At 41.6% G+C, this 144,179-nt stretch overlaps 4 protein-coding genes and 1 non-coding gene across 10 annotated transcripts; 1 reads left to right on the top strand and 4 right to left on the bottom strand.

Moving 5' to 3' along the window:
* Nucleotides 1-13,582: 13,582 nt before the first annotated feature.
* LOC110528946 (odorant receptor 131-2-like) lies at nt 13,583-14,821 on the bottom strand. The gene has a single exon (XM_021611116.2). The coding sequence runs from the start codon at nt 14,531-14,533 to the stop codon at nt 13,583-13,585; it is 951 nt and encodes a 316-aa protein (XP_021466791.2). The 5' UTR covers nt 14,534-14,821.
* A 5,955-nt stretch (nt 14,822-20,776) lies between these two features.
* On the bottom strand, nt 20,777-21,869 carry LOC110528945 (odorant receptor 131-2-like). Its single transcript, XM_021611115.2, has one exon. It carries the CDS (start codon nt 21,844-21,846, stop codon nt 20,806-20,808), a length of 1,041 nt encoding a protein of 346 aa, XP_021466790.2. The 5' UTR covers nt 21,847-21,869; the 3' UTR covers nt 20,777-20,805.
* A 19,845-nt stretch (nt 21,870-41,714) lies between these two features.
* or134-1 (odorant receptor, family H, subfamily 134, member 1) lies at nt 41,715-42,834 on the bottom strand. The gene has a single exon (XM_021611114.2). The coding sequence runs from the start codon at nt 42,807-42,809 to the stop codon at nt 41,838-41,840; it is 972 nt and encodes a 323-aa protein (XP_021466789.2). The 5' UTR covers nt 42,810-42,834; the 3' UTR covers nt 41,715-41,837.
* Nucleotides 42,835-75,600: 32,766 nt separating this feature from the next.
* LOC110527673 (matrilin-4) lies at nt 75,601-138,638 on the bottom strand. 6 transcript variants are annotated; one of them, XM_021609104.2, is made up of 13 exons: nt 138,371-138,638; nt 131,847-131,988; nt 131,425-131,627; nt 130,711-131,101; nt 130,169-130,291; nt 129,578-129,700; nt 112,338-112,460; nt 108,752-108,874; nt 82,518-82,640; nt 80,987-81,391; nt 80,549-80,701; nt 80,120-80,224; nt 75,601-76,749 (listed from the first exon to the last, which is right to left on the bottom strand). In XM_021609104.2, the coding sequence occupies exons 2-13, from the start codon at nt 131,917-131,919 to the stop codon at nt 76,691-76,693; spliced, it is 2,004 nt and encodes a 667-aa protein (XP_021464779.1). In that variant the 5' UTR covers nt 131,920-131,988; nt 138,371-138,638; the 3' UTR covers nt 75,601-76,690. The 6 variants fall into 6 exon arrangements, with proteins under 6 accessions (XP_021464779.1, XP_021464782.1, XP_021464781.1 ...); XM_021609107.2 differs by having other exon boundaries at nt 108,854-108,874; XM_021609106.2 differs by having other exon boundaries at nt 131,425-131,600.
* LOC118965409 lies at nt 136,797-136,851 on the top strand. The gene has a single exon (XR_005052735.1). It is a non-coding gene; the product is annotated as a U7 small nuclear RNA (small nuclear RNA).
* Nucleotides 138,639-144,179: the final 5,541 nt, after the last annotated feature.

The raw sequence follows: 144,179 nt of genomic DNA, 5'->3' as shown, positions 1-144,179 counted from the left end.
TCCCTTCATCTGCATTAATCTGAGGACACAGGATAGTATTTCAATGAGATACTTAATTTCAACCAGTGGAGAATGTGAAACGCTTTATTGAAAGAAGTTCATTATCCAGGTGTTATAAATACATAAATGCATTATAATTATGATAATTGTAATATTATAAATACAAGTTTAATCTGTATTTCAATGCACATATATGCGCATTATATAATGAGGAAGAAAGACGAGGTGGGGCGAGAGGTGTAGAAGACAGAAAGGGAAAGAGGTAAGAACAGAGGCAGACAGCATATGATTCATGAATTACAGTGCTACCCTAATATTTTCTTAGTTCATCACAATTGTGGTGTCTCCTAAGGAGCCTTGGGCCCCCAGTTGGCCCGAAGGTTATCTTAAGAGCGGGTGAGGTGGTGATTAAGGGACTGGATTCCTCTCTCACATCAAAACATACCTGCAGATGAGAGAGCATGATTAAGCCTTGTTCTTTGTATTCTAACACGGTCAGTCATCTTAAATCAGGAGGTAAAATGTAAATCTGACCTTGGATATTTAACTCTGGGACTACTACATCTCTGTCTGTATTTCAATGTAAAGCATCTCTTTAATAATACTCCTGTTTACCCGACCAAGTGACATCTCACCTATGATCATGTTGTGTGTTTGTGGTCTCACCTGGTGTCCACACTAAGTGGCTACAGAATAGTTTATGCTGAAAAACAGACACATGAGGACAAACAATTGAAGATAATGTCAATAGAATATACTGTATGTGATGCAGACACCTGTTGGAGTGTACCTGAAGCATTTAAATATAGAGTGCTATGTGTCTCACCACTTGGTTATTGCAAGGCTAACTCCCAGGGAAATCATAACTTGGCAGCAACAGATAGTCCAATGAAAATGGCTGTGTTTATGTGGTGTAAATCTGAAAATTAGCAGCTGACATCTTAAGTTTTTTTTTATGAATGCATGTGAGACAGGTTCCATATACAACAAGACAGGCAGAGATGGAGAAAAATAACACAGAACAGTTTAATTACCTCTGGTTATGGACACTTTGCCAGCAATAAAGCTTCCACTGCCTGTTCCTCAGACAATGAACATCTGGCATTATCTACATTTTCTACCCCTTGGTCAGCTCGCTCTCTGAAAGTAAAGAAAACAGCTTATTTTTTATAGATATGAAAACAATAACTGAGACTGTTCAATCTAAAGCAGCAGATGTCATTTTTAGGATACCTCAATACAGCCCAGTGCTGCTTACCTGAGATGCCATCTTCGTAGGTGTCTTCTTTGACTTCCTTTGTGTTGGAAAAAAGTTGCTTTCAGAATAAATATTTCTGATTGAAAATAAAAAAGGTTTTGCTCTTGACCAAAAGACACAAATGTACCTCCATAGCATATAACAATTTGCCTGTGAATAACCACACCTTCATACAAAAGTGCTACTGTATGCAGAATTCTTGAAGCACAACCGAAGATGCTGCCATATCCTGCCAGCATGCCCACAAGCGAGACACTCAGGAGCAGAATGATGATGCGTGGAAGAGGGAAAGGAATGAGATGGGAAAAGCACTTTGTTGAAAGTTGGGGAGGAGGGCTAATATCTGAACAATAGACTATTCAACCTTTACTAAAGAATAGTCTAATAGCCGAGCTAGGTGTGAAACCCCCCTCACTCTTATCACAGACCAGATTTGCCCTAACGACCAAGGGGTAGCTTGCTACTCAGTGTAATAAAGCAATGACTTTTCAAATAAGTTACCTTACACGTTATGTTGGCTGACAATTTGTTACGATCCACATAGCATATCATTACAGCAGTATGTACCGGTATGTTAGCTAGCTACCTAACGTTAGCAGTTATACATCAAACTTGCCAGTATATTAACTATAGGCTATCTAAAAACCCAACATTTATTGACTTGATTATTCTCTGCATTCTTAGCTTAGCTAAATTGTATAGTCGTTGTGCTTTCTCAATGGACATTTGGGTGCTTTCGTAAATTCGCACAATAGAACGAGTCAAAATTAACCCAAGGCTGAAAACGGCTTCAGAACGTTGGCTAAACTGGAACACTAGCGCAAGCCCATAGCAAATTAATGGAATCGAACATTCGCAGAGCCTATTTTGACTGGAATTCCATAAAAAATGTATCCTTTTTATTTTACCACTACAATCTGTTTGTCGGACGAAACTGGAAAACAACTACTTGCACAGAAAGTAAACATCCGCACCTTGATGGTGTCAACTGTGCTTATGTCTGCTTAATGAAAAAGTAATACAAATAAATAAAAACTTCTAATCTAGTAATAAAAAAATAAAAACTTATATTTCTGGTCTAGCGATCGATGACAAACAAGCTCGCTGCCCATACTTACACAATTACAAAGAGGAGATTCTCCTGATTAAAATGGTGCCCGTGTAACAGTTTTTCTTCTGTCCCTCTCCCTGGGCTTGAACCAGGGACCTTCTGCACACAGACAACAGCCACCCTTGAAGCATCGTTACCCATCACTCCACAAAAGCCCAACTCTTACAGAGCAAGGGGAACAACTACTTCCAGGTCTCAGAGCAAGTGATGTCACCGAATGAACCGCTGTTAGCGCACACCCCGCTAACCAACGAGCCATTTCACACCGGTTACACCCGACTTGAAAAAATCTAAATATACACATTGCAATATATTTGGCGAAATAGACAGACATGCCTATATTTCCCCATAGGAAACAATGGAAAGACTGCAGAGTTCCAATATTATTTTTGTTGTTTACATTTTCTTGTTTACAGTTTAACTACACTGCTCAAAAAAATAAAGGGAACACTAAAATAACACATCCTAGATATGAATGAATGAAATATTCTTATTAAATACTTTTTTCTTTACATAGTTGAATGTGCTGACAACAAAATCACACAAACATTATCAAAGGAAATAAAATGTATCAACCCATGGAGGTGTGGATTTGGAGTAGGCAGCAGAACGCTCTCCACGGCGTCTCCAGACTCTGTCACGTCTGTCACATGTGCTCAGTGTGAACCTGCTTTCATCTGTGAAGAGCACAGGGCGCCAGTGGCGAATTTGCCAATCTTGCTGTTCTCTGGCAAATGCCAAACGTCCTGCACGGTGTTGGGCTGTAAGCACAACCCCCACCTGTGGACGTCGGGCCCTTATACCACCCTCATGGAGTCTGTTTCTGACCGTTTGAGCAGACACATGCACATTTGTGGCCTGCTGGAGGTCATTTTGCAGGGATCTGGCAGTGCTCCTCCTTGCACAAAGGCGGAGGTAGCGGTCCTGCTGCTGGACACTACGCTGACAGACACAGAAAGCCCTCTTGCCACAGCTCGCATTGATGTGCCATCCTGGATGAGCTGCACTACCTGAGCCACTTGTGTTGGTTGTAGACTCCGTCTCATGCTACCACTAGAGTGAAACCACCGCCAGAATTCAAAAGTGACCAAAACATCAGCCAGGAAGCATAGGAACTGAGAAGTGGTCTATGGTCACCACCTGCAGAACCACTCCTTTATTGGGGGTGTCTTGCTAATTGCCTATAATTTCCACCTGTTGTCTATTCCATTTGCACAACAGCATGTGAAATGTATTGTCAATCAGTGTTGCTTCCTAAGTGGACAGTTTGATTTCACAGAAGTGTGATTGACTTGGAGTTACATTGTGTTGTTTAAGTGTTCCCTTTATTTTTTGAGCAGTGTATAAAACAACGTGAGCAGGTCTCATTCGCAACAATAGCGAAGCAGGCATTATGACATTGAACAATAAGCTGGAAATAGAACGTTCGTATGGCGAGTTGGTGCTACTGTGCTCAATAGAACTAATAGGAGCTGGCAGGGTGAAAAATGCAAAAAAATAAGGCCTGTTTTTTTGCGATTACTTCAAAACGACGGCAAGCAGCTGGGAAATATGGTCATATTATGAAACTGGGCTCCAAGGCGGATGCAATGAACTAGTTTTTATCATAATGTAATGTGTCCAGCCTACTATTTACACAGATTTCAGAGCACTCTCGTTTGAGTGTACCAGAGCGCAGAATAATTACTTTACGAGCCTCAACACCCGTTGAATATGTCAGTAAATGGAAAAGAAACTTAATTAAATTGTTTCCAGCAGCACATTTAGAGTCACCCACGCTCTGGTTAACACGAAAACTGCCTTACCAGCTCTGCTAGGGCGAGTAAAATGGTCAGAGTTGTCTCATTTCTGTCTGGAAGTAGCTAGCCAACGTTAGCTTGGGTGCTTGACTGCCGTTGTAAGGCCAGAATGCTCAAATCAACCCTGCTCATCGTCCGGAACGTCCAGTGTGCGCTCCGAGAGTAAAACGGTCTGAATTTAGAAACTGACAATTTTTATCTGAATGGAAACACCATAATATTAATCAAATTAATTAAGCCAAATATCTTTAAAGGAGGAACCACTGTATGTGAGTATTCTGTTCATTGACTCCAGCTCAGCGTTCAACACCATAGTGCCCTCCAAGCTCATCACTAAGCTAAGGACCATGGGACTATACCACTGGCGTAGCACACACCCACGCAAGGCGCGGGAGACCACGAGAACATGTGTTAAATAGCAGCAAATTCTTGAAATTCGGGATCATCCTTGTCCAGCAGGGAAACATAATTTTTATAGTAAAAAAATTATTTTGTTGCATTATTTGAGCTTAAAATGTACTTTCAGGGGAATTTTATAATTCCAACACCATCATTGAGTTTGCTGACGACATGATGTTGGTAGGCCTGATTACTGATGATGATGAGACAGCCTATAGGGAGGAGTGTGGTGCCGGACAACAACCTCTCCTTCAATTTCAACAAAACAAAGGAACTGATTGTGGACTACAGGAAACGGAGGGCCGAGCACGCCCCCCATTTTTATCGATGGGGATGTAGTGGAGCGGGCCGAGAGCTTCAAGTTTCTCAGTGTCCACATCACTAAGGATCTATCATGGTCCACACACATCATCACAGTTGTGAAGAGGGTACGACAACACTCCTTCCCCCTCAGGTGGCTGAAAAGATTTGTCATGGGCCTTCAGATCCACAAAAAGTTATACAGCTGCACCATTGAGACCATCTTGACTGGCTGCATCACCGCTTGGTATAGCAACTGCTTGATATCCGACCGCACGGCGATACAGAGGGTAGTGCATACGGCCCAGTACATCACTGGGGTAGAGATCCCTGCCATCCAGGACCTCTATACCAGGCCCCCAGAAATGTCAAAGACTCCAGCCACCCAAGTCATTGACAGTTCTCTCTGCGGTACCGATGCACCAAGTCTGGAACCAACAGGACCCTGAACAGCTTCTACTCCCAAGCCATAAGACTGCTTAGTGGTTAGTTAAATAGTTAACCAAACAGCTACCCGGACTATCTACATTGAACCTTTTTCACTAACTTCTTTTGACTCATCACATACGCTGCTGCTACTGTTTGTTATCTATCCTGTTGCTTAGTCACTTTATTTCTAGTTATATGTACTGTACATTTGGAAAGTATTCAGACCCCATGTAACGTTACACACAATACAACCATTATAACTAAGCAAAAACAGGGTTTTGCTAATTTATTAAAACTTCTTATGGATAGGCGGGAAAGTCGCGTCCCACTTGGGCAAAAACAGGGAAAATGCAGCGCGGCAAATAAAAAAAAATTATATAAAAATCTAACTTTCATTAAATCACACATGTAAGACACTCAATTAAAATTACACTCGTTGTGAATCCAGCCAACATGTCATATTTTAAAAAGGCTTTTCGGCAAAAGCATAAGAATCTATTATCTGATGATAGCACAACCAGTAAACAAAGAGGGTAGCATATTTCAACCCTGCAAGCGCTACACAAAACTTAGAAAAAAAATATAGAACATGCATTACCTTTGACGAGCTTCTTTTGTTGGCACTCCAATATGTCCTATAAACATCACAATTGGTCCTTTTGTTCGATTAATTCCGTCCATATATATATCCAAATGTCAATTTATAAAGTGCGTTTGATCCAGAAAAAAACATCTTCCAAAAAACACAACGTCACTACAAAATATTTCAAAAGTTGCCTATTAACATTGCCAAAATATTTCAAACTACTTTTGTAATACAACTTTAGGTATTTTTAAACGTTAATAATCGATCAAATTGTAGACGGGTCTATCTGTGTTCAATACAACAAATCAACGCTACTTTTCACGTCTTGCGCAACTCTCAACAGTGTTACCCAGTTCCTAGTTGGCCGACTTCTTCATTGCACAAATGAATAACCTCAACCAAATTCCAAAGACTGGTGACAAAAACCAGTTCCTAAGAAATATTGTTTGCCAATGAGAACTCACTGAACAGACAGAGACCTACATTTTTTTAAATTCTGAACGGTTAGTCCTCGGAGTTTTGCCTGCTACATAAGTTCTGTTATACTCACAGTTTTAGAAACTTCAGAGTGTTTTCTATCCAAATCTACTAATAATATGCATATCTTATATTCTTGGCATGAGTAGCAGGAAGTTGAAATTGGGCACGCTATTTATCCAAAAGTGAAAATGCTGCCCCCTATCCCCCAGGTTATTAACAATAAAAAATGGAAATATTACATTAACATCAGTATTCAAACCCTTTACTCAGTACTTTGTTGAAGCACCTTTGGCAGTGATTACATACTTGAGTCTTCTTGGGTATGACGCTACAAGCTTGGCACATCTGTATTTGGGGACTTTCTCCCATTCTTCTCAGCAGATCCTCTCAAGCTCTGTCAGATTGCATGGGGAGCATTTGATGCACAGCTTTTTTTAGGTCTCTTCAGAGATGGTCGATCGGGTTTAATTCCGGGCTCTGGCTGGGTCACTCAAGGACATTCAGAGACTTGTCCCGAAGCCACTCCTGCGTTGTCTTGCCTGTGTGCTTAGGGTTGTTTTCCTTGGAACGTGAATGTTTGCCCCGGTCGGAGGTCCTGAGCGCTCTGGAGCAGGATTTCATCAAGGATCTTTCTGTACTTTAATCTGTTCATCTTTGCCCTGATCCTGACTTGTCTCCCAGTCCCTGTCGCTAAAAAACATCCACACAGCATGATGCTGCCACCACCATGCTTCACGGTAGGGATGGTACCAGGTTTCCTCCAGACGTGATGCTTGGCATTCCGGCAAAATAGTTGATTTAATTAGAACAGGGAATCTTGTTTCTCATGATCTGAGAGTCCTTTAAGTGCCTTTTGGAAAACTCCAAGCGGGCTTTCATGTACCTTTTACTGAGGAGTGGCTTCCGTCTGGCCACTCTACCATAAGGGCCTGATTGGTGGAGTGCTGCAAGAGATGGTTGTCCTCCTGTAAGGTTCTCCCATCTCTGGAGCTCTGTCAGTGACCATCGGGTTCTTGGTCTCATACTTACACTACCGTTCCAAAGTTTGGGGTAACTTAGAATTGTCCTTGTTTTTGAAAGAAAAGCACATTTTTGGTCCATTAAAAAGAAATACAATGTAGACATTGGTAATGTTGTAAATTACTATTGTAGCTGGAAACGGCTGTTTTTTAATGGAATATCTACATAGGCGTAGAGAGGCCCATTATCAGCAACCATCACTCCTCTGTTCCAATGGCACGTTATGTTAGCTAATCCAAGTTTATCATTTTAAAAGGCTAATTGATCATTAGAAAACCCTTTTGCAATTATGTTAGCACAGCTGAAAACTGTTGCTCTGATTAATGATTAATTTTTTAAAACCTGTAATCGAACCGACAAATGCTGATACTCCAGATACTCAACTAGTCTAAAGAAGGCTAGTTTTGTTGCTTCATTAATCAGAGCAACAGTTTTCAGCTGTGCTAACATAATTGCAAAAGGGTTTTCTAATGATCAATTAGCCTTTTAAAATTATAAACTTGTATTAGCTAACACAACGTGCCATTGGAACACAAGAGTGATGGTGGTTGATAATGGGCCTCTGTATGTAGATATTCCATAAAAAAAATCTGGAATAGTCATTTACAACATTTGCAATGTCTACACTGTATTTCTGATCAATTTGATGTTATTTTAATGGACCAAAAAATATGCTTTTCTTTCAAAAACAAGGACATTTCTAAGTGACCCCAAACTTTTGTATGGTAGTGTACGTAAATAAGATATTTCTGTTTTTAATTTTTAATACATTTGCAGACGTTTTCGCTTTGTCATTATGGGGTATTATGTGTATATTGATGATTTACATTAAAAAAAAATCATTTTAAGAATAAGACTGTAACTTAACAAAATGTGTAAAAAGTACAAGGGGTCTGAATACTTTCCGAATGTAATGTACCTCAATTACCTTGTATCACTGTACAATGCAGATCGACTCGGTACTGTTACCCCATTCATATAGTCAAGTTGTCATTACTCAATGTGTATTTATTATATTTTTTATTATTACATGGTATTACTTTTCTATGATTTCTCTATTTCCTTTCTCTCTGCATTGTTGAAGTCTGCAATCATTTCAATGTTAAAACCTCTTTGGGATAGGGGGCAGCATTTTCACTTTTGGATAAATAGCATGCCTAATTTCAACTTCCTGCTACTCATGCCAAGAATATAAGATGTGCATATTATTAGTAGATTTGGATAGAAAACACTGAAGTTTCTAAAACTGTTTGAATCATGTCTGTGAGTATAACATAACTTATGTAGCAGGCAAAACCCAGAGGACTAACCATTCAGAATTATTTATTTTTGAGGTCACTGTCTGTTCAATGTGTTCTCATGGGGAAACAATATTTCTGAGGCACTTGTTTGCAGTTCCTACTGCTTCCACTGGATGTCACCAGTCTTTTCGAATTTGGTTGAGGTTATTTCTTTGTGCAATGAAGAAGTACGGCCATCTTGAAAAAGGGTAACGCTGTTGAGAGTTGGGCAAGACTTGAAAAGTAGCGTTAGTTTCCTCTCATCCTCTATTGAAAAAAGATAGACCCGAATTCAATTTGATCGATTAACGTTTAAAAATACCTAAAGTTGTATTACAAAAGTATTTTGAAATGTTTTGGCATAGATACAGGTAACTTTTGAGATATTTTGTAGTGACATTGCTCAAAATTGGAAGCTGTTTTTTTCTGGATCAAACGTGCCAAATAAATTGACATTTTGGATATATATGGACGGAATTAATCGAACAAAAGGACCATTTGTGATGTTTATGGGACATATTGGAATGCCAACAAAAGAAGCTGGTCAAAGGTAAGGCATGATTTATATTTTATTCCTGCAGGGTTGAAATATTATTTCTCTCTTTGTTTACTGCTGTGCTATCATCAGATGATAGCTTCTTATGCTTTCGCCGAAAATCCTTTTTGAAATCTGACATGCTGACCGGATTCACAACAAGTGTAGCTTTAATTTGCTATCTTGCATGTGTGATTTAATGAACGTTTGAATTTTATAGAACTTTATTTGAATCTGGCGCTCTGCATTTTCCCTGGCAATTGGCCAAGTGGGACATTTGCGTCCCCCTATCCCAGAGAGGTTATTAATCTACACCTGTTGTTTGCGAAGCATGAGCCAAATAAAATTGTATTTGATTTTAATTTCAATTTAGACTTTAAGCCAAGATCAAATTGAATATTTTTGCTCTGTTTTAAAACCATATTTAAAATTAGATTAGGGATTAATGCTAAACTGCCACTGGACGAGGTTTAAGTTGATCAAATGTCAGTGTATGTGCTGTATTTTGGGTGTGATTATCCATTTTAGCTCCTGTGGCTACATTATTTGTAAAAGTAAAAAGTCACCTTCCCCCCTACATTAATTACAAACCCCCTACATTAATTACAAACCAAAACTAATTTGACCAAAAAGTGCCCTTAGTTGTATCTTTTAGCTTGAAGTACAACCTGGCAAAGTGACCAGTTTCCCTAGAATTAGAATGAGAACATATTGCTATGAAATCATTATGACAGATGTAACTAATCATAGTTCAAAGATTTAACCTCAGATGAACTAATCCAGGTTTAAAATTAAGTGGTGGAACACATCTCTGATTTATTTTAACCATGTTGGTGCACACTTACAGCTTTTATTCAGGCTATACACTTGGAAAGTTACACACATCTTGTTGTTTCAAGACCATTTTGAATTTAATTAAGCCAAACACAAATGCGATCTTTGTCCAAACTTGACACACACATGGTCTATGCAATTCATGTGCTCTCTTAAAATGCGACTTCACTGATTAAATGACAAGTGCGGCTCTTGTGGGGATTGCCAGGTGCATTTAAAAATTGTTGATGTATAATTTGGAAGACGGCTCTCAGTTTAAAATCACTGCACTTGAAATGTCAGTTTACAGACAGAGATTCATAGACAATCTGAAGTAGGTTAATCATAGGTAATGTAATTTGTTGCCTTATAAAATCAAAAATAATGTCAAAGGCTAAAAAGCATTCTGTTGGTGGCATTTGAATATAAACTATCAAATAACTTTTATTCTAGACACTTCCCCCCTACATTAATTACAAACCAATATGAAGAGCATGCAGACCTGTCAACAGGACTATCATTCGATATTTGTACAAAAAATATGCTACGAGACTAATAGAAAGATGAAGTTAAAACAAAACAGAAAAATGACAAACTCACCTTAAGATAATTTTGTTCTTCTTTTCTGTTTTGTCCCGAAATAACTGAATATAGTCTCTATCCCATGTTAAGTTTGAGAGGCTGTCACTGGCTGAATCTTTATACAGTTCAGTCTTAACTCATGCTTTAGGTCTACTAACAATACCATGAAGTTTTTGTTCTTTTGATAGGCATCGGCATAACTAAATTCAGCACTTTCTCCACTTCAGCAAAGCTATTGTTACTGTAACACCACTCGTACTGTATCTCATCTTCTCTTACACTTGTGATTGCATACCATCGTCATTTCACGGTACTTTCCGTGTGGATGTTATCTCGCGACAAGTAACCGCACATCTCTCTCCAAGGATACATCAGCCTCCTCGCGCCTGTCTTGAGGTATGGAAGTGCAATCCTGCATCCTTGGGACGTCCCTACCGTGAACCCTAACCTTAACCTCTACCCTAACCATAACCGTTATCTAACCTGAACCTTAACCCTTACCTTAACCATTTTAAATTTCGGTTAAGGTAAGGGTTACAATTGTCAGTGAGACAGACTTGATGTGAAAATAAATAAACGTGTTAGCTCCTGCTGAGGATGATGTCATGCACAACTAGAATAGTCTATTTCTATCATTTTATTTGGTCCTGCTGCACTTATCACTCAAACTTCGAACATTGTTTGAATTGAATGTTATCAAATTCTATTTTTGTGAACATACAATTCTAAATAACAATCTTCAAGATTTAAACACATTTCTTAGAACATTAAAGCTATACTTATTAATGTGTGCATAGTCTACCATCAAAAAGTGGATCCCCAACATGTACAACAAATGTTTATACATTTCATTTTCACATGCAAGTATGCCCTATACTTGATTTAATACATCTTTAGTTCTCAATGAGTGATTTTCCATGAGTGCAAGTTGAGCGATATTACTTTTTTAAACCATTTCAAATGATTGTTTGGGTAATGATAAGGTACACCATTGTAGGCCTATTTATATCATCAAGGAATATACTTAATTATTTGAAATTGCTATAATAATTCAAGCTAAATTGTGTGAAAGATTTTATAGTCTATTACAAGCCCAGTGACCATAAACAATAATTATATTTGTTGGTAATTAGTAGGTTATCTAATGCAATGTTCTTGCCAACATGCTGTGGTAAGACTAGGCACACACTGGTTGAATCAATGTTGTTTCCACATAATTTCAAAAAAATTATGTTGAACCAATGTGGAATAGATGTTGAATTTATGTCCGCGCCCACTGCCCAGTGGGGAATGTCTTGACGCTGACAATGCAGCAATCCAGTAATCCTTACTATGAGTCATTTGTGAATTATCAACATTTAATAGCAACACTACTATGTCTTGATAATGGAATGTAACTGACAATAGCACAGCATAGAGGGGTGTCAAACACACCCCTGTCCTTGAGGGCCACAGTGTCTGCAGATCTGTGTGCATGCTTTAAACATGTGTTCCATTTACACACAGACTCATTTGTAAATATTGATCCAATTAAAATGCAATTAATAAAGTACTATATAACAACATGCTATTACTATGTTGTTACTAAAGTGATTACACCCTTACCGGACAGGTATAAGAGCAACTTAATTAAAAATCAATTCAAATCAAATACATTGTTCAAATACACGTGTTTAGCAGATGTTATTGCGGGTGTAACGAAGTGCTTGTAAATAAGTTGTATTACTATACTATACTATACTACGCTATACTATACTATAGGTATAGTTATCTGGACCCAGATTTAGCCTATTCCTGGGCTGAAAAGCACATTCAGTGGAGGTTTTCTATTGACCATGTTTTTATTTCATGAGTAAAATGTATCTGGGTCCAGGAAACTGGACATGCTGTATACTGTATAGTGGCCCTTGTGCAATGGAATTTGGCACTGTTGCTTTTCTTTTGACAATACCACCATCTGGTGTCCAACAGCCTTACCGGCCTAAATATGGTATTTATACTGCAGGTACAATCTGTACAATGCAATATATGTGAAGATAGATATGTTCCCAGAATTATTATCAAACGAGAGCATCTTAAGACCCGGCTAGTCATTTGAGTGCGCTCTGATTTCTAAAGTAATTGCAATGTAGCAACAAGTGTTTTCTGTATACATAAACTCTATACTGTATCATGTTACACATGAATATGAAACTCCAGACATTGTACTGTGCTGAATATAAGAATGAGTATTTAACATCAGGCTAAATTTCCAAGATATTAGGTGTGTTCACTCTGGTTATCTACTCCGATTTCAGAGCACTCTGGTCTGAGTGTGTCAGAGCGCAGAATAACTGATGAATTTACAAACGAGCAACACCCGCTGAATATGACCGGTGTCAGTAAATGTCTGCAAAAAAGGTAATTCAACTATTGCCAGCAGCTCAGTTACAGTCACTAACGCTCTAGGGGTGTGTTCGTAAATTCAATCTGGAATGCTAGAGTACACTCAGAGTGCACTCTGGGCATTCGTGAATTCGTGAATTCAGAGGGTTGTCAGATTACACCAAGATGCTCAAACTTCTTGAGAGGTTGCAAGGTGTTCTACCAATGTCATTTCAATATTGTAGCGAATTCAGGTGGTAGCCCCAACTGGGACTCAAACTCATGTCCAGCAACTGTCAACCCAACACCTTCCGCCAAGAGATCCAAACCCCTTGATGAGGTCGCTAGGTGTTGGGCTAAGGTTGCTACAATATTGAGTATGTAACAGAAAATAACAGAGGAGACTAGTTAGTAATTCACAAAGACCAAGGTGCAAGCACAGAATTATAATTAGATTATATTTTTATGGTTTCAAGCAGAGTGATGATATCAGTGGGTCCAGTGATGACCCCAGATGAGGGCGATGAAAATGCAGGTCCTGTGCAGATCAACACTTCAATACACAGTTGACACATCCAGCCCATTCTGATTTAAATTATATGATTATGAACAGGTTACAATTTACCCTACCGCTTTTTTGAATTCACTTGAACTTCAGTGGGCTTTATTTGGATATCATATTGTTTGCATGAATAGTAAACTCTCATATACTTGGCAAATTTCTGATCTCTTAAACCGTAAATCACTGGGCTTAAGAGACGTGGCAAAACATTGGTGAAAAGGAAATTTGAGAACAGAATGGTTGTTCGCTTATTTGGGAAGAGAGACAAGAGAATCATATTGGTTAGGGGCGTGATATACCCCAGCATGCAGAACAGAAGCTGAACCCCATGTAACAATATTGTGTTACGAGCATTTCGAGCCGACGCTGGGTCTGTTATGGCAGCTTTTGCAGCAAAAAGGACCTTAAAATAAGTAACGAACAATGTCAGAAATACAAATGACAGGTTAACAATATGGACCGCCGTGGATGTAGCCTCATGATATGGGGAACCATAAACAGCATTGTTATAACATAGAACGCCTGTGGAAAAAATTGTGAATGGTTTAGTAGCTAGCACAATGATGATGTCACTGAGTGCAGGGATGACTGCCACACTCCAGATGAGGCAGATGAGGATGTAGGTCCTACGCACTGTACAGATCTGAATATGATGCAGGGGCTTACAGACAGCAATGTAGCGCTCTATGGCCATGCCTGCTAAGTTCAATGGACTGTTTCTATTGGTTGTGCTTGTGATTACAAGCATCATACAGCAAACAAACATATTCAGGCCATATGGAAGCACATATGTTATAACCTGTAGCATCACTGCAAAAGACAGCATAATCATGTCGTTGATCACCAGGTGAATGTATAGAATATACCTTGGGTCACTGTAGAAGACATGACTCTTGAAGAAAATATACACAAAGGTTCCATTGATGTAGTTGATGATTACACCCAGGGCAATTGTTGTGAAGTTTTTAATGAAAGCGTCATTGAAGTTATCCATTGCTCTGCTGTTGTTCATCATTCAGTTGTTCATGAAAGCAATGTTGAATTGATTTCGGCCTTTGGTGAAGTTCATTACTCGTTGACTATCAAGAAGTACTTAGACAGTACCTGACAAAGAAAAACAAATATTATTCAGAGTTTCAGACAATCCCCATAAGCAGAGATATTATTACAGGGATAGCTTAAACTTGATATACTGTACAATGAAAAAGGTAACAATGAGCCTTACTGTTTTTCTTGGGACTGAGCTGGCTATGACTACAAATTAACACACCTAGCTAGCTTAAAGTATGGTATTAGTGCGGAATTATAGTGTACATGTCATTTTGAGTTTCTGCTTGTCATCAAGTCATTGTAACACTAATAGGAGAAAAGTTGTTGTAATATTCTTGTCAGTAGCTAGGTTTCCATCCAGTTGGTGACAGATTTCCATCAAATGCACCTGTTGCGGATAAAAGGCTGTTTGTGGTGATGTAGTGCACATAAAAATAAAGAACACAAGTTTCCATCACATTTTAACTCTACTGATGGTTTTGTTCCCATGTTTTGCGATGTACCCACTCTGGTCTTGGCACATGCCAGCCAGGAGCTGGCATATACAGTGAGGTTAGGATAGCCTACATGATTAGATTATTATGGACAAAGATTATTAAGGCAGCCAAGCATCGATCATCATGTATCCAGAATAAGACCATCAAATTATTGCAAAGGTGCATTAATCAATGTATGCACTTTCACTACCTTGTGGAGTTCATCATAAAATGTATTTCATCTGTAGCCTAATAAACTGCGTTCTTTCCCGCGTGGTAGTGGAAGTACCACACTATATCTCGTGACTCCAAGATTACTTTGATATAATGGTTATTATATCAGTATTTGCTCATAAAGGCATTTCCATTGCAATTTTTCACATAATTTATTTTACAGACACAAAAAGAACCCACTTTATCTAATTGATTTTGTTTTGTCGACATTTGGAAAGTTTACCGACAAATTTGATGTTTCCATCAGGCCTGTCTTGAAATTTTATCAGACTTTACTCGAATAAAAAGGTTGGATGGAAACCTGGTTAGTCACATTAATTATTATGTTACAACTAAAACCTGCACAACACACATTAATCTAATGTACTCACTAAGAAATTATAATTATTGTCATTGCTGTCATCTCATCTCATATTTCATCAATTGGAATGATTCGTGATAATTCCATTTAAATTTTTAAGAAGTAATCCGTTGGCCTATGGGCCTATGTTGTTTCGGGGAGTTGCAAGTGAGATTTTCGAATCCCTAGTCTCCATCTGTAATCAGCGTCCACATGATGAGAAAGGCTGTAAAACTTACCACACAATGCCTGTCTGACTAGCCAGTAAATTTGTGAGGCGAAGCTACTGGTTTATATAGATGCATTTTGACACATCTAAGTGAGATGATGTAATCGATTGGGGAGTGAGGAGTCAGTAGAGCGGGAGGGGATGGTGCATGATCATTACAGCCAAAGTCGGTCAACAGCCCAATCCGCCCCTTTGCTTGGTAAACTGAGGGATAGGGCTGGGGAATTGAATTTAAATATATATATCACCTTTATTTAACCAGGTAGGCAAGTTGAGAACAAGTTCTCATTTACAACTGCGACCTGGCCAAGATAAAGCAAAGCAGTTCGACACATATAACAACACAGAGTTACACATGTAGTAAAACAAACATACAGTCAATAATACAGTAGAAAAATAAGTCTACATACAATGTGAGCAAATGAGGTGAGATAAGGGAGGTAAAGGCAATAAATAGGCCATGGTTGCGAAGTAAATACAATATAGCAATTAAAACATTGGAATGGTAGATTTGACAGTAGATGAGTGTGCAAAGTAGAAATACTGGGGTGCAAAGGAGCAAAATAAATAAATACATAAATACAGTAGGGGAAGAGGTAGTTGTTTGGGCTATTTATAGATGGGCTATGTACAGGTGCAGTGATCTGTGAGCTGCTCTGACAGCTGGTGCTTAAAGCTAGTGAGGGAGATAAGTGTTTCCAGTTTCAGAGATTTTTTGTAGTTCGTTCCAGTCATTGGCAGCAGAGAACTGGAAGGCGAGGCGGCCAAAGGAGGAATTGGCATTAGGGGTGACAAGTGAGATATACCTGCTGGAGCGTGATGACCAGCGAGCAGAGATAAGGCGGGACTTTACCTAGCAGGGTCTTGTAGATGACCGGGATGAATGAGGATAGACAGCTTAGAAGACTTGACATGATAGTATTAAACTTATTTGAAATATTGGTAACACTTCCGATGAGTACCCTTTACATAATGCATTATAATCGCATGTATAACACCTTATGAGCTATGCATAATGCATTATAATGCATCTAACTGCACTCATAAAGCACTATAAGCACTATTAGAATGCCGTATGAAACGTTGTTGTAAAGTGTTACATAAAGAGGTATTCTTCCATCATGTTTGGTGCACAAGACAGATTTAAGTGGAAGTTGTGCAGTGGAATGAAAATATACCCATTAATGAGCACATACAGTATAAAGTTGTATTTCCTAATGTGCAGTGAGGTAGCCTAGTGGTTAGAGCGTTGTGCCAGTAACCGAAAGGTGGGATTATGACTGAACGCCTCTATCGTATCCCTGAGTTGACAAGGTAAACCTCTGTTGTTCTGCTCCTGAGCAAGGCAGTTAACCCTCTGTTCCCTGGGTGCTGAAGATGTGGAGGTTGTTTAACTCAGCCTTCTGATTCAGAGGGGTTTGCTTACATGCAGAAGACATATTTCAGTTGTACAACTGACTAGGTATCCCCTTTTCCTACTATATAAATAGTTGAAATTGCTTGCTCAATTAGTGGCAAACTTTCCATGGGGTTGGGGAACCATACAAGGAAAGGATAACTGAAATGGGAATGTAAATACCTGAGGATCAACCACACGTACTGAACAAGAAATTCATCCCCCTGCCATCTCCCTACTGTAAATTTCAAACAAGATTAATACTGTGGGGTAGTGATGGGTCGTATCCGAACAAACAACTCTTTTTGTACGGCACTTTTTGGTGGACATTGGGAATCGAAACAGCTTGTTCATTCATTTAGCTCCCAAATCAGAGAATGTATAGAATTTATCCCAGGAACCCTGTAGAAGATATGACTTTTGAAGAAAGTACACACGAAAGTTACATTAATGTATTTGATGATTATGCCTACAGGGCAGATGTTATGAAGTTTTTGATGAAAGAGTAATTTAAGTGATCCACTTGGCTGTTGTTCATCATTTCAATAGTTTAAATACAGGGCTGGAAAGTGTCATACAATTTGAAATTTTTGTGAACTTTCCTTTTAATCCTTAATAATTTGGCATTAAGCATCGGTGCAGCGTTTATATATCTTTCTAACACTTTTTTAGCATTGTCATCAAATCACATTAACTATGTAATATTGCATAACATTGTGCATTGATAAGAGGTAAGTGTAGCTACTACAACACAGACAAGTCTGTTCTGAAGAGCATTTACTTTGTTCTTGAAAAACTATTTTCTTTCACTGTCCTGGAATAACACAGATGAGACAGAGAGTGCTACTTTATATACAGAGTTACTTTATGTATGATATCATACACCAAAAGGCAAACCCTAAAGACTGGAAAGGGGATGATAAAAACAGGTTAATTACTTAGCAGTAATATAGTGATATAATTATCTGAGCCTTTAAAAAAATATAAAATGTTAATGCTTGTGTGAATTAATCTGATTTGTTATACAGGCATCACATAAATTAGTAGGTCCTGGTTGTTAGTAAACTGTGCATGAAGAAACAAAAATACCTGCAGCCCTGAACACAGTAAGCTGCCTTTAATAGTGGCTTGTTGTCACTAGGAAGGAATACAGTGGTTTTGTTTCTTTATGGATGAATGACATTACATTGTTCCGTGACATTGTTCCATGGTATTGAACCAAATTTGATTAACTGGATCTGTACAAACAATGGTAAAGGATTAGCATTATATTTCAAAGCTTTAAATGGTTTATTAATAAAGACTCAATGACAATGAAAACATAAAGAATGTTGTAGTAAACTTACATTTTAGGTTATGGTAGGGTGACACAGTTGTACTACACCAGGGCTGCCCAAACCTGTTCTATTTAGTTTATCAACCAACTAAATTATTAGAATAAGGTGTGCTAGATTTGGGTTGAAGAGAAAATCTACATAAGGTAGCTCTCTGGGAACCGGGGTTGGGCAGCCCTGTTATTACACTCTCAGGGGATAAATTTAAACATTCTCAAGAATCCAGGGGTAGTTGATATGTCCACTGGAATGCAAGGAAATGTCTCTTAATATTCCTTTTACTCCTTCCGGTTATCATGCCGATTTTGTTGGATCTATAGGTCCGTCTATGAATTTGAGTGGTTACACACACGCACGTACACACACACACACACACACACACACACACACACACACACACACACACACACAGTTCTTATTTTATTTACACCCTGTAGGAATGAGTCATTGAGTCATTGAACGTGTTTTTCCAGCAAACAGCATTATGTTACAGTATAAAAACATAATGACAATTTATGACATAATATTCAGTGTTGTCAAGTGGCGCATATACAGTTGAAGTAGGAAGTTTACATACACCGTAGCCACATTTAATCCTGGTAAAAATTCCCTGTCTTAAGTCAGTTAGGATCACCACTTTATTTTAAGAATGTGAAATGTCAGAATAATAGTAGAGAGAATGATTTAGTTAATCTTTTATTCCTTTCATCACATTCTCAGTAGGTCACAAGTTTACATACACTCAATTAGTATTTGGTAGCATTGCCTTTAAATTATTTATCTTGGGTCAAGGGTTTCGGGTAGCCTTCCCAAAGCTTCCCACAACAAGTTGGGTGAATTTTGGCCCATTCCTCCTGACAGAGCTGGTGTAGCTGAGTCAGGTTTGTAGGCCTCCTTGCTCGCACACACTTTTTCAGTTGAGCCCACAAATTTTCTATAGGGTTGAGGTCAGGGCTTTGTGATGGCCATTCCAATACCTTGACTTTGTTGTTCTTAAGCCATTTAGCCACCACTGGAATTATGCTTGGGGTCATTGTCCATTTGGAAGACCCATTTGCGACCAAGGTTTATCTTCCTGACTGATGTCTTGAGATGTTGCTTCAAAATATCCACGTAATTTCCCGCCCTCGTGATGCCATCTATTTTGTGAATTGCACCAGTTCCTCTGCAGCAAATCACCCCCACAACATGATGCTGCCACCTCCGTGCTTCATGGTTGGGATGGTGTTCTTCGGCTTGCAAGCCTACCCCTTTTTCTTCCAAACATAACGATGGTCATTATGGCCAAACAGTTCCATTTTTGTTTCATCAGACTAGGGTACATTTCTCCAAAAAGTGTGATCTTTGTCCCCATGTGCAGTTGTAAACCATAGGCTGTCTTTTTTTATGGCGGTTTTGGAGCAGTGGCATCTTCCTTGCTGAGCGGCCTTTCAGATTATGTCGATATAGGACTCGTTTTAGTGTGGATATATATACTTTTGTACCTGTTTCCTCCAGCATCTTCGCAAGATCTTCACAAGGTCCTTTGCTCTTAGGAGACAGAACGCGACTCCTTCCTGAGCGGTATGATGACTGCGTGGTGCCATGGTGTTTATACTTGCGTACTATTGTTTATACAGATGAACGTGGTACCTTCAGGTTTTTGGAAATTGCTCCCAAAGATGAACCAGACTTGTGGAGGTCTACAATTTTTTTCTCAGGTCTTGGCTGATTTTCCCATGATGTCAAGCAAAGAGGCAATGAGTTTGAAGGTAGACCTTGAAATACATCCACAGGTCCATCTCCAATTGACTCAAATGATATCAATTAGCCTATCAGAAGCTTCTAAAGTCGTGATATAATTTTCTGGAATTTTCCAAGCTTGTTTAAAGGCACAGTCAACTTAGTGTATGTAAACTTCTGACCCACTGGAATTGTGATACAGTGAATTATAAGTTAAATAATCTCTCTGTAAACAATTGTTTGAACAATTACTTGTGTCATGCACAAAGTAGATGTCCTAACCAACTTGCCAAAACTATAGTTTGTTAACAAGAAATGTGTGGAGTGGTTGAAAAACGTGTTTTAATGACTCCAACCTAAGTGTATGTAAACTTCTGACTACAACCGTATGTCACTGACAAGGACCCCCACATTTTTCACCCATCACTACATGCAATACTTCATATTCTATCCATTTTCCCAGAATTCAACAAAATGTTCCTATCACCTGAACTTGAGATTCACTTTCATAGCTGGCCACAATCTAGAAATATTGTTCCTAGGTACCTTGCCCAGTATTTGCGGAACTTCTCGTCCCTGAAACCGTAGATCATGGGGCTGAGGAATCGTGGGATGATGTAGACCAGCAGGAAAAAGATGTAACGGATCTCCAGGACAAACTGTGGGAAGAGAGCGATGAGGGCTGCTTGCAGAGAGGGGACTACAAAAGCCAGCATGCATAGCAGCAGCTGCACCCCGTGGAGTAGCACTGTATTCCTTGCCCTTTTTATGGACACTAGGTCCGTGGAGGCAGCATGTGCCGTTAGCATGATCTTACAATAAGTGTAGAGCAGCGTGAGCGTCACAAAGGAAAAATAGATGCTGTCAAACACAGCATTCTTGTAGTAGATGGAGCGGTCCCGGAAGATGAAGGAGTGATCGCAGAAGATGGAGGTGCGAAAGAAGCCCAGGGGCTCCTTGATGAGTGTGACCAGGAGGTCAGTGAGAGGCACGGCCACCGTTAAGAACAGGATGACCACGATGAGGGCAATGGTGCGTGACACTGTGCATGTGTGCCCGTAGTGTAAGGGGAAACAGATAGACAGGTAGCGCTCCACGGCCATACCGGCTAATATGAGAGGGGTGGAGCGTGTGGTCAAAACGGCAGTCATCACCAGCAGGCAGCACACGGAAGCATGGATCTTGAAGAAAATGTAGCTGACTACGTATAGTGCCGTGACCAGGGTGAGCTGCAGGGCGTCATTTATGACCATATAGATGAACATGATGTAGCGCGGGTCCTCATAGAAAAAGTTATGCTTGAGGAAGGTGTAGACCATACTTCCGTTGATAAAACTTAGGGCCAGCCACACCAGCATGGCCACAATGTTCTTGGTCAAGGCGGTGCTAAAGCTGTCTTTAGGATAGCCACCACCTCCAACTGACATCTGGGATGTGAAGTTCATGTCCAACAGGCTGGCTGTAGAGTTCATTTTCTTAATGGAGAAATTGGAGCACATTTCAAACAAATTGCAGTCAAACATTTTTTGTCTACAGTAAGTCAACATTTTTGGTTGTCATTGTAAATAAGTGTAACTGTTCTCATCTGGTAAAAGTAACATTTAAAAAAAATAAATATAGTATCTTTCCCTTAAATGACACAAGAAGAAGCCTTGATTTTTTAGCAGTCCTTTGTTAAATGTGAGGTCACAGCTAGCCAAAAAAGCAATAAAACTAGGAAGATTCTGTAAACTGTCTTAAACTGATTCAGTGTCTTCTTGATTCTTGAAAATGTTAGATAAGCATCAGATCTGGAAATAATTGCCACACCAACTATGCCATGTTAAGTAAAAGTAGCTATTCTACAACAAACAACAAATCCGTACAATGTTATGCTAATCCACATACTCACCTTTTAATGTTCTTAAATTGCATTAATTTTGTAAAAATTATATATAGCAAATACATAGTAAATAATGTGTCAACCAATACATCATGATAATTAAAAAACTGAACTTAACTGACAAATCCCTATAGTGAGAAAGTACTGCCCTAACGTAGTACTATTCAGAACGTATTGCTCTACTAAAGCAAACATTCACTGGCATTGCAATGAAGCATCAAAGCATCAGCATGTAAAATATTGTGTTCACTTACCTTCTGTGTAACTTACATTTGACCGAACATCCCAGATTCATATCTGCCTTATAAAGGACTTGGGGTTTTGTTGTTATTTATAAGGATGTTGTGATGTAAGAGGTCATGCATTAATAAGTGTCAGGAGACCATGGATATCCACCGTGTATCAAGCTTCTTGTCACGATCGTCGTAGTGAGGCGACCAAAGCGCAGCGTGGTGTGAATGCATAGTTTAATGGATGACGAAAAAACACGAAGTACACTGAACAAACTAACAAAACAACAAACAAGCATGACTGCTAATGAACACTGTGCTAACGTGCACCATAACATAGACAATAACCCACAAACCACAATACAAAAAAGGCTACCTAAATATGGTTCCCAATCAGAGACAACGACAAACACCTGCCACTGATTGAGAACCATATCAGGCAAAACACATAGAAACAGACTAACTAGACATGCAACATAGAATGCCCACTCATATCACACCCTGACCAAACAAAACACAGAAACAAACAACGCAAATAATGGTCAGAGTGTGACAGTACCCCCCCCTAAGGTGCGGACTCCGGCCGCAAAACCTAAACCTATAGGGGAGAGTCTGGGTGGGCATCTGGCCGCGGTGGCGGCTCTGGCGCGGGACGTGGACCCCACTCCACCATAGTCATTTCCCTCTTCAAGGGCCTCTTTAGAGTGGCGACCCTCCCCTCCGTTCTAGGGTCTAAGACCCTAATTAAAGACCCCACTGGGCTGAGGAGCGCCTCTGGACTGAGGAGCAGCTCCGGAATGGCTGACGGCTCTGGCAGCTCCTGGCTAGCTGACGGCTCTGGCAGGTCCTGGCTGGCTGACGGCTCTGGCAGGTCCTGGCTGACTGACGGCTCTGGCAGGTCCTGGCTGACTGACGGCTCTGGCAGGTCCTGGCTGACTGACGGCTCTGGCAGGTCCTGGCTGACTGACAGCTCTGGCAGCTCCTGGCTGACTGACGGCTGAGGACACACTGACGGCTCTAGCGGCTCAGGACAGACTGGCGGCTCTAGCGGTTCAGGACAGAGGGGAGACTCTGGCGGCTCAGGACAGAGGGGAGACTCTGGCGGCTCAGGACAGAGGGGAGACTCTGGCGGCTCAGGACAGACGGGAGACTCTGGCGGCTCAGGACAGACGGGAGACTCTGGCGGCTCAGGACAGACGGGAGACTCTGGCGGCTCAGGACAGACGGGAGACTCTGGCGGCTCAGGACAGACGGGAGACTCTGGCGGCTCAGGACAGACGGGAGACTCTGGCGGCTCAGGACAGACGGGAGACTCTGGCGGCTCAGGACAGACGGGAGACTCTGGCGGCTCAGGACAGACGGGAGACTCTGGAGGCTCAGGACAGGCGGGAGCTCCTGTAGGGATGAGACGGAGAGACAGCCTGGTGCGGGGAGGCTGCCACCGGAGGGCTGGTGCGTGGAGGTGGCACTGGATAGACCGGACCGTGCAGGCGCACTGGAGCTCTTGAGCACCGAGCCTGCCCAACCTTACCTGGTTGGATGCTCCCGGTAGCCAGGCCAGTGCAGCGAGGTGGAATAGCCCGCACTGGGATGTGCTGGCGAACCGGGGACACCATGCGTACGGCTGGTGCCATGTACGCCGGCCCGAGGAGACGCACTGGAGACCAGATGCGTAAGGCCGGCTTCATGGCACCTGGCTCGATGCCCACTCTAGCCCGGCTGATACGAGGAGCTGGAATGTACCGCACCGGGCTATGCACACGCATTGGGGAGACTGTGCGCTCCACAGTAATAACACGGTGCCTGCCCGGTCCCTCTCTCTCTCCGGTAAGCACGGGAAGTTGGCGCAGGTCTCCTACCTGGCTTCACCACACTCCCCGTGTGGCCCCCCCCAATACATTTTTGGGGCTGCCTCTCGGACTTCCAGCCACGCTGCCGTGCTGCCTTCTCATACCGGCGCCTCTCTGCTTTCGCTGCCTCCAGGTCTGCTTTGGGGCAGCGATATTCCCCTGGCTGTGCCCAGGACCCTTCGCTGTCCGAAATCTCCTCCCATGTCCATGAGTCCTGTGTTCTTTGCCGCTGCTGCTGCTGGCCATTACCACGCTGCTTGGTCCATTTTTGGTGGGTTATTCTGTCACGATCATCGTAGTGAGGAGACCAAAGTGCAGCGTGGTGTGAATGCATAGTTTAATGAATGACGAATGACGAAAAAACACGAAGTACACTGAACAAACTAACAAAACAACAAACGAACGTGACTGCTAATGAACACTGTGCTAACGTGCAACATAACATAGACAATATCCCACGAACCACAATACAAAACAGGCTACCTAAATATGGTTCCCAATCAGAGACAACAACAAACACCTGCCACTGATTGAGAACCATATCAGGCCAAAACACATAGAAACAGACTAACTAGACATGCAACATAGAATGCCCACTCATATCACACCCTGACCAAACAAAACATAGAAACAAACAACGCAAATAATGGTCAGAGTGTGACATTTCTTATTTTTTACCCCATGCTTCTAAAATGTTCAACATGGTAAAGCATGGTGATCAAGGGACTTTCATTGACCTACAGAGAAGAGAGCAGAAAGTATGTTAAAACCTCTTCAGGATTAACCCCTTTTTTTCAGTTTTCTCCCAAAATGACATACCCAACTCTAACACTGGGAGTTGCAGTGATGGTACACGACTGTAAACAACCAATTGGATACCACAAAATTGTGAAGAAAAAAATTAACAATTGATATTACAGTGTGTCAATTAATATTTGCCGTTATATCACTTGAACTTCTAGATGCCTTAAAGCTGAAATCCGTAAAGGGGAGAACAGTGCCACTGTTTGACCCAGCGCCTTTGTTATTGTTTTTGTCTGCTGTTCTATTGCAATGATGTCTGAGGGAAAAAAACAGTGTTCATAGTTGGAAGAAACTTCTTTGTTGTTATAATATCGCAAATGGACTTGGCAGTTTCACTAGTCTCGCGTTGCCATACCTCCAAAATCACATCGTTGTCATGCCTCCCTTGGAGATCTGGAGAATGTTGTATTAGAAAAACGTTTGAAATTTGGATTGGATGTTACATTTCACGAACCCTCCCCCCACACACCTGTAGAAGGAGTGCTGTGTGTTATGTGCGACACTGTTTTGCGTCCGGGTAGTTGTTGCCTATGCTAGGTTCAAGTGCTAATTTTCAAGTTATCATGTGTGGCCAACAGTCTGCGATTCATATTTACTGAAATTGAAAGTGGATTACGCTGGTAAGTCAAACGTCACAACACGTCCTAAACTGCTTCGGTGACTAACATACTTTTTTCCTTGTCTCCATTCATCTACATGTATGCTGGCTGTGCTATGCTACCACCAAAAATAGTCAAGATTAACCATTATTTTGTTTTTGTAAGGACCCCAAAAACATGGAGGCAGTGGGGGAACCTATTCAAATAAGTAAATACAAAAAAACAACACAATTGTTAAAAAAACATTTTTCTATGTAATAAAACATTTTATTAGCTAGCTAGCTGGGCCCAGTAGTCAACTGAGCTGCTAGCTATCTAGCTAACTTTACACACTGTTTAGCTAAGTGAAGTAAATGTAATCAGCTAGCTAACTTGCTATTAGCTAGCTACTGTATCTTGATGCAACCATTGTAAATAAAGTTTAAAAAAACAAGATTCAACAACTGAGACATAAAATGAACAAGTTCCACAGACATGTGACTAACAGAAATTGAATAATGTGTCCCTGAACAAAGGGGGCGGGGGGGGGGGGGGGGTCAAAATCAAAAGTAACAGTCAGTATCTGGTGTGGCCACCAGCTGAATTAAGTACTGCAGTGCATCTCTTCCTCATGGACTGCACCAGATTTGCCAGTTCTTGCTGTGAGATGTTACCCCACTCTTTCACCAAGGCACCTGCAAGTTCCCGGACATTTCTGGGGGGAATGGCCCTAGCCCTCACCCTCCGATCCAACAGGTCCCAGATGTTCTCAATGGGATTGAGATCCAGGCTCTTCGCTGTCCATGGCAGAACACTGACATTCCTGTCTTGCAGGAATTCACACAGAACGAGCAGTATGGCTGGTGGCATTGTCATGCTGGAGGGTCACGTCAGGATGAGCCTGCAGAAAGGGTAGCACATGAGGGAGGAGGATGTCTTCCCTGTAACTCAAAGCGTTAGCAGTGACAACAAGCTCAGTCCGTTGATGCTGTGACACACCGCCCCAGACCATGACGGACCCTCCACCTCCAAATCGATCCCGCTCCAGTGTACAGGCCTCAGTGTAATGCTCATTCCTTCGAAAAAAACGCGAATCTGGCCATCACCCCTGGTGAGACAAAACCACAACTCGTCAGTGAAGAACACTTTTTGCCAGTCCTGTCTGGTCCAGCAAAGGTGGGTTCGTGCCCATAGGTGACATTGTTGCCGGTGATGTCTGGTGAGGACCTGCCTTACAACAGGCCTACAAGCCCTCAATCCTGCCTCTCTCGGCCTATTGCGGACAATCTGAGCACTGATGGAGGGATTGTGCATTCCTGGTGTAACTCAGGCAGTTGTTGTTACCATCCTGTACCTGTCCCGTAGGTGTGATGTTCAGATGTACCAATCCTGTGCAGGTGTTGTTTCACATTGTCTGCCACTGTGAGGATGATCAGCTGTCCATCCTGTCTCCCTGTAGCACTGTCTTAGGCATCTCACAGTACAGACATTGCAATTTATTGCCCTAGCCACATCTGCAGTCCTCATGCCTAAAGGCACATTCCCACATTTGTATTTGATTTAACCTTTATTTATCTAGGCAAGTCAGTTAAGAACTAATTATTATTTTCAATGATAGCCTACGAACAGTGGGTTAACTGCTTTGTTCAGGGGCAGAATGACAGATTTCTACCTTGTCAGCTCGGGGATTCAATCTTGCAACCTTTCGGTTACTAGTTCAATGCTCCAACCGCTATGCTACCTGCCACACAGGGTCCCTTTGAGCAGGGTCCCTGGGCATATTTCTTTTGGTGTTTTTCAGTCAGTAGAAAGGCGTCTTTAGTGTCCTAAGTTTTCATAACTTAATTGCCTACCATCTGTATGCTGTTAGTGTCTTAACGACCATTCCACAGGTGCATGTTCATTAATTGTTTATGGGTGGAAAATAATGTTTAAACCCTTTACAATGAAGATATGTGAAGTTATTTGGATTTTTATTAATTATCTTTGAAAGACAGGGTCCTGAAAAAGGGTTGTTTCTATTTTGGCTGAGTTTATATACAGTATATATATATATAAATGTATTTGTACAATTTTTACATGTTTTTTTACATAGCGGTGCAGCCAGTCCACAAGGTGGACCCCACCTCACTTACATTCTTTGGGGCAGGTAGTGTTGGACTAGTAACGAAAAGGTTGCAAGATCAAATCCCTGAGCTGACAAGGTAAACACCTGTAATTCTGCCTCTGAATAAGGCAGTTAACCCACTGTTCCTAAGCCATCATTGAAAATAAGAGTTTGTTCTTAACTGACTTGCCTTGTTAAACAAAAGTCAAATAAAAAAGAACCCTGTTATATCTTATATGTCAGGGGTTATACTGTATGTGTAGGGCTACCTATGTTAGCAAATACAGTTCAACATCACACAATGTATAAACTTATTACAATTTGATCAGGCCAACCCTGCTGGAGGTCTGCTGGGTGTGCAGGGTTCTGTTTAAGCCCAGCATTAACACTGCTGATTCAACTGATCAAATATAATGAGTTGATAATCAAGTGTGCTATTCCTGGGCTAGAATAGAAGTCTGTTCACCGAGTAGATCAAGAATCAGTGGAGCAAGGTTGGCCACCACTGGTATGATTTTTTTTTTTTCACCTGAAATAACTACTCAATTATCTATTGTTGTTTAGACTAAGATGTTTAATCTTTACATATGAGTTATGTTATTTGTACATTTTTAAGTGATGAAGTGTAGATTCTTTAAAGTGAAGTGTTTGATTGTTAAACCATTATTCAAAATGAACTGTGTCAAAGTTGATTAATCACATATCACAAAGTGTCACATCTACTCCCGCCCCTCCCCTGCTGGTTTACTAACCACCGGTCCTGGGATCCATCATTACACGCACCTGCTCTTCATCATTAGGGACGGCTGGACTCCATTACCTCACTCATTACCTCCCCTTAATGTGGCACTCCCTTAGGTTCTTTCCCCAGACAGTATTGTTTCTGTTGTTCATATCTAGACACTTTTCCTATGTTGTATCGGTCCATGTTGCTTGTTATATTAAACTTACCACCTGCTTCTCCCAGTGTCTACGTTACACAATCTATCTGTAATGTGTCTGTGTTTCAATGTTGTATTCTTAAATTAACATTTCCTTTTTGTCTAGTCGTAAGATCTTCAATCTATTTTATTTGATTGGCACTCTCTCTCTCTCAGTATAAAACCTATACTACAGTATGTGGAAAGTATGTGGACACCTGCTCATCAAACATCTCATTCCAAATTCATGGGTATTAATATGGAGTTGGTCCCCATTTGCTGCTATAAGAGCCTCCACTTTTCTGGGAAGGCTTTCAACTAGATGTTGGAACATTGCTGCGGGGACTTGCTTCCATTCAGCCACAAGAGCATTGGTGAGGTCGGGCACTGATGTTGGGCGATTAGGCGTAAGTTCTAATTCATTTTATAAAATATATTTTTTATATTTTTTTACCTTTATTTAACTAGGCAAGTCAGTTAAGAACAAATTCTTATTTTCAATGACGGCCTTTCAAAGGGTTTCAATGGGGTTGAGGTCAGGGCTCTGTGCAGGCCAGTCAAGTTCTTCCACAACAATCTTTGCAAACCATTTCTGTATGGACCTCGCTTTGTGCATGGGAGCATTGTCATGCTGAAACAGGAAAGGACCTTTGGTGCCACAAAGTTAGAAGCACAGAATTGCCTAGAATGTCATTGTATGCTGTAGAGTTAAGATTTCCTTCACTAGAACTAAGTGGTCTAGCCCGAATCACGAAAAGCAGCTCAGACCATTATTCCTCCTCCACCAAACTTTACAGTTGGCACTAGGCATTCGGGCAGGTAGTGTTTTCCTGGTATCCGCCAAACCCAGATTTGTCCATCGGGCTGTCAGTTGGTGAAGCGTGATTCATCACTCCAGAGAACACATTTCAACTGCTCCAGAGTCCAATTGCTGTGAACTTTACACCACTCCAGCCGATGCTTGGCATTGCGCATGGTGATCTTAGACTTGTGTGCGGCTGCTCGGCCATGGAAACCCATTTCATGAAGCCAGACAAACATTTATTGTGCTGAAGTTGCTTCCAGAGGTGGTTTGGAACTCGGCAGTGAGTGTTGCAACTAAGGATAGGCAATTCTTACATGCTACGCTCTTCAGCACACGGTGGTCCCGTTCTGTGAGCTTGTGTGGCCTACCACTTCGCAGCTGAGCAGTTGTTGCTCCTAAACGTTTCCACTTCACCATAACAGCACTTACAGTTGACCGCTGTAGCAGGGTAGAAATTTGACGAACTGACTTGTTGGAAAGGTGGCATCCTATGATGGTGCCATGTTGACAGTCCCTGAGCCATTCTACTACCAATATTTGTCTATGGAGATTGCATGGCTGTGCGCTCTATTTTGTACACCTCCTCAGCAACGGGTGTGGCTTAAATGGCCGAATGCACTAATTTGAAGGGGTGTCCACATATGTTTGCAAATATAATGTATGTGAATCCATTTTGCGGTTTATCATATGGCATGCATTGCCAGTGCAGCCGTATACCTACAGTATGATGTAATTCCTGGCTTTGTGGGCATCTCTCATCTGAATGAGAGAATAGCTAAATTAATACATTGTTCACATGTTGAGCTTTACACATGACTAGGACTGACCAGGTGAATCCAGGTGAAGGCTATGATCCCTTATTGATGTCACTTGTGTTATCCACTTCAATCAGTGTAGATGAAGGGGAGGAGACAAGTTAAAGAAGGATTTTTAAGCCTTGAGACATGGATTGTGTGTTAAACTGTTTTATTTATTACATGCGCTGAACACAACAGGTGGCTTCACGTCGACTCCTGCTCCTCCCCTCCAGGGTTTGACATCGGTTTACTATCCACCGGTCCTTGCTACCCATCATTACGCACACTTGCACCTCATCATCAGGCACACCTGGACACTATCACCTTCCTGATTACTCCCCATATATATAGCACTCAGTTGTTATTTCCCCTCAGGTGTTATTGACTCTTTTTCCATGTCCCGACACGACATTAAACTCTCCAACTGCACCTGCTTCCTGACTCCCAGTGTCTACATTACAGGAGTCCTTACTGTGAAATGCGTACTTACAAGCCCTTAACCAACAATGCAGAGTTTTTAAAAAGTACGAAAAATTTGCTAAATTAAATATAAAATGAATAAATAAATAAGAAAAAAATAAGGCAGTCAATGCAAATAGTCTGGGTAACCATTTGATTAAGTGTTCAGCAATCTAGCGGCTTGGGTGTAGAAGCTGTTAAGGAGCCTTTTGGCCTCCTACTTGACGTTCTGGTACCACTTGCCATGCAGTAGCAGAAAGAACAGTCTATGACTTGTGTGAATGGAGTCTTTGAAAATTTTTAGGGCCTTCCTCTGACACCGCCTGGTATAGAGGTCTTCGATGGCAGGGAGCTCGGCCCCAGTGATGTACTGGGACGTATGTACTACCCTTTCTAGCGCCTTAATGTCAGAAGCTGAGCAGTTGCCATACCAAGCGGTGTTGCAACCACTCAGGATGCTCTCGATGGTGCAGCTGTAAAACCTTTTGAGGATCTGAGGTCCCATGCCAAATCTTTTCAGCCTCCTGAGGGGGAGAAGGCATTTTTGTACCCTCCTCACGACTGTGTTGGTGTGTTTGAACCCTGATATGTCCCAAGTGATGTGGACACCAAGGAACTTGAAGCTCTCAACCAGCTCCACTACAGCCACATCAATGTGAATGGAGACGTTTTTGGCCCTCCTTTTCCTGTAATCCACGATCAGCTCCTTTGTTGTCATGACACCACACTGACAGGTCTCTGACCTCCTCCCTTTAGGCTGTCTCATAGTCATTGGTGATCAGGCCTACCACTGCCGTGTCGTCTGCAACCTTAATGATGGTGTTGGAGTTGTGTGTGGCCATGCAGTCGTGGGTGAACAGGGAGTACAGGAGGGGAATAAGCACGCAACCCTGAGGGGACCCGGTGTTGAGGATCAGCGTGGCGGATGTGTTGTTGTCTACCCTCAGCACCTGGTGGCGGCCTGTCAGGAAGTCAAGGATCCAGTAGCAGAGAGAGGTGTTCAGTTCCAGAGTCCTTAGCTTAGTGATGAGCTGGAGGGCACTATGGTGTTGAACGATGAGCTGTAGTCAATGAACAGCATTCTCACATATGTGTTCCTTTCGCCCAGGTGGGAATGGTCAGTGTGGAGTGCAGTAGAGATTGCATCGTCTGTGGATCTGTCTGGATGTCATGCGAATTGGAGTTGGTCCAGGGTTTCTGGGATGATGATGTTGACGTGAGACATGAACAACCTTTCAAAGAATGTCATGGCTACAGATGTGAATGCTATGGGTGGGCAGTCATTTAGGCAGGTTGACTTGGTGTTCCTGGGCACAGGGATTATGGTGTTCTGCTTGAAACATGTAGGTATTACAGATTGGGTCATGTAGAGTTTGAAAATGTCAGTGAAGACACTTGCCACAGCTTGCCAGTGAATGCTCTGAGTACGGATCCTGGTAATCCATCTGGCCCTGAGGCATTGTGAATGTTAACCTGTTTAAAGGTCTTACTCACATCAGCTACAAAGAGCGTGATCATAGTCATTCAGAATGCCTGGTGCTCTCATGCATGTTTCAGTGTTGCTTGCCTCAAAACGAGCATAGAAGGAATTGAACTCGTCTGGTGGGCTCGTGTAACTGGTCAGCTCACGGCTGGGTTTCTCTTTGTGATCTGTGATACTGTAGTTTGCAAGCCCTGCCACATCCGACGAGCGTCAGATCTGGTGTAGTAGGATTCGATCTTAGTCCTTCATCGGAGGGCTTAGGGGGATTTCTTACAAGTTTCTGGAGCTTGAGCCTTTAGTTTAGTGAGGATGTTGCCTGTAATCCATGGCTTCTGGTTAGGATATGTACAGTTGAAGTCAGAAGTTTACATACACCTTAGCCAAATACATTTAAACTCAGTTTTTCATAGTAAAAATTCCCTGTCTGAGGTCAGTTAGGATCACCACTTTATTTTAAGAATGTGAAATGTCAGAATAATAGTAGAATAGAGAATGATTTATTTCAGCTTTTATTTATTTCATCACATTCCCAGTGGGTCAGAAGTTGACATACACTCAATTAGTATTTGGTAGCATTGCCTTTAAATAGTTTAACTTGGGTCAAACACTTCGGGTTGCCTTCCACAAGCTTCCCACAATAAGTTGGGTGAATTTTGGCCCATTCCTCCTGGCAGAGCTGGTGTAACTGAATCAGGTTTTGTAGGCCTCCTTGCTCACACATGCTTTTTCAGTTCTGCCCACAAATGTTCTATAGGATTGAGGTCAGGGCTTTGTGATGGCCACTCCAATACCATGACTTTGTTGTCCAAAGCCCAAACTTTGGAAGTATGCTCGGGGTCATTGTCCATTTGGAAGACCCATTTGCAACCAAGCTTTATCTTCCTGACTGATGTCTTGAGATGTTGCTTCAATACCAGGATGCCTGGTCATTCTTTAAAAGTAACTTCCTCACCATCTTAGATAAGCATGCTCCGTTCAAAAAATGCAGAACGAAGAACAGATATAGCCCCTGGTTCACTCCAGACCTGACTGCCCTCGACCAGCACAAAAACATCCTGTGGCGGACTGCATCGAATATTCCCCGCAATATGCAACTGTTTTGGAAAGTCAGGAACCAATACACGCAGTCAGTCAGGAAAGCAAAGGCCAGCTTCTTCAAGCAGAAATTTGCATCCTTTAGCTCTAACTCCAAAACGTTCTGGGACACTGTAAAGTCCAAAGAGAACAATAGCACCTCCCAGCTGCCCACTGCACCGAGGCTAGGTAACACGGTCACCACCGATAAATCCATGATTATCGAAAACTTCAACAAGCATTTTTCAACATCTGACCATGCCTTCCACCTGGCTACTCCAACCTCGGCCAACAGCTCCGCCCCCCCCCCCCCCCCCCCCCCCCCGCAGCTACTCACCCAAGCCGCCGCAGCTTCTCCTTTACCCTAATCCAGATAGTTCTGAAAGAGCTGCAAAAACTGGACCTGTACAAATCAGCTGGGCTTGACAATCTGGACCCTCTATTTCTGAAACTATCCGCCGCCATTGTCGCAACCCCTATTACCAGCCTGTTTAACCTCTCTTTCATATCGTCTGAGATCCCCAAGGATTGGAAAGCTGCTGCAGTCAACCCCTTCTTCAAAGGGGGAGAAACCCTGGACCCAAACTGTTACAGATCTATATTCATCCTGCCCTGCCTATCTAAGGTCTTCGAAAGCCTAGTCAACAAACAGATCACTGACCATCTCGAATCCCACCGTACCTTCTCCGCTGTGCAATCTGGTTTCCGAGCCGGACACGGGTGCACCGCAGCCACGCTCAAGGTACTAAACGATATCATAACCGCCATCGATAAAAGACAGTACTGTGCAGCCGTCTTCATTGACCTGGCCAAGGCTTTCGACTCTGTCAATCACCATATTCTTATCGGCAGACTCAGTAGCCTCGGTTTTTCTAATGACTGCCTTGCCTGTTTCACCAAATACTTTGCAGACAGAGTTCAGTGTGTCAAATCGAAGGGCATGTTGTCCGGTCCTCTGGCAGTCTCTATGGGGGTGCCACAGGGTTGAATTCTCAGGCCGACTCTTTTCTCTGTATATATCAATGATGTTGATCTTGCTGCGGGTGATTCCCTGATCCACCTCTACGCAGACGACACCATTCTGTATACTTCTGGCCCTTCCTTGGACACTGTGCTATCTAACCTGCAAACGAGCTTCAATGCTCTTAAACGCTAGTAAAACCAAATGCATGCTTTTCAATGCTAGACCTCATGTGGCTGGAGTGTGTCAGCAGTTCCTGCAAGAGGAAGGCATTGATGCTATGGACTGGCAGACCCCAGACCCCAGACCTGAATCCAATTGAGCACATCTGGGACATCATGTCTCGCTCCATCCACCAACGCCACGTTGCACCACAGACTGTCAAGGAGTTGGCGGATGCTTTAGTCCAGGTCTGGGAGGAGATCCCTCAGGAGACCATCCGCCACCTCATCAGGAGATGCCCAGGCGTTGTATGGAGGTCATACAGGCACGTGGAGGCCACACACACTACTGAGCCTCATTTTGATTTGTTTTAAGGACATTACATCAAAGTTGGATCAGCCTGTAGTGTGGTTTTCCACTTTAATTTTGAGTGTGACTCCAAATCCAGACATCCATGGGTTGATAAATTTGATTTCCATTGATAATTTTTGTGTGATTTTGTTGTCAGCACATTCAACTATGTAAAGAAAAAAGTATTTAATAAGAATATTTCATTCATTCAGATCTAGGATGTGTTATTTTAGTGTTCCCTTTATTTTTTTGAGCAGTGTATTTCAACCATACAAAAGCTTTGTCAATAGAAAAGGAGAAACAAGAAAGGCGCGCTCCCGATCACGCGCTGGCTTTATGTCTGGAAATTTCCAGAGTCCACTCCTTGAAAGTACTGTATTTCCCTCATTTTTCAGAGTAAAAGCCTGAAACAATGCCTAAAGACTGGCCACATGTAGACGAAGCCACAGAGATCGTGAACTGGGTCCTAAATCTTTGTATGGTGGATAGGCTTTCAATGGAAAAACAGCCTTTCAAACGAATAGTACTTTCTGGATGGATCTTCCTCAGGTTTTCGCCTGCCATATCAGTTCTGTTATACTCACAGACATTATTTTAACAGTTATGGAAACTTTAGAGTGTTTTCTTTCCAAATCTACCAATTACATATCCTATCTTATGCATATCCTAGCTTCTGTAGCAGGCAGTTTAATTTGGGCACGCTTTTCATCCAAAATTCCGAATGATGCCCCCTACCCTAGTGAAGTTATTAACCTGTTGGTACTAGGGGTGCAATATTTTCATTTTCGGAAAAAAAACTTTCCCGTTTTAAATGGGATATTTTGTCAGGACAAGATGCTAGAATATGCATATAATTGACAGCTGTGGATAGAAAACACTCTAAAATTTCCAAAACTGTAAAGATATTGTCTGTGAGTATAACAGAACTGATGTTGCAGGCGAAAGCCTGAGAGAAATCCAATTCGGAAGTGCCCCAGGTTTTGAAAGCGCTGCGTTCCATGAGTCCCTATTCAGCTGTGAATGTGCCATCAACGAGCTTACGCTTTCTACGTATTCCCCAAGGTGTCTACAGCATTGTGACGTAGTTTTACGCATTCCTGTTGAAGAATAGCCGTAGGAGGCCACATTGCGTAAGTGTTCACATGGTGGCTCTCAGAGAGATTCTCGCGTAAAATACAGAGGTAGACATTACTCCAATCGGTCCTACTGAAAAACGAATTGTCCCGACGGATATTTTATCGAATAGATATTAGAAAAACACCTTGAGGATTGATTATAAACAACGTTTGCCATGTTTCTGTCGATATTATGGAGCTAATTTGGAATATTTTTCGGCGTTGTGGTGACCGCAATTTCCGGGTGATTTCTCAGCCAAACGTGAAGAACAAACTGAGCTATTTCGCCTACAAAAATAATATTTTGGGAAAAAATGAACTTTGGCTATCTACCTGGGAGTCTCGTGAGTGAAAACATCCGAAGTTCATCAAAGGTAAACAATTTAATTTGATTGCTTTTCTGATTTCCATGACAAGGTTGCCTGCTGCTAGCAAGGCGTAATGCTATGCTAGGCTATCGATAAACTTACACAAATGCTTGTCTAGATTTGGCTGTAAAGCATATTTTGAAAATCTGAAATGACAGGGTGATTAACAAAAGGCTAAGCTGTGTCTCAATATATTTCATTTGTGATTTTCATGAATAGGAATATTTACAGTGCCTTGCGAAAGTATTCGGCCCCCTTGAACTTTGCGACCTTTTGCCACATTTCAGGCTTCAAACATAAAGATATAAAACTGTATTTTTTTGCGAAGAATCAACAATAAGTGGGACACAATCATGAAGTGGAACGACATTTATTGGATATTTCAAACTTTTTTAACAAAACAAAAACTGAAAAATTGGGCGTGCAAAATTATTCAGCCCCCTTAAGTTAATACTTTGTAGCGCCACCTTTTGCTGCGATTACAGCTGTAAGTCACTTGGGGTATGTCTCTATCAGTTTTGCACATCGAGAGACTGAAATGTTTTCCCATTCCTCCTTGCAAAACAGCTCGAGCTCAGTGAGGTTGGATGGAGAGCATTTGTGAACAGCAGTTTTCAGTTCTTTTCACAGATTCTCGATTTGATTCAGGTCTGGACTTTGACTTGGCCATTCTAACACCTGGATATGTTTATTTTTGAACCATAACATTGTAGATTTTGCTTTATGTTTTGGATCATTGTCTTGTTGGAAGACAAATCTCCGTCCCAGTCTCAGGTCTTTTGCAGACTCCATCGGGTTTTCTTCCAGAATGGTCCTGTATTTGGCTCCATCCATCTTCCCATCAATTTTAACCATCCTCCCTGTCCCTGCTGAAGAAAAGCAGGCCCAAACCATGATGCTGCCACCACCATGTTTGACAGTGGGGATGGTGTGTTCAGGGTGATGGCTGTGTTGCTTTTACGCCAAACATAACGTCTTGCATTGTTGCCAAAAAGTTCCATTTTGGTTTCATCTGACCAGAGCACCTTCTTCCACATGTTTGGTGTGTCTCCCAGGTGGCTTGTGGCAAACTTTAAATAACACTTTTTATGGATATCTTTAAGAAATGGCTTTCTTCTTGCCACTCTTCCATAAAGGCCAGATTTGTGCAATATACGACTGATTGTTGTCCTATGGACAGAGTCTCCCACCCCAGCTGTAGATCTCTGATTAAGCTCCGGCATGCGGGTTTGGGAGTCACAAAAGGCGGTTTTGGAGCAGAGGCTTCTTCCTCGCTGAGTGGACTTTCAGGTTACGTCGATATAGAACTCATTTTACTGGATATAGATACTTTTGTACCTGTTTCCTCCAGCATCTTCACAAGGTCTTTTGCCTTTGTTCTGGGATTGATTTGCACTTTTCGCACCAAGGTACTTTTATGTCTAGGAGACAGAACACGTCTCCTTCCTGAGCGGAATGACGGCTGCGTGGTCCCATGGGGTTGATACTTGCGTTCTATTGTTTGTACAAATGAACGTGGTACCTTCAGGCATTTGGAAATTGCTCCCAAGAATGAACCAGACTTGTGGAGGTCTACAATTGTTTTCTGAGGTCTTGGCTGATTTCTTTTGATTTTCCCATGATGTCAAGCAAAGAGGCACTGAGTTTGAAGGTAAGCCTTTCCAGGCTGTTTAAAAGCACAGTCAACTTAGTGTATATAAACTTCTGACCCACTGGAATTGTGATACAGTGAATTATAAGTGAAATAATCTGTCAGTAAACAATTGTTGTAAAAATGACTTGTTACTTGCACAAAGTAGATGTCCTAACCGACTTGCCAAAACTATAGTTTGTTAACAAGAAATGTGTGGAGTGGTTGAAAAACGAGTTTTAATGACTCCAACCTAAATGTATGTGAACTTCCGACTTCAACTGTATGTATGGGAAGCTGTGGGGATGACGTTGTCGATTTATTTATTATGCCGGTGACTGATTTTATATACTCCTCAATGCCATCGAATGAATCCCAGAACATATTCAAGTCTGTGCTAGCAAAACAGTCCTGTAGCTTAGCATCTGCTTCATCGGACAACTTTGGTAATGAGCATGTCACTGGTACTTCCCGTTTTAGTTTTTGCTTGTACGCAGGAAACAGGAGGATAGATTTATAGTCAGATTTGCCAAATGGAAAGATGGCACCAGCAGATAGGTCAGCTCTGCTTCTAACTCCTAAGCAACTCTGCAGTATTTCGTTTTTTTGTGTGTTATTTCTTACATTACTAGCCCAGGAATTGTTTTGTTTCATTACATATAACTGGAATGAACATTTGAACAATTGTTTTGTTTCATTACATATAACTGGAATGAACATTTGGATATCAGAGCGGTGGTAACTCACCAACATTACAACCAGGAATGCGACTTTCCCAAATTGGATCCTTTGTTTGTAACCCCCAGGGCAATTGAAGTGATTTCCGAGGCTGATCCAAAACACAGCCGGCAGTGTCCATTCAGCCAGCTGTATTCTCAGTATATCGCGCAGACAGTATTAAAGAACTCTCCGGGAAGAAAAAATGCGGGGGTGTATATTTCATGATTAACCACTCATGGCATACAGAAACTGTAGTCCTTTTGTTCACCCGACCTCACAATCAAATGCTGACTGTATTATAACCATGAGTGGTATTACCTTCCAAGATAATTCTCTTCGGTTATAGTCACAACTGTTTATATTCCCCCTCAAGGTGAGGGCCCATGGGAGTGTGGTGCAAGGATAATAACCTCTCACTCAATGTCGACAAAACAAAGGAGCTGATCATGGACTTCATTAAATCGCAGAGGGAGCACGCCCCTATCCACATCGACGGGACAGCAGTGGAGCATGTGGAAAGCTTCTATGCGTACACATCACTGATGATCTTAAATGGTCCACCCACACAGACAGTGTGGTGAAGAAGGTGCAACAGCACCTCTTCAACCTCAGGAGGCTGAAGAAATTTGGCTTGGCACCTACAACCCTCACAAACTTTTAAAGACGCACAATTGAGATGAACCTGTCGGCTGTATCACTGCCTGGTACGGCAACTACACCGCCTGCAACTGCAGGTGGTGCAGCAAACTACCTGCCCTCCAGGACACCTACATCACCCAATATCAAAGGAAAGCCAAAAAGATTATCAAGGACATCAACCATCCGAGCTATGGCCTGTTCACCTCACTATCATCCAGAAGGCGAGGTCAGTACAGGTGCATCAAAGCTGGGACCGAGAGACTGAAAAACAACTTCTATCTCAAGGCCACCAGACTGTTAAATAGCCATCACTAGGAAGCTTCCTGCCGGTTACGTAACCCTGCACCTTAGAGGCTGCTGCCCCATATATATAGACTTGAAATCACTGGCCACTTTAATAATGGAACACTAGTCACTTTAATACACATTACATATTTTTGCTTTACTCATCTCATATGTGTAAATACTGTCTTCTATTCTACTGTATTTAGTCTATGCCACTCTGACATTGCTCATCCTAATATTGATATACAGTGCCTTGCGAAAGTATTCGGCCCCCTTGAACTTTGCGACCTTTTGCCACATTTCAGGCTTCAAACATAAAGATATAAAACTGTATTTTTTTGTGAAGAATCAACAACAAGTGAGACACAATCATGAAGTGGAACGACATTTATTGGATATTTCAAACTTTTTTAACAAATCAAAAACTGAAAAACTGGGCGTGCAAAATTATTCAGCCCCTTTACTTTCAGTGCAGCAAACTCTCTCCAGAAGTTTTTTTTTTCATTTTTCTTAGAATAAAAACACCATAATATTAATAAAATGAATTAAGCAAGTACGAGTCAAAAGTTTGGACACACCTACTCATTCCAGGATTTTCCTTTATTTTTACGATTTTCTACATTTTAGAATAATAGTGAAGACATCACAACTATGAAATAACACATATGGAATCAGTTAAGAACAAGTTCTTATTTGCAAGGACAGCCTACTCATTCCTCCCCGTCGGGTAATTGAACCCCAGTCTCTCGCGTGCCCTCCCCGTCTCTAGTAATAACAATATGGAAGACTATCAAATGCTTCTCAGAGATGCCCTCTTCTGGTCAAACTAGCACTAACTTGAATTAGCAGAAAAATGGATGACAATTAAATGACGTGCCATAGTATGACGCAACTTTTAAAGGAGGAACCACTGTAGTCATTCAAAAATCATGTTGAACCCTAATATTGCACATACAGTGAGTCCATGCAATTTATGTGACTTGTTAAGAAAATGTTTACTCCTGAAGTTATTTTGGTGTGTCATAAAAAGGGGGTTGAATGCTTAATGACTCCACACATTTCAGCTTTTCATTTTGTTATTAATTTGTAAAAGAAAAAAATGAAATTCTACTTTGACATTATGGGGTATTGTGTGTGTAGATAAGTAACACAACAAAATGTGAAAACATTCAATGGGTGTGAACACTTTCTGAAGGCACTGTACATGCAGTTATTCATTTAATTTAACCGTTATTTTACAAGGTAAGTTGACTGAGAACATTCTCATATATAGCAATTACCTGGGGAATAGTTTCAGGGGAGAGGAAGGGGGATGAATGAGCCAATTGGAAGCTGGGAATGATTAGGTGGCCATGATGGTGTGAGGGCCAGATTGGGAAATTAGCTAGGACACCGAGCTAGGACACCGCCCCTACTCTTACGATAAGTGCCATGGGATCATTAATGACCACAGAGTCAGGACACCCGTTTAACGTGCCATCTGAAAGACGACGCCATACACAGGGCAATGTCCCTAATCATGGCCCTGGGGCATTGGGATATTTTATTAGACCAGATGAAAGAGTCCCTCCTACTGGCCTTCTAACAGCTTTTGGTATCCCATCCAGGATCCAACCCTGCTTAGCTTCAGAGCCAAGCCATCCGTGGGGTGATATGCTGCTGATGTAACTATACGTAGTTATCCACACACTGGCAATTGTATGTGCATTCATATGCATTGTCTCTCAAGCTTTAAAACTACAGTATTGGTATATTGTTTAGGGAAAGCTATTTTAAATGAGCCAAACTTTTCTCTAGATACAATCCAAAGATATCATGTTGTGGGATCAATAGCAGTGAAACATCCCCCCCAAAATGACTACGCAATTTTCAATTTTAACAAACTACCTCAAGATTGTAATTTTTCTTGTTCATTGCAAGTGACTCGCAATTTTGGATAATGTGTTTTCTTACATTATTTTAACAAAATCTTCTTGGTCAAATAGAATGTTTTTTCTATCATAGAGAACTTGAGAGATGTTAAATTCCGCATTGGGCAATGTTAAAAACAACAAGTGAAGTACTGAATCAGTATTTCACAATTCAAATAATCATTATTTATTTCTAGTGTTTATAGTGTAAACTCATTGATATAGTACCACTGATGAATGCATTTAGTTTATTCAACAATTTATTAGAAAAGAGAGAAAAATAACAAAAATCATAATTCTATTCCTATACAAAAAAGTCATACAAAGTATATATTTACAATACAGTGCAATTCCTTTTAATTTAATATTTTTTAAATATTTATCATATACTGTAAATTGTATCACTACCTACTTTTTATTTAAACCTGCTTTATTTTCTCCCTCTTCACTATGATTGACTCGATGCAACATCCCCTTACACCGGTCACTAACAAAATACCTTTTCAGATACTTCCAGAACTCCTTGTCCCGGACACCATAGATGATGGGGCTGAGGAACCTGGGGAGGATATAGACGATAAGGTAATTTGCGAAGCGAATCTCCAGGACGTGTCCGGGTAAGATGAAACGCAAGACAGTCTCTACGGTGGGGGAGGTGTAGGACATCATGCACATGAGGAGCTGCCCTCCGTGCAGCAGGATGGTGTTCCTGGCCCGCTGGGCAGACTGCTTCTCTGAGGACAGAACCCTGGCAACGAACAGGATCCGGAGGTAGGTGTAGACCAGGGTGAAGAAGACACAGGAGAAGTAGATGATGTCGAAGGCTTGCCTCTTGTAGGTCAGAATGGGGTCCTTGAAGACGTTCTGCCTCAGACAGAACACTCGTGTGTGGAAGAAGCTCAAAGACTCAGTGGCCAAGGTCACAAAAAGGTCGGTGATGTCGGGCACCACACAGATGAACCAGATGAAGCCGATAAGGGTGTAGGTGCGGTGTGCCGTGCAGATCTGAGCGTGGCGGAGGGGGTTGCAGATGGCGATGTAGCGCTCAATGGCCATGCCAGCTAGGTTGACTGGGGAGGTCCTGGTGGTAAAGACAGCCACAAGGATGAAGAAGCAGCAGAAGGACACGTTAATGGTGTAGAATATGTAGCTCAGCACGAACAGGGTGATGGTGACAGTGAGCTGGATGGCATCGTTGATGACCATGTGGATGAAGAGGATGTAGCGTGGGTTCCCGTAGAACACACGGTTCATGAAGAAAGTGGCCACCACGATGCTGTTGATGTAGCTGAGGCTGAACCACACCAGCACCATGATCAGGTTCTTTATGAAGGCAGTGGTGAACGTGTCTCTCTCAAATATCTGCAGGGCATAGCTCATATTTCCTAGTAGACCGGCCGATGAGTTCATTGTTCCTAGGCTGGGAACACAGAGAGAAAGAAAGAGAGAGGGATGAGATTGGAAAATCCTTTAAAAAATATTGAATACATTTTATAACCTTTAGAAGTAAAATAACCACAGAATGTCACCTCATTGGTCAGTCCAAACAGTTTGAAATGTCATGTCTAAATACAAAACGTATAAATTCTGTGATGTTTTTAATCACTATGCCTAACATAGTTTAAATAAGCATTGAACATTGAAGTGGAAACTAGTATGAGTCCTTTTTTAAAAGTTTCTCTTTACCTTTTTTTTTACAGCCAATACAGAGCATAAATGTTGACAATACACACATGCGGCTCGACATTCTCCCGCGCCTCAGCCGGCTCGACAGGGTCCCGCTCCTGGTCCTCAGGACCGAGCCGTGCAGATTCTGTGATGTTTTTAATCTCTATGCCTAACATAGGCTAAATAAACATTGAAGTGGAAACTAGTATGAGTCCTTATTTAAAAGTTTCTCTTTACTTTTTTTTTTACAGCCAATACAGAGCATAAATGTTGAAAATACACACGCGTTGTCACGTATACGCCCTCTCCGGCACTCGAGGTCGTCAGGCTGCTCATTATTACGCACACCTGTCACCCACCATCGTTATAGGCATCATCAGACTCACCTGGATTCAATCACCTGCCTGATTACCATCCCTATATACAGTATGTCACTCCCTTTGGTTCTTTCCCTAGGTGTATTTGTTTCTGTTTCGTTGTTTCATGTCTGTATGCTACTCGTGTTTCTTTGTTTTGTTCCTTGTTATTTATTAAAAGTCACTCCCTGAACTTGCTTCCCGACTCCCAGCGTACACGTTACAAGCCTGTCCTAAAGAACACAGAAGTTTTGGACTAAGAATACGACAGCTTTGAACACTTGCTTCAAGGAATACAGTTCTTGGCATTACAAACTTACTTTTTCAAAAGGTCTCACTACAGCAAGGTACAATACGTTGCTGTCAATGTCAAACTATTTTGAAAAGTGACACTAAGCTCCAAATTCATTAGTAGTCATAACAATAATCCAAGTAACGCAGTGTATTTTAAAGCAAATGTTTTTTTTACTGCATTGCAGTACAGGTTAACATCCCTCAGCTTTTTACTGACACAGTGGTGGGGTAAATGCTTTATTGTTTTAATTGCAGATTGCCCACACAACAATCATATAATTGAGAAACAATTACAGCCTTTAAGTATTCATATGAAATTTAAATCTATGCATATCATACATTTTAAGTCCTTCTGTGCCACTGTTTATATAATGGGTTGAACCTTTGGAATATCACTGAATACAATTTTTTGTGCTTTAAGTCCCATAATTACATTTGGAATTAATGGCTGCGTTTACACAGGCAGCCAAATTCGGATATTTTTCAAATAGTATTTCGACCTTTCAGATCAGTGCGGATGTGATTGGTCAAAATACCAATTACTGGGGGAAAAAAAATCAGAATTGGTCTGCCTGTGTAAACGCAGCCAAAGTTACATATTTAGATGCCAAAAAAAGTACCTAATTGCAGGTGTATATGCTGAAAGTCACACTCTTTATGGGAAATAAAAGTAATATTGTGGCTTAAAGGCAAAGCTTTGTCATTCAGAATAATGTAGCAGATTGGTATAGACCTGAATGTACATATGAATAGACCACAAATGCTTAGATTGATATTAAATGAGCTTATTTAAGGAAATGGCTTTCTCACTGAATCACAAATTGTATAGCAAGTAAATCTGTGTTCAACATAAACAGCACAAATAACAACCTCACCTTAGTATCTGTGGAAGGAAAATGTGTATAGTCTTTCATTCCAAGAAATGTCCACTTACCCCATCCCACTTTAGTTGCATAGGTACCAAACAGGTAGGAGCTGTCTTATAAACACTTGATTCTGATGTCATCATTGAGTAGGTAGTAGAGAAAAAACAACCCATAATGCATGTCCAGGGATTGGCTCTGATAAGCATAACCTTAGGAATATTGCATAACAAACTAGGTGTGCAAAACAATTAAGGCTAAATATAAATAGTTGATTGAAATGTGATTGGAATAACACTTGCCATGGAATATGTGAGGAGGCAAGCAGTGTATTTTGTCATGCAGTGAATCTGTGTTTGAAAGCTCCCCTGACGGGCCTTACAGATAATTGTATTTGTGGGATACAGAAATAAGGTAGTCATAAAAAATAATGTCAAACACTATGATTGCACACACAGTGAGTCCATTAAACTTATTATGTGACTTGTATTTTTACTCTAGAACTTATTTAGACTTAGATTAACAAAGGGGTTGAATACTTAATGACTCAAAACATTTCAGCTATATTCATTTTTTATACATTTGTCAAATTGGCAAAACAAATCTCTTTATCAATTTTAAATTCACACAATACATTTTGAAAAATTCAAGGGGTGTGAATACTTTCTCAAGGTACTGAAGGTACACTGAAGAACATGTGGCAGCGATTACAGCCTTGAGTCTTCTTGGGTATAACACGACAAGCTTGGCACACCTGTATTTGGGGAGTTTCTCCCATTCTTCTTTGCAGATCCTCTCAAGCTCTGTTAGGTTGGATGGGGAGAGTCGCTGCACAGCTATTTTCAGGTCTCTCCAGAGACGTTTATTCAGGTTCACGTCCGGGCTCTGGCTGGGTCACTCAAAGACATTCAGAGACTTGTCCTGAAGCCACGTAAAAAGTAACACAATAACATAACAATAGTGAGGCTATATACAGGGGGTACTGGTACCGAGTCAGTGTGCGGGTGTACAGGATAGTTGAGGTAATTTGTACATTTAGGAAAGGGTGAAATGACTATTCATATATAATAAACTGCGATTAGCAGCAGTGTACAAAACAAATGGAGAGGGCTGTTTGATTCATTGTTCAGCAGTCTTATGGCTTGGGGTAAAAGCTGTTAAGGAGCCTTTTGGTCCTAGACTTGGCGCTCCGGTATCGCTTGCCATGTGGTGGCAGAGAAAACAGTCTATGACTTGGGTGACTGGAGTCACTGACAATTTTATGGGCTTTCCTCTGACACCACCTATTATATAGGTCCTGGATGGAAGGAAGCCTGGCCCCAGTGATGTAAAGGGCCATAAGTTCTACCCTCTGTAGCGCCTTACAGTCAGATGCCAATTAGTTGCCATACCATGTGGTGATGCAACCGGTCAGAATGATCTCAATGATGCAGCTGTATAACTTTTTGAGTATCTGGGGACCCATGCCAAATCTTTTCAGTCTCCTGAGGGGGAAAAAGGTTTTGTCGTGCCCTCTTCAAGAGGGTCTTGGTGTGTTTGGACCATGCCTAGGTATATAAAAAAAAGAAGATAGTTCGTTGATGATGTTGACACTAAGGAACTTGAAACTCTTTACCTGCGCCACTACAGCCCCGTTGATGTTAATGGGGGCCTGTTTGGCCTGCCTTTTCCAGTAGTCCTGGCACCACACTTCCAGTTCTCTGACTTCCTCCCTATAGGCTGTCTCATCGTTGTCGGTGATCAGACCTACCACTGTTGTCATCAGTAAAGTTAATGATGGTGTTGGAGTCTTGCTTGATCACGCTGTAGTGGGTGAACAGGGAGCACAGGAGGGGACTAGGCACGCAGGATCAACACGGGGGCCCCTTACCACCTGGGGGTGGCCCATCAGGAAGTCCAGGATCCAGTTGCAGAGGAAGGTGTTTAGCCACAGGGTCCTGAGCTTTGTGGGCACTATGGTGTTGAACGTAGAGCTGTAGTCAATGTGGACATACAGTACCAGTCAAAAGTTTGGACAGCCTACTCCTTCACAGGTTTTTGTTTATGTTTAATATTGTCAACATTGTAGAATAATAGTAAAGACATCAAAACCGAGAAATAACACATGGAATCATGTACTAACCAAAAAAGTGTTAAACAAATCAAAATGTATTTTATATTTGAGATTCTTCAAAGTATCCACCCTTTGCCTTGATGACAACTTTGCACACTCTTGGCATTCTCATAACCAGTTTCATGAGGTAGTCACTTGGAATGCATTTGAATTAACAGGCAAACCAAACGGTTCCTTTCTAGCAATAAATACCAGTTCCTAAACCGCCTCACCCACTTGATTGCCACTTGTTGATCACTATGTACAGTAGGTGGTGGCACCTCTTAAACCTCTCAGAAGAAGCCGAATAGCAGAATAGTTATAAAAAAGAAAAAGAAAGAAAAAGAAAATGACACAGGTTTTTGAAACTAAAAAACAGTGCAATTTTTTTGTATTTATCACCACCAAACATTTTGAAATACAGAAAAAATAATAAACTAGTGGCACCCATTCAGTTGATATAGATAGATGGAGCAACAATTCGCTAGCCTAAATGTTGCATCATGCTAGAGAGGATTGTTCACCAGAGACAATATACCTTTTGTTTTGTTGTTTTTTAAACCAATGCATTTGAACATTTTTCTTGTTTTTATTTGTTCATGTACCAAATTGGAATGCAAAGTTTGTTTGCTCAAGTAAGCAAAGTTACTGCTTTCCTTCATTTGTGTGTAGTTTGTGTGTAACGTTAACGTCAACGAGAATAATGACGCAAGTTAGCTAGCTAGTTTAGCTAGTTAATGTTACTTGGCTAGCTTGCTAATGTTAGCTAGCTAGTTAGAAACATGAAGTTGGCTGTTGCTAGCTAGAGAATGATGATAAATGCTGCTACGTTGGCTAGTTTGTTATCTGATTATATCATTGCAATCCGAGATACTTAGCTAGATAGCTAGTTTGCTAATGTTATATGATTTAGCTGGCTAGCTAACAACTTTGACTAATGTTATATGTACATTTAGAGGAGAAAAAATGACCTATTCATGTAGCTAATCTGGTGTGTCTTTCAATTAGGGAAATTGCCAGCTCCAGCATCGTATTCACCACAGCACCATGTGGATGTGATAGCCACAGAGGTATGTACGTTACGTTCACTTAGCAAAGTGAGACTTTGCTTATCTGTACTTTCTTGCATAGTATTTACTTAATTTCAATGTAACATTATTGTTTCAAATAGGGCTAGGAGTGAGATACTACAGTGCCAAATTTGGGCAGCAGATATGAAGGTAAGAACATAACTGTTACCAATTTAAATGTAAATACTTATTGGAAATATCTGCCTTTACAGACTGTCAAAATAAATGTACAGTGTGGAAAATATGTTAACATCGTGTGTTCTTTTTCTTCTCTTGCATTTTGTAGAGTAGGTTTCTAGCTGTAATGCCAAGGACCTGAAGTTGACAGTGTGGCAGATGCTACCTTGCATTCTGTGAAACTGTCTTGCCATGGCCACAACCTGGACTGGGGCAGGGGATAAGGCCTGTTTCTGGGACTTGTTTCTGAAGACCATTCTTCATAGTAAGTTGTGATATTATTAAATATAGTTTTTGTCACTGCACTTGAAGAAACTTTCAAAGTTATTGAAATGTTCCGCATTGACTGACCTTCATGTCTTCAATAATGATGGACTATCATTTCTCTTTGCTTATTTGAGCTTTTCTTTCCATAATAGGGCTATGTTCTGTATTCCACCCCTACCTTGTCACAACACAATTTATTGGCTCAAACGTATTAAGAAGGAAATAAATTCCACAAATTAAAAATAGATTTTTACTTGGTAACAACTTAATATTCTATTTTACTGTATTGCAAAATTATATTGAATTGTGTTTGGTTGTCAACGCAACCAAATATCAAATTTGAAGGAGATGTCTTTTGTGCCACTGATTTAGTATGGCACATACTCCAGATTGTCTACAAATTAATAATTTATGTTGGATTTACGTCTCCATCTCAACCAAAAATCTAAGTTAAAGAATAGGACTAAATCAAATAAAACTTTATTTAAAGTGCATTTAAAGTTTGATTTGATTTCGTCCTATTCTTTAACTTCGCTTTCTGGTTGAGATGGAGACGTGAATCCAACATGAATTATTAACTAATTATTAACTTAAAATCCTAGGCCTATATGTATTGCTTATTTTTAGTTGAATTTAAAACAATAGCTGTTGATGACTTTACAAAATCTACATATAGTTGAAGTCGGAAGTTTACATACACCTTAGCCAAATACATTTAAACTCAGTTTTTCACAATTCCTGACATTTAATCAATAGTAAAAATTCCCTGTCTTAGGTCAGTTAGGATAACCACTTTATTTTAAGAATGTGAAATGTCAGAATAATAGTAGAGAGAATGATTTATTTCAACTTTTATTTCTTTCATCACATTCCCAGTGGGTCAGAAGTTTACATACACTCAATTAGTATTTGGTAACATTTGGTAGCTTTGTCCCCATGTGTAGTGGTAAACCGTAGTCTGACTTTTTTTATGACGGTTTTGGAACAGTGGCTTCTTCCTTGCTGAGCGGCCTTTCAGGTTATGTCGATATAGGACTCGTTTTACTGTGGATATAGATACTTTTGTACCTGTTTCCTCCAGCATCTTCACAAGGTCCTTTGCTGTTGTTCTGGGATTGATTTGTACTTTTTGCACCAAAATACGTTCATCTCTAGGAGACAGAACGTGTCTCCTTCCTGAGCGGTGTGACGGCTGCGTGGTCCCATGGTGTTTATACTTCATTCTATTGTTTGTCCAGGTGAACGTGGTACCTTCAGGCATTTGGAAATTGCTCCCAAGGATGAACCAGACTTGTGGAGGTCTAGAATTTTTTTTCTGAGGTCTTGGCTGATTTCTTTTGATTTTCCAATGATGTCAAGCATAGAGGGACTGAGCTTTGAAGGCCTTGAAATACATCCACAGGTACACAGGTACAGGTACACCTCCAACTGTACACCTCCAACTGACTCAAATTATGTCAATTTTTGTCACCAACTGTATACCACCCACTACTGCGACCTGTATGCTCTCGTCGGCTGGCCCTCGCTTCAAATTCGCCGCCAAACCCAGTGGTTCCAGTTCATCAAGAAGTCTTTGCTGGGTAAAGCTCCGTCTTATCTCAGCTCACTGGTCACCATAGCAACACCCTCTTTGGCCGCCTTTCCTTCCAGTTCTCTGCTGCCAATGGCTGGAATGAATTGCAAAAATCGCTGAAGTTGGAGACTCACTAACTTTAAGCATCCGCTATCTGAGCAGCTTACTGATCGCTGCAGCTGTACACAGCCCAACTGTAAATAGCCCATTCAACTACCTGCCTCATCCCCATATTGTTTTTATTAACTTTTTTTTGCTCTTTTGCACACCAGTATTTCTACTTGCACATCATCTGCACATCTATCACTCTAGTGTTAATTTGCTAAATTGTAATTACTTCGCTACTATGGCTTATTTATTGCCTTACCTCCTTTTGCCATTTGCACACACTGTATATAGTTTTCTATTGTGTTATTGACTGTACTTTTGTTTATCCCACGTGTAACTCTGTGTTGTTGTATTTCGTCGCACTGCTTTGCTTTATCTTGACCAGGTCACAGTTGTAAATGTGAACTTGTTCTCAACTGGCCTTCCTGGTTAACAAAAGGTGAAATAAAAAATAAAACAAAATAAAACATTGAAATTAGCCTATCAGATGCTTCTAAAGCCATGACATAAGAGTTTTAAAGTCACAGTCAACTTAGCGTATGAAACTTCTGACCCACTGGAATTGTGATACAGTGAATTCTAAGTGAAATAATCTGTCTGTAAACAATTGTTGTAAAAATTACTTGTGTCATGCACAAAGTAGATGTCCTAACCAACTTGCCAAAACTATAGCTTTGTTAACAAGAAATTTGTGGAGTGGTTGAAAAACGAGTTTTAATGACTCCAACCTAAGTGTATGTAAACTTCCAACTTCAACTAAATATTATCATTGATGGTATAGGACTTATAAAGTATGGTTACATTTGATTTACCCTGTTAAACCTACATTTTGGGATGGCTTCATTTGAACAGTGAATCTATTTAGTTTCTAATAATTCTCATGACTGCACATTGGTAGTAGTAAAATATATACAGTGCCTTGCGAAAGTATTCGGCCCCCTTGAACTTTGAGACCTTTTGCCACATTTCAGGCTTCAAACATAAAGATATAAAACTGTATTTTTTTTTGTGAAGAATCATAAACAAGTGGGACACAATCATGAAGTGGAACGACATTTATTGGATATTTCAAACTTTTTTAACAAATCAAAAACTGAAAAATTGGGCGTGCAAAATTATTCAGCCCCTTTACTTTCAGTGCAGCAAACTCTCTCCAGAAGTTCAGTGAGGATCTCTGAATGATCCAATGTTGACCTAAATGACTAATGATGATAAATACAATCCACCTGTGTGTAATCAAGTCTCCGTATAAATGCACCTGCACTGTGATAGGCTCAGAGGTCCGTTAAAAGCGCAGAGAGCATCATGAAGAACAAGGAACACACCAGGCAGGTCCGAGATACTGTTGTGAAGAAGTTTAAAGCCGGATTTCCCAAGCTTTAAACATCCCAAGGAGCACTGTGCAAGCGATAATATTGAAATGGAAGGAGTATCAGACCACTGCAAATCTACCAAGACCTGGCCGCCCCTCTAAACTATCAGCTCATACAAGGAGAAGACTGATCAGAGATGCAGCCAAGAGGCCCATGATCACTCTGGATGAACTGCAGAGATCTACAGCTGAGGTGGGAGACTCTGTCCATAGGACAACAATCAGTCGTATATTGCACAAATCTGGCCATTATGGAAGAGTGGCAAGAAGAAAGCCATTTCTTAAAGATATCCATAAAAAGTGTAGTTTAAAGTTTGCCACAAGCCACCTGGGAGACACACCAAACATGTGGAAGAAGGTGCTCTGGTCAGATGAAACCAAAATTGAACTTTTTGGCAACAATGCAAAACGTTATGTTTGGCGTAAATGCAACACAGCTGAACACACCATCCCCACTGTCAAACATGGTGGTGGCAGCATCATGGTTTGGGCCTGCTTTTCTTCAGCAGGGACAGGGAAGATGGTTAAAATTGATGGGAAGATGGATGGAGCCAAATACAGGACCATTCTGGAAGAAAACCTGATGGAGTCTGCAAAAGACCTGAGACTGGGACGGAGATTTGTCTTCCAACAAGACAATGATCCAAAACATAAAGCAAAATCTACAATGGAATGGTTCAAAAATAAACATATCCAGGTGTTAGAATGGCCAAGTCAAAGTCCAGACCTGAATCCAATCGAGAATCTGTGGAAAGAACTGAAAACTGCTGTTCACAAATGCTCTCCATCCAACCTCACTGAGCTCGAGCTGTTTTGCAAGGAGGAATGGGAAAAATGTTCAGTCTCTCGATGTGCAAAACTGATAGAGACATACCCCAAGCGACTTACAGCTGTAATCGCAGCAAAAGGTGGCGCTACAAAGTATTAACTTAAAACCTGTTAAGGATATGGCAGACATATGCCCCCTTTGGAGAGATTGGGTACCCCTAGTAAACTGAAAAAAAAATATGTCAAAAATTGCTAATATATGCATATAATAATTATTATTGGATAGAAAACACTCTAAAGCTTCTAAAACCGTTGGAATTATGTCTGTAAGTATAGCAGAACTCACAGGGCAGGCATTCTTCCAAACTAGTTTTTGTGGTCATGAAAGTTGGAGCAACTTTGACGTCATCGCCCCCACCCTTCCCAACCAGTTATGATTCTGGGGAGACTTTCTATGTCTTCCGCTTGATGTCCTTATTCAGTAAAGCTTTGAATCGTTCAAATCCCGCGAGAATTGACCCTATGGCAGTGAAATTAGTGCGTGCCACGAGAAAATAGGTTGTGCGTTGTGGCGCGAATTGGTCCCAGCCATTCCTTTGTTCCAGCACTCAAGAGAAGGGCAGACGATGGCCGATTGAATTGAAGTTTGTTTTGTGTGTCTAAAACATCATAAAGCTTGCTTCTGCACTTAGTTTGACCTGTTTAGTCGACATATAATATGTAATTTTGAAGTTTTGATGCGCAACTTTTCCGGACCAGAGGACATTTTGGGTGCATTTCAGCTGATGTTATTAGCAGTAGCTAATACAAAGACGCAAGACTTGAAACCAAACGATGTATTGGGTAAGTATGAAGCCTTCCAGAACATTCTGAACGAAGACCATCGAAGGTAAGGGAATATTTATGCTGAAATCTGTGTTTCTGTTGACTCCAAAATTACGGAGAAATGTAGCTTGTATCTGAGCGCCGTCTCAGCATATTGAATAGTGTGCGATTTCTGTAACGTTAAAAATAAATCTAACAAAGCGGTTGCATAAAGAAGCAGTGTATCTTTCTAACTATATGTAGAACATGTATATTTAGTCAAAGTTTATGATGTCTATTTACGTTATCTTGCCGCGCTATCTAGATTTCCTGCGGACATTTTTGAGTAATTTCTGAACGTGAACTCAATGTAAATGGACATTTATGGATATAAATGGCATATTATTGAAAAAAAAAAAAGTACTGTGTAACATGTCCTATTACTGTCATCTGATGAAGATTTTCAAAAGGTTAATGAACGATTTATTTTTTAATCCTGCGTTTGTTGATTGCATGTTTTGGCTATTCAAATGAGCTGTGTCTGGTGGTGGTTTGACATATATATGTGCTATGTTTTTGCCGTAAAACATTTTAGAAATCTGACTTGCTGGCTAGATGAACAAGGTGTTTATCTTTCATTTGAGCTATTGGACTTGTTAATGTGTGGAGGTTAAATATTTCTAAGAATATTTTTGCGTTCCATGCGCCACCGTTTCAGCTGAACGTGGGAGGGTTGATTCCCAAATGGGAACCAATATCTTAATTAAGGGGGCTGAATAATTTTACAATCCAAATTTTTCAGTTTTTGATTTGTTAAAAAAGTTTGAAATATCCAATAAATGTCGTTCCACTTCATGATTGTGTCCCACTTGTTGTTGATTCTTCACAAAAAAATACAGTTTTATATCTTTATGTTTGAAGCCTGAAATGTGGCAAAAGGTCGCAAAGTTCAAGGGGGCCGAATACTTTCGCAAGGCACTGTATATCAAAACTGGGCTAGATTAAAACCCTGGATGGGAGACCAAATGTATAGCCTCAGATAGATTAACTCTCCAGTAGGAGATAGTGGATATAACGTTAAAGTTCTGAAGTTATTTCAAAGGTAAAAGTCAACATATTTTATAGGTTTGTCTTGTTGAAAATTGGTTACCATGATGACATAATCCTGTGGCTGACTTTTTTCAAATCCAAAGTATTTTCCACATAAATTCCACGTCACAATGCATTGACAAAATACCTTGAAACAACGTTGATTCAAAATGTTTGTCCCCAGTGGGATGAGACCATAGGTCTACTGAGAAGGGGTACTCCGGGCTAAGTAAAATTCAAATCAAATCAAATCAAATTTTATTTGTTACATACACATGGTTAGCAGATGTTAATGCGAGTGTAGCGAAATGCTTGTGCTTCTAGTTCCGACAATGCAGTAATAACCAACATGTAATCTAACTAACAATACCAAAACTACTGTCTTATACACAGTGTAATGGGATAAGAATATGTACATAAGGATATATGAATGAGTGATGGTACAGAGCAGCATAGGCAGGATACAGTAGATGGTATCGAGTACAGTATATACATGAGGTGAGTATGTAAACAAAGTGGCATAGTTAAAGTGGCTAGTGATACATGTATTACATAAGGATGCAGTCGATGATATAGACTACAGTATATACGTATGCATATGAGATGAATAATGTAGGGTAAGTAACATTATATAAGGTAGCATTGTTTAAAGTGGCTAGTGATATATTTACATCATTTCCCATCAATTCCTATTATTAAAGTGGCTGGAGTTGAGTCAGTGTCAGTGTCAGTGTGTTGGCAGCAGCCACTCAATGTTAGTGGTGGCTGTTTAACAGTCTGATGGCCTTGAGATAGAAGCTGTTTTTCAGTCTCTCGGTCCCAGCTTTGATGCACCTGTACTGACCTCGCCTTCTGGATGATAGCGGGGTGAACAGGCAGTGGCTCGGGTGGTTGATGTCCTTGATGATCTTTATGGCCTTCCTGTAACATCGGGTGGTGTAGGTGTCCTGGAGGGCAGGTAGTTTGCCCCCGGTGATGTGTTGTGCAGACCTCACTACCCTCTGGAGAGCCTTACGGTTGTGGGCGGAGCAGGTGCCGTACCAGGCGGTGATACAGCCCGCCAGGATGCTCTCGATTGTGCATCTGTAGAAGTTTGTGAGTGCTTTTGGTGACAAACCGAATTTCTTCAGCCTCCTGAGGTTGAAGAGGCGCTGCTGCGCCTTCTTCACGATGCTGTCTGTGTGAGTGGACCAATTCAGTTTGTCTGTGATGTGTATGCCAAGGTACTTAAACCTTGCTACCCTCTCCACTACTGTTCCATCGATGTGGATAGGGGGGTGTTCCCTCTGCTGTTTCCTGAAGTCCACAATCATCTCCTTAGTTTTGTTGACGTTGAGTGTGAGGTTATTTTCCTGACACCACACTCCGAGGGCCCTCACCTCCTCCCTGTAGGCCGTCTCGTCGTTGTTGGTAATCAAGCCTACCACTGTTGTGTCGTCCACAAACTTGATGATTGAGTTGGAGGCGTGCGTGGCCACGCAGTCGTGGGTGAACAGGGAGTACAGGAGAGGGCTCAGAACGCACCCTTGTGGGGCCCCAGTGTTGAGGATCAGCGGGGTGGAGATGTTGTTGCCTACCCTCACCACCTGGGGCGGCCCGTCAGGAAGTCCAGTACTCAGTTGCACAGGGCGGGGTCGAGACCCAGGGTCTCGAGCTTGATGACGAGCTTGGAGGGTACTATGGTGTTGAATGCCGAGCTGTAGTCGATGAACAGCATTCTCACATAGGTATTCCTCTTGTCCAGATGGGTTAGGGCAGTGTGCAGTGTGGTTGAGATTGCATCGTCTGTGGACCTATTTGGGCAGTAAGCAAATTGGAGTGGGTCTAGGGTGTCGGGTAGGGTGGAGGTGATATGGTCCTTGACTAGTCTCTCAAAGCACTTCATGATGACGGAAGTGAGTGCTACGGGGCGGTAGTCGTTTAGCTCAGTTACCTTAGCTTTCTTGGGAACAGGAACAATGGTGGCCCTCTTGAAGCATGTGGGAACAGCAGACTGGAATAGGGATAGATTGAATATGTCCGTAAACACACCGGCCAGCTCGTCTGCGCATGCTCTGAGGGCGCGGCTGGGGATGCCGTCTGGGCCTGCAGCCTTGCGAGGGTTAACACGTTTAAATGTCTTAATCACCTCGGCTGCAGTGAAGGAGAGTCCGCATGTTTTCGTTGCAGGCCGTGTCAGTGGCACTGTATTGTCCTCAAAGCGGGCAAAAAAGTTATTTAGTCTGCCTGGGAGCAGGACATCCTGGTCCGTGACTGGGCTGAATTTCTTCTTGTAGTCCGTGATTGACTGTAGACCCTGCCACATGCCTCTTGTGTCTGAGCCGTTGAATTGCGATTCTACTTTGTCTCTGTACTGACGCTTAGCTTGTTTGATAGCCTTGCGGAGGGAATAGCTGCACTGTTTGTATTCGGTCATGTTACCAGTCACCTTGCCCTGATTAAAAGCAGTGGTTCGCGCTTTCAGTTTCACGCGAATGCTGCCATCAATCCACGGTTTCTGGTTAGGGAATGTTTTAATCGTTGCTAAGGGAACGACATCTTCAACGCACGTTCTAATGAACTCGCACACCGAATCAGCGTATTGGTCAATATTGTTATATGACGCAATACGAAACATGTCCCAGTCCACGTGATGGAAGCAGTCTTGGAGTGTGGAGTCAGCTTGGTCGGACCAGCGTTGGACAGACCTCAGCGTGGGAGCCTCTTGTTTTAGTTTCTGTCTGTAGGCAGGGATCAACAAAATGGAGTCGTGGTCAGCTTTTCCGAAAGGAGGGCGGGGCAGGGCCTTATATGCGTCGCGGAAGTTAGAGTAACAATGATCCAAGGTTTTTCCATCCTTGGTTGCGCAATCGATATGCTGATAAAATTTAGGGAGTCTTGTTTTCTTATTAGCTTTGTTAAAATCCCCAGCTACAATGAATGCAGCCTCCGGATAAATGGATTCCAGTTTGCAAAGAGTCAAATAAAGTTTGTTCAGAGCCATCGATGTGTCTGCTTGGGGGGGGATATATACGGCTGTGATTATAATCGAAGAGAATTCTCTTGGTAGATAATGCGGTCTACATTTGATTGTGAGGAATTCTAAATCAGGTGAACAGAAGGATTTGAGTTCCTGTATGTTTTTTTCATCACACCATGTCTCATTAGCCATAAGGCATACGCCCCCGCCCCTCTTCTTACCAGAAAGATGTTTGTTTCTGTCGGCGCGATGCGTGGAGAAAACCGCTGGCTGCACCGCCGCGGATAGCGTCTCTCCAGTGAGCCATGTTTCCATGAAGCAAAGAACGTTACAGTCTCTGATGTCCCTCTGGAATGCTGCCCTTGCTCGGATTTCATCAACCTTGTTGTCAAGAGACTGGACATTGGCGAGAAGAATGCTAGGGAGTGGTGCACGATGTGCCCGTCTCCGGAGTCTGACCAGAGTCGTTTTTTTGGGTCGCTGCATGGGATCCCAGTTGGTGGTACAGAAACCGAAAAAGGTTGGGAACCACTGGTCTACACAGTATCAAATGCTGTTGTTAAGTAAAACAACGGTGTTATTTAGAGTCTAAAGCACTGATTATATAAAACTTTAATGGAGCTTTATTTTATTTTCGTAGTTTTTGAGGAGTCACTACCCTTTTATCAACTAATACAGTAACTGATTTTTCCAGATTCAGGTACGTCAAGACACTTGTTGTTAAAATAACGTATAAATTAAACAATATTTTAAACAATGTGCCTTCAGAAAGTATTCACACCTTGACTTTTTACAAATGTTGTGTTACAAGGTAGTATTAAAATTGATTTAATTGTCATTATTTGTCAACAATCTACACAAAATACTCTGTCAAAGTGGAAGAAAAAATTTACTTTGGTAAAAAAAAATATATATACACAGTACCAGTCAAAAGTTTAGACACCTACTTATTCAAGTTATTTTTTTGTTTATTTTTACTATTTTCTACATTGTAGCCAGCATTAGCTAACTAGCTAGAAATCTCTAATCTAGTCCCAGTCCAATGGAAACCAATTCAACCCTGCTGGCTACATGGCTAGCTAGACGAGTGACAGTGAGGTCCATGAGATTCAAGGCTCTAATAAGTGCCATTGTCCAGAAATAGCTAATTAAATACTGTTTGATGAGCTAAGTCAGTTAGCTCGCAAGGTATACTAGTGGGTGAAGCCAGAATCAGCAGTGGGGTCAAACTGTGAACCCAGTTCCTACATTTGAATATGATATGATTTTATCAAACAAAACTATGCTACATTTTATCTCTGAGACCCTCAGGATGCCAAATCAGAGCAAGATAACTGAGTGTAAGCGCATTATTTACCTTCAGAGGTGAATGTATCAAACCAGTTGCCGTGATAAAAGTGTTTTGTTGTTGTGCACTATCCTCAAACAATAGCATGGTATTGTTCTGCTCTAATAGCTACTGTAAATTGGACACTGCAGTTAGATTAACAATAATTTAAGCTTTCTGCCCATTTCTGCCCAATGTCCTGGAATTGGCTGTTGTTTACAACGTCATTCTAGTCACATTATCGCATATTGAGCAACAACTGTCCTGATTCTGGGACACCGGATCTCCAAATATACCAAACATTAAAGTTAAAGAATAGGATTAAATCAGTGGTTTAGATTAAACTCCCAAAGCATTAGATTCATCACTTTTAAATGCTGATATTTGGTTGCATTGTCAACCAAACACAATTTAATATTACCTTTGTAATACAAGAAATAGCCAAAAGTTAAGGATATCTGACAAACTAATGTAACAATAATTATTAGTTGACACATTTTGAGGTTACTGTAACTATAAATATCTTATGTAATATTAGAAAGCATGTATGTTCAACATAGCATGCAAAAGTCACAGGTCTGTGCAACTCACAATTGCTATAATAATAATCTGCGCAGAAACTCAAACAGCATTGCTCACCTGCACTATGTACTTTTAATGTAATCTCAAATGCAATCCTGGTCATTTGGTTGCGCTATTAGATGAAGCACAGCGATAACACATTCAATTATTGTGTGAATACAAAATATCTGTCATTGTATTCCCATTTGAACTGTGTTGTGCATTGGCTATTCAACAAACTTCTGGTTGTCCTTTTTGAGTGGGTGAAGTAAGGTTGAAATCTCATTGATCAATGTCTCAACCAAATATTACCCACATTTCTACTTTGAAATGACATGGTGTGCACAGTGATTTGAGTCTTCTCAAGTACCCCCTGTTGATAGGCCTAGTACCCCTGGTTGGGAACCACTGTTAGTCTACACCTGTTGTTTAGGAAGGACAATGACACTTCCAGGCTGTGTAAGGGCTATTTGACAAAGAAGGAGAGTGATGGATTGCTGCATCAGATGACCTGGCCTCCAGAATCACCAATCCTCAACCCAATTGAGATGGTTTGGGATGAGTTGGACCGCAGAGTGATGGAGAAGCAGCCAACAAGTGCTCTGCATATGTGGGAACTCCTTCAAGACTGTTGGAAAAGCATTCCAGGTGAAACTGGTTGAGAGAATACCAAGAGTGAGCAAAACTGCCATCAAGGCAAAGGGTGGCTTCTTTGAAGAATCTCAAATATGAAATATGTTTGTTTAACACTTTTTTGGTTACTGCATGATTCCATATGTGTTATTTCATGGTTTTGAGGTCTTCACTATTATTCTACAATGTAGAAAATAGTGCTTTTCCAGATACATCATCAATTAAGGTATTACAGTACTTACAGTTCTGTTTCTCATGTGTTTTTGTTTTATTTTACTTTTTTATTTATTTGTTATAGTACTACCGATATTCATTACTGCATTGTTGAGAAAGAGTAAGCAAGAAAGGCATTTCCCTGTACTTGTGCACGTGACAATAAAAACTTTAAACTTGACACATAGGCCTAGTTCAATGTAAAATATCAGTTGCAAAACTTGAAATACATATAGCCTATCTATTCACTGGGGTACTAGATCCAATTAAATGAGAGATGAGCTTATTTTAGATTATAAGAATAAAAGCTCTTCTCAATAATGGCAAATGGTTTATATGTTTTCCTGTTTGTAGATTTTTATGAATAAGCTTTTCATCATATCTCCCGTTTGCATATAATACTGTACTTACTTACCAGCTTGCAATGCAAATATTTCAATTGAAAACTGCCACATACACATATTGGGGTATATTATGTACATATGCACTGTTTATAAATGAAGCCCCAGGGGCCTCATTTATAAACATTGCAAATGAACAAAATATACAGCAAAACCTGCATGTGCCAGTTTTCATGCAAAAGTTGGCATTTATAAAAACTTAACTTGATGTGAAAATGTGCTTATCCTCCCACAAACTTCTAGTGGTTGAAGTATTGTTTTGCATTGCAACAAGGAAAAAGTTGCCTGGTAGCCTTGTGCAAATTAGGAATAGATGATGATTTATTCATAACAAATAAACAGGTATTTAAATATAATAGCAATATGCAATAATTTGCTCTTAGTGAGAAGAGCGAAAGGATATTCATTTTATATTTGCATCCTAAAATAATTAGGAATTTATTTCTTATTATTTATTTTATTTCCATGATCATTGCAGAATTACATTCCTCACCTTGTCTGACTGATGATTTCATACTCCCGAAAGAACGATGTTCAGCTTTTTCATTGACGTTTGTGGGTATAATGCTCGTTCACATGCACACAGTTATACAGCAGGTCTGATTTACACTGAACAAAAATATAAACGCAACACACAACAATTTCTAATATTTTACAGTTCATATAAGGAAATCAGTCAATTGAAATAAATTCATTATGCCCTAATCTATGGATTTCACATGACTGGGAGTACAGATATTCATCTGTTGGTCAGAAGATATATACAGTATATAAAAAAAAGTAGGGGTGTAGATCAGAAAACCAGTCATGCAGCGCAACACATCTCCTTCGCATAGAGGTAATCAGGCTGTTGCTTGTGGCCTGTGGAAAGTTGTCACATTCCTCTTCAATGGCTGTGCAAAGTTGCTGGATATTGGTGAGAACTGGAACACGCTGTCGTAAACGTCGATCCAGAGAATCCTAAACATGCTCAATGGGTGACATGTCTGGTGAGTATGCAGGCCATGGAGGAACTGGGACATTTTCAGCTTCCAGGAATTGCATGCAGATCCTTGGGACATGGGCCCGTGCATTATCATGTTGAAACATGAGGTGATGGAGGTGGATGAATGGCACGACAATGGGTCTCAGGATGTGGTCACGGTATCTCAGTGCATTCGACTTGCAGACTTGTTTTTGAGTTGCTGTGCGTTTTGTTGCCAACCTGTTTTGCTACCTGACAAATTTACGGTTTTTACTTTTTAATTACCGTTTATATTTTTGTTTTTTCCTACTCAACTTTTTCACTCCGGACGCTTTATCTGGACACGATTCATCAGGACCTCCAACAGCCGAAGCTAAGTAGTAACATTAACATGATGCCTTCTAATTGCAGTCGCTGTACTCGCCTTACGGCGAGGATAGCTGTGCTACAAGCCCAGCTTCAGACGCAATCGCTAGGCAAGGGTAATTTCAGTGTAGGAAAGGATGAAACAGCGTCTGTGCCACCAGTAAGTACAGATAGTAGTATAAATCCCCTGGCACAGTCCCCGCAGCCGGACAACTTTCTCACGGTTTCTGGAAGGAAATGCTGTAGGAACGCTCAACCGGTGTCGCTCATTCAGCCGACAGAAACTTTCAACCGGTTTTCCCCATTAAGCAGCGGGTCGGAGTCAGAGGCCGAGTCTTCTCTGGTCTCTACTCCTCCCGTTACGGGGTCTGAGACGCCGAAGCTTCCCACCATTAGCTCTGACAAATTGAAAACTCTAGTCATTGGCGACTCCATTACCCGCAGTATTAGACTTGAGAATCATCCAGCGATCATACACTGTTTACCGGGGGGCAGGGCTACCGACGTTAAGGCTAATCTGAAGATGGTGCTGGCTAAAGCTAAAACTGGCGAGTGTAGAGAGTATAGAGATATTGTTATCCACGTCGGCACCAACGATGTTAGGATGAAACAGTCAGAGATCACCAAGCGCAACATAGCTTCTGCGTGTAAATCAGCTAGAAAGATGTGTTGGCATCGAGTAATTGTCTCTGGCCCCCTCCCAGTTAGGGGGAGTGATGAGCTCTACAGCAGAGTCTCACAACTCAATCGCTGGTTGAAAACTGTTTTCTGCCCCTCCCAAAAGATAGAATTTGTAGATAATTGGCCCTCTTTCTGGGACTCACCCACAAACAGGACCAAGCCTGACCTGCTGAGGAGTGACGGACTCCATCCTAGCTGGAGGGGTGCTCTCATTTTATCTACCAACATAGACAGGGCTCTAACTCCTCTAGCTCCACAATGAAATAGGGTGCAGGCCAGGCAGCAGGCTGTTAGCCAGCCTGCCAGCATAGTGGAGTCTGCCACTAGCACAGTCAGTGTAGTCAGCTCAGCTATCACCATTGAGACCGTGTCTGTGCCTCGACCTAGGTTGGGCAAAACTAAACATGGCGGTGTTCGCCTTAGCAATCTCACTAGGATAAAGACCACCTCCATTCCTGTCATTATTGAAAGAGATCATGATACCTCACATCTCAAAATAGGGCTACTTAATGTTAGATCCCTTACTTCAAAGGCAATTATAGTCAATGAACTAATCACTGATCATAATCTTGATGTGATTGGCCTGACTGAAACATGGCTTAAGCCTGATGAATTTACTGTGTTAAATGAGGCCTCACCTCCTGGCTACACTAGTGACCATATCCCCCGTGCATCCCGCAAAGGCGGAGGTGTTGCTAACATTTACGATAGCAAATTTCAATTTACAAAAAAAAAAATGACGTTTTCGTCTTTTGAGCTTCTAGTCATGAAATCTATGCAGCCTACTCAATCACTTTTTATAGCTACTGTTTACAGGCCTCCTGGGCCATATACAGCGTTCCTCACTGAGTTCCCTGAATTCCTATTGGACCTTGTAGTCATAGCGGATAATATTCTAATCTTTGGTGACTTTAATATTCACATGGAAAAGTCCACAGACCCACTCCAAAAGGCTTTCGGAGCCATCATCGACTCAGTGGGTTTTGTACAACATGTCTCTGGACCCACTCACTGTCACAGTCATACGCTGGACCTAGTTTTGTCCCATGGAATAAATGTTGTGGATCTTAATGTTTTTCCTCATAATCCTGGACTATCGGACCACCATTTTATTACGTTTGCAATTGCAACAAATAATCTGCTCAGACCCCAACCAAGGATCATCAAAAGTCGTGCTATAAATTCACAGACAACACAAAGATTCCTTGATGTCCTTCCAGACTCCTTCTGCCTACCCAAGGACGCCAGAGGACAAAAATCAGTTAACCACCTAACTGAGGAACTCAACTTAACCTTGCGCAATACCCTAGATGCAGTTGCACCCCTAAAAACTAAAAACATTTCTCATAAGAAACTAGCTCCCTGGTACACAGAAAATACCCGAGCTCTGAAGCAAGCTTCCAGAAAATTGGAACGGAAATGGCGCCACACCAAACTGGAAGTCTCCCGACTAGCTTGGAAAGACAGTACTGTGCAGTACCGAAGAGCCCTTACTGCTGCTCGATCATCCTATTTTTCTAACTTAATTGAGGAAAATAAGAACAATCCGAAATTCCTTTTTGATACTGTCGCAAAGCTAACTAAAAAGCAGCATTCCCCAAGAGAGGATGACTTTCACTTTAGCAGTGATAAATTCATGAACTTCTTTGAGGAAAAGATTATGATTATTAGAAAGCAAATTACGGACTCTTCCTTAAATCTGCGTATTCCTTCAAAGCTCAGTTGTCCTGAGTCTGCACAACTCTGCCAGGACCTAGGATCAAGAGAGACACTCAAGTGTTTTAGTACTATATCTCTTGACACAATGATGAAAATAATCATGGCCTCTAAACCTTCAAGCTGCATACTGGACCCTATTCCAACTAAACTACTGAAAGAGCTGCTTCCTGTGCTTGGCCCTCCTATGTTGAACATAATAAACGGCTCTCTATCCACCGGATGTGTACCAAACTCACTAAAAGTGGCAGTAATAAAGCCTCTCTTGAAAAAGCCAAACCTTGACCCAGAAAATATAAAAAACTATCGGCCTATATCGAATCTTCCATTCCTCTCAAAAATTTTAGAAAAGGCTGTTGCGCAACAACTCACTGCCTTCCTGAAGACAAACAATGTATACGAAATGCTTCAGTCTGGTTTTAGACCCCATCATAGCACTGAGACGGCACTTGTGAAGGTGGTAAATGACATTTTAATGGCATCGGACCGAGGCTCTGCATCTGTCCTCGTGCTCCTAGACCTTAGTGCTGCTTTTGATACCATCGATCACCACATTCTTTTGGAGAGATTGGAAACCCAAATTGGTCTACACGGACAAGTTCTGGCCTGGTTTAGATCTTATCTGTCGGAAAGATATCAGTTTGTCTCTGTGAATGGTCTGTCCTCTGACAAATCAACTGTACATTTCGGTGTTCCTCAAGGTTCCGTTTTAGGACCACTATTGTTTTCACTATATATTTTACCTCTTGGGGATGTTATTCGAAAACATAATGTTAACTTTCACTGCTATGCGGATGACACACAGCTGTACATTTCAATTAAACATGGTGAAGCCCCAAAATTGCCCTTGCTAGAAGAATGTGTTTCAGACATAAGGAAGTGGATGGCTGCAAACTTTCTACTTTTAAACTCGGACAAAACAGAGATGCTTGTTCTAGGTCCCAAGAAACAAAGAGATCTTCTGTTGAATCTGACAATTAATCTTAATGGTTGTACAGTCGTCTCAAATAAAACTGTGAAGGACCTCGGCGTTACTCTGGACCCTGATCTCTCTTTTGAAGAACATATCAAGACCATTTCAAGGACAGCTTTTTTCCATCTACGTAACATTGCAAAAATCAGGAACTTTCTGTCCAAAAATGATGCAGAAAAATTAATCCATGCTTTTGTCACTTCCAGGTTAGACTACTGCAATGCTCTACTTTCCGGCTACCCGGATAAAGCACTAAATAAACTTCAGTTAGTGCTAAATACGGCTGCTAGAATCCTGACTAGAACCAAAAAATTTGATCATATTACTCCAGTGCTAGCCTCTCTACACTGGCTTCCTGTCAAAGCAAGGGCTGATTTCAAGGTTTTACTGCTAACCTACAAAGCATTACATGGGCTTGCTCCTATCTATCTCTCTGATTTGGTCCTGCCGTACATACCTACACGTACGCTACGGTCACAAGACGCAGGCCTCCTAATTGTCCCTAGAATTTTTAAGCAAACAGCTGGAGGCAGGGCTTTCTCCTATAGAGCTCCATTTTTATGGAACGGTCTGCCTACCCATGTCAGAGACGCAAACTCGGTCTCAACCTTTAAGTCTCTACTGAAGACTCATCTCTTCAGTGGGTCATATGATTGAGTGTAGTCTGGCCCAGGAGTGGGAGGGTGAACGGAAAGGCTCTGGAGCAACGAACCACCCTTGCTGTCTCTGCCTGGCCGGTTCCCCTCTTTCCACTGGGATTCTCTGCCTCTAACCCTATTACAGGGGCTGAGTCACTGGCTTTACTGGGGCTCTCTCATGCCGTCCCTGGAGGAGGTGCGTCACCTGAGTGGGTTGAGTCACTGATGTGGTCATCCTGTCTGAGTTGGTGCCCCCCCCCCCCCCCCTTAAGTTGTGCCGTGGCGGAGGTCTTTGTGGGCTATACTCAGCCTTGTCTCAGGATGATAAGTTGGTGGTTGAAGATATCCCTCTAGTGGTGTGGGGGCTGTGCTTTGGCAAAGTGGGTGGGGTTATATCCTTCCTGTTTGGCCCTGTCCGGGGGTGTCCTCGGAGTGGGCCACAGTGTCTCCTGACCCCTCCTGTCTCAGCCTCCAGTATTTATGCTGCAGTAGTTTATGTGTCGGGGGGCTAGGGTCAGTTTGTTATATCTGGAGTACTTCTCCTGTCCTATTCGGTGTCCTGTGTGAATCTAAGTGTGCGTTCTCTAATTCTCTCCTTCTCTCTTTCTCTCTCTCGGAGGACCTGAGCCCTAGGACCATGCCCCAGGACTACCTGACATGATGACTCCTTGCTGTCCCCAGTCCACCTGGCTGTGCTGCTGCTCCAGTTTCAACTGTTCTGCCTTATTATTATTCGACCATGCTGATCATTTATGAACATTTGAACATCTTGGCCATGTTCTGTTATAATCTCCACCCGGCACAGCCAGAAGAGGACTGGCCATCCCACATATGCTCTCTCTAATTCTCTCTTTCTTTCTCTCTCTCGGAGGACCTGAGCCCTAGGACCATGCCCCAGGAATACCTGACATGATGACTCCTTGCTGTCCCCAGTCCACCTGACTGTGCTGCTGCTCCAGTTTCAACTATTCTGCCTTATTATTATTCGACCATGCTGGTCATTTATGAACATTTGAACATCTTGACCATGTTTTGTTATAATCTCCACCCGGCACAGCCAGAAGAGGACTGGCCACCCCACATAGCCTGGTTCCTCTCTAGGTTTCTTCCTAGGTTTTGGCCTTTCTAGGGAGTTTTTCCTAGCCACCGTGCTTCTTCACCTGCATTGCTTGCTGTTTGGGGTTTTAGGCTGGGTTTCTGTACAGCACTTTGAGATATCAGCTGATGTACGAAGGGCTATATAAAATAAATTTGATTGATTGATTCAAATTGCCATCGATAAAATGCAATTGTGTTCGTTGTCCGTTGCTTATGCCTGCCCATACCATAACCCCACCGCCATTAGGGGGCACGTTGACATCAGCAAACTGTTCGCCCACACAGTTGAAACCGGGATTCATCCATGAGGAGCACACTTCTACAGCGTGTCAGTGGCCATCAAAGGTGAGCATTTGCCCGCTGAAGTTGGTTACGACACTGAACTGCAGTCAGGACAAGACCCTGGTGGTTTCTGACAGTTTGTGCAGAAATTCTTTGGTTGTGCAAACCCACAGTTTCATCAGCTGTCCAGGTGACTGGTGTCAGACGATCCCGCATGTGAAGAAGTCAGATGTGGATGGTCTGGCGTGGTTAAACGTGGTCTGCAGTTGTGAGGGTGGTTGGACGTACTGTCAAATTCTCTAAACGACATTGGAAGCGGCTTATAGTAGAAAGATAAACATTCAATTCTCTGGCAACAGCTTTGGTGGACATTCCTACAGTCAGCATCCCAATTGCACGCTCCGTCAAAACTTATGACATCTGTGGCATTGTGGTCCCCAGCACAATGCCATTACCTGTGTAATGATCATGCTGTTTATTCAGATTCTTTATAGGCCACATCTGTCAGGGTTTTTTTTATTTCACCTTTATTTAACCAGGTAAGCTAGTTGAGAACAAGCATAGCAGTTCGACACATACAACAACACAGAGTTACACATGGAATGAACAAAACATACAGTCAATAACACAGTAGAAAAAAAAAGAAAAAGTCTATATACAGTTAGTGCAAATTAGGGAGATAAGGCAATAAATAGGCCATGGTGGCGAAGTAATTACAATATGGCATTTAAACACTGGAATGGTAGATGTGCAAAAGATGGATGTGCTAGTAGAGATACTGTGGTGCAAAAGGAGCAAAATAAATAAATACAGAATGGGGATGAGGTAGATAGATGGGCTGTATACAGATGGGCTATGAACAGGTGCAGTGATCTGTGAGCTGCTCTGACAGCTGGTTCTTAAAGCTAGTGAGGGAGATGGGAATCTCCAGCTTCAGTGATTTTTGCAGTTTGTTCCAGTCAGTGGCAGCAGAGAACTGAAAGGAAAGGCGACCAAAATAGGAATTGGCTTTGGGGGTGACCAGTGAGATATACCTGCTGGTGCACGTGCTACGAGTGGGTGCTGCTATGGTGACCAGCGAGCTGAGATAGGGCGGGGCTTTACCTAGCAGAGACTTGTAGATAACGTGTAGCCAGCGGGTTTGGCGATGAGTATGAAGCGAGGGCCAGCCAACGAGAGAGTACAGGTCGCAGTGGTGAGTAGTGTATGGGGCTTTGGTGGCAAAATGGATGGCACTGTGATAGACTACATCCAGTTTGCTGAGTAGAGTGTTGGAGGCTATTTTATAAATGACATCGCCGAAGTCAAGGATCAGTAGGATTGTCAGTTTTACGAGGGTATGTTTGGCAGCATGAGTGAAGGAAGCCAATTCTAGATTAAATTTTTGATTGGAGATGCTTAATGTGAGTCTGGAAGGAGAGTTTACAGTCTAGCCAGACACCTAGGTATTTGTAGTTATCCACGTATTCCAAGTCAGAGCCGTCCAGAGTAGTGATGCTGGATGGGCGGGCAGGTGCGGGGAATGATCGGTTGAATAGCATGCATTTAGTTTTATTTGCATTTAAGAGCAATTGGAGGCCACGGAAGTAGAGTTGTATGGAATTGAAGCTCATCTGGAGGTTAAAACCTCTTAAGCATAGGCGGGACGCAAATGTCTCAACTGGCCAATTTCCAGGGGAAATGCAGAGCATTAAATCACACATGTAAGATACTCAATTAAAGCTACACTCGTTGTGAATCCAACCATCATGTGTAAAATTTTAAAAAGGCTTTTCGGCGAAAGCATAAGAAGCTATTATCTGATAACCTGCACCATCTGCACCAGCAGTGAACAAAGGAGCTAGCATATTACAACCCTGCAGGCGCTACACAAAATGCTGAAATAAAATATAAAACATGCATTACCTTTGATGAGCTTCTTTTGTTGGCACTCCAATATGTCCCATAAACATCACAATTTGTCCTTTTGTTCGATTAATTTCATCCATATATATTCAAAATGTCCATTCATAAAGCGCGTTTGATCCAGAAAAAAACTGCTTACAAAAATGCAACGTCACTACAAAATATTTCAAAAGTTGCCTATAAACTTTGCCAAAATATTTCAAAGTACTTTTGTAATACAACGTTAGGTATTTTTAAACGTTAATAATCGATCAAATTGTAGATGGGGCAATCTGTATTCAATACAGGAAAGAAAACAAACCAGAGTTGCTTTTCACATCTTGCGCAACTCACAAAAGTGTCCCCAGTTCCGAGTTGGCTTACTTCTTCATTGCACAAAGGAATAACCTCAACCAAATTCCAAAGGCTGGCGACATCCAGTGGAAGCGGTAGGAACTGAAAATAGGTTCCTATGAAATATCCCATGGCAAAGACAATACAGGGACCAGAGAGGAAAAGTTAGTCCTCTGGGTTTTGCCTGCTACATAAGTTCTGTTATACTCACAGACATGATTCAAACAGTTTTAAAAACAGAGGGTTTTCTATCCAAATCTACTAATAATATGCATATCTTATATTCTTGGCATGATTAGCAGGAAGTTGAAATTGGGCACGCTATTTATCCAAAAGTGAAAATTCTGCCCCCGAGCTTCAAGATTAACACATTGTCCAAAGAAGGGCCAGAAGTATACAGAATGGTGTCGTCTGCATAGAGGTGGATCAGAGAATCACCAGCAGCAAGAGCGACATAATTGATGTATACACAGAAGAGAGTCGGCCCGAGAATTGAACCCTGTGGCACCCCCATAGAGACTGCCAGAGGTCTGGACAACAGGCCCTCCAATTTGACACACTGAACTCTATCAGATAAGTAGTTGGTGAACCAGGCGAGGCAATCATTTGAGAAACCAAGGCAGTTGAGTCTGCCAATAAGAATGTGGTGATTGACAGAGTCGAAACCCTTGGCCAGGTCGATGAATACAGCTGCACAGTAATGACTTATTACTGGTTATGATATCGTTAAGGACCTTGAGCGTGGCTGAGGTGCACCCATGACCAGCTTGGAAACCAGATTGCATAGTGGAGAAGGTACGATGTGATTCAAAATGGTCAGTAATCTGTTTGTTAACTTGGCCTTCGAAGACCTTAGAGATGCAGGGTAGGATACATATAGGTCTGTAGCAGTTTGGGTCTAGAGTGTCTCCCACTTTGAAGAGGGGGATGACCGCGGCTGCTTTCCAATCTTTGGGAATCTCAGACGATACGAAAGAGAGGTTGAACAGGCTAGTAATAGGGGTTGCAACAATTTCGGCAGATCATTTTAGAAAGAGAGGGTCCAGATTGTCTAGCCCGGCTAATTTGTAGGGGTCCAGATTTTGCAGTTCTTTCAAAACATCAGCTATCTGGATATGGGTGAAGGAGAAAGGGTGGGGGCTTGGGCGGGTTGCTGTGGAGGGTGCCGGGCAGTTGACCCGGGTAGGGGTAGCTGGGTAGGGGTAGCTAGGTGGAAAGCATGGCCAGCCGTAGAGAAATGCTTATTGAAATTCTCAATTATTGTGGATTTGTCAGTTGTAACAGTGTTTCCTAGCCTCAGAGCAGTGGGTAGCTGGGAGGAGGTGCTCTTATTCTCCATGGACTATACAGTGTCCCAGAACTTTTTTGAGTTTGTACTGCAGGATGCAAATTTCTTTTTAAAAAAGCTAGCCTTAGCTTTCCTAACTGCCTGTGTATATTGGTTCTTAGCTTCCCTGAAAAGTTGCATATCATGGGCGCTATTCAATGCTAATGCAGCACGTCACAGGATGTTTTTGTGCTGGTCAAGGGCAGGCAGGTCTGGAGTGAATCAAGGGCTATATCTATTCCTGGTTCTACATTTTTTGAATGGGGCATGCCTATTTAAGATGGTGAGGAAGGCACATTTAAAGAATAACCAGGCATCCTCTACTGTCGGGATGAGGTCAATGTCATTCCAGGATACCCCGGCCAAGTCGATTAGAAAGGCCTGCTCGCAGAAGTGTTTTAGGGAGCGTTTGACAGTGATGAGGGGTGGCCGTTTGCTCGCAGACCCATTACGGATGCAGGCAATGAGGCAGTGATCGCTGAGATCTTGGAGGAAAACAGCAGAGGTGTATTTGGAGGGTGAGTTAGTTAGGATGACATCTATGAGGGTGCCCGTGTTTACGGATTTGGGGTTAAATCTGGTAGGTTCATTGATAAATTGTGTGAGATTGAGGGCATCAAGCTTAGATAGTAGGATGGCTGGGGTGTTAATAAGCATGTCCCAGTTTAGGTCACCTAGCAGCACAAGCTCAGAAGACAGATGGGGGGCAATCAAATCACATATGGTGTCGAGGGCACAGCTGGGGGCAGAGGGTGGTCTATAGCAAGCGGCAACGGTGAGAGAGTTGTTTTTAGGTTAATTTTTAGAAGTAGAAGCTCAAATTGTTTGGGTACAGACCTGGATAGTAAGACAGAACTCTGCAGGTTATCTTTGCAGTAAATTGCAACACCGCCCCCTTTGGCAGTTCTATCTTGTCGGAAAATGTTATAGTTAGGAATGGAAATTTCAAGGTTTTTGGTGGTCTTCCTAAGCCAGGATTGAGACACTATTGGTGGAGTGTGCTAGGGCAGTGAATAAAACAAATTTAGGGAGGAGGCTTCTAATGTTAACATGCATGAAACCAAGGCTTTTACGGTTGCAGAAGTCAACAAATGAGAGAGCCTGCGGGATGGGAGTGGAGGTTGACACAGCAGGCCCTGGATTAACCTATATATTACCAGAGCAACAGAGGAGTTGGATAATGGTACGGCTAAAGGCTAACAGAACTGGATGTCTAGTACGTTCAGAACAGAGAGTAAAAGGAGCAGATTTGTGGGCACGGTAGAATATATTCAAGGCATAGTAGGATGTGAATACAGTGGGGGTAAACCTGTGCATATAGTGATAATGAAAGAGATATTGTCTCTAGAAATAGCATTTAAACCAGGTGATGTCACCGCCTGTGTGGGAGGTAGAACTAAATTGTTAGCCGAGGAGTGTTGAGCAGTGCTAGAGACTCGACAATGAAATAAAACAATAGTTACAAACCAGAACAGCAATCGACACGGCATGGTGACGTTAGGGAAAAGCATGCGTAGCCGGGTGATCATACAAGTCCAGTGCATGGCTTCAGGCAGCTAGCGGGACGGAGCTAGCAGGCTAACAGAAAGGCCTTAGAGGGATGACCTGACGGAGGAAAGTCTGTTGTGGCTCCCTCGTGCAAGTTACATCAGCGGACGGATCAGCAGGGCTCCGTGTGGTAAACCAGGCCAATTGGCAAAATATGTATAGTGGCCGAAGAAATATGTCCGAAGGGCCCCTTAAACCAGCAGTCCAATGTGCTTTAGATAGCTAGCAGGCCGCAGATTAGCGGCTGTGCGTTCAGGGGTCGTTAGCCGCTATAATTCCAGGTGGGGATTTTTTTTTATCATAATAAAAAATAAAAAAAATACTAAAAAAAATTGGTTCAGAGCTTGCGGTAGGAATCCGGAGATATGGAGAAGAATAAGTCCGACTAGCTCTGGTTTGAGTCGCGCTGTACAGACTGGCGAGAGTTGTCCGGGATAAAGGTAGCTGATGACCACTAGCAAAGGATAGCTGACTGCTAGCTAGTGGCTTCGGAATGGATTCGATGGGCCTCGTAAGCCAACAGTCCATTGTGCTCTAGACAGCTAGCATTCAGGGGACGTTAGCTGCGAAGGTCAGAAGGTGAGAAGGTTCAGAGCTTGCGATAGGAATCCGGGGATATGGAGAGAAAAATAGGTCCGGTGTGCTCTGGTTGAATCGCGTGAGCTTTCCGAGCTAGGGGTTAGCTGATGACCGTTAGCTGGCTAATTTATGTTGGAGAGATTCCAGTAAAAGAGGCAGAGAAAAATACTTTAGAGAAAAAGCAGGTCCTCACCACATTGGGTGAGGCGGGTTGCAGGAGAGTATTTTGAAGTAAGGATTTAGAAAAATATAAAAAGATATGCGAAGAAAAATATATTAAAATATATATATACATGGGACACGACAAGACGAAGGACAAATACGTCTGACTGCTACGCCATCTTGGATTATCAGGTGGATGGATTATCTTGGCAAAGGATAAATGCTCACTAACAGGGATGTAAACAAATTTGTGAACATATTTGAGAGAGGGATCTTTTATTTCAGCTGATGAAACATTGAACCAACATGCTGTGTTTATAGTTTTGTTCAGTTTTTAAGGAAACATTTTAAGGAAACTATATGGCATGCGCCAAGTTTATAAATATCAATATTTTTGTGCTTGTGCAGTCTTTTCAGAAACAGCGCAGCAGATACTAGTGTAAAATGTATGCAACGATTATAAATGAGGCCCCTGGGTGGTAGACTTGTTAGACATAAAATATGTCTAATCAAATACAAAATTCAACATCATTTCAACCACCAAGTAAGTATATACAGTTGAAGTCGGAAGTTTACATACACTTAGGTTGGAGTCATTACAACTCATTTTTCAACCACTCCAAAAATGTCTTGTTAACAAACTATAGTTTGTCTACATCTACTTTGTGCATGACACAAGTCATATTTTCCAACAATTGTTTACAGACAGATTATTTCACTTATAATTCACTGTATAACAATTCCCACCGGGTCAGAAGTTTACATACACTAAGTTGACTGTGCCTTTAAACAGCTTGTAAAATTCCAGAAAATGATGTCATGGCTTTAGAAGGTTCTGATAGGCTAACTGACATCATTTGAGTCAATTGGAGGTGTAGTTGTGGATGTATTTCAAGGCCTACCTTCAAACTCAGTGCCTCTTTACTTGACATCATGGGAAAATCAAAAGAAATCAGCCAAGACCTCAGAAAAATTTTGTAGACCTCCACAAGTCTGGTTCATCCTTGGGAGCAATTTCCAAACGCTCGAAGGTACCACGTTCATCTGTACAAACAATATTACGCAAGTATAAACACCATGGGACCACGCAGCAATTATACCGGTCAGGAAGGAGATGCCTTCTGTCTCCCTGAGGTGAATGTACTTTGGTGCGAAAAGTACAAATCAATCCCAGAATAAAGGACCTTGTGAAGATGCTGGAGGAAACAGGTACAAAGTATCTATATCCACAGTAAAACGAGTCCTATATTGGCATAACCTGAAAAGCGGCTCACTAAGGAAGAAGCCACTGCTCCAAAACCGTGATAAAAAAGCCAGACTACAGTTTGTAACTGCACATGGGGACAAAGATGGTACTTTTGTCCTCTGGTCTGATGAAACAAAAATGTAAATGTTTGGCCATAATGACCATCGTTATGTTTGCAGGAGAAAAGGGGAGGCTTGCAAGCCGAAGAACACCATCCCAACCGTGATGCACGGGGGTGGCAGCATCACGTTGTGAGGGTGCTTTGCTGCAGGAGGGACTGGTGCACTTCATGAGCAAGGGAAATTATGTGGATATATTGAAGCAACATCTCAAGACATCAGTCAGGAAGTTAAAGCTTGGTCGCAAATAGGTCTTCCAAATGGACAATGACACCAAGCATACTTCCAAAGGTGTGGCAAAATGGCTTAAGGACAACAAAGTCAAGGTATTGGAGTGGCCATCACAAAGCCCTGACCTCAATCCCATAGAAAATTTGAAATTTAAAAAACGTGTGCGAGCAAGGAGGCCTACACACCAGCTCTGTCAGGCGGAATGGGCCAAAATTCACCCAACTTATTGTGGGAAGCTTGTGGAAGGCTACCCGAAACATTTGACCCAAGTTAAACTATTTAAAGGCAATGCTACCAAATACTAATTGAGGGTATGTAAACTTGTGACCCACTGGGAATGTGATGAAAGGAATAAAAGCTGAAATAAATTATTCTCGCTACCTTTATTCTGATATTTCACATTCTTAAAATTAAGTGGTGATCCTAACACAGAGAATGTTTACTAGGATTAGATGAAACTGAATTTAAATGTATTTGGCTATGGTGTATGTAAACTTCTGACTTCAACTGTATATTGAATATAGGATGAAAAAGATTTTCTTTGTTTCTTTATGGAATTTTCTACAGAATTTCAATATATTCTGTACATAGATCTGATCATTATTTTGAAATTACATTGATGTAATAGGTTAAGTCAATGTTTTTAAGTAGACGTTTTACCCTCATTTTAATATTTACACTGCTGGTAGAAATGAGATGGAAACAGCACTGGTTGATTACTTTTTTCAAAACCAATGTATTTTCCACATTGATTCCATGACACAATACGTTGACAAATTACGCTGAAACAACGTCGATTCAACCAGTGTGTGCCCGGTAGGTTGCTACTATGCTGTGTTCCAAAACATCCTTGTCTGAGCTCCTCTGTTTCCTGCGCTCACTTGACAATGTTACATCAGTCTGAAAACTTTAGAGGCAATTTGTTGTTGAAAAGCATTTAGTTATGTTTTTCCAAAGCTTCTTGTGAGAGTCGAAGGCCAGGCTACCTTTTGGGACAATTAAAATTTCTTCACCAAGGCTTGGGGGATCATCTGGCATTTCACATTCTCCAGAGTCTTGGCTGGAAGTCAACAAACACGGCAATGGAAAGAGGAGCTCACCCCCATTAGCCTTAATTAGAAGGTACTTACAAAGGTCATCCATGGTGGAACACTTGTTGTGAAAAGAACACAAGGTATCCCAGGGACTTATTAGACCCTCTATGGAGATAGGAACTGAAGTTCATCATCATAAAGTATGTCTCTGTTTGAAAACGATAATGAAGAAAAATCCAATTACACATCACTCGTAAATTTAGTCCCTTGGGGGTACACACCATAACACATCTCTGACCAATTACAGGGTAACTGCTCTCAGGTTGCAATGATCCTACGATTCTGTTTATAGAGTTATGAAGAAACAACACAGCGAACAATTTTGTCTTTATTGCCGTCTGTGCCAGAATACAGAGAGGCTTTGAACATAACAAAAAAAGGTTATTAGAAATATACAAAAACTACAGGTAACCAAATATAGGGGTATAAATCTTTCCATCACGTGGTCGTTTAATACAAGACTAAACAAAGAATAACAAGAAACTTAAAAGGCCCTCTTGTTCAGTTACATATCTCAGTGACATTCTCTCTGTCCCTCAAAAATGCAGTAAAATGCATAACAGAGAGGGATAATTAATTGAACTGTAAAAAGCTCAATCGATTTAAAATTAAACCATAGCAAAAGGTGGGGCATAAACTTCGCTTTGTTTTTGGTGGTATTTTGATTTCACATAATATATCAGTAAAGTCATTACCTAATTCAATTTCATACATAGTTCCCCAGTAAGACAATTAATGTGACCAAGTTAATACAGTACTTGATCTCATCCTCTAGACAGTCATGTTTTGGTTTGATCTGGGTAATTGGGTGATGCTTGGTTTCACTTTTGTAAATCCAGGAACCATTATTTGTACTCTTTTTGATGCTGCTATTGTTCATTCCTCTACAAATATTGCATTATATTACTTTCTACGAATCACTGATTGGTGCTTTGAATTGACCTAGGCTAGATCATAAGGACTGGTAATAGTAACACTTCTTAATTTCTTTTTTCTCAGATATCTACTGCCGGTATAAAAAAATGGCTATAAATACATCACATTTAACAAACCATATAAAACAGATCAAGTATAAATAGGGCACAAAGAAACTGGTATCTGGTGTGTCAATGGAAAAATACTGTGTTTAAGTTATAAACAATGGCTGTACTTTCTAGTTGCCTGTGCTTATGTCTACAGTAAGTAGTGTGCCAACTGTTCCTATTGATGTGTTTGACATGACTTAAGTCCAGTGCATTCATGCTCTGATACGAGATACTCTACATGAAATATTGTTTTGGGTAATTTACATCATGGATATTCAACATTGACAGGACTTGTTTTTCCTGTTACATTCTTGACAGGAAGAGTCCTCTATACTCAATGAATCTCCACATCCTTGTTGGGTTACATGGTTGACACCCCTCATTTCCGTGACAGCAGCTGGTTCTCCAAGTCCTCCAATCGAGCAGTCATCCCCGCCAGTAGAAAAGAGTTAAGGAAATAAACACATCATTCCATTTTATGGTCAAATGGGCTGAACGAATGAAGTTGAGCTGAGTTTAATGATGTTGTAGTAGAAGAATCATATGGCTTTTTTTATGGGATTAATTTTGGTCCGAATCCTAATTTGAAATGTGTGCACTAAACTTGGACTTAAATCATGCATTGATGTTGATGGGAAGATCTGTGCAAAAACTTGAGTTACAGACACTGACATATTTGGGCCAACAGTATATCACTTAAATGCATATATATTAAGTACTTAAGGTACAGTGCCTTTGGAAAGTATTCAGACCACTTGACTTTTTCCACATTTTGTTAGGTTAAAACTTTATTCTAAAATTGATTAAATTGTTGATTTTTCGACTCAATCTACACATAATACCCCATAATGACAAAGCAAAAACAGTTTATACATTTTTGCTAATTTATAAATAATAACAATTCTGAAATATCACATATACATAAGTATTCAGACCCTTTACTCAGTACTTTGTTGAAGCGCCTTTGGCAGTGCTTACAGCCTCGAGTCTTCTTGAGTATGACGCTACAAGCTTGACACCTGTATTTGGGGAGTTTCTCCCAGTCTCCTCTGCAGATCCTCTCAGCTCTGTCAGGTTGGATGGGGATCGTTGCTGCACAGCTATTTTCAGGTCTCTCCAGAGATGTTAGATCGGGTTCAAGTCCGGGCTCTGGCTGGGCCGCCCAAGGACATTCAGAGACTTACCCCGAAGCCACTCCCATGTTGTCTTGGCTGTGTACTTAGGGTAGTTGTCCTGTTGGAAAGGGAACCTTTGCCCACTTGTCTGAGACCCCGAGTGCTCTGGAGCAGGTTTTCATTAAGGATCACTCTGTACTTTTCTCTGTTCATCTTTGCCTCAATCCTGACTAGTCTCCCAGTCCCTGAAAAATATCCCCACAGCATCATGCTGCCACCACCATGCTTCACCGTAGAGATGGTGCCAAGTTTCCTCCAGACGTGACGCTTGGCATTCAGGCCAAAGAGTTCAATCTTGGTTTCATCAGACCAGAGAATCTTATTTCTCGTGGTCTAAGAGTCTTTAGGTGCTTTTTGGAAAACTCCAAGGGGGCTGTCATGTACCTTTTATTGAGGAGTGGATTTCGCCTGTTCGCTCTACCATAAAGGCCTGATTGGTGGAGTGCTGCAGAGATGGTTGTCCTTCTCGAAGGTTCTTCCATCTCCACAGAGGAACTCTAGAGATCTGTCAGAGTGACCATCGGGTTCTTGGTCACCTCCCTGATCAAGACCCTTCTCTCCCGATTGTTCAGTTTTGCCATGCGACCAACTCTAGGAAGAGTCTTGTGGTAGTCGTTCCAAACTTCTTCCATTTAAGATCGATGGAGGCCACAGTGTTTTTGGGGACATTCAAAGCTGCAGAAATGTTTTGGTACCCTTCCCCAGATCTGTGCCTGGACACAATACTGTCTCACATCTCTATGGACAATTACTTCAACCTCATGGCTTGATTTTTGCTCTGACATACAATGTCAACTGTGGGACCTTGTATAGACAGGTGTGTGCCTTTAAAAATCATGTCCAATCAAGTTGTGGAAACATCTCGAGGGTGGAGCAGGATGCACTTGAGCTCAATTTTGAGTCTCAGAGCAAAGGGTCTGAATATTTTTCTAAAAACCTGTTTTCGCTTTGTCATTATGGGTTATTGTGTGTAGATGATTTAGAAAAATGTAATCTATTTTAAAATAAAGCTGTAACGTAACAAAATGTGGAAAAGTCAAGGGGTCTGAATTCTTTCCGAAGGCACTAACAACTTTATGGCCTAAAAAAACATTTATATAAACTACATAAAGTATTTTGTTATAGTAATTGTTATCACAAAACTGTAAAATGTTAGGACAAAATAAGGTAGTATCTGAAATATCTGGATCAATAGCCATCAGTAAATCTAATCTACTAGCACAAATGTTATAATGGGCGCTGCACAAAAAAATATGTCCTCCCTATGAAAAGTAGCCATGTGCACAGTCAATCAAAAGATACTTATGTGCAATGGCATGATGGAGACTGACGTGAAATTCCACTGCAACAGAAGTGCCATTAACTCCTCATCACCTCTAATCCCTAAGCATTTACAAGGAAAAAAACAATTGGTCTTTGAAACGTTGTCCTTTCAGATAGTGTTCCCTCTTTGGACTAATCTGTTTCTAGAGTCTTTGAGTAAACAGTGATCCACTTTACACAGTGATGAATATATTAGGTATGTTACGCTTAAGTTAAGTGATAGTTTACCATGTAGACCAGAACAGACATGATCATGCTTTACTGACTCAGAACTGATACATGTTTTTTCATGAATGTTACCTTTTATGAAAGTGATAAGAATCCAACACAAATATATACATATGAGTTTAAACAAATCTCTTTTCATTTTTGGCTGGATTCCGACACAGTTTAAGCCTAGTCCTGGAATAAAAAGCATGCTTAACGAAGAATCTCCATTGAAAAACATTTTAGTCCAGTATTAAGCTTAATCTGGGTCCAGGAAACTGGACATTAATGTATATGTTGATGACTGTTTTGAGTATTCATTGTGCCCTTTGATGTCCAATCATTTTTAATATTGTCCAGAGAGCTAAATAATCATTTAACCAGAGACAGCAAACACTGGTTGATTTTATTTTCAGGCCAATTTTCTGGCTTTGTGGAGACAAAAACAAATTTAAAAAAAGATTGTGGCAAGTGCAAAATATAATAAAGACTAGAGGAACAGGCACCCTGACTAGTATAAATTAACAATATTTGGGTGTGTGTTAGCTTTGTCTCAGCTACGAGTGTGTATATAAGTTATGCTTATATACTGTTCTGCCTGAGGCTATGGAATCCTGACCTGGTCACCGGACGTGCTACCTGTCCCAGACATGCTGTTTTCAACTCTCTAGAGACAGCAGGAGTGGTAGAGATACTCTTAATGATTGGCTATGAAAAGCCAACTGACATTTACTCCTGAGGTGTTGACTTACTGCACCCTCGACAACTACTGTGATTATTATTATTTGACCATGCTGGTCATTTATGAACATTTGAACATCTTGGCCATGTTCTGTTATAATCTCCACCCGGCAGAGCCAGAAGAGGACTGGCCACCCCTCATAGCCTGGTTCCTCTAGGTTTCTTCCTAGGTTTTGGCCTTTCTAGGGAGTTTTTCCTAGCCACCGTGCTTCTACACCTGCATTACTTGCCGTTTGGGATTTTAGGCTAGGTTTCTGTACAGCACTTTGAGATATCAGCTGATGTACGAAGGGCTATATAAATACATTTGATTTGATACAAAGTTCACGTTAAATGAACAGGAACTGTATATAAAAGGATATGTTTTGTTGTCAGCTGCTCCAGCGTGGTCATTGTGGCTTGCTGGAACTCAACCAGACTCTCACAGGAACATGGGTTTTTTACCTCAATCTCTCCCTGGCTCTCCTCTGAAAACACACATTTACATAATTTAGCAGACACTCCTATCCAGAGAAACTCATGCATTTCTCCCCCCTTCCTGGTACCCAATGGGAATCAAACCCACAACCCTGGTGTTGCAAGCGCCATGCTCAACCAACTGAGCCACAGGGGATCACATACACATTCTGAAAAAGTAACTTTCTCTCCAAATTAAGAAATGTAAGGAGGTGTCTATTGTGTAAAAAGTATTTAACCTCATCTTCTCTATTAATCTTTGCCTGACTTGATGGTGCTCTAAAATAACAAGTTCTGATTATGTTGTGATTTGCTTTGATCATAGAATAGAATACCTGCACAGATGTTGAGCTTGAGGTTCTCTGCTATCTGGTTGATGAAAGTGAAGTCAGTGGTATAAAAGAAGTGCTTGTCGTGTGGCTCCGAGGCAATCTCGCGCAGCTCATCCTCCACGGCCTTCCCAACGCCAACAGCATACATAGTGATACCTGGCACACAGGAAAACGCAGTATCTCACTGAAGTCCTGAATTGTATTTGATTGCAAGCACTGTTTTGTTGAAACATCTAGCCACACAAAAGTAGTGAATGGCAGTCGATTTGGATATATTTGTTGTCTTTAAGTAGTAGGCTTTCATATTTCATAACCATGTTACATGAGCTCTCATAGAAAGATATTCAAATCTTAATGTTCTTGGTCTTATGGAAACATTACTGCAGAAGCTTTATAATACATTAGGCAAATAAATTACAGCCCGTGTGTCATCTACAGTACCTGCTTCTTTGGCTTTCTTGGCCCACTCGGTGATGTCGTCTTGAGAGCGGCCGTCAGTGAAGACCAGGCCCACACGAGGGACATTCTTGCGGGCACCCTCGGCCTCTGAGAAGCTGTTCTCTACCATATGCTTGAGAGCCAGGCCCGTCATGGTGCCCTTCTCCATGTACTCCACATTCATCACCGCCTTCTTGATGTCAACCGCCGTCTGGTACATGTTGAGGGAGAACTCGGTTCGCACGCGACTGGAGTACTGCACTAGGCCCACTCGTGTCCCGTGCGCCGACACGTCCAGGGAGTCTACCACCTGGTTTACAAACTGCTTTACCAGCTTAAAGTTCTGGGGACGCACACTCTTGGAGCCGTCGATGAGGAGGACCAGGTCAATGTTGGCTGATCTGCAGGCTGGGTGGGACAAGGGGCGAATCAGGGCACTTTTCATACAGTAACATGCCCTTGTTGCATTTACCATGCATGGATTGTTGGTCTTTCATAAAACACTGTGGGATTCATCAGAAACAGCTCATTTGGCAGTGTTCTCTTGATGAAGGGCTTTTTTATATTTTTCCCTATAAAAATTAACTTACAAAGAGGGAAAGACGTAGGAGGACTATTCATACCAAACTTTAAATTGTATTTCCAAGCAGCATTTTGCCCAATCCTAATTTGGTTTAGAGATGATTCTTCTGCCCCCTTGCTGAGTATAGAGAGACATGGAAGAGATGTTCGTCACTGATATATCCCTTTAACAATGTAAACTACGCTTTGGTCCTATTAGTGCTAACACAATTTCTATTGGTGCAAAATTAAATGCTATGCTCCGCTATTTGACAATGCTTTGTGGTCTGGAGAGCAGTATTTTGCATCCCCCAAATAGTCCAAATGTGGAATCCGTACCCTTGCTGATATCATGGACAGCAATGTTTGAGAACATTCCAAACATTACAAATCAAATCATTTTTTCTGTATTTACAATTTAGGTCAGCTATTCTGGACTATGGAGTCCCTTGGGAAACCCAACTACCGACCACCCAATGATGGGATTTATAAATACATTATCTGGGATGGTGACATGTTGGCTGGGCGGGGTTGGGAGAACGAGATGAAAGGTTGGGGGTAGAGGCCACCTTTTTTATTTTCCTGTTTATACTGAATTTATTATTACAAACTTTTGAGTGGTAGCCTATGGGTAATGGATAATGTACCTGTAACCTACCGAACAAAAATAATACACTGTGGAATGTGCAGTTATTATGCATTTTAACAGGTCCTTACTGTAAAACTTTCTCAATTACTTGCATGGCTAAATATTTTATTTTGGAAGAGGTTATATTTATATTATATTTGTAGGTTATGCAATTCCAGTCCTAGAGCACATTAGATATTAGATATGATTTTCTAGATACTACAGAGGGACAACTGAATGGTAGTAGTTGTATAGAGCCATTGCATCCTGGTGAACCACAGGAGTTGTAGAGGGTATTAGAGGATATTCATTATTGTATTCATTGGGTGTGTGAGGTATACTTACTTCTGCAGCCTTTGCCATCCTCCGCCAGTAGCTGTGCCTCAGGACAGATGCAGTAGTAGGATCCTGGTGTGCTGACACACTGGTGCTCACAGCCATGCACCACTGTGTTACACAGGTCAAGATCTGTGGAAGACAAACACACATGGAGAGACTGACAAACTGAGGGGCAATGGATGAGAAGTGTGTAGTGTCATAGGTTATGTCCAAGATCAATGGAATGCGATGGGTTCAAATAGAATTTGTATTGTTAGGAATACTTTAGTTGCTTTTGATTGAGCTTGCTTGGAGCACTTCAACCAATGACCAATCCCAAACGTGCAAACTGGCACTCCTGACAGGCACAATCAAGTGCTAAAAATATTACAAAGAAAACATTATTTGAACTCAGGTCTGATCAAAACTAAACAAAATCCTGTTTTGTGCAAGTAATAAGGACAGAAAATATGTATTTTAAGCTTGATAAGTACAGGATAGTATGTAGATTTGTTGAGTTTGCAATGTTCACCACAAATCTCTCACTCAAATATGCTGTTGTATACATCTGTCCCTATGTATTCTACTGTTTGGCCTGATGGCCTCACTAACTTGAGTTTGAAGTGTTGTATTCACAGGTGAAGGTGCATGGGGTGGCGATACAGATCTGCTTACAGTCATGCACGCAGGTCTATCATTGTATCATACAAACAGATACACTGATTACAGCTTGAAGGGAAGGTTGTGGTTTCGTGCCCAGGATTCTTCTATTGTTTGAGACGTTCTATACCAACTTGGACTCTCAAGTATTCCTAAGGAAGATCATACTTCTTGGGGATTGTTTTGCCAGGGTCGGCCAGGACCACATTTGAAGAGGCATGATAAGGAGGAAGGTGTCAGCAATACCAACTCAAATGGAGTTATTCTCCTAACCAAATTTGTAGAATATGACCTTGTCATCTTCAATCAGAAAAACAAATTCAAAACATCCTGGATGCATCCACACAATGGCATATCATTGGCTGTCATTGTCTGAGGTAAGGATTGTTGTGTTGTGAACATCCCAAGAGCGATGACGAGTCCCAGCAACTTTTGGAAAGGACAGATCCCTTGATCCGCTCCATTATGTCCAGTAGACTAATAAATAAAAAGGGTGAAAACTAGGGCTAAGACGGCCAAGACGTCTGAGAGATACCAGCAAACTGCACCTCAGGATGCACCTCTTGGTGCTGAATTCCCCAAAGAATAACCTGAGGATATCGAAACATACTGGAGCATGCTCAAGTCCACCATGCTCAACACCTTCAAGAATACCATTGTCTATGAGATCAAAAAGCACAAGGACTGATTTGATAACATGACCAAACTTGTATAACCCAGCGACACAAAACCAATAAACGTTTGCGCTTGACAGAATGACATAAGCTTTTAAGCTAAAAGAGAGACTCACCGCAGAGCGAAGGTAAATGTCCAACCTTGAGTGAGGGACTCAAACACAGGAAAGGCACTGGAGATCCTACATCTGGTGGACCCTGTCGATACCAGAGGCTTCTTCCATGCCACCAAGGCATTATACAAACCCAGTTACTGTAGCCTAAACCCATTCCGCTTAAAAGATGGACATAAGCTGCTGAATGATGAATCAATGACAAAGACTCCTACTCCTCCCAGAATCACATTGCGGCTTTCGTACAACCAGAGGCACAGACACGCAAGGAGCAAAAGCAAACAATTTACATGGCCTTTATGACCTTACAAAAGTATTTGAATCTATGAACTATGATGCCCTTTGGCTGACAAACTCACCAGGGTACTGTGATCAGTAACAGTGGTGCTAAAATGTAATCCTTAAAATTGAAACCTGGGGTGAAACTGGATCATTGTCCCCACCCATTCTTCATTGCTGCCATCATTCACCTTACAGCTCGAATCTGTTTCAAGGAGTCCAAACCTAAACAAATTCAAGACAAACAGCAAATAGGTTTTCATCATGGAGCTCCGGTATGCACATGACAATGCCATATCTGCCCACTTGGAAGAACACATACTGGGGATCCTGGATGCCTTCGCAAAGACGTACACAGTCCTAGGTCTGGCACTAAACACAAAAAAGACACCAAGCCCGACCTGATAAGACAACACCGCCCAAAACAATACGTGTTGGCAATACCAGACAACACAGGCCACAACAATATATATTGACTATATCACCCCCGTAAATGTGGATCACTTTCAATACCGTTGTAGCGGTTTTCTTGAGTCGAAGGAGAGGCGGACCAAAACGCAGCGTGGCTATTATTCATGGTTCTTTAATAAAGGAACTATACATGAATATACTAACAAAACAAGAAATGTATATAATTAAAAAAAAATATATATATATATTTTTTTTTTTTTTTTTTTTTTTTTTTTTTTTAAACAGCCCTATCTGGTGCAAACACAGAGACAGGAACAATCACCCACAAAACCCAACACCAAACAGGCTACCTAAATATGGTTCCCAATCAGAGACAATGACTAACACCTGCCTCTGATTGAGAACCATATCAGGCCAAACATAGAAATAGACAAACTAGACATGTAACATAGAATGCCCACTCAGATCACACCCTGACCAAACAAAACATAGAAACATACAAAGCAAACTATGGTCAGGGTGTGACAACCGTGGAAGCTTTCTCTCCTCTAAAGCTAAATTAGCAGTGGAGCATTTGCCAGACTGGGGAAATTAGTGTTTGACTATGGTGATATTCAGGTCACAACTTAATAAGTAAGTCCTCATCTACAAAGCTGTAGTTCTTCCAACCCTAATGTATGGGGAAACCAAAACCACATACAGTAAGCACCACCAAAGATTCCTCTGCAAAATCATGAAGATCAGATGGGAAGACAGGTGCACCAACACCTGTGTCCTGAAGGAGTGTGGTAGCAGAATCAGAATTAGTTAGGTAACATTGATAAATAAGATGTCTATTTATATAATAATGCTTATGTGAGATATTTGTCATTAGAATGTCTTCTTTTGGATAATACTGTTGGCAGTTTGCAGTTATCCCTTCTCTGCTAGGGCTTAGTCACTTGGGCCCCAGAGAGGGGAGAGGTCAGGCCTGTCTTCTTATGGGAATGTGTCTGTAACTATTACATGTCCCCTCTGAGGTTGCCCTTATCTTGATTTTTGACCTAAGAGGCTCAATGTCTTTTCTGAACTTGTCCAGGAGGGGGTGTATTTGATATACAGTGGGGCAAAAAAGTATTTAGTCAGCCACCAATTGTGCAAGTTCTCCCACTTAAAAAGATGAGAGAGGCCTGTAATTTTCATCATAGGTACACTTCAACTATTACAGACAAAATTAGAGAAAAAAATCCAGAAAATCATATTGTAGGATTTTTAATGCATTTATTTGCAAATTATGGTGGAAAATAAGTATTTGGTCAATAACAAAAGTTTATCTCAATACTTTGTTATATACCCTTTGTTGGCAATGACAGAGGTCAAATGTTTTCTGTAAGTCTTCACAAGGTTTTCACACACTGTTGCTGGTATTTTGGCCCATTCCTCCATGCAGATCTCCTCTAGAGCAGTGATGTTTTGGGGCTGTTGCTGGGCAACACAGACTTTCAACTCCCTCCAAAGATTTTCTATGGGGTTGAGATCTGGAGACTGGCTAGGCCACTCCAGGATCTTGAAATGCTTCTTACGAAGCCACTCCTTCGTTGCCCGGGCGGTGTGTTTGGGATCATTTTCATGCTGAAAACCCCAGCCACGTTTCATCTTCAATGCCCTTGCTGATGGAAGGAGGTTTTCACTCGAAATCTCTCGATACGTGGCCCCATTCATTCTTTCCTTTACACGGATAAGTCGTCCTGGTCCCTTTGCAGAAAAACAGCCCCAAAGCATGATGTTTCCACCCCCATGCTTCACAGTAGGCATGGTGTTCTTTGGATGCAACTCAGCATTCTTTGTCCTCCAAACACGACGAGTTGAGTTTTTACCAAAAAGTTATATTTTGGTTTCATCTGACCATATGACATTCTCCCAATCTTCTTCTGGATCATCCAAATGCTCTCTAGCAAACTTCAGACGGGCCTGGACATGTACTGGCTTAAGCAGGGGGACACGTCTGGCACTGCAGGATTTGAGTCTTCGGCGGCGTAGTGTGTTACTGATGGTAGGCTTTGTTACTTTGGTCCCAGCTCTCTGCAGGTAATTCACTAGGTCCCCCTGTGTGGTTCTTGGATTTTTGATCACCATTCTTGTGATCATTTTGACCCCACGGGGTGAGATCTTGCGTGGAGCCCCAGATCGAGGGAGATTATCAGTGGTCTTGTATGTCTTCCATTTCCTAATAATTGCACCCACAGTTGATTTCTTCAAACCAAGCTGCTTACCTATTGCAGATTCAGACTTCCCAGCCTGGTGCAGGTCTACAATTTTGTTTCTGGTGTCCTTAGACAGCTCTTTGGTCTTGGCCATAGTGGAGTTTGGAGTGTGACTGTTTGAGGTTGTGGACAGGTGTCTTTTATACTGATAACAAGTTCAAACAGGTGCCATTAACCTCTTGAACATCTGGGGGCAGTATTTCATTTTTGGATGAAAAACGTTCCTGTTTCAAACAAGATGCGGGGGTGGCAGGGTAGCCTAGTGGTTAGAGCGTTGGACTAGTAACCGGAAGGTTGTGAGTTCAAACCCCCGAGCTGACAAGGTACAAATCTGTCGTTCTGCCCCTGAACAGGGGGCAGTTCTGTTCCCAGGCCGTCATTGAAAATAAGAATTTGTTCTTAACTGACTTGCCTGGTTAAATAAAGATAAAATAAAAAATAAAAAAGATATTTTGTCACGAAAAGATGCTCGACTATGCATATAATTGACAGCTTTGGAAAGAAAACACTCTGACATTTCCAAAACTGCAAAGATATTGTCTGTGAGTGCCACAGAACTAATGCTACAGGCGAAACCAAGATGAAATTTCATACAGGAAGTGAGCCAGATTTTTGAGGCGCTGTGTTCCAATGTCTCCTTATATGGCTGTGAATGCGCAAGGAGAGAGCCTACACTTTCTGTCGTTTCCCCAAGGTGTTTGCAGCATTGTGACGTATATGTAGGCATATCATTGGAAAATTGACCATAAGACACTACATTTACCAGGTGTCCGCTCGGGGTCCTCCGTCGAAACTATTGCGTAATTTCCAGGTGCGCGCATTTTTCCATTTTGAACAGAGGAGAAACCAAACTGCCACGAGTGACTTATCATCAAATAGATATGTGAAAAACACCTTGAGGATTGATTCTAAACAACATTTGCCATGTTTCTGTCGATATTATGGAGTTAATTTGGAAAAAGTTTGCGTTGTAATGACTGAATTTTCTGTTTTTTTTCTCAGCCAAACATGATGAACAAAATGGAGCGATTTCTCCTACACAAATAATATTTTTGGAAAAACTGAACATTTGCTATCTAACTGAGAGTCTCCTCATTGAAAACATCCGAAGTTCTTCAAAGGTAAATTATTTTATTTGAATGCTTTTCTTGTTTTTGTGAAAATGTTGCCTGCTGAATGCTAGGCTTAATGCTATGCTAGCTATCAATACTCTTACACAAATGCTTGTGTAGCTATGGTTGAAAAGCATTTTTTGAAAATCTGAGATGACAGTGTTGTTAACAAAAGGCTAAGCTTGTGAGCCAATATATTTACTTCATTTCATTTGCGATTTTCATGAATAGTTAACGTTGCATAATGGTAATGAGCTTGAGGCTATAATTATGCTCCCGGATACGGGATTGCTCGTCGCAACAGGTTAATACAGGTAACGAGTGGAGGACAGAGGAACCTCTTAAAGAAGAAGTTACAGGTCTGTGAGAGTCAGAAATCTTGCTTGTTTGTAGGTGACCAAATACTTATTTTCCACCATCATTTGCAAATAAATTAATTAAAAATCCTACAATGTGATTTTCTGGATTTCTTTTTCTAATTTTGTCTGTCATAGTTGAAGTGTACCTATGATGAAAATTACAGGCCTTTCTCATCTTTTTAAGTGCGAGAACTTGCACAATTGGTGGCTGACTAAATACTTTTTTGCCCCACTGTATGCCATTGGATGGGGTAATGTTTTTGGTTCTAAGTGGTACCAAGAACGAGATAAGAACTTAGTTTAGGAGACCAAACTGAAAGATAATTTATAGCCAATGCTGTCTGGCTATGTGTGTCTTTGCTATAAAGGATCTCAGTTGCCAATATGTAAGCACTCTCAGAGAATTCATTTATAGACACTGAATTGATCTGAGAGTCACAGGGCTATGGTGAAGCTCATAGAATTAAAGATGGACTTTATGATAACTCTGACTTGTGTGTGGTTTGCTCTCATGATTTGGTAACACAGGAAATTTCCACGACAAGGAGGCAAACATTAACACTTCTTGATGCACCCATCCCGTTATAGCGGGATCATTTTCGTCAACATCCGCTGAATTGCAGAGCGCCAAATTCAAATTAAATTACTAAAAATATTACATTTTCATGAAATCACATGTGCAATATAGCAAAACACAGCTTAGCTTGTTGTTAATCCACCTGTTGTGTCAGATTTCAAAAAAGCTTTTTGGTGAAAGCATACCAAGCGGTTATGTAAGGACATCTCTCTCAGCAGACAAAACATTACAAACAGCTAAGCAGCCATCTTCGGATGTTTGCACTCACGAGACTCCCAGTTACCCAATAAATGTTCCTTTTGTTCCATAAAGATTATTTTATATCCAAAATGCCTCCATTTGGTTGGCGTGTTATGCTCAGCAATCCACAGGTTCGAGCGGTCACGACCGTGCAGACGAAAATTCCAAATAGTATCCGTAAAGTTCGTAGAAACATGTCAAACGTTTTTTATAATCAATCCTCAGGTTGTTTTTACAATATATAACCGATAATATTTCAACCGGACTGTAGCTTCTTCAATAGGAGAGAGAGAGAAAATGTCTGCTCCAAGATGTTGCACATGCAAAATGCTGCTGGCACCCAGCCATCCAATGACACGATGTGAACTTTCTCGCTCATTTTTCAAAATAAAAGCCTGAAACTATGTCTAAAGACTGTTCACACCATGTGGAAGCCATAGGAAATGAATCTGGTTGATATCCCTTTAAATGGAGCTAAGGCAGGCAATGGAACAGAGAGCTTTCAGGAAAAACAGCATTTCCGGGTTGGATTTTCGTCAGGTTTGCGCCTGCAATATCAGTTCTGTTATACTCACAGACAATATTTTGACAGTTTTGGAAACTTTAGGGTGTTTTCTATCCTAATCTGACAATTATATGCATATTCTAGATTCTGGGCCTGAGAAATAGGCAGTTTCATTTGGGTACGTTTTTCATCCAAACATCAAAATACTGCCCCCTACATTCAACATGTATGTAAGTCTAAGCCCTTGGTTCGCAATATCTACTAAGCTAACATATGGAATTGTTTTAAGATGGTCATATGATGGATCATTTAGCTATTTGATTTGAAATTTTAGGACCCCTGTAGGTATATTTTTTTTTTTAAAGAAAAAAAAGGCCTTTACTGTCATAGCCCATACAAATCTTTTTTTATTTTATTTTTTTATTTTTATTTTTTTATTTTATTTATCCGTTATTTTACCAGGTAAGTTGACTGAGAACACGTTCTCATTTGCAGCAACGACCTGGGGAATAGTTACAGGGGAGAGGAGGGGGATGAATGAGCCAATTGTAAACTGGGGATTATTAGGTGACCGTGATGGTTTGAGGGTGTGAATAACACATTTATAAAACAGACAGTAAATATAATAACAATGAGGAATAATGTTTTGAAGTGTCTGTCTTATGTCTAGGAGATATATATACAGTATAAGCAACTCAGGATGTTTTATATATATATTTTTTAGACCCAAATTTACCCACTTTGGCTATGGAACTTCTTACACCTTATTCACATTGTGCCATTTATATGGTCCGGTACTGGGTTACCGAATGACGACTCCCCTGAAGGTTGTGTGCGTCGTAGAGCAAAACAAGTGAGTGCTAATTGTTCCTGAGAGTCCTACCTGTCGATGTTGTTGTTGCTCAAACATTTCTGTCTGGACAGTCAGTTTCCGAAATTAGGTCGTAGGCATCAGAAAGTTCAGACAACTGCCGTAAAGCTTGTGGATGTTGTAGAGCAAAACAAACAACGACATGGGGTGATGAGTTGCTAGCTCAAACGGTTCGGGTTTACCAGACAATTTCGTGATGATTGTCTTGTTCAGATCCTCTCATGTGTAGAAAAACACAGCTTTCACAAGCTCCATGTTATGGAATGGGCACAAGCTTTATATCGATGGAAAATGGGTATTGAGCTGCAGCCACCGAAAGAAACGATAAGTCTCTAACAGAAACACACAGGAAGCTATTCAATATTCAAAATGACGTGAAGTATTGACTCGTGTTTTTTTAAAGCATCACCACTACCATCACCAGCTCACTAGTATAGGTCCTGTACTCCCAGCTAACCGCAAAGCAATTTGGTGGACAGAAGAAACGCTACAAGTACCAACCTGAAAAAGTGCCCTATAAACACCACTAATTAGGAGGACAATGTATTGGACAGAACCACATGGAGGAAGACAGTCAACAAGGGAGTTACACTACAAGAACTCTGCCACTCCGCAGAAGACAAGTGACAACAATGTAAGGAGATCTTTACCTCCAAGAAGGCCCCCCAATCATCCACCACCATCACATACCCTTGGCCACACTGCAGCAGAATCTTGCATCTCTTGGATTATCCTCTTCAGCTATCTGAAGACCCACAAACAGGAAGCAACAGGAGGACAATAATTCTCAACCTACAGTGATCGTCTATAATGGTAACTTGAGTTGCTTTTGATTGAGCTTGGCCAGCGCAATGGAAGCAATGATATAGTCCAAAAAGTACAATCCATCAATCCTACACTCCAGGTAGGCTGAATCAGACAATCAAAAGTATTTGAAATAAATCATACTATTTGAACTCAGTTCTGCTGAGAGATTTGAACAAAATCCTATTGTGTAGAAGTAATAAGGATGGGGAAAAAATATATTTATCTTCCTTTAAAGCTGCAATATATAACTTTTTGGGCAAATGTGAGTTATTGCTCTGTCATTCTCATTGAAAGCAAGTTTAAGAACCGGTAAATGTTCTGTGTGTGCTATTTCTATGCTTTCCCTTCTTAAGTTTAGTTTTTTACGTCTTTTACATTCGGTTTTGTACACCAGTCTCAAACAGCTGAAAATATAATATTTTGGGTTATATTAAAAATATATTTCACAGTGGTTTAGATGGTACAATGATTCTCTACATAAATTGCTTGTTTGGTCACAAACTGAAATTAGGCTAAATAATTCAAATTTTAGCAACCAGGAAATGACAGAGAAAGTTATAATATTGCACATTTAATTTGTAAAAATGTTGTTGTTGTTGTTTTGAAGCATGGATTTCCATTATTCCAATTTTAAAGATGGAGCTCGAAATTGATTAATACAGAGTAAAATGTAGATTTGTTCCCCTTGTAATGATCACAACAAAAATCTCACCCAGCAGCTGGCTCAAATACGATGTTGCGTAATTCTGCCACTAGCTAAATGCATTATATTGTTTAGCCTGATGATGGCCTCACTAACTTGTGCAGGTCTTCTTGTCAGCGAGATTCTGAATTGCCGTCTGGAGCTTAAGCTCCTGGTAGGGTCACCCGTAGCGGTAAGGTCGGATGTTACAGGCAAAGTGTGATAGAACAAAGACCTTAACTGCAGAGCAGGCAGAATATAATGGTCACAATGGTTGTAAAGGTGGAGGAAGACTGCAGTAGCGAGAGGTCACCAGTCGTCATGGGCTGCATGCCATTGGAGCTGCCAGTAGGATCACCTCTTTAAGGTCAGAAAGCAAACGTTTAAATTTTGGAGCCTGGAACGTGCAAACTCTGATGAACAATGCAACCAGTGATCAACTGGAGAAATGAACTGCGATCATTCCAAGAGAACTGAGTTGATATTGGATTCACAGTGCTGCCCTCACCGAAACCCAACTCGCAGATGAAGGGCATCTGAAGGAAGACAAAGGCGGCTAAACCTTCTTCTGAAAAGGTAAACCAGCTGATTAACCAGGAATTCATGGGGTTTGGCCGGGACCACAACCGTTGAATATACCAACTAAATTGAGTTATTCTCCTAACCAAATGCAATACACTCTTCTGTCAGATGAATCAATCTAATCCTGGTGTAGAGAACTAATTACATTGTTTTGTTTACCTCCATTTGCTTCTCTGTAAACACTCTCATGGCCATGTGGTTAATGCTAAGAATGTTTTATTTTAATTAACCTTTATTTAACCAGGTAGGCCAGTTGAGAACAAGTTCTCATTTACAACTGCGACCTGGCCAAGATAAAGCAATGCAGTTTGACAAAAACAACATCACAGAGTTACACATCGGATAAACAAACGTACAGTCAATAACACAATATAATAATCTATATACAATGTGTGCAAATGTAGTAAGATTAGGGAGGGAAGGAAATAAATAGGCTATAGTGGAAATAATTACAATTTAGCATTAACACTGGAGTGATAGATGTGCAGATGATGATGTGCCAGTAGGGATACTAGGGTGCAAAAGAGCAAAAATAAATAACAATATGGGGATGAGGTAGTTGGGTGGGCTATTTACAGATGGGCTGTGTACAGGTGCAGTGATCGGTAAGTTGCTCTGACAGCTGATGCTTAAAGTTAGTGAGGGAGATAAGTCTACAGCTTCAGTGATTTTTGCAATTCGTTCCAGTCATTAGCAGCAGAGAACTGGAAGGAAAGGAGGCCAAAGGGTGTTGGCTTTGGGGATGACCAGTGAAATATACCTGCTGGAGCGCCTACTACAGGTGGGTGTTGCTATGGTGACCAGTGAGCTGAGATAAGGTGGGGCTTTACCTAGCAAAGACTTATAAATGACCTGGAGCCAGTGGGTTTGGCAACGAATATGAAGTGAGAGCGTACAGGTCGCAGTGGTGGGTAGTATATGGGGCTTTGGTGACAAAACGGATGGCACTGTGATAGACTAAATCCAATTTGCTGAGTAGAGTGTTGGAGGCTATTTTGTAAATGACATCGCTGAAGTCAAGGACTGGTAGGATAGTCAGTTTTTTGAGGGTATGTTTAGCAGCATGAGTGAAGGAGGCTTTGTTGCGAAATAGGAAACTGTCTAGCCAGACACCTAGGTATTTGTAGTTGTCCACATATTTTAAGTCAGAACCGTCCAGAGTAGTGATGCTAGTCGGGCGGGCGGGTGCGGGCAGCAATCGGTTGAAGAGCATGCATTTGCTTTTACTAGGATTTAAGAGCAGTTGGAGGCCACGGAAGGAGTGTTGAATGGCATTGAAGCTGGTTTGGAGGTTTGTTAACACAGTGTCCAAAGAAAGGCCAGAAGTATCATTGATATATACAGAGAAAAGAGTCAGCCTGAGAATTGAACCCTGTGGCACCCCCATAGAGACTGCCAGAGGTCTGGACAACAGGCCCTCCGATTTAACATGCTGAACTCTATCTGAGAAGTAGTTGGTAAACCAGGCGAGGCAGTCATTTGAGAAACCAAGGCTATTGAGTCTGCCGATAAGAATCCGGTGATTGACAGAGTTGAAAGCCTTGGCCAGGTTGGTGAAGACGGCTGCACAGCACAGTCTTTTATTGATGGCGGTTATGATATTGTTTAGTACCACAAGCGACGTGGCTGAGGTGCATCCATGACCAGCTCGGAAACCAGATTGCATAGCGGAGAAGGTACAGTGGGATTCGAAATGGTCGGTGATCTGTTTGTTAATTAACTTGGCTTTCAAAGACTTTAGAAAGGCATGGCAGGATAGATATGGGTCTGTAACAGTTTGAGTCTAGAGTGTCTCCCCCTTTGAAGAGGGGGATGACCACGGCAGCTTTCCAATCTTTAGGAATCTCAGATGATACGAAAGAGAGGTTGAACAGGCCAGTAATAGGGCTTGCAACAATTGCGGCGGATAATTTTAGGAAGAGAGGGTCCAGATTGTCTAGCCCAGCTGACTTGTAGGGGTCCAGATTTCTTAGCTCCTTCAGAACATCAGCTATCTAGATTTGGGTGAAAGAGATGCGGGGGGGGGGGGGGGGGGGTCTTGGGCAAGTTGCTGCGGGGGGTGCAGAGCTGTTGGCCGGGGTAGGGTTGGCCAGGTGGAAAGCATGGCCAGCCGTAGAAAAATGCTTCATGAAATATTTATCGGTGTCCAAAGAATGGCCAGTGTCTCCAGTGTCCTTCCAGCTGGGAGGAGGTGCTCTTATTCTCCATGGACTTTACGGTGTCCCACATCTTTTTGGAATTTGTGCTACAGGATACAAATTTCTGTTTGAAAAAGCTAGCCTTTGCTTTCCTAACCGACTGTGTATAATGGTTCCTAACTTCCCTGAAAAGTTGCATATTGCAGGGGCTATTCGATGCTAATACTGCTAATGCAGTACACCACAGGATTTGTTTGTGCTGGCAGTCAAGTCTGGAGTGAACCAATGGCTATATCTGTTCTTAGTTCTACATTTTTTGAATGGGGCATGCTTATTTAAGATGGTGAGGAAAGCACTTTTAAGGAACAACCAGGCATCCTCTACTGATGGGATGAGGTCAATACCCAGGTCGATTAGAAAGGCCTGCTCGTTAAAGTGTTTTAGGGAGCGTTTCACAGTGATGAGGGGTGGGCGTTTGACCGCTGACACATTACGGATGCAGACAATGAGGCAGTGGGTGCTGAGATCCTGGTTGAAGGTTGAAGACAGCAGAAGTGTATTTAAAAGGCAAGTTGTTCGGAATGAGATCTATGAAGGTACCCTTGTATTAGGGTTGTACCTGATACAGTGCCTTGCAAAAGTATTCGGCCCCTTGAACTTTGCGACCTTTTGCCACATTTCAGGCTTCAAATATAAAGATATAAAACTGTATTTTTTTGTGAAGAATCAACAACAAGTGGGACACAATCATGAAGTGGAACGACATTTATTGGATATTTCAAACTTTTTTAACACATCAAAAACTGAAAAATTGTGCGTGCAAAATTATTCAGCCCCCTTAAGTTAATACTTTGTAGCGCCACCTTTTGCTGCGATTACAGCTGTAAGTCGCTTGGGGTATGTCTCTATCAGTTTTGCACATCGAGAGACTGACATTTTTTCCCATTCCTCCTTGCAAAACAGCTCGAGCTCAGTGAGGTTGGATGGAGAGCATTTGTGAACAGCAGTTTTCAGTTCTTTCCACAGATTCTCGATTGGATTCAGGTCTGGACTTTGACTTGGCCATTCTAACACCTGGATATGTTTATTTTTGAACCATTCCATTATAGATTTTGCTTTATGTTTTGGATCATTGTCTTGTTGGAAGACAAATCTCCGTCCCAGTCTCAGGTCTTTTGCAGACTCCATCAGGTTTTCTTCCAGAATGGTCCTGTACTTGGCTCCATTCATCTTCCCATCAATTTTAACCATCTTCCCTGTCCCTGCTGAAGAAAAGCAGGCCCAAACCATGATGCTGCCACCACCATGTTTGACAGTGGGGATGGTGTGTTCAGGGTGATGAGCTGTGTTGCTTTTACGCCAAACATAACGTTTTGCATTGTTGCCAAAAAGTTCAATTTTGGTTTCATCTGACCAGAGCACCTTCTTCCACATGTTTGGTGTGTCTCCCAGGTGGCTTGTGGCAAACTTTAAACTACACTTTTTATGGATATCTTTAAGAAATGGCTTTCTTCTTGCCACTCTTCCATAAAGGCCAGATTTGTGCAATATACGACTGATTGTTGTCCTATGGACAGAGTCTCCCACCTCAGCTGTAGATCTCTGCAGTTCATCCAGAGTGATCATGGGCCTCTTGGCTGCATCTCTGATCAGTCTTCTCCTTGTATGAGCTGAAAGTTTAGAGGGACGGCCAGGTCTTGGTAGATTTGCAGTGGTCTGATACTCCTTCCATTTCAATATTATCTCTTGCACAGTGCTCCTTGGGATGTTTAAAGCTTGCGAAATCTTTTTGTATCCAAATCCGGCTTTAAACTTCTTCACAACAGTATCTCGGACCTGCCTGGTGTGTTCCTTGTTCTTCATGATGCTCTCTGCGCTTTTAACGGACCTCTGAGACTATCACAGTGCAGGTGCATTTATACGGAGACTTGATTACACACAGGTGGATTGTATTTATCATCATTAGTCATTTAGGTCAACATTGGATCATTCAGAGATCCTCACTGAACTTCTGGAGAGAGTTTGCTGCACTGAAAGTAAAGGGGCTGAATAATTTTGCACGCCCAATTTTTCAGTTTTTGATTTGTTAAAAAGGTTTGAAATATCCAATAAATGTCGTTCCACTTCATGATTGTGTCCCACTTGTTGTTGATTCTTCACAAAAAATACAGTTTTATATCTTTATGTTTGAAGCCTGAAATGTGGCAAAAGGTCGCAAAGTTCAAGGGGGCCGAATACTTTCGCAAGGCACTGTAAATTCCTTGATAATTCCTGTGAGATTGAGGGCATCAAGCATAGATTGTAGGATGGCCAGGGTGTTAAGCATATTTAGGTCACATAACAGTACGAACTCTGAAGATAAATGGAGGGCAATAATTTCACATGTGGTGTCCAGGGCACAGCTTGGGGCTGAGGAGGGTCTATAACAAGCGGCAACAGTGAGAGACTTATTTCTGGAAAGGTGGATTTTTAAAAGTAGAAGCTTGAACAGTTTGGGCACAGACCTGGATAGTATGACAGAACTCTGCAGGCTAACTCCGCCCCCTTTGGCAAGTCTATCTTGACGGAAAATGTTGTAGTTGGGGATCGACATTTCTGAATTTTTGGTGGCCTTCCTAATCCAGGATTCAGACACTGCTAGGACATCAGGGTTGGTGGAGTGTGCTAAAGCATTGAAAAAAACAAAAGGAGTCTTCTGATGTTAACATGCATGAATCCAAGGCTTTTACGATTACAGAAGTCAACAAATGAGAGCGCCTGGGGAATAGGTGTGTGGTACTGGGGGCTAACCTCTACATCACCAGACGAGGAGTAGGATAAGGGTACGGCTAAAGACTATAAGAACTGGTTGTCTAGTGCGCTGGGAACAGAGAATGAAAGGAGCAGATTTCTGGGTGTGGTAGTTTAGAATCAGGGCATAATGTACAGACAAGGGTATGGTAGGAAGTGTGTACAGTGGAGATAAACCTAGGCACTGAGTGATGAGAGCGATTGCATCTCTGGAGGCACTAGTTAAGCCAGGTGAGGTCTCTGCATGTGTGGGGGGTGGGACAAAAGAGTTATCTAAGGCATGATGAGTGGGACTGGGTGCTCTACAGTGAAATAATACAATAAGTACTAACTGAGACAGCAGTAGACAAGGCATATTGACACTAGAGAGAGGCATAAGCAATCACGGGTGTTGATCGGGAGAGCTTAGATAACACCTGGTAAATGGCGATGAATGGGCAGAGAGGGTCAATAGATACGCACATGACCTGAGTTTGAGGCTGGGGCTGACTGATAAACAACAAGAGGTACCGCGTTAGTGAATTGTCCAACAGGCATCAGCTGTGTAGCCGAGTGATCATAGAGTCTGATGAGTCAGAGAGCCGTTCGGTAGTCGCTCTACGCTTGGCAAGCGGGAGACAACGTTCAGAAAGCTAGAGGGCCGGGGCTAGCAGATGGGTCTTTGGCGACATCACAAAGGAAAAGCCTGTTGAAACCACATCTGACGATTACGTCGGCAGACCAGTTGTGATGGATCGGCGGGGCTTCATGTCGACTATAAGGGTCCAGGCCAATTGGCAAAAGAGGCATTGTAGCCCAAGAAGTTAGCTGGTATATGGGCCTAGCTCGAGGCTAACTGGTGCTTGCTTCGGGACAGAGGCGTTATCTGACAGTAGCCACTCGATTGCAGCTAGCTAGCTGCGATGATCTGGTGTAATGGTCTAGAGCTTGAGGCAGGAATCCGGTGACGTGGTAGTGAGAAGCAGTCCGATATGCTCTGGGTTGATATCATGCTGTGCAGACTAGCAGGTATTGTCCGAGCTAAAGCTGACTGGTGTCCAAGCTATAGGTGAAGACCGCTAGCCGTGGCTAACAAAGACTGATAGCTAGTAGCTAGCTAGCTCCTGATGGAGGTTCCAGTTATAAGGAATAAACAAAGCAGATCCGTACCACATTGGGTGAGGCGGGTTACAGGAAAGTATATTTAGTTCATAGATAGAAAGTGAGATTAAAATATATATGAAAAAAATAAATATTTACACTGGATAAGACACGGGATAAGACAAAGACAAACACACGTCCGACTGCTACGCCATCTTGGTATGATCATCATTAGTTACAGTTGATAATAAAAAAAAATTACAAGTAGGCTTATTAAATCATTATGGAGCAGAGCGCAGACCAAGCCGTAACAGTTTGAACCCGATGGTTAGTGCAGACAATAGACGATGGTATAGCCTGTATTGTACACTCTTCTCCCTATTATAATTCTATGTGCACTAATCTTCCAACATTACTATCGGTTGTATAACTGAATTTCGCAACTTTCAGGATGAATCAAACCACTGTATTTTATTCATCAGTATGATTCAGAAATATTTGTCTAACTCTAAATAATTTACATGATCAGAGTATGCATATATTTAGATAGATTTCTTCCATTTATCCATAATATTCTGAACCCGTTCTCTCGATATACAGTGTATTCTAATGAGTCTGTCAACAAAATTCTAACTAAAAAGGTACACCGTATTTAAAGTGATGACTTAAGATACAGTAAAAAGTTTGGACACACCTACTCATTCCAGGGTTTTACTTTAGTTGTACTATTTTCTACATTTATAGAATAATAGTGAAGACATCAAAACTATGAAATAACACATATGGAATCATTTAGTAACCAAATAAAAATATTTTTTATGTTTTATATTCTTCAAAGAAGCCACCCTTTGCCTTTATGACATCTTGGAGACTCTTGGAATTCCCTCAACCAGCTTCATGAGGAAGGCTTTTCCAACAGTCTTGAAGGAGTTCCTACATATGCAGGGAGAAGGGCACAACGCAGCACTCCGGGCCAAGGGCACAATGACCACTGGCCACAAAAGGGTGTATTATGGCCACACAAAGGGGATGCCGCCGTGAAATTCAGGGCATTATCAAGTGCATGTCAATTTGTGAATGAGTGACTGATGAAGTGTGTACAGCCTGCGCCAAAAACTAAGCAAGAACTCATGACTTTCAAGACACTTTTTTCAAATCATCATTAGAGTCGCATAATGCATCCTTACAATGTATTAAAAATCAAAACATAAATTACATTTATAACTCTTTATAAAATTAAGCATATAGGAGTAACTATTTATTTGTTAACTGCTCAACACAGAATAACCGCATGTGCGCACTCCCTCAGATCACTTGGAGAAAATATCCTTTCACTTTTATTCAGATTTATTCAATTGTATTCTTCATACTATAAAAAAAAATATAAAATAATGCCATGGAATTCTAAGCAAATCTTGTCTGCTAAATTAACTAATGTAGCCCACAGCCTTTTGGCATAGCCAGATCCGTACCTAACATAAGGACAACTCAGAGTATGCTGTTCTGTTCTTCTGAAATAGACTACATTTTCTTCATATCATGTTTCTTTAGACCTGTCTAAAATAAATAATGGATTTATTGTGATGGTGTAGACTATATTACATGGATTTATTAGACTTTTAAAAATGTAGTTCCAAAGGTCTGCATCAGTGGCGTGTAGGCTGTGTGGAAGCCAGGAGATGCTAAATGTGTTTATGTTAATTGCAGTCAATTACCGTGAGACCGACAGTTATTTGCTTGACAGTCACCTGCGGAATACATTTTGTGATCGCCACAGCCCTACCCCTAACCTTAACCCATAACCCCTAGCCTAGCTAAAGTTAGCGAGCTAGCTAACGTTAGCCACCTATCTAGAATTCGTAACATATCATACGTTTTGAAAATTCGTAACATATTATACGTTTATACGCAGATCCGAATATACACTGAGTGTACAAAACATTAGGAATACCTTCCTAATATTGAGTTGCACCTCTTTTGCCTTCAGAACAGCCTCAATTCGTTGGGGCATTTACTCTACAAGATGTCAAAAGGGTTCCACAGGGATGCTGGCCCATATTGACTCAAATACTTCCCACACTACAGCGAGTGAAATCGCTGCAAAACTTAGCAAAGATCTGCAGTCAGTTTCAGAATGATTGGCAAGAAATAAGTTAGTCCTAAGTTAGTCCTAGCTAAAATAAAAATTTTTAGGACAAACCATTCAGTAAACCCTAAACCTCAACTAAATATTGTAATAAATAATGTGGAAATTGAGCAAGTTGAGGTGACTAAACTGCTTGGAGTAAATCTGGATTGTAAACTGTCATGGTCAAAACATGTTGATACAACAGTAGCTAAGATGGGGAGAAGTCTGTCCATAATAAAGTGATGCTCTGCCTTCTTAACAACACTATTAACAAGGCAGGTCCTACAGGCCCTAGGTTTGTTACAGACTACCGTCCAGTCGTGTGTTCAGGTGGCACAAAAGAGGGCACAGCTGTCCCTTAAATGTACACGGAGCGCTAACAATAATATTCATGTCAATCTCTCCTGGCTCAAGGTAGAGAAGAGAGTAACTTCGTCACTACTTGCATTTGTGAGTAGAATTGACATAAATGCACCAAGCTGTCTGTTCTTGGGGCTAGGGTTTATTTTCCTGAATAAGCCTCCTGACTGACGTACCCAAAGGAAACTGCCTGTTATTCAGGCCCAGAAGCCAGGATATGCATATAATTGGTTGCATTGGATAGAAAACACTTTGAAGTTTGTAGAAATGATTAAATAATGTATTCGACTTTAACACAATTGATATGGCAGGCAAAAATCCAAAGATAAACCAACCAGAATTTTTTTTTTTAACTCCCAGGCTCTTATAATGGAAAGCTATGGGTTCTATGTAATTCCAGCTCCCAGATTGCAATTCCTATGGCTTCCACTAGATGTCAACAGTCTTTGTTCATTGTTTAAGGCTTGTTTCTTCAAAAACAAGCAAGAATTTTGAGTTTTTGTACAAAGAGTCCCAGTTGAAAATCAGCTAATTTTACTTTTCTATTGATGGCGTTAACTAAACAGACTTTTTGGGATATAAAGAAGGATTTTATCTAACAAAACGACCATTCATACTGTAGCTGGGACCCTTTGGATTGCAAACAGAGGAAGATTTTCAAAAGTAAGTGATTTATTTAATCACTATTTGGGATTTTATGAATCCTATTGTGAATCGGACAATGCAGTTAGATTAACCAAGAATTTAAGCTTCTAAATGATATAAGATACATATAATAATCCATTTAAAAATAGCAGCCCAGTTTACCAACCCCCAAATGTGCTCTAGAATCAATTTTACAGTGCCTTGCGAAAGTATTCGGCCCCCTTGAACTTTGCGACCTTTTGCCACATTTCAGGCTTCAAACATAAAGATATAAAACTGTATTTTTTTGTGAAGAATCAACAACAAGTGGGACACAATCATGAAGTGGAACAACATTTATTGGATATTTCAAACTTTTTTAACAAATCAAAAACTGAAAAATTGGGCGTGCAAAATTATTCAGCCCCTTTACTTTCAGTGCAGCAACTCTGCAGCAACTCTCTCCAGAAGTTCAGTGAGGATCTCTGAATGATCCAATGTTGACCTAAATGACTAATGATGATAAATACAATCCACCTGTGTGTAATCAAGTCTCCGTATAAATGCACCTGCACTGTGATAGTCTCAGAGGTCCGTTAAAAGCGCAGAGAGAATCATGAAGAACAAGGAACACACCAGGCAGGTCCGAGATACTGTTGTGAAGAAGTTTAAAGCCGGATTTGGATACAAAAAGATTTCCCAAGCTTTAAACATCCCAAGGAGCACTGTGCAAGCGATAATATTGAAATGGAAGGAGTATCAGACCACTGCAAATCTACCAAGACCTGGCCGTCCCTCTAAACTTTCAGCTCATACAAGGAGAAGACTGATCAGAGATGCAGCCAAGAGGCCCATGATCACTCTGGATGAACTGCAGAGATCTACAGCTGAGGTGGGAGACTCTGTCCATAGGACAACAATCAGTCGTATATTGCACAAATCTGGCCTTTATGGAAGAGTGGCAAGAAGAAAGCCATTTCTTAAAGATATCCATAAAAAGTGTTGTTTAAAGTTTGCCACAAGCCACCTGGGAGACACACCAAACATGTGGAAGAAGGTGCTCTGGTCAGATGAAACCAAAATTGAACTTTTTGGCAACAATGCAAAACGTTATGTTTGGCGTAAAAGCAACACAGCTCATCACCCTGAACACACCATCCCCACTGTCAAACATGGTGGTGGCAGCATCATGGTTTGGGCCTGCTTTTCTTCAGCAGGGACAGGGAAGATGGTTAAAATTGATGGGAAGATGGATGGAGCCAAATACAGGACCATTCTGGAAGAAAACCTGATGGAGTCTGCAAAAGACCTGAGACTGGGACAGAGATTTGTCTTCCAACAAGACAATGATCCAAAACATACAGCAAAATCTACAATGGAATGGTTCAAAAATAAACATATCCAGGTGTTAGAATGGCCAAGTCAAAGTCCAGACCTGAATCCAATCGAGAATCTGTGGAAAGAACTGAAAACTGCTGTTCACAAATGCTCTCCATCCAACCTCACTGAGCTCGAGCTGTTTTGCAAGGAGGAATGGGAAAAAATGTCAGTCTCTCGATGTGCAAAACTGATTGAGACATACCCCAAGCGACTTACAGCTGTAATCGCAGCAAAAGGTGGCGCTACAAAGTATTAACTTAAGGGGGCTGAATAATTTTGCACGCACAATTTTTCAGTTTTTGATTTGTTAAAAAAGTTTGAAATATCCAATAAATGTCGTTCCACTTCATGATTGTGTCCCACTTGTTGTTGATTCTTCACAAAAAAATACAGTTTTATATCTTTATGTTTGAAGCCTGAAATGTGGCAAAAGGTCGCAAAGTTCAAGGGGGCCGAATACTTTCGCAAGGCACTGTAGTATTTCAAAATCCAGTGAAGTTATTTTTTCTACGACCGGTACCAAGGCCCTTTGTAGGGTCATGTGAAGGTTTGTTCATAAATGTTTAATATTATGATTATTTATTTGAACTACGTGCCCGCTAATTTCATCGGATGTTGTTGACAGGTGTCCCACTAGTGGGACGCCTAGCCTTAGTAGCACACAGCTCAGACACCCATGCATACCCCACAAGACATGCAACCAGAAGATTCTCACAATCCCCAAGTCCAGAACAGACTATGGGAGGCACACAGTACTGCATAGAGCCATGACTATATGGAACTCTACTCCACATCAGGTAAATTATGCAAGCAGTGGAATCAGATAAAAAAACAGATATAAATACACTTTATGGAACAACGGGGACTGTGAAGAGACACACCCAGGCACAGACACACACATGCTAACACATTTACTATACACACACTTACACATGGATTTTGATATGTGGTAAAGGCCTGAGGGCACACACTTAATGTGCTGTGTGTGTGCTATTTTTTATTGTTTATAACTGCCTTAATGTTGTTGCACCCCAGGAAGAGTGCCAATGAGGATCCTTAATACTGTAGCGACCCGCACAGACAGTCTGTTATGTGTTAGGCTATCAGTTGGTTGTGTTGTACTTACCAGTACCCAGTGTTTACGGGGTCCAACATGCCAATCAACCTGCTATCTGCCAATCACGGGAATGCCTGGAATGTTTGTGGTTGGCGGAGTGGCGTGAAGGGGGGTTGGGCAGGGGGATGGAGCATTGGAAGTTAAGACCAGGTTTAGCCATTGTTCTCTCTTTTACGTCTGGTCTTCACAAGAGAAGCTCACGGTTGGTTTATAGGGTATCATTTGGCGTGGGCTACAAACATCCTGGGGCTCAGGATGTATACAAACATGGTGGCTCCCAGTTCCCGGTTGCATCCGTATCTGTTAAGACCCCAAAGTATTCCGGTAAGGCGGATTGGGAAGCTTTTTATGCTCAGTTTGAACTGTTAGCTAATTTTGAGGGGTCGTCGAATGAAGAAAGGGCACTGCAGTTGGCTTTGTGCCTCACAGATGATGCTCTGGCCTGTTTGATATTGATTAGCCCCGAGGACAGATGTGATTATGGGGCTGTAGTGGGAAAATTGCGGAGACGCTTTGGACAGTGTGTACAGCCCGGGCTGCTGCGCTCTGAACTGAGTAATAGACGCAGGCAGCCTGGAGAGCCACTACGGGTGCTAGCTCATGACATTGAGAGCCTCTCTCGGCGGGCATATGCTCGGGTCGGACCAGGCTGGTTATGGCTATCCAACACTGGAACTCTTCCAAGTCAAGGTAAGCTTTTAGTTTTAATAATTTCTTGCTACTGGGACCCACCAGTGTAACTGCTAAACTGCTTGCTAACTGTGCACTGTACTTACTGCATGATTGTAGCGGGTTTACTAATGCGTTAGTTCTGTTAGCTAATATGGTGATGATGTAGGCTGTGTGTAGCAGTTTAGCAGTGATGATATGAAGGTTTGTTGGAAAGGTTTTTTCGCCTGGTCACAGACAGCTGATGTGTTGTGCAATGAAGTCCACAAGCGAAGGGAATAGGTGAAAAGAGAAGAGCGCCTAGATGCGAGAAGGAAGTATCCAATGATCAAAGGGATCATACAGTTTGTATGTGGCTACTATGACAGTGAACTGTGTTTGTGTGTGATCAAGGGTGTATTCATTCCGCCAATTTTGCTGAAAATAATGTATTAAACAGAAGCAAACTGAACGAAACGGGGATAAACAATAGGAACTCTTGTTTGCAAGTGTTAGACTAGATCAGCTAGCTGCAGACAAGATTGTGCAAGGCAGTATTGAATGTGTCAATGTCTGTCACTATGTTGTAAACTTTCATTCATAGGCTAGGTTGTAGTAACCTCATGCTGGGTATAAGGAACATTTTAGTATCATGTAGTAAACCTATTGATGTTAATTTGAGCTAGGTGAATGGAATATGACAGTCATCCAATATGCTGTAATAGAAAAAAGTCCATGCTCATAAAAAAAAATAAAAAAATGTCCTCCCTCATTTTAAACGGCACCGTCCGCCACTCATATACACCATCCCAGAAGCGCAAAAAGCTAGGGACTTTGAAGTACATTTTCTTAAAGTATATAACTTTGCCCTGTGCTTCTACGAGCATGCTCTTCATATAGCCTAGGCCTATAGTAAGTCATGGATCATTTTACTGAGACCACACTAGGTGAACTTGATATTGTACACCCTGCAGAAAATCAGGGATAAGGGCCATCATCGGACACACATGAGATACTATGATAAGCAACTAATTCTCAAACCCTGAGCAATATAACATTTAATCGATTACAAATTACATAACCCTCCCCTGGACTAAATACAAAAAAATGCTAAAACCTCCCCTTGACTGAAATTGAAAAAGTATGACCCTCCCACATTTTCCTCCGGGTAACTATTGTTTACATTTTTATCTCTCGCTAGCGATTTACTTTGACTATATATCCATAACACATTCATTACACATCCATAAGCATTTCAGGTATGTGTTACAACAGATCCCAACCACATTATTAAAAGGTTAATGAAATATTTATATTTATGCTGCAGTAGTTTGTGTTGGGGGCTATGGTCAGTTTGTTATATCTGGAGTACTTCTCCTGTCTTATCCGGTGTCCTGTGTGAATTGAAGTATGCTCTCTCTAATTCTCTCTTTCTCTCTTTCTTTCTCTCTCTCGGAGGACCTGAGCCCTAGGACCATGCCTCAGGACTACCTGGCATGATGACTGCTTGCTGTCCCCAGTTCACCTGGCCGTGCTGCTGCTCCAGTTTCAACTGTTCTGCCTGTGGCTATGGAACCCTGACCTGTTCACCGGATGTGCTACCCATCATAGACCTGCTGTTTTCAACTCTCTAGAGACAGCAGGAGAGTTAGAGATACTCTTAATGATCAGCTATGAAAAGCCAATGATCGGCTATGAAAAGCCAACTGACATTTACTCCTGACTTGCTGCACCCTCGACAACTACTGTGGTTATTATTATTTGACCATGCTGGTCATTTAAGAACATTTGAACATCTTGGCCATGTTCTGTTATAATCTCCAGCTGGCACAGCCAGAAGAGGACTGGCCACCCCTCATAGCCTGGTTCCTCTCTAGGTTTCTTCCTAGGTTTTGCCCTTTCTAGGGAGTTTTTCCTAGCCACCGTGCCTCTTCACCTGCATTGCTTGCTGTTTGGGGTTTTAGGCTGGGTTTCTGTACAGCACTTTGATATATCAACTGATGTAAGAAGGGCTATATAAATAAATTTGATTTGATTTGATATTAATACAACCTTTTCCAGTACACGACAAACTGACGTCACACACAGATGCGCGAGACTCTTGGCTGCAGTAAGAAAACCTAGATTTAGTCTAGATTTACATTTTATTACTTCTAAAATGCTTGAACAGCATATTTGGTTGTGCTCTTTACAAAATAACTATCTGGAATGCAGCAGTTGTTAGTTGGAATGCTAACGCTCATTGACATAGGCTGTATCAAAAAAGCTAGCCAAATAGCCATTGTACTGGTTGAAGTTTATTATTAAGCAGGACAATCATACGAGCCTTAAAATCCAATAATAATCCAAAAGTAGTGTGCAATGCACTCATAAGCAACATGTAAATAGAGGCTTTTTTTGCTGGCGTTCTATAAGAACTCCCGTGTTCTTCCACCAACTTGCACGAATCGCCCTCATATGGCAAAAACTAATGTAGACATTAATAAATGCATTTCTAAAGCTTCTCCAAAAAATGGAAAATGGTAAGGGGATGCCAAGATGGAGACACTGTGGCTTCAACACAGCACCTATCAGTGATCTAGTGTATATAGTTTATAAATGATTGGTCTCATTCCGACTCCCTACTATGGGACACAGTGCCCCCTATCAGTCATCTAGTGTATTTTGTTTATAAATCATTGGTCTCGTTACGTTTATTACTATGGGACACAGTGGAGATCGAATTTCAAAATTGATGTTGCAAATTATAATGTCTAGATGCTTTTTACAGTGGTGATTAAGTTTATAAATTGCATGGCTGGGCAGTGGGTCTGTAAAAGTAGTAGTAGGAGTAGTGCTTGCTTGGTAACAATGTAAATGATGACACTTTTTCTGAATGTACTCGCCATGTGGATGGTATTTAGTGTATCATTGGCATGATAAACAGATGTTTTATTATCACATACACCAGATAGGTCTAGTGAAATGTGTTGTCAGCCGTAGTAGTACGGCGCCACTGGAGCAAATTAGGGTTAAGTGCCTTGCTCAAGGACACATCAACAGATCAGTGTTGCCAACAATTTTTCAGTGAGATCTGCTATTGGCTCCTTGATTTATCCCAGAAGTCACTAGATGTCATTTTGAATTTGTCGCTAGAGTCTTTTACGCATAAAAGTCTCTGGAGGGGGTCTGAAAACTCACTAAATATAGCAACTAAGTTGCTAAATTGGCAACACCGCAACAGATTTTTCACCTTGACGGCTCAGGTATTCAAACCAGCAACCTTTTGGCTACTGGCCCAACACTCTAACCGCTAGGCTACCTGCTGCTCTAGACTATAACATCAGGTCTAACAATGGGAATTCCAAAACACCCGTTGTATAAATAAGCATAATCTTCAACATTTTCAAAATTAGATTTGGCCTTTTGGCATATACGATAACAATGGTATGGCAGAAGCACACTTTTCAGAACAGTCATAATGATGACACTACTCTGTCATTGTAACGATGCATCTATTAAGATGCCTAAATATGAACTCTTGCATAGCATGATATGAATGCGCTATAGATATGCTATGGATATTTTTCATTAATCTTTAATAATGTGGTTGGGACATGTTCTAAAATGTTCATTAAACACTTATAGATGTGTAATGAATGTGTTATGGATATATAGTCAAAGTTAATCGTTAAATATCATTTTGATTGATTGACATTTTAGAACAGATTTTCACTATTCATATTTTAAAGGCGGGTCTCGGGCTTGACCAATATGGAACAGTATGTAGATTTGTTGTGCTCACAATGATCACCGCAAACCTTAACAAGCAGCCACCTTAAATATGCTGTTGGATAAATCTGCTCCCAGCTAAATACATTCTACTGTTTGGCCTCACTAACTTGTACAGGTCTTCTTGTCATTGTTGAGAGTGTAGCCAGCGTTGCAGTTGCAGGTGAAGACGCCTGGCGAGGCGATACAGATCTGCTCACAGTCATGCTTACCCTCATCACACAGGTCCATCACTGTGTTTCATAAAAAACAGAGACACTGATTATGGCATGGCTGTGGTTTCATGTACAGAATACAGTTCATTAAGGTCCACACACATAATGCATTATCATGCAGTAAGGATTTATGATAGTCTTAAAATGTCTTATCATTCCATAATGATCCTGAGGTAAAATCTTTTGAGTCGTGTTGAAAAATTGCCAAAGACAGGATATACTGTATCATGTGTTGACTGTAAAACAGTATGAACTCATACATGCTTATAACTAATATCAATTTATTACGCGTGTGCACCTTAGGTGAAGTGATACCCATTTACTTCATACTGGCAGTCCAGCTTACTACTGATCATTCTAACCATCTTGAACCGTTATGCAGATTTGAGGATCAGCTGAGAAAAATATTCCGGCAGTCAGTCTAATGTACTTTCTGACTGTTTACCGTTTGAGTTATTGTATTTATAATTTACAACTGCGACCTGGTAATACCAATGATGCAAAAGTATTCATTCCCCTTGGCGATTTTCCTATTTTGTTGCATGACAACCTGTAGTTTAAATCGATTTTGTTTGGATTTCATGTAATTGACATACACAAAATAGTCCAAATTGGTGAAGTGAAATGAAAAAAAAATACTTGTTTAAAAAAAATTGAAATAATAACTAATCGAAATAATAACTAAACAAATGTGTACACCCCCTTGCTATGAAGCCCCTGAATAAGATCTGGTGAAACCAATTACCCCCAGAAGTCACGTAATTAGTTAAATAAAGTCCACATGTGTGCAATCTAAGTGTCACATGATCTGTCATATCATCTCAGTATATATACCCCTTTTCTGAAAGGCTCCAGAGTCTGCAACACCACTATGCAAGGGGCACCATGAAGAGCAAGGAGCTCTCCAAACAGGTCAGGGACAAAGTTGTGGAGAAGTACAGATCAGGGTTGGGTAATAAAAAAATATCAGAAACTTTGAACATCCCACGGAGCACCATTAAATCCATTATTAAAAAATGGGAAGAATATGGCACCACAACAGACCTGCCAAGAGAGGGCCACCCACCAAAACTCGGGGATCAGGCAAGGAGGGCATTAATCTAGAAAGAGGCAACAAAGAGACCAAATATAACCCTGAAGGAGCTGCAAAGCTCCACAGCGGAGATTGGAGTATCTGTCCATAGGACCACTTTAAGCCGTACACTCCACAGAGTTGGGCTTTACGGAAGAGTGGCTAAAAAAGCAATTGTCTAATGAAGAAAATAAGCAGACACATTTGGTGTTCGCCAAAAGGCATGTTGATGACTCCCCAAAAATATGGAAGAAGGTACTCTGGTCAGATGAGACTAAAATTTAGCTTTTTGGCCATCAAGAAAAACATATCTGGCACAAACCCAACACCTCTCATCACCCCGAGATATTCATCCCCACAGTGAAGCATGGTGGTGGCAGCATCAGCATGATGCATGTGGGGATGTTTTTTGTCAGCAGTGACTGGGAAACTGGTCAGAATTGAAGGCATGATGGATGACACTAAATACAGGGATATTCTTGAGGGAAACCTGTTTCAGTCTTCCAGAGATTTGAGACTGGGACAGAAGTTAACCTTCCAGCAGGACGATGACCCTGTCACACCCTCACCATAGAGAGCTCTTGTTTCTCTATGGTGTAGTAGGTCAGGGCGTGACTAGGGGGTCTTCTAGTTGACATTTTCTATGTTGGTGTTTCGTATGGTTCCCAATTAGAGGCAGCTGGTAATCATTGCCTCTAATTGGGGACCATATTTAAGTAGCCATTTTTCATATTTAAGTAACCATTTGTGGGATATTGTTTATGTTTAGCTGCCTGTGTGCACGTCATGACTTCACGTTTAGTTGTTTGTTTCACGGAGATTAAAAATATGTGGAACACGCTGCGCCTTAGTCCGCTCATTACGACGATCGTGACAGACCCTAAGCATACTGCTAAAGGAACACTTGAGTGGTTTAAGGGGAAACATTTAAATGTCTTGGAATAGCCTAGTCAAAGCCCAGACATCAATCCAATTGAGAATCTGTGGTATTACTTAAAGATTGCTGTACACCAGCGGAACCCATTCAATTTGAAGGAGCTGGAGCAGTTTTGAAGGGGCAATGATCCCAGTGGCTAGATGTGCCAAGGTTATTGAGACATACCCCAAGAGACCTGCAGCTGTAATTGCAGCAAAAGGTGGCTCTACAAAGTATTGCACGCTTAAGTTCAGTTTTTTTTGTCTTATAATAAAAATAATTAAAAAATATTTAGCATTTTCAAAGTGGTAGGCATGTTGTGTTGTAAGGTAACAAAATAGGAAAAATTACACGGGGGTGCATACTTTCGCAAGCCACTGTAATTGTAGACACGTCTGGCACAAATAAATAACAAAACACTACAAAAATATTGATATGGCAAGTAAGCTTTACCAGGAGATACTCGCCAACATTTATGCACGTATGCATGCATGCATGTGATGTACCAGTTGGAGAAATAACCAACATACTTTTTTTTGGCACATGTATGATGATGAATGAATAAATTAATAAGGCTTTGATATTATGTTTGGCGGTATAGTCATCCATGGATGTGGCCTGGGGAAATATAAGGTTTCACTTCATGGGAACTATCTGTCAAAGAGCAGATTTATCTTGAGATTTTCTAGGCAAGTGACCATATCCAGTTGAGTCCAGTGTATTTTATTAAGTTAGAAAACTCAGTGAAAGTGAATTGGATAACAAAGGCTTGGTTGGATAGCTTTTTTTGTTTGTTTGTTTTTAAGTAGAGAGGAGTAACTACTGTAGGTCATACCACTTATTAAGTTAGTGTTTATTAATCTATTGTTCGTTCATTAGATTAACAGTACACACAGATAATGGTCACCACTTTTTACAAACATCCAATTTAGAGTATTTTTCCATGTAAAATAAAACAGTTGTACTCCCAAATGGCTATGTGTAGACTAATGTACAAAAATAAAAATACATAGACTTACATAGACTTCAATATTTGGGTTCAATAGCTGAAGCGTGCTCCTGGCTTTATAAAGTTTCAAGCCTCTTAAAGGCCCAGTGCAGTCAAAAATGTGATTTTTCTATGATTTATATATATTTCCACAATATGAGGTTGGAATAATACTGTGAAATTGATGATAATGCCCTTTTAGTTGGATAGAGGTTTGACCTGCCTGTTGACATCACCTGGCAGTAAATTATCTAATAGATAAATAAGAGAGTTCCAAACCTCTGCCAATAACAGCTAGTTTTCAGTTTTCCTTTCCCCACTCAGAACACTCCCAAAGAGTCCTAGCAAAATACTTACTTGAGATATTGCTCTTTGCTGTTTATTTTTTAACCATTTTAATTGAAAACAATCACAGTAAGGAACTGTACTTAATTGTTACCCAGAAATGATTTGATATTGAGATAAAAGCAGCTGCATTGGCCCTTTAAAGTGTGTGGAAACTTACTCTGGCAGGTCTTTCCATCCTCTTGGAGCGTGTATCCCTCAGCACAGCGGCAGAAATAGCCATTGAGTACATCCACACATTCATGCTGACAGCTGTGATTCCCAAACGAACAGTAGTCGATCACTGAAGGAAGGAAAATGCAAGAAAATTATATGCTTATAGAAACTCATTTATAATGCATAATATTAAATAGTATTCAAAAATGCTCTTGATTGTATTTGTCACACATTTATGTAGTGCTAATGAAGGCTTTATGAAGGCTTCATAAGCTGCACGTCATTTAAAGCAGGACCCTTAAGTCTATGGGAAATATTGTTTTAATTGTGACTAGGGGGCAGTATTTTCATTTTTGGAAAAATAACGTTCCCATAGTAAACGGGATATTTTGTCAGGACAAGATGCTAGAATATGCATGTAATTGACAGCTTAGGATAGAAAACACTCTACATGTTCCAAAACTGTAAAAATATTGTCTGTGAGTATAACAGAACTGATGTTGCAGGCGAAAGCCTGAGAAAAATCCAATCCGGAAGTGCCCCATGTTTTGAAAGTGCTGCGTTCCAATGTGTCCTTATTGAGCAGTGAATGGGCTATCAACCAGATTACTCTTTCTCCGTATTCCTGAAGGTGTCTACAGCATTGTGACGTAGTTATACGCATATATGTTGAAGAATACCCGTACGCAGCTACATTGCGCAAGTGGTCACCTGATGCTCCCAGAGAGATTCTCGCGTAAAATACAGAGGTAGCCATTACTCCAATCGGTCCTACTGAAAAACGAATTGTCTCGATGGATATATTATCGAATAGATATTTGAAAAACACCTTGAAGATTGATTATAAACAACGTTTTCCATGTTTCTGTCGAAATTATGGAGCTAATTTGGAATGTTTTTCGACGTTTTCGTGACTGCAATTTCCGGGCGATTTCTCAGCCAAACGTGAAGAACAAACGGAGCTATTTCGCCTACAAAAATAATATTTTGGGAAAAAAGGAACATTTGCTATCTAACTGGGAGTCTCATGAATGAAAACATTTGATCTTTTCTGATTTCCGTGACCAAGTTACCTGCTGCTAGCTGGACAAAATGCTATGCTAGGCTATCGATAAACTTACACAAATGCTTGTCTAGCTTTGGCTGTAAAGCATATTTTGAAAATCTGAGATGACAGGGTGATTAACAAAAGGCTAAGCTGTGTCTCAATATATTTCACTTGTGATTTTCATGAATAGGAATATTTTCTAGTAATATTTATGTCCGTTGCATTATGCTAATTAGTGTCAGATGATGACAACGGTCCCGTTCACGGGATGGGGTGTCACTAGAGGTTAACCTGTTAGATCTCTAGGGGCGCTATTTCATTTTTGGATAAAAAACGTTCCCGTTTTAAGCGCGATATTTTGTCACGAAAAGATGCTCGACTATGCATATTCTTGACAGTTTTGGAAAGAAAACACTCTGAAGTTTCAGAATCTGCAAAGATTTTGTCTGTAAGTGCCCCAGAACTCATTCTACAGGCGAAACCAAGATGATGCATCAACCAGGAATTAGCAGAATTTCTGAAGCTCTGTTTTCCATTGTCTCCTTATATGGCTGTGATTGCGCAAGGAATGAGCCTACACTTTCTGTCGTTCGCCCAAGGTCTTAGCAGCATTGTGACGTATTTGCAGGCATATCATTGGAAGATTGACCATAAGAGACTACATTTTCCAAGTGTCCGCCTGGTGTCCTGCGTGGAATTCGGTGCGCAATTGCCAGCTGCTCGTACCTATCCATTTGATATAGGGGAGAAACCATGTGTCCAAGAACGATGTATCAATGAAGAGATATGTGAAAAACACCTTGATGATTGATTCTAAACAACGTTTGCCATGTTTTCAGTCGATATTATGGAGTTAATTTGGAAAAAAGTTCGCGTTTTGAGGACTGAATTTTCGGATTTTTTTTGGTAGCCAAATGTGATGTATAAAACGGAGCTATTTCTAATACACAAGGAATCTTTTTGGAAAAACTGAGCATCTGCTATCTAACTGAGAGTATCCTCATTGAAAACATCAGAAGTTCTTCAAAGGTAAATGATTTTATTTGAAGGCTTTTATGTTTTTGTTAATGTTGCGTGCTGGATGCTAACGCTAATGCTAACGCAAAATGCTAATGCTAAATGCTAACGCTAGCTAGCTACTTTTACACAAATGATTGTTTTCCTATGGTTGAGAAGCATATTTTGAAAATCTGAGATGACAGTGTTGTTTACAAAAGGCTAAGCTTGAGAGATGGCATATTTATTTCATTTCATTTGCGATTTTCATGAATAGTTAACGTTGTGTTATGCTAATGAGCTTGCTGATAGATTTACACAATCCTGGATACAGGGGTTTTTTCATAGCTAAACGTGACGCAGAAAACGGAGCGATTTGTCCTAAACAAATAATCTTTCAGGAAAAACTGAACATTTGCTATCTGAGAGTCTCCTCAATGAAAACATCTGAAGTTCTTCAAAGGTAAATGATTTTATTTGAATGCTTTTCTGTTTTTTTGTGTAAATGTTGCCAGCTGAATGCTAATGCTAAATGCTACGTTAGCCATCAATACTGTTACACAAATGCTTGTTTTGCAATGGTTGAGAAGCATATTTTGAAAATCTGAGATGACAGTGTTGTTAACAAAAGGCTAAGCTTGAGAGCTAGCATATTTATTTCATTTCATTTGCGATTTTCATGAATAGTTAACGTTGCGTTATGGTAATGAGCTTGAGGCTGTAGTCACGATACCGGATCCGGGTTTGGGAGATCAGAGAGGTTAATGGAGTCAGACCAAGGCTCTGCATCTGTCCTTGTGCCTTAGTGCTTCTTTCTACTGGAGGCCACATTCTTTTGGAGAGATTGGAAACCCAAATTGGTCTAGACAGATAAGTTCTGGCCTGGTTTAGATGTTATCTGTCGGAAAGATATCAGCTTGTCTCTGTGGATGGTTTGTCTTTTGACAACTGTAAATTCCGGTGTTCCTCAAGGTTCTGTTTTAGGACCACTATTGTTTACACTATTTTAACTTTTGGAGATGTCATTCGGAAGCATAATTTTAACTTTCACTGCTATGCGGACAATACACAGCTGTAACTTTCGATGAAACATGTGAATCCCTAAAATTGCCCTCCCTGGAAGCCTGGGTTTCAGACATAAGGTAGTGGATTGCGACACATTTTTAACTTCTTAAGGTATTGGGGGCAGGATTTTCACTTTTGGATAAATAGCGTACCTAATTTCAACTTCCTGCTACTCATGCCAAGAATATAAAATATGCATATTATTAGTAGATTTGGATAGAAAACACTTCTAAAACTGGTTTGAATCATATCTGTGAGTGTAACAGAATTTATGTATCAGGCAAAACCCCGAGGACTAACCGTTCAGATTTTTTTTTTTAGGTCTCTGTCTGTTCATTGAGTTCTCATTGGGAAACAATATTTCTTAGGAACATGTTTTCAGTTCCTACCGCTTCCACTGGATGTCACCAGTCTTTGAAATTTGGTTGAGTTTATTCCTTTGTGCAATGAAGAAGTATGGCAATCTAGGAACTGCGTAACACTGTTGAGAGTTGCGCAAGACTTGAAAAGTATCTTGGTTTGTTGTCTTCCTGTATTGAACACAGATAGACCCGTCTTCAATTTGATCGATTATTAATGTTTAAAAACACCTAAAGTTGTATTACAAAAGTTGTTTGAAATGTTTTGGCAAAGTTTACAGGCAACTTTTGAAATATATTTTAGTGATGTTGCGCAATTTGGAAGCGCCAAATAAATTGACATTTTTATATATATGGACGGAATTAATCGAACAAAAGCACCAATTGTGATGTTTATGGGACATATTGGAGTGCCAACAAAAGAAGCTTGTCAAAGGTAAGGCATGTTTTATACACTGCTCAAAAAAATAAAGGGAACACTTAAACAACACAATGTAAATCCAAGTCAATCACACTTCTGTGAAATCAAACTGTTAGGAAGCAACACTGATTGACAATAAATTTCACATCCTATTTTGCAAAGGGAATAGACAACAGGTGGAAATTATAGGCATTTAGCAAGACACCCCCAACAAAGGAGTGGTTCTGCAGGTGGGGACCACAGACCACTTGTCAGTTCCTATGCTTCCTGGCTGATGTTTTGGTCACTTTTGAATGCTGGCGGTGCTTTCACTCTAGTGGTAGCATGAGACGGAGTCTACAACCCACACAAGTGGCTCAAATAGTGCAGCTCATCCAGGATGGCACATCAATGCGAGCTGTGGCAAGAAGGTTTGCTGTGTCTGTCAGCGTAGTGTCCAGAGCATGGAGGCGCTACCAGGAGACAGGCCAGTACATCAGGAGACGTGGAGGAGGCCGTAGGAGGGCAACAACCCAGCAGCAGGACCGCTACCTCCGCCTTTGTGCAAGGAGGAGCAGGAGGAGCACTGCCAGAGGCCTGCAAAATGACCTCCAGCAGGCCACAAATGTGCATGTGTCTGCTCAAACGGTCAGAAACAGACTCCATGAGGGTGGTATGAGGGCCCAACGTCCACAGGTGGGGGTTGTGCTTACAGCCCAACACCGTGCAGGACGTTTGGCATTTGCCAGAGAACACCAAGATTGGCAAATTCGCCACTGGCGCGCTGTGCTCTTCACATATGAAAGCAGGTTCACACTGAGCACGTGACAGGCGTGACAGTCTGGAGACGCCGTGGAGAACGTTCTGTTGCCTGCAACATCCTCCAGCATGACCGGTTTGGCGGTGGGTCAGTCATGGTGTGGGGTGGCATTTCTTTGGGGGGCCGCACAGCCCTCCATGTGCTCGCCAGAGGTAGCCTGACTGCCATTAGGTACCGAGATGAGATCCTCAGACCCCTTGTGAGACCATATGCTGGTGTGGTTGGCCCTGGGTTCCTCCTAATGCAAGACAATGCTAGACCTCATGTGGCTGGAGTGTGTCAGCAGTTCCTGCAAGAGGAAGGCATTGATGCTATGGACTGGCCCGCCCGTTCCCCAGACCTGAATCCAATTGAGCACATCTGGGACATCATGTCTCACTCCATCCACTGTTGCACCACAGACTGTCCAGGAGTTGGCGGATGCTTTAGTCCAGGTCTGGGAGGAGATCCCTCAGGAGACCACCCGCCACCTCATCAGGAGCATGCCCAGGTGTTGTAGGGAGGTCATACAGGCACGTGGAGGCCACACACACTACTGCGCCTCATTTTGACTTGTTTTAAGGACATTACATCAAAGTTGGATCAGCCTGTAGTGTGGTTTTCCACTTTAATTTTGAGTGTTGCTCCAAATCCAGACCTCCATGGGTTGATACATTTGATTTCCATTGATCATTTTTGTGTGATTTTGTTGTCAGCACATTCAACTATGTAAAGAAAAAAGTATTTAATAAGAATATTTCATTCATTCAGATCTAGGATGTGTTATTTTAGTGTTCCCTTTATTTTTTTGAGCAGTGTATTTTATTTCTGCCTTTTGTGTAGCGCCTGCAGGGTTGAAATATGCTACCCTCTTTGTTTACTGTTGTGCTATCATCAGATAATAGCTTCTAATTCTTTCGCCAAAAAGCCTTTTTAAAATCTGACATGTTGGCTGGATGAAGCTTTAATTTAGTATCTTACATGTGTGATTTAATGAAAGTTCGATTTTTACATCATTTTATTTGAATTTGCCACGCTGCATTTTCCCTGGCTTTTGGCCAAGTGGGACGCAAGCGTCCCCTATACCATAAGAAGTTAACTTTTAAACTCGGACAAAACAGAGATGCTAGTTCAAGGTCCCAAGTAACAAAGAGATCTTCTGTTGGACCTGACAATTAATAGTGATGGTTGTACAGTCATCTCAAAAAAAACTGAAGGACCTCAGCATTACTCTGGACCTTGATCCCTTTTGACGAACATATCAAGAGTATTTAAAGGACAGCTTTTTTCCATCTAAGTAACATGGCAAAAATCAGAAACGTTCTGTCCAAGAATTATGCAAAAAAATGTATCCATGCTTTTGTCACTTCTAGGTTAGACTACTGCCAAGCTTTACTCTCCGGCTGCCTGGATAAAGCACTAAATAAACTTCAGTTAGTGGTAAACACGGCTGATGGAATCTTGACTAGAAACCAAAATGTTATCATATTACTCCAGCGCTAGCCTCTCGATACTGGCTTTCTGTTGAGTCAAGGGTTGATTTCAAGGTTTTACTGCTAAAATACAAAGCATTACATGGGCTTGCTCCTATCCATCTTTCCGATTTGGTCCTGCCGTACATACCTACACGTACGCTACGGTCACAAGACGCAGGCCTCCTAATTGTCCCTAGAATTTCTAATTAAACACTGGAGGCAGGGCTTTCTCCTATAGAGCTCAATTTTTATGGAATGGTCTGGCTATCCATGTGAGAGACGCAGATTCGGTCTTGGCCTTTAAGTCTTTATTGAAGACTCGTCTCTTCAGTAGGTCCTATGATTGAGTGTAGTCTGGCCCAGGGTTGTGAAGGTGAACGGAAAGGCACTAGAGCGACGATCCGCCCTTGCTGTCTCTGCCTGTCCGGTTCCCCTCTCTCCTCTGGGATTCTCTGCCTCTAAGCCTCTACGGGGGGGGGCTGAGTCACTGGCTTACTGGTGCACTTCCATGCTGGCCCTAGGAGGGATATGTCACTGACGTGATCTTCTTGTCTGGGTTGGTGCCCCCCTCGGGTTCGTGCCGTGGGGGAGATCTCTGTGAGCTATACCCGGCCTGTGCTTTGGCAAAGTGGGTTGGGTTATATCCTACCTGTTCGGCCCTGTCCGGGGGTATTGTCAGACAGAGACACAGTGTCTCCCGACCAATCCTGTCTCAGCCTCCAGTATTTATGCTGCAATAGTTTGTGTTGGAGGGCTAGGGTCAGTCTGTTATCTGGAGTATTTCTCCGGTCTTATCCGATGTCCTGTGTGAATTTAAGTATGCTCCCTCTAATTCTCTCGCTTTTTTTCTCCTGATGACTCCTTGCAGTCCCCAGTCCATCGAGTCATGCTGCTGCTCCAGTTTCAACTGTTCTGCCTGTGGCTATGGAACCCTGACCTGTTCACTGGAGGTACTACCGTGTGCAGGACCTGCTGTTTTGGACTCTCTCTCCACCACATGCTGTATCTAACTCTGAATGATGGGCTATGAAAATCCAATTGACATTTACTCCTGAGGTGCTGACCTGTTGCACCCTCTACAACCACTGTGATTATTATTATTTGACCCTGCTGGTCATCTATGAACGTTTGAGCATCTCTGCCATGTTCTGTCATAATCTCCACCCCTCAGTGCCTGGTTCCTCTCTAGGTTTCTGCCTTTATAGTATAGTTTAGTTTCTGCCTTCCTAGGCACCGTGCTTCTACACCTGCATTGTTTGCTGTTTGGGGTTTTAGGCTGGGTTTCTGTACAGCACTTTGTGACTTCGGCTGATATAAAAAGGGCTTTAAAAATACATTTCATTGATTGATTGATGGTTGTCCTTCTGGAAGGTTCTCCCATCTCCACAGAGTAACTCTGGAGCTCTGTCAGAGTGTCCATTGGGTCCTTGGTCACCTACCAGATCAAGGACCTTCTCCCCCAATTGATCATTTTGGCCGGGCGGCCAGCTCTAGGAAGAGTCTTGGTGGCTCCAAACTTCATCCATTTAAGAATGATGGAGGCCACTGTGTTCTTGGGCACTTTTAATGCTGCAGAAATGTTTTGGTACCCTTCCCCAGATCTGTGCCTAGACACAATCTTGTCTCGGAGCTCTACGGACAATTCCTTTGACCTCATGCCTTGGTTTTTGCTTTGACATGCATTGTCAACTGTGGGACCTTATAAGAGACCCGTTTCAGGAAACTAGGCATATGTTGCGGGTCACTACTTCACAGGCGAGCCGTTTGAACGTAAACTATTTAACTTAAAATGCGTTTTGATTGGCAGAAATGCCTTCGCGAACATGTGAACTTTCATGTGCCTTAATAACAAACTTGAATTTGGACTGGTCTGTCATGTAGCAAGCTTCTGTCTGTTTCAGCTGGTCAGTATGTCTAGGTAATCCTGTCTAACACAGCTTTTTTTATGTATCGCATAGTAAAACTGCATGGGCCTAATGTCAAGTTAAAGTGTACTGTTTCAAATATAACACGTTTTTAATTTTGACAGAAAGTGGTTTCATTTCAAGTTAAAATGTACTGGTAGCTAGTCAAGCTGGTAGCTGGTCAAGCTGACTGGGTACACGGCTAGTACGCAAGCCCGAGAGGCAGTCCCAAGATTTTTGAGGGGGGCACACGAGGAGACTGGCTAAGTCAGGTAGGAGACCTGGGCCAACTCCTTGTGCTTACCGCGTGTAAATGGTCAGGCACCGTGTTATGCAGAGATGCGCACGGTGTCTCCAGTGCGTATTTCTAGCCTGGTGCGCTATATTCCAGCTCCTCGCATTGGCCTGGCTAGAATGAGCATCCAGCCAGGATGGGTTGTGTCAGCTTTACACTCCAGACCTCCAGTACGCCTCCACAGCTCAGTAAGTCCTGTGCCTGATCCTCGCACTCGCCCTGAGGTGCGTGTCCCTAGCCCGGTAACACCAGTGCCGGCACCACGCACCAGGCCAACAGTGCGCCTCCAGGGTCCAGTTCTCCCTGTTCCTCCTCCCTGCACTCACCCTGAGGTGTGTGTCCTCAGCCCAGTACCACCAGTGCCGGCACCACGCACCAGGCCTACAGTGCGCCTCGCCAGTCCAGAGTGTCCGGCAACAGTACCCAGTCCAGAGCGTCTGGCAACAGTACCCAGTCCAGAGCGTCCGGCAACAGTACCCAGTCCAGAGCGTCCGGCAACAGTACCCAGTCCAGAGCGTCCGGCAACAGTACCCAGTCCAGAACGTCCGGCAACAGTCTACAGACCGGAAACTCTTACGATGGGCCGCAGACCGGAACCTCCTACGACGGGCCGCAGACCGGAACCTCCTACGACGAGCCGCAGACCGGAACCTCCTACGACGGGCCGCAGACCAGAACCTCCTACGACGGGCCGCAGGCCGGAACCTCCTACGACGGGCCGCAGGCCGGAACCTCCTACGACGGGCCGCAGGCCGGAACCTCCTACGACGGGCCGCAGGCCGGAACCTCCTATGACAGGCCGCAGGCCGGAACCTCCTACGACAGGCCGCAGGCCGGAACCGCCAGAGTCTCCCTCCAGTCCGGATCCGCCAGAGTCTCCCTCCTGTCCTGAGCCTCCAGAGCCGTCAGCCAGCCAGGAGCCGCCAGAGCCGTCAGCCAGCCAGGAGCCGCCAGAGCCGTCAGCCAGCCAGGAGCCGCCAGAGCCGTCAGCCAGCCAGGAGCCGCCAGAGCCGTCAGCCAGCCAGGAGCCGCCAGAGCCGTCAGCCAGCCAGGAGCCGCCAGAGCCGTCAGCCAATCAGGAGCCGCCAGAGCCGTCAGCCAGCCAGGAGCCGCCAGAGCCGTCAGCCAGCCAGGAGCCGCCAGAGCCGTCAGCCAACCAGGTGCTGCCGATGCCGCCTGTCACGCCGGCGATGCTGGAATCTCCCTCCTGTCCGGAGCTGCCAGAGCCGCTCCTCAGTCCAGTGACGCCCGCTGCGAGGCTCCCCGCTCCAGAGGTGGTGGCTCAAGACTGAGGTAGAGCGGGGTCCACGTCCTGCACCCGAGCCGCGCCGTGAAAAAGGCCCACCCGGACCCTCCCCTTTAGATTAGGTTTTGCGGGGGTACGGTCGGGGGTACTGTCACGCCCTGACCTGAGTATTCCTAGTTTTTTTTATTGTTTTGGTTAGGTCAGGGAGTGACGTTGGTGATGTATGTGTTTTTTGTACTGTCTAGGGGTCTTGTAGGTTTTTGGGGTTGTGTACTATCTAGGTGTTTTATATGTCTATGGTTGCCTAGATTGGTTCTCAATTAGAGGCAGGTGTGTATCGTTGTCTCTGATTGGGAACCATATTTAGGCAGCCATCTTCTTTTGGTATTTTGTGCGTTATTGTCTATATCTATGTCTATGTCTAGTTGCCTGTGTCTGCACTAGTTTTATATAGCTTCACGTTCGGTTTGTTGTTTTTGTATTGTTTGTTAACAACCTCTAGTGACTCCCCATCCCGCATGCGGGAGCGTAATCATCGCCTGACACTAATTAGCATAACGCAACGGACATAAATATTCCTAGAAAATATTCCTATTCATGAAAATCACAAACGAAATATATTGAGACAGCTTAATCACCCTATCATCTCAGATTTTCAAAATATGCTTTACAGCCAAAGCTAGACAAGCATTTGTGTAAGTTTATCGATAGCCTAGCATAGCATTTTGTCCAGCTAGCAGAAGTTAACTTGGTCACGGAAATCAGAAAAGCAATCAAATTAAATTGTTTACCTTTGATCAGCTTCGGATGTTTTCACTCACGAGGCTCCCAGTTAGATAGAAAATGTTCCTTTTTTCCAAAAATATTATTTTTGTAGGCGAAATAGCTCCGTTTGTTCTTCACGTTTGGCTGAGAAATCGCCCGGAAATTGCAGTCACGAAAACGGCAAAAAATATTCCAAATTAGCTCCATAATATCGACAGAAACATGGCAAACGTTGTTTATAATTAATCCTCAAGGTGTTTTTCAAATATCTATTCGATAATATATCCATCGAGACAATTTGTTTTTCAGTAGGACCGATTGGAGTAATGGCTACCTCTGTATTTTACGCGAGAATCTCTCTGAGAGCATCAGGTGACCACTTGCGCAATGTAGCCGCTTATTCTTCAACATAAATGCGTAAAACTACGTCACAATGCTGTAGACACCTTCGGGAATACGGAGAAAGAGTAATCTGTTTGATAGCCCATTCACTGCTCAATAGGGACACATTGGAACGCAGCGCTTTCAAAACATGAGGCACTTCCGGATTGGATTTTTCTCAGCCTGTTATACTCACAGACAATATTTTTACAGTTTTGGAAACGTTAGAGTGTTTTCTATTCTAAGCTGTAATTATATGCATATTCTAGCATCTTGTCCTGACAAAATATCCCGTTTACTACGGGAAAGTTTTTTTTCCAAAAATGAAAATACTGCCCCCTAGTCACAACAGGTTTTAAGTGTTCTTCGTCTTCATTAAAAAGTATGTATTCATCTTACGCTGCGCCTTGGTCTCCTCCATTCGACGAACGTGACACATGAGTTGGGATTATGGCTCATTGTTAGCTAGCTACACGTCTGAACAAAAGACTCTAGTCTGAGTGTGCCAGAGCGCTGAATTGACTAATGCTCAAAACCCGCTGAATATGGCCGGTGTCAGTAAATGTTGGCCAAAAATCGTAATTACATTGTTGCCAGCAGCACAGTTACAGTCATCAACGTTCTAGATAACATGAAAACTACCTAACCAGCTCTGCTAGGGCGATTAAAATGGTCAGAGTGGGGTGTTCTCTCATTTGTGTCTGGAAGTAGCTAGCAAGCTAGCCAATGTTAGCCAGTTGGCTTGGGTGCTTGACTGCCAGTGTTCGGATCAACCCTACTCATTGGCGGGCAATCTGACAGCACAGTTGCACTCACCAACACTCTGGATAACATATCAGCCTAACCAGCTCTGCTAGTGCGAGTTATGTTCAGTGAGCTGTTCCCTCATTTTTGTTTGAAAGTAGCTAGCAAGGTCATTTGGGTGCTTGACTGTTGTTGTTAGTACAGAACGCCTGCATCTACCCTTGCTGAAGGGGACGTTATTTGTAACTTATTTTGTACACAATGTTTTTGCCACCGTCTCTTATGACCGAAAGAGCTTGTGGACAGCGATTACTCACCTCGTTAAATAAAAAATATTTGTCTAGTACGAGTCAGACGTGAAGGATTTACTTCAGACGATGGACAAGGCCCAAATCCCTGCCATTTGCATGAAGAAGAGACCAAGATATTGGGGACATAGGTTGGGGTGCCTTGTAAGGATCTGACGGCGAGTGAGTAATCTCCCTCTACCATCAGTCCTATTAGCCAACGTGCAATCAATTGATAACTAAATGGATGAGCTCCGATCAAGACAATCCAACCAATGGGACATTAAAAACTGTAATATCTTAAGTTTCACAAAGTTGTGGCTGAAGCCGACATGGTTAACATACAGCTGGTAGAGTGTTTGGTCCATCAGCATAATAGAACAGCTGAACAAAATCTAATATTAAGGAAGTCTTAAGGTTTTGCTCGTCTGAGGTAGAGTATCTCATTTATATTTTTTTATTTTATTTATTTAACTAGGCAAGTCAGTGAAGAACAAATTCTTATTTACAATGACGGCCAAACCCTAACCCGGATGATGCTGGGCCAATAGTGCGCCACCCTGTGGGACTCCCAATCACGGCCGGTTGTGACGCAGCCTGGAATCGAACCAGTGTCTGTTGTGACACCTCTAGCACTGAGATGCAGTGCCTTAGACCGCTGAGCCCCTCGGGATCAGTGGAATGATAAGCTGTATACCACACTATTTACTTAAAGAGTTTTCATCTATATTTTTCGGAGTTGTCTATTTACCACCACAAACCGATGCTGTCACTAAATGAGCTGTAAATGAGCCTTAAGCAAACAAAAAAATGCTCATCCAGAGGCGGAGCTCCTTGTGGCCAGGGATGTTAATGCAGGGAAACTTAAATCCATTTTACCTAATTTCTACCAGCATGTTAAATGTGCAACCAGAGAATAAACAACAACTCTAGACCACCTTTACTCCACACACAGAGACGCAGAACAAGCTCTCCCTCACACTCCATTTGGAAAATCTGACCATAACTCTATCCTCCTGATTCCTGCTTACAAGCAAAAACTAAAGCAGGAAGTACCAGTGACTTGCTCAAAAGGAAGGGGTTAGATGACACAGATGCTAAACTACAGGACTGTTTTGCTAGCACAGACTGGAATATGTTCCGGGATTCTTCCGATGGCATTGAGGAATACACCACATCAGTCACTGGCTTCATCAATAAATGCATTGATGACGTCATTCCCACAGTGACAAGAAGTACATACCCAACCAGAAGCCATGGATGACAGGCAACATCAGCACTGAACTAAAGGGCAGAGCTGCTGCTTTCAAGAAGCGGGACTATAACCCGAACGCTTATAAGAAATCCTGCTATGCCCTCTGACGAACAATCGAACAGGTAAAGCTTCAACACAGGACTAAGATTAAATAGTACTACACCAGCTGTGAAGCTCGTTGGATGTGGCAGGGCCTGCAAACTATTACAGACTACAAAGGGAAGCACAGAGGGAACACAAAGGAAACACAAAGGGAACTGCCCAGTGACACGAGCCTACCAGATGAGCTAAATAACTTATAGAGCCAAACAACACTGAAGCATGCATGAGAGCATCAACTGTTTCGGACGACTGTGTGATCACTCTCTCCGTAGCCGATGTGAGTAAGACCTTTAAACAGGTAAACATTCACAACGCTGTAGGGCCAGATGGATTACCAGGACATGTACTGACCAACTGGCAAGTGTCTTCATTGACATTTTCAACCTGTCCCTGACTGAGTCTGTAATACCAACATGTTTCAAGCCATGTAGTGCTATGACAGGATGGTTCACATCAACACCATTATCCCAGAAACCCTAGACCCACTCTAATTTACATACCGCCCCAAAAGATCCACAGATGATGCAATCTCTATTGCACTCCACACTACACTTTCCCATCTGGACAAAAGGAACACCTACGCAAGAATACTAATACTATTCATTACAGCTCAGCGTTCAACACCATAAAGCCCTCAAAGCTCATGACTAAGCTAAGGACCCTCGGACTAAACACCTCCCTCTACAACTGGATCCTGGACTTCCTGACGGACCGACCCCAGGTGGTAAGGTTAGGTAACAACACGTCTGCCACGCTGATCCTCAACACTGGGGCCCCTCAGATGTTTGTGCTCAATCCCCTCCTGTACTCCCTGTTCATGACTGTATGGCCAAGCACGACTCCAACACCATCATTAAGTTTGCCGATGACACAACAGTGGTAGACCCGATCACCGACATCGATGAGACAGCCTATAGGGAGGAGGTCATAGACCTGGCAGTGTGGTGCCAGGATAACATACTCTCCCTCAATGTGATCAAGACAAAATAGATGATTGTGGACTACAGGAAAAGGAGGACCGAGCCCGCCCCCATTCTCATCGACAGGGCTGTGGTGGAGCAGGTTAATAGCTTCAAGTTCCTTGGTGTCCACATCACCAACAAACTATCATGGTCCAAACACACCAAGACAGTCGTGAAGAGGGTACGACAATGCCTATTCCCCCTCAGAAGACTGAAAAGATTTGGCATGGGTCCTGTCATGGAAAATTACATATTTAGTCACAATGCTATCCTGTGTTTTACTGCTTAAAGAATAGTCTCTTGTTATATGCTAGTGTTTTTTCTAACCTGATTCAAACTTGGATTGGTGTGACTTAGTCATGAGACATTTGGGTGCAACCGCAGCATGTGAAATCCCATGGGTTTACTATCTACAGAAAGTCACATGTATGGAACCTTGCAGAATGGAGTACAATATAGTGTTTGTTGTTGTGAATGCAGTTAAACGGTTGAGCCCTCGGGCTATCAAACTTGTGCTATCTTAAGTTTAGACAGACAACGAATGACCTTTTAGACACTATCTGCTGACTGCCACGTATACAGAAAGGGGTTGTATGTATTTTCTCTATAAAAGCATTGAACCGGCACTGTTCGTTGATCTTTTCAATTATCACTGCTGAGTGGGTAGTTGATTTTCCATTTGTACAAATCTCATAATAAAGTGTTGTTTGAAAGAATCTGAAGCCTCTCTTCCATTTGATTAGGTATTCCCACAACAATCCTCAGATCCTCAAAAAGTTCTACATCTGCAACATCAAGAGCATCCTGACTCGTTCCATCACCGCCTGGTATTGCACCTACTCTGCCACCGACTGCAAAGCACTACAGATGATAGTGCTTGTGACCCAGTACATCACTGGGGCCAAACTTCCTGCCATCCAGGACCTCTATACCAAACAATTTCCGAAGATTCCAGCCACCCTAGTCATAGACTGTTCTCTCTGCTACCGCATGGCAAGAGGTACCGGAGTGCCAAGTCTAGGTCCAAAAGGTTTCTTAAAAGCTTCTACCCCCAAGCCATAAGACTGCCGAACAGCTAATAAAATGGCTTCCCGGACCACCCCCATTTTTACGCTGCTGCTACTCTCTGTTTACTATCCATGCATAGTCACTTTACATCTACCTTCAAGTACATATTACCTAAATTACCTTGATTAACCGGTGCCCCAGCACATTGACTCAGTACCGGTACCCCCTTTATATAGTCTCGCTACAATTATTTTATTGTTACTCCTTAATAAAAATAAAAAATTCTATATATGTTCTATATATTTAAAAAAAAGGTTTTTACTTTTGGTTAAGGGCTTGTAAGTAAGCATTTCACTGTAAGGTCACAACAGCAGTTGTATTTGGCACATGTGACAAATAAAATTAGTTTTGATTTGATTTAAAGAGATTGGTGGGGCTAAAGCTTAAGAGGGTGTGAACGATGCAGGATGAGTGTAGACAAAGGAGGGTTCTCCAGTAGTAGTACCAAAACATTCAAAGTCCATTTTCTCAAAAGTAAGCTTACAAGTATTCAAAGCAAAATCACTTTCCCGTTGTTCCTCAACTGTAGTGTATGGTAAACCATTTTATCCAATTTCGAAAACATATTTACATTTTTTCTACATAAGACCGTCTGTGTCTGATGGTAGAACTCCGACTACCCGGCAGGCCCAGAGAGCAAATCAAGTGCACCTATAGGCCTACTGCTGGCCAATCAGATAGCTCAGATCACTGTGTCTGCACAGTTTCCTCGAGCCATAGACAGTGAAAACAAAAAGTGTTCCCATTTTGAACCATTTCATGTGTCTGAAAGTAGAACTCCGCCTACCCGGCAGGCCCTGAGAGCAAATCAAGTGGACTTATAGGCCTACCGCTGGCCAATCAGAAAACTCAGATCACTGTGTCTGCACAGTTTCCTTGAGCCATAGACTGTAAAAAGAAGCATCGAATGAAGTTGAGTATAGAAAGACACAACGAATACAGCTGTTTTTATGAGTAAGTTAATGTTTAAAATTCCCTAGAGTCGATGTCCCCGTGGAAATCTAATTAGCATCATAAAAAATTCCCATAAAAATCTGTCAGTTTTAGCTAGAGATACAGTATCTGATATTTTGCATGGGCTGCATCTCATTCCACTGCATCCGCAACTGTGGTGAAAGGTGTCAGAGCTAGAGCAGTGTTTGTCAGACCACGAGACATCCCGAAAATCAGTCTTCTCACGAAAGCCTTTGTAGCGTCCGAACTGTTTGGGTTACACACTAATAGGGTGGAAAGGTGAGTCTCTCACGAACACGTACATGTTGGTTGTTTTGCTCTAGGACGCCCACAAGCCTCACATAACTAGTCTGAAGGTAGCCGGGTACCAGTTTAAAAAATAAACATAAGCATATATATGGAGATAGTTTAGAGCCTAAAATAATAGGTTAAATACATACAAAAAAAGGTTTCATGACACTTCAGAATAAACTTCATTTAGACTTTTGGGGGGACTGTCTGTTTATTTATGTAAGAAGCTGTTATTCAAAGTGTTTCTATGGGCTAATAGCAGCAAGGCCAAATTCAGTGTTTCACAATGCTGGGAAAATACTTTTGCCCGTACTGCAGACGTTATATCGGTCTGCTAATACAGGACAATTAATAGCCCAGTGCACTACTTTGTGAGAAAAAAATGAACAAGTAATAATAATAAAAAATCTAAAAATAAATAATTACATTCTGGCTAAAACCAGCGCTGCAGCTGCAATAAATGAGTATAGCAATGTGTTCCTATAAATTAATTATTATGCTCACTCAGCTGTGCCTCAGAAGTAATTAAACATGTGATTTAGGTATATACCTAAAAAAAAATGAAAATAATTTCTAAATGGTCTGAGAAGAACATTGGCAGGGTAATTCAAGCATAGCCAATATGCAGTGATAATGTATTCGGCCTATTGCCTACTGCACAAACCTCATTGCTACATAACTGTTTTTAATTGGTTAATGTTTCATAGGCTTTTAAGTAATGTTTAAAAAAAATCTGAGCGGTAGATCCCTGCTTGCAATTTGACTCAGAAACTGTTCTTGACTCAGAAAAGGTTGGTGACCACTGGTCTATGGGTTTGGATGGATTATGCTATGATGGCCTCACTAACTTGTGCAGGTCTTCTTGTCGTTGTTGAGGGTGTAGCCAATGTTGCAGCCGCAGGTGAAGGCTCCAGGGGAGGGGATACAGCTCTGCTCACAGTCATGCTTCCCCTCAGCACACAGATCTATGGCTGTATCATACAAAGAGACAAAAATCATGGTTGATGGTAAATCAGTAACTGCTGAATCCTAACTTGACCTAGGGCTCTATTCAATCTGAATCGTTACAGATTCTGTGATAGAAATGTGAAGATAATTTCCATTTGAGATGACATATGCAGCGCTTACCGTGAATTCAGTCCCCGCTTAAGCTAGAACATTGCCTTTAAATTTCAATGACGCTGTAAAGCTGAACTTCCACAATGCGTATTGAATAGATACATGGCTACATGCTCACAATTAAAACTTTCTTACAAATTTCCCATTGGCATATACAAGAACCAGGCCCAGTTACTGTTAAATTCAAGTGATGAAATTAAATTCAAATGATGAAAATGAATACACTACAGTTATGCATGCACTTGACTGACATTATAATTCGTTCATTCATTTAAAAAAAGTATTAAGTTGTCTCATGTCTAACCCAATGGACAGCCTACCTGTGCAGGTCTTGGAATCCTTGTTGAGAGTGTACCCTGGCCGACACAGGCAGTGGAAAGAGCCAGGGGAACTCTCACAGAGGTGCTCGCAGCCATGGTCAGACTCCAGGCATAGATCCATCCCTGGAACCCCCGCAGGTGAGCAAAGAAATCTATCTTCAATCACTCTCATATCATTGACATTAGGAAATATCAAGGATTTGCTCATACTGTTTTGGAAGATGATCAAGTTCCCAAAAGCTAGAATTAGAATTAAATGCTTGATATTGTGCTGCCAAGGATGTAACTTATAGCGTGAGCTGAACATTTGTTGAGTTTATGAGGACAAATTAACAGATAAACGTTTTACAAGCTTTAAAAGTCTCAGGTACGAATACATACCTTTGTGAACACTGATGACCTTGACACTTCAGCAACTGTAAAGTGTGCTTTTCTCAATATGATTGAAACTGAGTGGTATCTTGATAATTGCTTACAACGCGCATATTGCTGTACACACGTTTGATGATAATTCAATAATATTACATATCAACCCAACCCACCGCAGAGCTTGTCCTGGAACTGCAGGCCAAACTGGTGGATCAGGTCAAAGGACTCCACCAGGAAGACATGATCCTCGAAGGGTGGCGATGCCATGGCGCGCAGTGAGGTCATATCCGCCCGGGCCACACCTACTGTGTAGATCTCGATGCCCTTGTCCCGAGCCTCGGCCGCCACTTCCGCCACACGGTCCTGGGGCCGTCCGTCCGTTACAATGACAGCTACATTGGGCACCTTGGGTCTGTCACCCTCAGCTGCCGTGAAGGCATGGTTCATGACGTACTTGATGGCCAGGCCCGTCATGGTGCCCTGTGCCAAGGGGATGATCTCATTGATGCCTTTCACCATGCCCTGCAGCTTTGCGTGGGTCTTGAGAGAGAATTCGTTCTGAACCTAGAGTCATAGAAGCATACAAAGCATCAGTCACCTCTTCAACTGCAGGTTTGCATGTCTAACTATCTATATTTAGGTACAACTGAGTCTTTAACAGTGAAAAAAACTTTGGAAAAAAAACAGGAAAAAAAACATGTGCATCGCAAAAGCTTTTAGCCTTTAGTGATAGTTCTCTAGACTTTGTGGAGTTACAATAACTACGATTGGAAATGGAAGACAAGATAAGAAATACATGCCAAGAACTATCTTCCCTCTCCAAGCGTAGTCCTTCACTAAGGTGTAAAAACACAGATAAATTGAGAATTAGAAAAGAGGTTGTGGACCTGGCTGGAGTACTGTACCAGGCCCACCCGGGTAGCGTTCGATCCCACGTCCAGTGTGTGGATGATGTCGATCATGAATTTGCGCATGGTCTCAAACTCGTGGGGTCGCACACTGCGAGAGCTGTCAATAATGAACACCAGGTCCACTGGGCCAGACTTGCACTTCTGCTCCAGTGCTGGATTGGAATTGAGTTGAAAATCAGCTGCAAATTCATCACAAGCTGCATGAATATGAAATTATCTATGGCATAAGCATACAAGTAAACAGTAATTTTGTTTGAATTTCATTAACTTCCTTGCAAAGCCAGATCTCATTCTAATTGAATCTAACACAACATTATGAGGTAAGAAGCAATTGAATGTGTGCTGAACTGCAATGCATTCATTGTAATTTTATTACTTCACTGTTGGATTAGGCTAACCTGCTTTTGGCCTAGCCACAGCCAGGGTGGCCAAGACTAGCAGAACAGACACACAGACACACAGCTGTCTCATGTTTAGGGTGCTGGGCTGGGAGCTGGACCTTTCGGAGCTGGTCTGGGTTTAGGCAGGCTTCACACTGCACTGCAATGAGAGAATACAGAACAAAACATGTCAGAGACATCCATGGGTACTTTACGACCAGCACATTCTTGCCCAGCTCTGCCATAAACACTCTTGACACCACAAAGATGGCGGAGGTATACAGGAGTCAGTCCTATCCTAACAGACAGCTGCACCTTCAAATCACCACATGCAAGGGGTTCAAACGCAGCACAAGAGTAATCACTGGAAAAGAGCCATGTCTGGGACATGTTTATACGAAATGGACATGACAAAAAGCACTTATTTTCTTGGGTCCTGAGAGAGGGATTCTGGTGAGGTTTATCGTTATCACTTAGATAGCTGTACCTTGAAAAAGTGCTTGTTGTCATTCATTAGCCTCATTTTTATCAATTTGTGAATGCCCAATGGAAGCAACTTCCTCAGAGGGAGTAGGAAGATACCACATTAAAAAACAACTGTGGAGTGTGCTATGCCTACTTGGCAGCAAAGTTTTAGTGAACCATTAAACCGATGCCAATTGACATGAGCCATGAATCCCTCTGATATGAAAACATATGTGAAATCCCACAGACTAATTTCATAGATAACAAGAGAGCGATGGAAAGAAGAAAAGAGGGATACAGACAGAACTAAGTGTGATGACAAAGATAGATCAGGACCTCGCAAAGAGCCCAGATCCTGCTCAGAGAAAGCCTTATGCATTGTGGTCTTGATCAGTCTCACTTGTTCTCCTCCCAGACTCAGTGCAGAAATACAGTGCCTTGCAAAAGTATTCGGCCCCCTTGAACTTTGCGACCTTTTGCCACATTTCAGGCTTCAAACATAAAGATATAAAACTGTATTTTTTTGTGAAGAATCAACAAGTGGGACACAATCATGAAGTGGAACGACATTTATTGGATATTTCAAACTTTTTTAACAAATCAAAAACTGAAAAATTGGGCGTGCAAAATTATTCAGCCCCCTTAAGTTAATACTTTGTAGCGCCACCTTTTGCTGCGATTACAGCTGTAAGTCGCTTGGGGTCTCTATCAGTTTTGCACATCGAGAGACTGAAATTTTTTCCCATTCCTCCTTGCAAAACAGCTCGAGCTCAGTGAGGTTGGATGGAGAGCATTTGTGAACAGCAGTTTTCAGTTCTTTCCACAGATTCTCGATTGGATTCAGGTCTGGACTTTGACTTGGCCATTCTAACACCTGGATATGTTTATTTTTGAACCATTCCATTGTAGATTTTGCTTTATGTTTTGGATCATTGTCTTGTTGGTAGACAAATCTCCGTCCCAGTCTCAGGTCTTTTGCAGACTCCATCAGGTTTTCTTCCAGAATGGTCCTGTATTTGGCTCCATCCATCTTCCCATCAATTTTAACCATCTTCCCTGTCCCTGCTGAAGAAAAGCAGTCCCAAACCATGATGCTGCCACCACCATGTTTGACAGTGGGGATGGTGTGTTCAGGGTGATGAGCTGTGTTGCTTTTACGCCAAACATAACGTTTTGCATTGTTGCCAAAAAGTTCAATTTTGGTTTCATCTGACCAGAGCACCTTCTTCCACATGTTTGGTGTGTCTCCCAGGTGGCTTGTGGCAAACTTTAAACAACACTTTTTATGGATATCTTTAAGAAATGGCTTTCTTCTTGCCACTCTTCCATAAAGGCCAGATTTGTGCAATATGCGACTGATTGTTGTCCTATGGACAGAGTCTCCCAAATCAGCTGTAGATCTCTGCAGTTCATCCAGAGTGATCATGGGCCTCTTGGCTGCATCTCTGATCAGTCTTCTCCTTGTATGAGCAGAAAGTTTAGAGGGACGGCCAGGTCTTGGTAGATTTGCAGTGGTCTGATACTCCTTCCATTTCAATATTATCTCTTGCACCGTGCTCCTTGGGATGTTTAAAGCTTGGGAAATCTTTTTGTATCCAAATCCGGCTTTAAACTTCTTCACAACAGTATCTCGGACCTGCCTGGTGTGTTCCTTGTTCTTCATGATGCTCTCTGCGCTTTGACGGACCTCTGAGACTATCACAGTGCAGGTGCATATATACGGAGACTTGATTACACACAGGGGGATTGTATTTATCATCATTAGTCATTTAGGTCAACATTGGATCATTCAGAGATCCTCACTGAACTTCTGGAGAGAGTTTGCTGCACTGAAACTAAAGGGGCTGAATAACTTTGCACGCCCAATTTTTCAGTTTTTGATTTGTTAAAAAAGTTTGAAATATCCAATAAATGTCGTTCCACTTCATGATTGTGTCCCACTTGTTGTTGATCATTCACTAAAAAATACAGTTTTATATCTTTATGTTTGAAGCCTGAAATGTGGCAAAAGGTCGCAAAGTTCAAGGGGGCCGAATACTTTCGCAAGGCACTGTAACTCTAGACGTGTGTTTTAGAAGCCTCATGCCGTAACCCTGTGCATTTGTCTGTGTGCAGGTACAAAGAAGCTTCAGTGTGCCCCACTACCAGAGTATGTGAGCGGAGTTCTGCTGTTGGAAATCCTGTTGGAAAGTGCTCAGCATTTAAACATTTCTTTGTATTAAATCACTATAGTCTAGAAATTGCACATATAGGCTGTGACATACTTAGAATTGAATACAAATTAAACAAAACATTACTTATTAGTGCCTTTGAATTTATTTTTAAAACACGAGTTTGGCCAGTCTGTGGCTTCAGGCTCATGCTATGGTGACTGGAGAGCAGGAGAGCAGGCCAGCAGCGGAGAATATCATCCACATTTGCAGAGCCACTGGGGATGCTTAACATCCCTTTGGTCACTCTTGCCAGGCTGGGCAGAGATGCAGTTTTTTTTATATAGGTAGTCCTAAAGATTTTAGGCAAAATAAGCCAATCAAAACGGAAAGCTCCTTGAACGTGGCAATATGCCAGGCCTATTGGGCCAAAATCCATTATGGCCTATTGAGAAGAATGTGATTCCCATTTAAAAAAAAGATATATATACACTACCATTCAAAGGTTTGGGGTCACTTAGAAATGCCTTTGTTTTTGAAAAAAAAAGCAGATTGTTTTGCCTTATTTAATAAAATAACAGAAAATTGAACAGAAATACAGTCTAGACATTGTTAATGTTGTAAATGACTATTGTAGCTGGAAACGGCAGATTTTTTATGGAATATCTACATAGGCGTACAGAGGCCCATTATCAGCAACCGTCACTCCTGTGTTCGCCCCAATGGCATGTTGTGTTAGATAATCCAAGTTTATCATTTTAAAAGGCTAATTGATCATTAGAAAACACTTTTGCAATTATGTTAGCACAGCTGAAAACTGTTGTGCTAATTAAAGAAGCAATAAAACTTGCCTTCTTTAGACTAGTTGAGTATCTGGAACATCAGCATTTGTGGTTTCGATTACAGGCTCAAAATGGCCAGAAACAAAGAACTTTCTTCTGAAACTCGTCAGTCTATTCTTGTTCTGAGAAATTGCCAAGAAACTGAAGATCTGGTACAACACAACAGTGCAAACTGACTCTAACCAGAATAGAAAGAGGAGTGGAAGGCCCAAGAAGACAAGTACATTACAACTGAGCAAAAGGACAAGTACATTAGAGTGTCTAGTTTGAGAAGCAGATACTTCACAAGTCCTCAACTGGCAGCTTCATGAAATAGTACCCGCATAATACCAGTCTCAACGTCAACAATGAAGAGGCGACTCCGGGATGCTGGCATTCAGGATGAGTTCCTCTGTCCAGTGTCTGTGTCCCATCTTAATCTTTTATTTTTATCGGTCAGTCTGAGAGATGGCTTTTTCTTTGCAACTCTGCCTAGAAGGACATCATCCCAGAGTCACCTATTGAATTGAGAAATAATAACTATGAATTACTATGCCAGATTGACAAAATGTTTTCAGGTAATCATGTTTAAACTCAAGTACCTCCCAAATGAATTAATTGTGTCAGTTCTAGCTCTTTGAGTTGTGTTCGTCCTAGCTACTAAATGAAACACTTCTTTACATTCAAAAGATTTATTTCCAGTTAACTGTCACGCCCTGACCATAGACAGCCCTCGGTTCTCTATGGTGTTTAGGTCAGAGCGTGACTGGGGGGGGGTTATCTAGTTTATAGATTTCTAGGTTGGTGGTTTGTGTGTTTCCCAATTAGAGGCAGCTGGTAGACGTAGTGTTTGGGCACTACATCCTCACGGTCTTTGTAAGTTTTGTTATTTTGTTTTGTTAGTTTCACTTAAACAAATATGTGGAACTATTCTCATGCTGCGCCTTGGTCTGCTCATTTCCAAGATCATGACATTAACAATGGATGGTATAGTGAAGATTTCAGTAGGGAGCTTTATGCTCCCATCTGCCCCACATAACAAAATACTACTGTTTACAAAAAAATACTATGGTGCTTACTATAGCATTCTATAGTAGTAAACTGTAGTATGCTATACTCTTTAGTATCTCTCGATCATGTGTAGTACGTACTATAGAATTTTGTAGTATACTGTAGAATACTATATTACACACTTTTCTATCCCTCGATCGTGTGTAGAGCTTACTATAGAATTTTGTAGCATACTGTAGAATACTATACTACACACTGTAGTGTCCCTCAATCATGTAGTGCTTACTATAGATTTTTTAAATATACTGTAGAATACTATACTACACATTGTATTATCCCTTGATTGTGTAGTGCTAACTATAGAATGTTGTAGTATACTGTAGAATACTATACAATTTGCATATGCCCTTTCCCTCCCTCATATTTGTGACTATATATTTTGTTCCCTACAGGTTAAAGAAAAGAGCAGAATAACTGAACCTAGCCATTCATTCCCCAGTCCTACCTACTTACAGGTTATGGAAAATTTGCAATTTTAGTATTTGTCTGGTAGGTTTCTTCAAGGAGAAAGCCCCAAAAATATCATAAAAAAGGATAATAAAATAAATAAATAAACAGACTTCAGTATGCTACACTAATGTCTGCAAAAACACTACAGTAAATACTACAGTCATATCAGCAAAAACACAACAGTAAATACCACAGTGTTCATTGTAATGTTTTTGTGCAAAAACACCAGTGAATAGTATAGTATATAAATATAGTAATACAACTATTTTTCCTGTGGGGATTCTTTCTCACAGATGAGCTTCTCTGCCAGTTCCTAAGCCAGCAGTTGTTAAGGTACGGTTGCGAAATATGCTTGGTATTATTCTAATGAGTTCTACCTCCCCCAAAAGACAAGACAAAATTTGGTCAATTAATTTCTACATGAATGAATCTGGTGCACATCAAGTTCCACCAAGTTAATTAAGTAAATTCTACAAGAGGGGAGAAAGAGGTGGGAGAGGAAGGGGAGAGAGGGAGGAAGGGAGAGTGAGCTACACATTCATAGTGAGTGAAGAGAATAGACAGTTGTGGCTGGCTCTGTGGCTGGAAGGGAGTTGAATGACAGCTTGAGTACATATTCAGATTAAGACACAGCAGCTTCTTGTTCCTTCTCGATTGGAAGCAGATGTGGACTTTGCTACTGTTAGCAGTTTCTCCTGCCTCTTCTTCTCCAGGCAGTCACTGTGCACCCACACATACCGGCAGTTAGCACCCTCAACATACTCACTCTACAATAGATAATGTTGCATTGATAACCAGGTTGTATAGAATCACTTTTTGTTTTTTAAACTAACCGCAATTCTCATTATACACAATTTCACTGGGAGATGTGGGTTTGTTGGATATTATCCTGTTTGATGATAGTTTCTAAATAATGAATTGTACTAAATGATAGTGTAAGCCAAGTTTTGTTTAACGTATACTTTTTAAACTGCAATTTAATAATAGTATTTCATCAAACCATTAGCCTAATAAGCACAGATTGGCAAATATAGATTTGATTAATTCCATCCTATCCCAATGAACTCTTTAAAGATAATCATTATCTAGTCCAGCACAAACCGATAGGCTACCAGCAACTGATGCTGCAATTTCTACTACAGTAATGTATTTGCCTAACACTAATACTAACAACATTAGTTGTAAATATTTGTAATAGTTTTACTACAAAGCATTTTTTATCTTCAAGTGTAGACTACCGTGACTGCACAGTAGTGCATACATAGCTTTGATATGACTGAGCAGTATAGGTGTATATAAATTAGCTACACCTCAGGGATAGACATCATATTGGCAACTCTTATTATACCCTATGATGGTAACATCAGAAATGACAATCCCATAGTGCCGCTAATGAAGGGTCAGACAGACATTTCCTTACTGGGTCATGTTGCCTGTTTGACCAAAATATGTATTGGCTTATAGAGTAGCAAAACAAAACACACTGACACTGGTCTATAGATATGCAGTCATTGAATACTGGAAAAAAAACATGCTCTCTCCATTACATTTTCAGCATCTGCAGAATTCCATGGACCCTACTCACCTGTACCCACCCGGGGATTCACTCACTCTCCTGGGAATGATGCTGGGTAGGACGAACCTTGGCCGTTGGAATGGAACAGGTAAGCTACTGTTGTAAATGCAACTTTTTAAAACACACAAAATGCCTGTTGTGACTCACAAAAAGTCCAAGTAAAAGCAAAGGTATCCAAGATTCAAGTCACCAAGCTGGGAGGAATGAGTGTTCCTGTGAGGTTTTTGCCTCGTCTCAACTGGTATTCTGTCATGGAATGAAGGAGTGGAGGCTCATGCAGGTATTAAAATACAGGCAATGACAGTGCAAGTGTAGACCCCACCCCCCTTTGAAATAGGAACCGCTGGGAAGGCACAGGAGGGACACATGCCAGGACTGGGATGATCTTGCGCCTTTTGTGTGGAATACAATAAATTCAAACTTATTGAGATGACTAAATAAAGTTTAATAAAACTATTTAACTCTAGGCTACCCACTGTGCTTTTCCAAATGACCAATGCTAATACTGTAACAATGACTTACCAATGACAACATTAACAGTAATGTTGGCCTAGTTTCGTAACTGTTGGAGTGCATTTTGTTTACTTCATGCCTTATGTAGCCATGCATGGTGTGAAGAACCAGTAGGTCTGTGCTCCTGATGCCGTGACCTCTAGGAGAAAGTCTAATTTAAACTCCTGGCACCCTGGTGTTTAGGCAGACAGCTCAAGTCAACTGTGAACCCAGGGTCAAATAAGAGCTTAGGGATCTGGACAAAACATTCTCTGAGCATAGAGCCCCACTCACCTCTTAAAGTCTATATAAGGGGAAAATAGTTGTAAGAGTGAAGTTATTGTGAGACAATTCAATGAGACATTTTAACATACATCACTATGTCTACAGAAACGAGACTAGCATATAAAACTGAACTGGTACATAAAGTCAGTGGGAAAACTACTGTACATACAGTAAGCTTGGATGTTTTTATTGTTTTGCTATATAATGTGTTTGGCCTAGGGATTTGCCAGTGATGGACAGTTGTTGTCCTGTGCGTTTAAACCCCAATTTTATTATACTGTGCCCGGTTTCATGTTAGCAATGGAACTTGGGCTTCTGAGTGTTTTAGCGATGCATCTTTCCAACACAACGGTGTTCCCCAAAACACTACGCAGAGAGAACGATTGCTAAGTGGGTTGTTGAGGCATGTGTCGATACTGATACAGATGTTGGATCTTAACTCGATCACTATTTTGCCATAGAGAATTTTCCTGATGCATCAAGGCTGAATCACAACCGGCCGTGATTGGGAGTCCCATAGGGCGGTGCACAATTGGTCCAGCGTCGTCCAGGTTTGGTGGGTGCAGGCCGTCATTGTAAATAAGAATTTGTTCTTAACTGACAAGTTAAATAAAAGGTGAAATAAAATACAATCAAGACAAGATGGATATAGGTCTCCACTAATCTATGACAAACAAGTTTCTAGTGTATCCTAAGGTTATGAATGAACTCAAAATGTAGTTCAACAGTGGTCTGGGGTGGTCTAGCGGTTAGGGTGACTGCATTCAGCACGCACATATAGACCTACTGAGTTGATAAGGGTTTGATTTAGTTACACATTTCAAATATGGACAGTCCAGGGTTATTTTACCCCCAATGTTCATAAGAAATGACCATACCAGACACTTTTGGATAACATAAATAGGAAACAAATAAAATAAGTCAGTAGGCTACACCAACATTCAAAGTGTCTGGTATGCATGATAAACAAGGAAGTACTTTATTTCTATTGTACAAAATGCTTGTCAAATAGATAAATCGCCCTTGGCTTATTCTGACCCTTTACTCAGTGCTTTGTTGAAGCGCCTTTGGCAGCGATTACAGCCTCGAGTCTTCTTGGGTATGACGCTACAAGCTTGGCACACCTGTATTTGGGAAGTTTCTCCCTTTTCTTCTCTCAAGGTCTGTCAGGTTGTATGGGGAGTGTCGCTGCACAGCTATTTTCAGGTCTCTCCAGAAATGTTCGATCAGGTTCAATTCCGGGCTCTGGCTGGGCCACTAAAGGATATTCAGACACTTGTCCCGAAGCCACTCCTGTGTTGTCTTGGCTGTGTGCTTAGAGTCCTTGTCCTGTTGGAAGGTGAACCCACATCTCAGGCTGAGGTTCTGAGTGCTCTGGAGCAGGTTTTCATCAAGAATCTCTCTTTACTTTGCTCTTTTCATCTTTTCCTCAACCCTGACTGGTCTCGTAGTCCCGGTCGCTGAAAACTATCCCACAGCATGATACTGCCACCACCATGCTTCACCGTACGGATGGTGTTACCTCGAGACGTGACGCTTGGCATTCAGACCAGAAACTTCAATCTTGGTTTCATCAGACCATAGAATCTTGTCCTTTAGGTGCCTATTGGCAAATTCAAAGCGGGCTGTCATGTGCCTTTTATTGTTGAGTGGCTTTCGTCTGGCCACTCTACCATAAAGGCCTAATTGGTGGAGTGCTGAAAAGATGGTTGTCCTTCTGGAAGGTTCTCCCATCTCCACAGAAGAACTCTAGAGCTCTGTCAGAGTGACCATCAGGTTGTTGGTCACCTCCCTGACCAAGGCCCTTCTCCCCCGATTGCTCAGTTTGGCTGGGCAGCCAGCTCTAGGAAAAGTCTTGGTTGTACCAAACTTCTTCCATTTAAGAATGATGGAGTCCACTGTGTTCTTGGGCCCCTTCAACGCTGCAGAAATGTGTTGCTAGCCTTCCCCAGATCTGTGCCTCGACACAATCCTGTCTCAGAGCTATACAGACAATTCCTTCGACCTCATAGCTTGGTTTATGCTGTGACATTCCAAATCATGTCCAATCAATTGAATTTACCACAGGTGGACTCCAATCAAGTTGTAGAAACCTCTCAAGGTTGACCAATGGTAACTGGATGCACGTGAGCTAAATTTCGAGTCACATAGCACATAGACTGTTAGTTATGTAAGGTATTTTTTTATTTTTATACATTAGCAAAAATGTAAAAAAAAATCTGTTTTCACTTTGTCATTATGGGGTACTGTATGTAGATTGATGAGGATTAAAAAAAAAATCTGTACGTAACAAAATGTGGAAAAAGTCAAGGGGTCTGAATACTTTCCAAATGCACTGTATACACCACGGGTGTGATAGTTAATGAACTATAGTATGAATTAATCACAATCCAAGCCTACTCATTAGACAAAAACTGCAGCTCCAATGGAACAATAAGCTTCACAGTGCAACACCACTATTCTGGCTATTAATCATCCTTAAAAGTCAGTTAAATAAGCTTTTTTACTATCTCAATAAAACATAGCCTGTATGATATCATGCATGCAAGCTTACCTCAAATCAAACTTTATTTGTCACATGCGCTGAATACAATACTGTGAAATGCTTATTTACAAATCCTTAACTCTTTCTTGAACTGCATTGTTGGTTAAGAAAATATGTACCAAATAAACGTTAAAAAAGGACCATGTAACACAAAATAACAATAACGAGGCTATATACTGGGGGTACAGTTTAGTCTAGGTAATTTGTACATGTCAGTGGCTTGCGAAAGTATTCACCCTTGGCATTTTTCCTATTTTGTTGCCTGTATTATTTGATTTACACCACACACTTTGAAGATGCAAAATATGTTTTATTGTGAAACAAACAAGAAATAAGAATGAAACTTGAGCGTGCATAACTATTTTATTTTATTTTACTTGTTTTTATTTTCCCGTTATTTAATTAGGCATGTCAGTTAAAGAACAAATTCTTATTTTCAATGACGGCCTAGGAACAGTGGGTCAACTGCCTTGTTCAGGGGCAGAATGACAGATTTTTACCTTGTCAGCTCGGGGATTCAATCTTGCAACCTTTCGGTTACTAATCCATCGCTCTAAACTTTCCCCCAAGGCAATACTTTGTAGAGCCACCTTTTGCAGCAGCAATTACAGCTGCAAGTCTCTTGGGGTATGTCTCTATAAGCTTGGCACATCTAGCCACTGGGATTTTTTCCCATTCTCCAAGGAAAAACTGCTACAGCTCCTTCAAGTTGAATGGGTTCCACTGGTGTACAGCAGTCTTTAAATCATACCACAGATTCTCAATTGGATTGATCTCTGGTCTTTGACTAGGCCATTCCAAGACATTTAAATGTTTCCCCTAAAACCACTCGAGTGTTGCTTTAGCAGTATGCTTAGGGTCATTGTCTTGCTGGAAGGTGAACCTCGGTCCTAGTCTCAAATCTCTGGAAGACTGAAACAGGTTTCCCTCAAGAATTTCCCTGAATTTAGCGCCATCCATCATGCCTTAAATTCTGACCAGTTTCCCAGTCCCTGCCAACGAAAAACATCCCCACCGCAGGATGCTGCACCACCATTCTTCATTGTGGGGATGAGGTTCTCGGGGTGATGAGAGATGTTGGGTTTGCGCCAGACATAGCGTTTTTCTTGATGGCCAAAAAGCTCAATTTTAGTCTCATCTGACCAGAGTACCTTCTTCCATATGTTTGGGGTGTCTCCCACATGCCTTTTGGCGAACACCAAACGTGTTTGCTTATTTTTCTTTAAGCAATGGCTTTTTTCTGGCCACTCTTCCGTAAAGCCAAGCTCTGTGGCGTGGTGTACGGCTTAAAGTGGTCCTATGGACAGATACTCCATTCTCCGCTGTGGTGCTTTGCAGCTCCTTCAGGGTTATCTTTGGTCTCTTTGTTGCCTCTCTGATTAATGCCCTCCTTGCCTGGTCCCTGACTTCTGGTGGGCAACCCTCTCTTGACAGGTTTGTTGTGATGCCATATTCTTTAAATTTTTTAATAATGGATTTAATGGTGCTCCGTGGGATGGTCAAAGTTTCTGATTTTTTTATAACCCAACCCTGACCTGTACTTCTCCACAACTTTGTCCCTGACCTGTTTGGCGAGCTCCTTGGTCTTCATGGTGCCGCTTGCTTGGTGGTGCCCCTTGCTTAGTGTTGTTGCAGACTCAGGGGGCCTTTCAGAACAGGTGTATGTATATTGAGATCATGTGACAGATTGCACACCGGTGGACTTTATTGAACTAATTATGTGACTTCTGACGGCAATTGGTTTCACCAGATCTTATTTAGGGCCTTCATAGCAAAGGTGGTGAATACATATGCACACACCACTTTTCCGTTTAAAAAATAATATTTTTTAAATATTTTGAAACAAGTAATTTTTTTTCATTTCACGAATTTGGACTATTTTGTGTATGTCCATTACATGAAATCCAAATAAAAAATCTATTTGAATTACAGGTTGTAATGTAAATAGTCCAGGTGGCCATTTGATTAATTGTTCAGAAGTCTTATGGCATGGGGGTAAAACCTGTTAAGGAGCTTTTTGGTCCTAGACTTGGCACTCTGGTACTGCTTGCCATACGGTAGCAGAGAGAACAATCTATGACTTTGGTGACTGGAGTCTTTGACAATTTTTTTGACACGCCTAGTACACTGCTCAAAAAGTAAACAGAGGGTAGCATATTTCAACCCTGCAGGCGCTACACAAAACGCAGAAATAAAATACACTGCTCAAAAAAATAAAGGGAACACTAAAAAAACACATCCTAGATCTGAATGAATGAAATATTCTTATTAAATACTTTTTTTCTTTACATAGTTGAATGTGCTGACAACAAAATCACAAACAAAGATTATCAATGGAAATCAAATTTATCAACCCATGGAGGTCTGGATTTGGAGTCACACTCAAAATTAAAGTGGAAAACCACACTACAGGCTGATCCAACTTTGATGTCATGTCCTTAAAACAAGTCAAAATGAGGCTCAGTAGTGTGTGTGGCCTCCACGTGCCTGTATGGC

Source organism: Oncorhynchus mykiss, chromosome 7, assembly GCF_013265735.2.
Source record: "Oncorhynchus mykiss isolate Arlee chromosome 7, USDA_OmykA_1.1, whole genome shotgun sequence".
Taxonomy (NCBI): Eukaryota; Metazoa; Chordata; class Actinopteri; order Salmoniformes; family Salmonidae; genus Oncorhynchus; species Oncorhynchus mykiss.
Note: the sequence above shows the minus strand (reverse complement) of the source record. Positions and strands in the feature narration are given on the sequence as shown.

Coding starts and splice junctions, on each gene's coding strand:
- LOC110528946 (XM_021611116.2), bottom strand. CDS start 14,533: ATGATGAACAACAGCAGAGCAATGGATAACTTCAATGACGCTTTCATT.
- LOC110528945 (XM_021611115.2), bottom strand. CDS start 21,846: ATGTTGACTTACTGTAGACAAAAAATGTTTGACTGCAATTTGTTTGAA.
- or134-1 (XM_021611114.2), bottom strand. CDS start 42,809: ATGAGCTATGCCCTGCAGATATTTGAGAGAGACACGTTCACCACTGCC.
- LOC110527673 (XM_021609104.2), bottom strand. CDS start 131,919: ATGAGACAGCTGTGTGTCTGTGTGTCTGTTCTGCTAGTCTTGGCCACC. Junction 112,461..129,577: donor CGACAAGAAGACCTGCACAA/GTTAGTGAGGCC, acceptor TCCTTCCTTCAG/TGATCGACTACTGTTCGTTT. Junction 76,750..80,119: donor GGAGCAGCTGACAACAAAAC/ATATCCTTTTAT, acceptor ACTCTTTTCTAC/TGGCGGGGATGACTGCTCGA.